General features: G+C 39.5%; 1 protein-coding gene across 2 annotated transcripts; it reads right to left on the minus strand.

Moving 5' to 3' along the window:
- Positions 1-214: 214 nt before the first annotated feature.
- LOC133447007 (short transient receptor potential channel 7-like) lies at positions 215-59,558 on the minus strand. Of its 2 annotated transcripts, XM_061725379.1 has the most exons (12): positions 59,062-59,558; positions 53,590-54,352; positions 40,900-41,082; positions 35,756-35,920; positions 30,010-30,226; positions 28,043-28,276; positions 23,867-24,131; positions 9,197-9,392; positions 8,824-9,045; positions 7,093-7,173; positions 6,121-6,196; positions 215-4,633 (listed from the first exon to the last, which is right to left on the minus strand). In XM_061725379.1, the coding sequence occupies exons 1-12, from the start codon at positions 59,550-59,552 to the stop codon at positions 4,461-4,463; spliced, it is 3,066 nt and encodes a 1,021-aa protein (XP_061581363.1). In that variant the 5' UTR covers positions 59,553-59,558; the 3' UTR covers positions 215-4,460. The 2 variants fall into 2 exon arrangements, with proteins under 2 accessions (XP_061581363.1, XP_061581362.1); XM_061725378.1 differs by lacking the exon at positions 59,062-59,558 and having other exon boundaries at positions 40,900-41,055; positions 53,590-54,346.
- Between the last annotated feature and the right edge of the window lie 45,026 nt (positions 59,559-104,584).

The following is a 104,584-nucleotide window of genomic DNA, read 5'->3' on the forward strand; positions in this document are numbered from 1 at the left end:
ATGTGCATCTTTGTGTTGTGCTGTAGCAATCAAATTTTTGCACTGCAGCACCTGTCATGATCTGACTGGTGCAGTTGGGGAAGAACACTGAATACTTACACTAATTAGATGTCACAAACACAAACCTACAAAATACATCAATAATGAGGAAACCAGTTTAGAGTGAATCTATTTAATTTAAGGATTAAAAATAAGACAATATATAGTACAAGATTTCTGTTTACTCAATATGTCCTGTGAACAAGTTAAAAATAAAGCATTTCAGGTAAATTGTCATTGTTGGAACCGATACACCTTCTCCGGGAGTCATTTTATTGTTTTTTGTCATTCCGCACAAGAACAGCTCTGACATGTGATATAGATGAAAAAAGTCCCAAGTTGAAGTCAAATTACTTGCGTATGAGAATACTAGACAATAAATAACAGTTGTGTATCTGGAAAAAAAACTCTGTTACTTGGTGTGAAACCATCAGATAAAATGCTAACGTTAATTATGTTAATAAATATGCTTGGGGTTGCTATTGTTTGTGGAATATTTTTAACTCTACGAACTTCTATTATTAATGCATTTATTAAGCAACGTAATCACTTCACAGTTCTGCAAGTTGATGGTTTACTTCAAAAGATGAAGACAGTATAAAAAAAGATGCTAATCTTTGATATTGTCACAACAGGAGATGTCACTCTAATTTCCTGTCAGTTGTGGTAGGAGCTAATAATAATAATTTGATAAAATTCATAAAAATAAAAAAAGGAAAAGGAAAAAAAACTGTCAATGTTTTGGTGTTTAAGTTTTAAAATACTACTATTTTGTCTCATCAAATTAATTTTAAAGAGACTTGCAGGACTGTTAGATATAATTACATTTTTCAATATATTTCTACAATTCAACAGCTTTTTTGACATGCTCACACTGTAATTATAAGTGTCTATTAGGCTAAAGATGTTCACGAAAGTCTCGGCCAGTTGGAGAAAGAAGTGTAAATGTGGGACGATGTGGGGAAAAAAAGAAAATCAGGATCTTTTCAAACTTTCTTTGAGCCTCATTTTGCAAGGTTTTCACATTCTAATTTTTGAGGGGACCAAGGTCCAACATTTTCACTTTACTGTGTTGTCAGCCCTTGAAAATGATATGATTACAATTTCAGTCATTTGCACAACTGAAATGCGAAGAAATGCAAAAAGAGAAAGTTGAAATGCTTCTTCTTCAACTCTTTTCAGTCATGGGATGCAAAAAAAGGTGTCATTTTTTTAATGCAACAATTTTCAGTCATTTTGACTGTTACTTTTATTCAAACATACATGGGGTGTTAAAAGAAGTGGGTATAATATCAAAGTTCCTGTAGAGTCAAAGTATTTCTGTCATACTGCCATAACAACTGGCCAGATGACAGCAGCTAAAGATGCCTCCTTTTTACATGCTTCAGCTTTTGGAACAGGGACTCTGATTGGCTTTTCACTCGCAATGTTTTTATTAAACTCAAAGACATGAAAATTGTTGTCCCAGGATATAAAGCGTGTCTGCTGTCTCTGCTGCGTGGATGTGATCTGTGTCAGACAGAGAAGGCAAAAACATCTCCAGCTGCATGTGTTGACACCAAACCCAGCAAAGTTTAGACTTGCACCATTTTAGAAGTAAAGTATCAACATTGGTGCTACCAACCTGGAGAGCTTTATCTTTCCATTCGTTACTGAAAAGCACCAGGATGCTCATTCAGACATGACAGCGACACAGTAGCTTCAGTTGTTGCCATATTAATGGAAAATGGGTCATGTCTGAAAAAAAGCTTTTTAATAACAATCTGAGCATGTCAAAAGCAAATATAACAACTTTTAATTTTCTGTGCATCATTGACCCGTGTAATAACATTGCAGTTGTTTAATGGGTGCCAGTCATAGCATTATCATCCATTATGGATTCGACAGGAAAAGAAAACATGTTATAAGTCATTTTCAGTAAATACAAATGGAAATAGGGTAGAGCCTTTAAAAAAATCACAATTTCTCCTTTACTATGTATGTTTTGCTTTCAACTCCCATACTAGGCTGTATTCACATAAAGAGTAATTAACATGACTGATTCCTAAAGCCAACATCATCTTTAGTATCCCCTTTTATGTCAACATTCATGTAATGACTGGTAAAGATACACACAAAGATCCCATTGTTTTGGCACATAAACAGAAAGTTAAATTGTGTAGTTTTGGATTCATACTCTTGAGTTTATTTTGAAGTTTATATTTTTATTATTTATTTAATTGCAGCTGTCATTCAGCTGTGAGCCATGCAGCACCATGTCAGTCAAATCACTGACAAAGTCTCAATAATGTGCAGCAGTGTATAAATAGGACTCCAGGGACAAATGAGAACATAAATATGACTCCACACAGTTTCTGCAGAATCCATCGTTTTAGAAAAATCACTTCCTGAATACAGTCATGTGGAAAAGGAGGTAGACCCATATTCGGTTTTATAATTCCAGGCATCAGGGGATAGTAAAAAGTAATCAATTTATTGATAATTAAATTCAAATGAAGCTGAGATGCAATTAACTTGAATAAGATTTAGCTGTCACATCTTTGTGGAATGATATTTCTGCCCAACGTGGCTTCAGTTTGCCCTTTTCAGGTCCCAGCGCAGTATTTGAGTCAGGTTGAGGTCTGGACTTGGCTGGACTGACTGCACCATTGCAACATTTTTTTTTTTTTTTACAGTTATTGTGCGGTCAATTTTCTGATGTGATTGGAAACATTGTCCAGTTGTGTAACCAAGTTTCAGTCAAGCTGTCAGACAAATAGCCTCCCTTTCCATCCCAGACCACTTTGGGATAAAGAGGAGTAAATGGATGATTTGAAGTGTGCAAGGTGCTCAGCTCCTATGCTTCTTAAGTAAGCTAGAATCATCATCTCTCCATCATTATGCTTGACATTTGGTGCAAGGTGTACTAATGCCCTGTGTTTGGTTTTATCCGAGCACTGCCCATACGTCTCCTCTTTGGTCTTTGCTCCTGGCAGCACGGATTGTTCCGAAGCAGCTCTACAAGCTTAAACTGTGTTGCCAAGTTCTTTTCTTCAAAGAGTGCAAACCTGTCCAGTCTTTTTGTAATTGTTCTCTCATTAATTTCAACATTTAACAAGTTAACTGAGACCTGTAGTTTCAGATGTAGCTTGGTTGGATTATTTTGATGCATGCACGTCCTAACATAAAATCCTAAAACTGACAGAGGGTGCACTTTATTTTTCACATGACTGAATATCTCATATCACAGATGGCACTGCTTGACCTCATCAATACTCTTGATTTGACATCTGTAAGTACGACTCATCTAGAGCAATTTACTTTTCATTTACTGTGTCATAAAAACTGTTGAAATGTTGGTTCAGTGTTTTATAAATATGTATTGGATCTAAATTTCAAACAAGGAATCGTGGAAAAGGAATTCTAGGAATTTTTTTGCTTGTTTTTGTAAATCTTTTATGTCGTTGCCATCCATGACTTACCCCTTCTTACATTTCTTGTGGCATAAATTAGGTAAAAGAGAAGCTATCTGGAGAGATTTTTATTGCCCTCTTTTGGAACACAATATTTCCTACTGACACAGATGCCTTACAGGATTACTGAGCGCCTCAAACACATGGCGCTCTGTGGGCAATGAGAAAGCACAGTAGGTTTCTCAAAGATACAGGAGGATAACATTTATTTTTTTAGCAGTTTCTTTAATGACTTTGATATTATAGATTGTGCATTTTAAGTGGAAATGCCTTAATTAGACGGCCTAGTTTATAAAGGTGTGTGCATTATCTTGACAGACATTACTGCTTCTTCTGACAAAGTGAAGACACAGAAGCAAAGCCAGCCTCTCTGGTGTGACTAACAGCGGCAATTTCTGAGATATCGCTCCTTTTCATCCCCCACCCCCTCCAGCCTCTCTCTGTGTCATCCCGTTGTTGGGTTTCCCTCCCTCCTCCAAGCTGACGATACACTGATATCGCCTGGCATGGGCTGTGCGTCCCTCATTGCTGTGCTGCATCGCTCTCGTGCCCTCTGGTGCCACTTCATATCTCCTCATACTTGTGTTCTCCTCCTCTAACGTCTCCCTTTGCCTCCCCCTCAGCCTACAAGCCTCGTTCTTCCTCGTTCTCCTCTCGCTCCCTGAAGACATTGCCTATAATTAGAATTTAACTGTCAACACAAAAGCCCTCTTGTTGAGTTTACTTCACCTTTGACTATTTAACCTCCTGCTCACTTGCTGTTGCATTTTTCTTTTAACGTTCCTCCATACTGTAATTAGTCTTTGTGCATACCAAACTAAGTTAGCAAATTTTCTAGCTCTTAAGCTTCTACTATTCTCCGTTCACCTTGTCCATTCAGATAAACATCCCCAGTGTATTTTCTCTCCCCCCCTATCAAGGTTGTGAAAAATACCTGGCCTTATCCTGCTTTTTGCCCCAACTTCCTCTTTATTTCAACCCCTCCTCCTCTTGGAAGACCTGTCGGTGTCTCACGGTGTTCTTGCCAAACTTGTCGCCGAGTTGCTGTATGAGCAGAGCCAGCTCTCCAGCAGCCTGGGACTTCTCCTCCAGCAGTTCATAGCGGAGGCTGGAAATGTCCTGCTTGATTTCCTTCAGCTCACCTACAACACAGCCACAAGGAAACAAAAAGAAAACGTGAGAGCATGAAGAAATAAATACAGAGATGAATGCGGATCGCAGTGTACAGTGCTCTCCGAGGTTTTCCGAGACATATTTTAATATTACTTAATATGTGCTTCCTCATAAATCAATACACCAGTCCCTGCTGTGACACAGCCAACATGTTTTTATTTTTATGTGTAAATAATTATATGAGATCCAATATTTTATTTGTATGATATTCGTAAACTTTGCACATATTTCGACTGAAAGGTTTTTAATTGCACTTGTATTTGTGGATTGATCCTACAAGCCTTGCAAATCCTTCTCCAGGGAAGATTTTTCCATTCTTTGCAACATAAACATTCAACCTCAGCCAGGTTGGATTTGTTCTGTGTTTTTCTTCATGTAAATTGTTTCATTTTTTCTCCACTAGTCTCCCCATGACTGATAAAGAAAGAAGAAAATATCCTCGGAACGGTGCCGTTGTCACTGTGTGTCATTCTCTGGTATTAACCAGGTGATGCTGAGTGCCTGGTTGCCTCTACAAAACCGTTGGGGACTGTAACCAGTGAGTTTGATGTTTATCTCACAATCCAAGTGTTATTCAGGTGTCATTTGACAGATTTTCAGCCAGCTGTCATGTGCCTTTTAACTTCTTCTGTCTGGCTGTCGGACCACAAAGGACTAATTAGTGGAGCGCTGAACTGAGGTTTGTCCTTTTCTGATTTTCTCTCATCTCCACAAAGAAACTCTGGATCTTCAGATCACTGGTTAACTGTGTGATTGTGACACTTCTTCATGATTAGGCCATTAGGTGGACAGCTTTCCTCCATTTCACAAGGATGAAGGCTGATTAATCAATGGAATCGTAAAAATGCAGCAGGAAAATCTCGTGTCTGTCAGGTCTACAGACCATTCTCATATAGACTGCTACGTGCTGTCCAAATCCTGTCCATTAAACCGAGTCAGTGTAGGATACAAAAAATTATATCCAGTTAGATAGCTGGGGGAGGTTCCTCTTCCCTGTCACCTCTTACCCTTTGAACGTTAAAGACTAAACTGAATTGATTCTTTGCAAATGGACCGAAAATAACGCTAAACATAAAGTTATACAGAACAGGAGTAGATGGATAAATGAAATTAGATTTATATCAAACTTGACAGACAATCTCCTTAAACTACCTTTTAAATTAGTATGATGTGAATAAAACAGAATTAAAAAAAATTAATGAATTCAAACTGAATCCTATGAAGACGCAAGCACTGAAATATTATAAGTTAAGTTTGAAGTATAAAAGTCTAAGCTATAAATGTCAAGTCACAGGACATTTGTCAGTGACACGTGTGAGTAAGCGTTCCGCACAAGTTTGTACAGCATGTATCCAGGCATGAACTTCCTTTAAAGTCAGTTCCAGACACACAAACACGCATCTATACCACAGTAAGTACTCAAGGACAAGTTTTTATTGTAAAAAAGAATCCTTACCCTCATTGACTTCATCGCTCTCTTTATCCACTTGAGCTTTCAGCACATAACGCTTTATCAGGCGTTTCATGATGTTCTAAAAGCAGGATGGAAAGAGGAAGATTAAGTAGAAATGTTGAGACAAGGTGAGGCCAAACACAAAATGATGCTGCCAGTGGGATGTACATACACATGCACACTGTTACATGGTTATGATAATGTATACATATGATAATAACCTGCCATGGTATTATTGATATTAAGCACTAATCTATGTCCAGTAATGTTGCAGCTGTTGCCAGGGCTCAAGCGATCGACCACTGTATGTGCACGTTCTGGATATGAGTCGATATCCATCACCAAGCACACAGTGCACGTACAGGGCAGACAGTATCCCTGATCAAGTCTTTTCTCACCACTACATGCCGGAGTATGAGTGTATGTTGGTTGGCACAAATACTCACAACAATGGACAATAATGGAGGTTACCTTCCCCTTAATGGGACATTGAAAAACAAACTAATTATGAGTATTTCTCCCCCTCAGTGAAATACTTTAAGCAACTGTGCTGTGCTTTGCACCGGTCTAACCCCAAAGAGCTAATTAGATTAAAATGCCAGCCTCACTCTGTTGCCCTCCCTCTGTCTTTGCATTAGAACTTGTTAAATTCCTTCCCTTCTATCATTTCCATCTAATGGTCCCCTGTCAATCACACATCCCCACCCCTTCCTTTCCTTTCCTTTCCTTTCCTTTCCTTTCCTTTCCTTTCCTTTCCTTTCCTTTCCTTTCCTTTCCTTTCCTCTTGTCATCCTGTCATCACCCTCCAGCCAACTCCATTCTCTGCCTCTGTTCTGCTATTTGTCATGTTTCATATATTCCTGAGCCTTTTTGTCTGACTTTTCATCCTTCTTGACTGTTTAGATTTCCAATTTCTATCTAATATACATACCAGTTGTCTTTTCCTCTATGCTTTTGATTCTGTTGCAGTCTCACCTGATATCTGGTCGGGTGTTTTCTGGATTTTCGGTGGATGAACTCTTCTCCTGGGTGCGTATTAGTCCTTAAGCGTTCATCCTAACAACAAACAAAAGCAAAACAGACGGTTCAGTGAAATGGATCTGAAACGATGGTAAAGGAGGTTCTATACTATCAAAAGTGAAACAACAGAAGCAGGTTTTTGTGTTTGTAAGGCTCAGATGTAACCTCTTTATTTCACCAGTTGCTTTTCTTTGCTTTACTTTGTAGCACGTGTGTCATTTTGACACTGAAGTGTAAAAAAGAGTTTTAACTTATGCGTGCAAACATGAAGCCAGTCAGCTGCTACTTGCTAACACACACACTGTTTCTGGTCATCAGGGGAGGATATCCAAACTTCAAATTTGAAAGATCAAATCTCCTTGCTGTGCTTTAAGATCTATAGTCTCCATCAATAACCTGCCTCGGGGACCGATTTAAATATTAAAATTCCTTGCTTTTTGGCACTGCAGTCATTATCCATACTGATTTCATCCAGGGTGAAAACAAAAAACTGCTGGAGCATGAACTTTCGCCTGCAGGCAGACACAAATAGCACCACTTATGACTTATCAATCCCAGACAGGAAAATTAAAAAAAACAACATCACCAGAAGCTTAGTTAGTTACCATTAAATACACACATCCCACTCATTAAAATACAATGTCTTATCTTTATTAGCATATGCTGCTTTGAAACTAACATAATAAGCTTTTCTTTTTTCAAAAAGTAGAAGCGCATGCACATACGCGCATGCGAATTACAAAACAAAATCACTGGTTCAGAAACTCTGCACCCTCATTTTTAAACCTCACCTGACATTCTGGGCACTGCACCGTGGTCTAGTGTGAGTTTATGCATCAATCGCCTGTTGCGGATGCTTGTCTCTGCCTCAATTAAACAGCTGCAGAGAATTTCAGGCACTCACAGAGGCAGCAGTGTGTAACCCATCTTGTCCCCGTTGAAATCTGTCCGGGTATTTGAGCAGACACAGACAAAAGCAATCGTCTGGCTAATAGCTCAGCTGAGGGGAGCCTTTCCAGCTGAGGAATCACGCAAAACAAACACCGGCCAGTGCTCCAGCTCTGTCTCAGACATTGTATGTGGTTTACGTCAGTCAGAACTTTCTTTTTGGTTTAGAGGGATGGTCCATGAGAGGGAGGGACGTGGGAAAACTTTACCTGCATCCATGGTCGTAAATTATCTTAACTACAAGTCCAGTTCATGACTTGGTACTCATGAAACACAAGTGAACCAAGGTCTATGCATAAAAGCAACTCCAGTGAAGATCGAGGTAGTGGGAGCTGATGTCCTTTGCTTGTCAAATCCACATGAGAAAATCAAGTATATGCAATTCAATCAAAACCAAGCACTTGGGTATAATGAATTTCATTGTATCAGGGTGTTTTTTTTGTTTTTGTTTCGATTTTAAGCCAGAACATTCATTTATGTGTCTAAGAACCATGCTTTAAGCTGAATAAGAAGGAAGAAGAACAATTTGTCTCCATATGAATTATCGCCGGAACAGTAAAATGAAAATGTAGGAACAGCACATAACAAAAAAAAGAAAAGAGAACAGACAGTCATTTTCTGGAAGGAGACACATCTCATCTGCCCTGGAAACTCTCAGACGTTCTGAAAACCACAGCAGGCCTGACCTGACCTCAGATAAGTGGATGATGATAGAGGTAGAACAGACCAATCACCGACCTTGGCTTGAGAGTTAAGCATGCCCAGCTCCAGCTCGTTGTTACGGCGACGGCTGCTGGCCTTGCAGAGGTGTATTAGGCAAGACTTGATGCGGAGGACAAGATAGTAGAAAGACTTCGGACTGGGAACCAAGTTGAAAGGGGCAGGTAGGGTGCGGCCTTCATCAAAATAGGAGAGCCACAACTTGGCACGGGCAAACTTCCACTCCACGTCAGCATCCTCCTGCAGAGACAAAACACTGTATTGATCTTTCACAGCTTGTGGCATTTATAAGTCACGCTCTAAATCTCTCGCAGACAGAGGGATGATCCTAGCTGATCCTTATTGACTTGTTGACAGCATTGTGCCCTTTCTCAGTTGACTGACCGCTTACCTCTATCTCCTGGTACGAGCTGTTGATCATGGCAATGAGCATGTTGAGAAGAACAACCACCATGGTGACATTATAGACTCCATACAGCACATAGCCAATGTTCTCGATGAACTTATGGTCATATTTTAGCACCACTGAGATCACTTCAGACAAGCCAAAAATCGACCAGAAAAGAGTCTTGAAGCTCTCCTCCACCCTGCAGGAAAAGAGACAGAGAATGACGTAGTGAGTGATCCACAGATGACCGAGACAAGAGACATAAGAGAGCACAGTGTTAGCCAGTTTTCTTTTTCACAAACAAACAAACAAAAACAAATCAGAGAGTGCATCTCTAAACTTGAAGGATTGAGCTGAACATTTTTTTTAACTAATTTGCATCATTTCAAGCAGCACAATGTAACTTTTCCACCTTAATCTAATATTTCCAGAGTCATTGTGATGGTACATCAACTTCCAACAGGTTTAATGACACCTCTGTTATGGTCTGAGGGGTCTGTATCGCCTTCACTGGCACTATGTAACTTTGAGGTGGATGGTAGGAACCCTGCCACACTACTGGTAAAGCACTACCGCTTTTCTCCAAAGGAGCCGCCAAACTCAACAAAAGCTGAAAGTTACATTGTGCTGCTTTAACAGATCATCTGGTATATAAAACCCAGGGGCCTCATTTATAAAGCTTGCATGCGCACAAAACAGGGCTTGAAAGATGCGCACGCCACCTTCTACGCAAAGGTTGGGATTAAAAAAAAAACTGAAAAATGTGCATATCTTTACGCAAACTTTGATCCTAGCGCATGAATATTTAGAAGATATAGGGAACTGGCGACGCAGGCGGTGAGGTGGTGAAATGAAGCCAGATTCATGTCATACTTTTAATGTCATCACATATCAGACTTATAATATAATAGCGCTGATCGTGTCCCTCTGTGTTTGAAGCACAGCGTCAGTCACTCGGCCACTTTCAGGTGCCCCATGCGCTTGGGACGCTCTGGTGCTGCTGCTGTTGCAGCCGCGGTGCAGGACACGCCGTGCCGGGAACATCCTCGTCACCCACCGCTTCCAACTGTAGACTGACTGAGGACATAACAATAAGTGCCGGGGCACTCTCCACTTGGCCTCCACCTTCAGATCGCACCACTTCTTTTTTATTTCTGCCACAGATCTGTCCGTGGCACTCACGGCGTTTAGCGCAGCAACGACGTGCTGCCACTCACTCGCTTTCTTTTTGTTAGTGATGCCACTACTGTGACCACCAAATAATGTCGTTTTCCTGGCTTCCACCTCATCCACAACATCTCGATCTCGGTCTCGGACTGCAGGCAGGCACTGCGCATGATCAGCAGGCTCATTTATATGCAAATACAGTCATGAAGTAGTTTGCATTCACCATTCATGGTAGAAAGTGGGCGTGTAGAGGGCGGGGTATGAGGCGAATTCACGTGCGCAACCTTCCAGCTGGACTGTGATTTATAAAGCGAACATTGCGTGCAGATGTGCGTGCACACGGTTTTATAAATCAGGATTTTGAGCGCACGTACACTTTTAGTATGAATCCTACGCACTCTTTTATAAATGAGGCCCCAGGTCATTAAGTCTTTGTGATGTCTTGACCACAGCAGCACAGCTAACTGAAACACATTCAGCATTTGTTTGACCTGAAATCAATACATTCAAGATCGTTTTGGAGTTCTTCCTATATGAAGAAGAAGCAAATTCTGTCCCGAGGTAACCGATTACTGCATAAGCGTCCACACACACGCACACCAAACAGTCTGGTAAGATTTTTTTGGTTTCATTAAAGTCACAAATGACTTACTTGACTTAAGACTTTGCTCCTCTAGGGTGCATAGGTCGTTGACAAATGTCCTCCATTTCACTCGGCTAGTCACAAATACTTTATGTAAACACTTTATTATTTATTATATTTCATCTTTTTTATTAAGTTTTGGCAATAAGTCAACTAATTGGGTGCACACATTTAGTTGACTAATTTATTTTGTCACTTTGTTGATTTTCTTATTCTTTAAGTAATACATCTTTCTTTGAGTTGCCAGTTCTGGAGAGACTGCGGTGAAGGGGAAGTTGCAAGGCCTGTTGAAAAGAATCCCAGCTGCTACAAATTTGTTCAAAATTTGTTTTCCTTTATTTGGGGAGTTTAGTTGTTTAGATTAGTTTCCTGATGGGTTACTGTTTAGTACTGTATAGATGAGTATAGTTTTTTGTTGTAATTTGTTAAGTAGATTATGTTTCCCACTTTTGGGTCAAAATGGCCTGATCAGCCAGTGTATATATGTCTCCCACATGGCCTCTTTTATGACTCCAAAAATGTCTTTGTTCTTTTTTTGATTTTTTTTGCAAATAAATGTTAAAAAATCTTTTTCTAAGTCCTCTTTGCTGCTCTGATTTTTTTGGCTCGGTCCCTGACAGTCCCTTACATCCATAGAATGCACATTTTCAAAAATTCATTGTGCTTAAATCACAGTCTTTTATTGAATGCCATGAAATACATTTCCCACCCCTGGGGCTACAATTCTAGTACTTCTTAAGCTTTACTTGCCTTTTCTTTTGACCTTTAAGAATTATAAATAAGGCCTAAAAAATGTGTAATTTAAATTCGTGGCTTGCTTTCATTCAAATGAGTCCACAGTGAAGAGATGCAGTGTGTTTGTGGGCTGTGGGGTTGTGGAAGGGAGCCAGAAACAAGGCAAAACAGGAAAATTCTCCATGACCTGTGAACATTGATATTCAGATGCACATCTGTTAGGGCCCGTGATGATGGAAGGGGGGGTCATAGTGGGAGGGAGGACTGCTTGGACTGCTGGAGGGGCTGAAGGTGAGAGACTGTTAGGGGAGACGATCTGTGGCTTCTTAAACCGAGTCTGTCTTTTAAATAAATTCCATTCGAAGATTCAAAGACAGTGTTTTATTGGCATGCAGAAAGCTTGTTGATAGCACAGAGGGAAAGAAAAAAATCCTCTGACATGCATTAAAAGGCAGAGACAGACAGAAGCAGACACAGAAGACTGTGTGTGTTCACTATCTAACACACATAAGAACAGAGCCTCCTCCGGACGCTTCAGCTTTTCAACTTTGCAAGAAGAAAGAAAATTCTACTCTTTAATCTTCAACACCATATCTATGGGTTTGTTTCTCACTTCGGGAAAGGAAAACTAAAACATTATCGGTCTGTGTCCAACACCTACATTGTGTTGTCTTACAACATTTTCAGCTTTAATAAACCTGCCCGTTGCTTATTAAACATGTCTTTCTCTATAGTTATGAGCTGAGAGACATTTCCCAGGACTTCAAAGACGCATGAAATAGATTTCTCATTTTCATACTTCTGGAGCTATCATGTTAACTCTAGGAATAAATATTTTGACACCTTTCAGCCATGGTTTACGCTGCGATATTTTCTATCAAAGCCATGTTTGTGTTTTCTTCAATTACCCGGTTCTTTCACAGACGGCTGCTGTTGCTGTTGCAGATGGAGCGTAACTGTGGTTACGGTTATTTTCATATGGTGGCACGCCACTTGCTTGTTATCAGTGTTGTGTTATAACTGTAACACATTGCTTTTAATGGTTGTAACACAAATTACATGGAGAGATTGCATATATTCAGTGAGCAGACATCATGGGAACAATGACATGGCAACACAAAATAAGAGCTCCAACTGCAAATGGTGCCACATCAAAAACCTGTTTATGGTCACAGAGGGGTGAAGCCTGCTTCCAGCTGCGAACAATATCGACAACCTCATTTTCACTGCATGGTATGCCTCGGCTGGACTATGAGGGTTCCTTTGTAGATTCTCCCTGAGATGAACCCATACTAAACTGTGACATGAAACCGGTGCCGATTATTTAGCGCAGATTGCCAGCTTTCATTGAGAATATTACTGTCTGCAATGGAAAATGAAGAACAGAAGAGTTTTAAATATTCTCATAAAACCCAGATGAGCCTGACTATGGTACTCAGCACTGAGTAAGCTGCATGCACTTATAACAAGATGGTGTCTTTTTAGACGTAGCTTTCTTGTCTAAAGGGACTGTTGGGTTGGGCAAAGAAAAAAAAAATATAAATAAAATTTCACTGGTGTGGCAGCACCTGTGTCCAATGTGATTTTGTGCTTGTGTTGTTCTCTCGGATGTAAGTCGCTTTGGATGAAAGCGTCTGCTAAATGACAGTAGTAGTAGCAAAAAAGGAAGCATATACAGTATGTCTCAGCTCGATCTTTTAAATGATCAGTGAGAATTACATACAGTACATCCTGGACAACATAATTTCCTCTATCTGTGGTAAGTTTTATTATACTGTATATAGTTCGAGTGGATCAACATACGTTTGTTACTGATGACAGTATTAGCATTAGCACAAAGCGGGGTCCACCAAAAATACACATTTTCAGCCATAAAATGAGCCTTAGTCATTTTACATTTGAAATGTCTGTGTTTTAGTTGTTTGTCGAGGTTCTTATGGTTGGCTTGAAGTCATCAGATCTACTGAAGATTACTGAAGCAAATATCGTGACTTCTTTACAGCCATCTGATTTAAGAAAATGAAAAAATCTGCATGTACTTAAAGTCAATGAAACATTAACCAAAACTTATCAGAGAGAAAGTTTTAGACAAGTCTAACATACAACATGCTAAAAATTAGCCAGAGACTAAAAATGTTGGGGTAATTCAGGAAGGATCTCTATTTACACAACAACCAACAACAAACGCATTTGCAATTGCATGCATGAGACTAAAGATGTGAGATTAGTTTGAACATGTTTAGTTTTGTCGTAACACTAAGAGCAGGAAAAGACGGTCTCCAGCTGCCACCTCACACCTAACAAGTTTGCCTCCGCTCAAGCAAGACGCTTCATGATTTTATTCTAAGTGGAGGAATTTGTCTGCAGCCTTGAAACTGCTTGTCAAATCATTACATGTAACAGTAATAAGAGTAATTGGGAAGGATGACTTCCAACAGCATATTCTCCTCACTCAGTATTCTCAGTACAAAAATTTCATTTGTCAAACATGCAATCACAAGCTTCAAGACAGCTGATTCTGAGATGCTCTTAAAGACCTGTTGCTTTGAGTCTTTCTCATCGTGTACCTGGGGCCTCTAGCAAGATTGAACAAGCTTTCAAGAACCTACTAACTAGTAAACAAACCAAAAAGGAGAGCAAACTTTTGCTCTTGAATGAGTTACATTCAAATTATATTTAAAATCATATTATTATTCAAATCAGTCTCCAGGCTTTCCTTCCCACACTGTGAAGTAGTTTCTTGATTTATGTTTTCATGTTTCTAAAATGTACAAGTACAAATAGATAATAATGAATGGCTTCCATCCAGTAAAAGTAGACATTTATCGGGACAAACACATACAGACATAATTAGAATAACACACTCATCAAATGGCTCTGCTATTTATATTCACGGTCCATCTGTTTGCCTTGGCACATATAATCGGCCGCGTTACATAAATACATAATGGTGCAGACAGTTTAAATGTATCATTTGTGCATTGGTAGAGTGAAAACCAATCATACAGCCTTTCTTACAGCACGAGCCAAGTCGACCATGTAAGAATACAGACTAGCATAGGTTTCTTTTTTTAAGCTGTCCACCAAAACTTGTACAAATGACACTTCTGTAATACACACTGACTTAAAGTCATCGATTAGAGTTTTACCATATGCCACATTGTAAGAACTCAATAAATGTAATTTATACTTCTGTAAGAGCAGAAAAGCAGAAAAAGTACAACGAGATGTTTGAGCAGCCTTCAAGATCGCATCTCTGCGAAGGCAGTCTATGCTTTTCGAAGACAAAGCAAAACCACTTCCTTCACACATGAAAACACACATTTCTGAGGAAGAAGGATGGTACACGTACTTGACTGGTCTGCCTGCAGATCTGATCGGTTGGAGAATTTTGAGCTAAATAGTAGAACAATAGCAACTATGCTTCACACCCCTGAAAACACGTTTTCTGCATAAAGAACAGGACAAAATAAAACATGTATTGGCTTGTTAGAACATCTGTAAGTATTTAAAAAAAAAAAGGGAAACCTTACAAAGTGGTGAAAGTTTTACTCACTCGATTGATTTGGGATGCATAACAGGCCTGAAATTCATAAATGGATGTACAATTGTGAAAACAAAAGTGCATCCTCCTTAATTTAGGGATTTTAAATATCATGAGTTTAAAAAATATATATTTTGATCGCTACTAGGCCCTAAACTGTGGTTGTTACCTCAAGTGAAAGGCATGTTATATCTATTTATACATTTGTTTTGGCGGAAAAAAAGTGTTGATGTTTGATAATTTTAAATACGTGATGTAAACAAGTAAAATAAAAATGTGTTATTGTGAAAGCATATCTGAAGAAAATACGTCACATCTATGGTTATACACATGGATAATATCAATGCAGCAGGAATGATTTTGGCCGAGCATTATCATTTGTTTTGCTTGCCTGGTTTTTTCTACTTATTTAAATTAGCAGAATCTATGTGAGATGCCTGTCAGGGAGAAAGTGCAATTATAGAAAATCTAAATTGTGTCTCTGGACATTGACAGCACCGATGAACTTAAATTTGTATAAAATCCCACTAAGGTAGTAGTTATGTGCGTATTGTACAATATCCTTGTTACAGCGATGGATAAGATGCTTGATTCCCTAGATAATAGAGTTTTTTTTGTTGACAATATTCATGTCTAACTTGTATTAGTTTGTCAGTTTTCAGAGAGTATTGTTCAAAAGGAGACAGTAATCTGGAGATAGTAGCTGATGGTCTGCTATTAGTTGTTACTGAAACAGCTCCCAAAAGGCTGAATGAGGCATGAAGATTCCATAAACACACACACAAAGCAGACACGTGTCCATCACAAAGGGTAATGCATGATGCTAACTTTCCAGTCATTTCCAGGAGGGCTGCATCATTGCTTACATGGCATATCATTATCTCCCCAAAAAGAATTTGTCCAAACAGATTTTTGTCTTGCAATATGAGGAACATGAACCCTGCAGGACACTGAGGGTAAAGAACTGATGCTGTTTCTCAGTCTCTCTCTTTCCCACAGTCATGCTACTACCAGCGCGGAGCGTGTCTGTGTGTGGGAGACTGGTGACTCACCTCAGCTCTGCATGAGAAGACCAAACCTAATCAACAATGGGACCCAATCAACCTCTGCACCCCAGAGACAAGCTCTAGGCCTCTTTTTCATATGCTTTATGTTTCTCGCTCCTCTCTGTGCTGCTATCATCTCTGTGTCTTCCATTCGTCTGCTTTATACCGTTCTCACAAATTTCCGTTGTATATTACTGTGCCGTTTCAGCATGCTCCATATTTATTGTCCTCTTGGTATTGCTCTTTCCATCAGTAGATTTAAAGTGTTGATGTCACTCTTTCTTGACATATGCTTTCCTTTTCATAATGTTTTTCTATAAATATTTATTTTCTTCCATTTATTCTTCAGTAATACTTTTATATTGGTTGAATGAAAATGTAATTATGGGCTGTGAACGGCAGCTCGCTGTCAAACTGCTCTTTAACCAGCTGCACCTCAGTCGTTAGCAGCATATTAAATTGTCCTTTACCATCACTTCTGCACTCTGCTCCTACTGAATGACAAATAATCAGACAAGCAAATGTACAAAAACAATTTAAATATCAAATTGAATTTAGTTCTCTATCAGTATGGGAAAAAAAAGAGCTGTCTCCATAGCAACAACCGGGGTGGGGCCTTACACACCTTGCTTTAATGAACAAATTAATACAGTTTCCAAGAGATGCTTGCTTGCGTGCGTGCGCGTCGTGTGTGCGTGCGTGCGCATGCGTGTGTGTGCATGTGCGTGTGTGTGTGTGTGTGTGTGTGTGTGTGTGTGCGTGTGTATGTCTAATAGTAAGACAAAAATGGAGAAGAAAAAAGACAAAGGGAGTTGCTCGTGTGTGTGTGTATTTTAATAGTAAGACAAAAATGGAGAAGGAAAAAGAAAAAGGCAGTTGTGTGTGTGTGTGTGTGTGTGTGTGTATTTTTAATAGTAAGACGAAAATGGAGAAGGAAAAAGAAAAAGGTGGTTGTGTGTACGAGTGTGTGTTTTCGTGTGTCTTCAAGCAGGTTGTAAAGGAACCTTTTAAGCGGGGGATACAGCACCATACGATGAGCAATTTAAAGTCTTTTGGTAGCAGATTGACCTCAACATCAACTTCTTTTTAAATTTTTCTGTTTGCCGTCTGTCTTTCCGCTCTCTGCCTCTATGTTAATCAGTGCTGACATGTCATAAGTGTTGAGATTAATTTGCTTAAATATGAGTTTAGAAATGAGCTATTTTCTTTGTGCTTTCAGTTTTATCCAGTCACAACTTAGCTAATGAGGCATTTTCTGTGAGCCTGCACATGCTGGTGCTGATGAGCGGACGCTGTATTAAAACTGATTCTCAGTGAGATTTCTCGTCTCTTTTCAGCCTTTCCACGATGACAAACACAGGTAGAAGGAAGGATTGATCAGGGTTAGTCTGCTCCGGGCATTCATGTTCACCTGTCCAGCCAATTATTAGGCAGATAAACATGACTTGACATTTGTGATTCCCATCAGTAGCCAGATCATTAACTGATCCACAGCTATCAGTCTGCAGTGCTACAGCTGTTTTAGACATCTCCTCCACAGCTGAGGAAGTAAATATTTGAGATACAAATATGAACTTCAGGTCACCTAACTCTCCAGTCAAGAGATCAGAGAAAAGTGAATGTCACAACAATGGTTATAAGCTTTTTGTAAACCAGGTTTCTTTCCTTAGGCTCTGAGTGCACTCACACGAAATGCAGTTTTTGAAACATAGTTTGAGGCTTTTCTTCACAAAATGCACCAACATTTACTATTTCAGTGAAGATAATTGTTTTCTTGTTGTTATTGTTTTACACTGAATGCAACATTTGTGAGCAAATATAGTTATACTACCCTTATTTACAGCTTTTGGGGAAATATTATGGTAAATAAATCACTTTTCTTTGCTTGAGTGTATGCTATTACCTGCTCAAAGACTATGACAACTTTGACATGACTTTGTTTGGGGCTGGTTGGGTTGCAAAACATGTAATCTGTGATGCGTTCAGATACACAGAACTGATGTCACTGCTGGATCTTTGAGTGGGATTGTACGGCCTCTGTAGCCTTATCCCCACCCAGTGCATAACCTCTACCCCCTGAGGGTTACCCTCACACTCTCCTTTTAAGTGCTAAACCAAATAGAACCATAAAGCAAGTTTGAAATTGAAATGCTCTGTGGACAGCTACAGAGAGGAGGGCTCTTTAATAACCCCCACTCTTGGAGGATATTAGAGTCAGGGGATAGACTTAAAACAACAGCGCAATACATGGATTAGCCAGGGACGTGTGGCCTGATGGACCTTCAGTGTCAACCTGCAGCACTTGTAATGAGGGAAGGTTTTTGAAGTGTTATTTTGGGCCGAAGCATGTCACATTTCTTTCATTGAGACATCAGGAAACAGAGTATAATTGTGACAGGAGGGCAGAATGTGTCTGCCTTGAAACAAGATAGAACAGATGCAAAAAGCTGATGCTGCCTTGTGTACCAAGGAATCCATATTTTTGATCAAATCAAATGCAATTGATATCCTCTGTGAATACCAATAGACTTAAACAGACCCATTTTTTTGTGTAACCTGTGTGCTATTAACTGCAATATAAACAGCGCAAAACAATATTTTGCAGCAATCATGGTTGAATCATTTGCATCACCAGTTGAATTTCAAGCAGGTTCCAATAACAACATCCATAGAAAAGAAAGAATAAAGACCGGGTTTTGTTTATGTACTTGCAAATTGGATTGTTATTGTATGTTATATAGCCTACATTTGACTTAGTTTTGTCTCATGGGATACGTTGAATTGCTAAAATGTTATGTCAAATTAAGGCCCCACTTCTTTCCAGGAAGGACTACATCTAACCAAGCGGGAAATAGAATGTGTGTCATCATCTGTCATGATAATAAAAGCCAATGAAAAGTGCCGAATGTTGGCACAAACTCAGAAGTTACTGGTGTGGGCTCTGACATTTAAAATCCTGTTCCGGTCACACCACATGAACACTGGCTATTACTTTCATGTAGAACATCTCTCTGTCTCCACTCCAGCATAATTGTGTGGTCCTGTTTTAGACTATCAGATGTGCTTGAATAGTAAAAGCTGGATGCAACCGCTCCGTCTTCCCTGCAGAGTTAATAGATTATCTTCTTCGTTCACACTTTCAGTTCCCTCACCCACCTCTTGTACTTCTTTCAGTGTAGAGATCCTTGTTTCTTCTCCACATTACACTCATATGCAGAACGGAAGACTCATTTTCACGCTCCATTTTTTTTCTCTTCCCCCACATTTTCAAAGTTCTAACTTTTTTGTCATGTTTCTGCCTGAAGCTTCATCTCCACATTTGTTTTTCCCATCGTTTACTCTACCTCACTCCTCTCTTTGGCTTGGTTTTCTTTCCTGCCCCCTCAGTCTTCTACAGTTTCATCGAATTAAAGATTTTGTATGTATTTGTCAGCACTTCCTTTGATTCAGTTACAGCATGTTTTATAAGAGGGATGGCGCTGGTCCCCCCCCACCTGTTTTACAGATCTCTGTCTACTTCCTACTTGTTTTAAAACGAATATTGTTGAATGAAGCAAAGACAGATCAGCTATATGATTGAAAGAGAAAATCATAAAAAATGTGTGCACACGACATGTATTGTGATGCCTTCCCACATTTTGAAACACCTAAATCTGTGCTAATCCTGCAAGGATGTGCATCTGTCTCATGCTCAGCCTGCATGACCTTCTCTCTTCCTTTCCCTTTTTCTCTCCCTTCTTTCTTCTCCTTTGTCTATGTATTCTGGCCGGTCTCCCACATTTTGCCTGAACAAAGAGCCCAAGCAAAAACACCCTCCTCTGCATTGCTCCCTGTGGTTCCCCTCTCATCCTTCATCCTTCTGTCTCCCTCCTCCTCTTCCTAACTCAATCTGTCTCATCACTTAGTGCCCCCCGTGATTCTGCTGCATTTATTCTCTGCTGTTTAAACTCTTTACCCCATGACTTCAGAATCATCAATATTGATATCTTTCAGTATCCCTAACACCCTGCTTGGTTTTGGTTTCTTTTACACCCTCATAGCTGCATCCTCAAGAAGAAAGCTTATTCTTTATTTTTAATTCATTGGGCACAGCTGACTGGAGCAGAGAGGGGTCCACTACTCCACCAGAACTGTCTCAATAGATATCTCGACAAGAGTGTCTGTTCATTAATTGATCTGAACTTGTGTGGTTCCTTCTCCAACATGTTTGTTATAGCGTACGCAAGCACAAACAGTGGGGGACATTAAGGATCTGTCTGTGCCAGCTTAAGTGTATTTGCAAATGTGACAGCACAACCTCGCGGGCACTCAACGAGAGCCCCTGAGGTGTGCGAGTGTGTGTATTTTAAATATATGAGTCAGAATTGTCTTCATGCCCGTGGGCTTTGGGTGTATGTGTGGCTCACTCTTTATTAAGCCTTACCAAGCGAGTGTGAGCGGCTGGGGATGTGTGTGTGTGTGTGTGTGTGTGTGTGTGTGTGTGTGTGTGTGTGTGTGTGTGTGTGTGTGTGTGTGTGTGTGTCAGAGTGAAATCATCAGCTACCCCCCACCCCCACACACACCCACACACCCATACCCAGACTTCCTTTCTTCAAGTCCTCATCCTGATTGGTCCCTCCTGGGGTATCATTACCTCCTCCACCTGGCTCCCTCCTGAGTGAATCACAGCTATCAGACCAGGCTTTTCTTCATCCCTCCATCAAATGTGCCCTGTCAGACATCTAATGTCACACACAGTCTGCGCAGACACACATGGATACCAAGCCCAGGGATGAGTTCTCTGCTAGGGGGTCAAGGGACAGAGGAGATGGATGGGATATTGTTGATCAGCCCTGGCACAACTGTTTATAAAGACCATAGAAAACATAAAGCTGTTGAATTAAATACGTACAGACACAGAATAGAAAAAATCAGACTGAAACCTGTGAGAGACAACAAAGGTTAGATTTATATAAAATGAAATAAAGAAACAGTAAAATATAAAAAAAAAACTTTAGTGTCTCTCGCTTAGTTGACTCCAGACGTCTCTGACGTGCTCGACTCAGACTGGGAGAGATTTAATGCCAGAGTGACCCCTAGTGGTGAAACTCACAACCCAGAACACAAGCTTACTGTCAAGCTCAAATAAATAAATTAACGTTCACCTCTCACATGAAAACTGTGTAATTGATAGTGTCACACACGTTTTTAGAGGCAAAATTAAAAGGATCCCTTATCCCAACTTTCATAAGAAATGCAGTCACTTCTCTCCAGTTTAAAAAAGAAAAAGAAATGTTCATGCTAATTTATGAAGTCAGCACTAATGCTTATCTATAAAGCAGAGGAAACTAGATCATAGACTCATGATTGAAATGACTGTGATGACCAGCGGTGATAGGACACCTCCATCTATAGCTCAGGCTCTTCTCCGTGCTTGTTCTGGACTTTGTGAGAGGTCTTCATTATGTCAGCCTGTTGGGCTGTGACCACGATCTCTCTGACAGGCCATTTCAACTCCATTAAGCCCAGATTTTGCCTGCCTCTGTATGCTGCTGTCAGTTAACTCTCTGCTCAGTCTCTCCGCTCATCACATTGCCTGGATATTTGGCTCCATGTGGGCAGCCAAGCAGAACTCCCAGCCACCTTGTGCTGCAGCTCGGCAGAGAGGCTTATCTACATGCACAGCACAGGGATGGACGTGTCAGAACGGTAAAGCAGGACCTTGATCAGACAGCCTTTATCGCAGGTGACTATGAGATAAATGATAAACTGGTTCAAAACTTGGAATATGTGAAGATACTAACATTTAATTGATGGAGCAGATGCATAAAAAACTGAACTGCACCTTTTTGATCTCATCAGTTAAACTGGAGAAATGCAATAACCTTTTGACCTCTGACCTCAGGTGTAAGAGAGCGCAAGAAAATAAAGAGCAACTAAATGAGACTTCAACCAGTCCATGCTCTTTTGCTTCTATGATGGGGTGAAATATATCTAATGAAAAAAAAATTAATACAGACAAATCACTGCTTTTGCAATATTATCTGTTTCAACCTGTCTCATTCTCTGAGAAAATGAGCAATGACATGTGGCAGACAGACTGACACGTCAAGGAGGTTGTTCTTATTGAGGATGAGCGATGATAAACAGATTTTGTCAGCAGCTAAAGATTGATAACTGTGCAACAAATATCAGACGATGATGATGTCACTCTGATCGCTGCTACGAGGGGATGGGCAACCTGAGATGTGCATGAGCCATAATGAAGGGAGGAGGCAGAATAACTGAGGTTAGGATCGATGTGTTAGAGTAGCTGATTGCTTCAAAAGCGAATTAAAAACGTACTGTCGTACTGTTGTACTACCCAATAGCATTTCTGTATAAATGCCTAAGAAACTTGTCATCAAATCACTTGTTCCTGCAGCGAATAACGTGTAAAAACAAGTGTAAACACTTTAAAAGAATGCAATGTTTGTTGTATGAGCTGCAGTCTTCAAATGCAATTGAACTTTTCAGATAAAAGGTTCTTTTCACCCGTCTGAAATGAATGACCCTGATAAATGTGTGAATGCACCACTCGCAGGTACAGCGCTTTCACAGCCCTGAGTGTTCAGGACAACCTCTTTTTAACACATCAACCTGTTTCGTTTTGTGTCTCAGCCAACTCCTTTCAAAAGACACCAGCATGGAAATAAAAAGGTTTACACGTGACAAGTTAGTATTGATGCACATCACCGTCTACTCGCTGTGTTTACTTCTTGTCGATAAAAGAGTCTGTGTAACTTGATGGTTTACTGAAATGGAGAAAAGTCTGTAGAGTTATTTAAGCCAAGGTTCTTCAAAGAGTATGGACTGGCATCATATGCTACATTATTTAAGAACTGTCAAAACACCCCATAAGCTCTCTTTGCTGCCCTGACACTTTCAGATCCTCACTTATATGAAAGTGTATGGATTAAAAGCGACAGCAGAAGGCAGGTTTTTTTTCCCTGAGCCTGGGACATATCCAGTTTTACTGTTAACTTTATTACAAACATCACAGGTCTTTAATATGGATCTATTTCCATGAGCTCCAACTCCTACTGACATCTCAGACTGAGAGATGATGCAGAATGGTGCTGTTCAGTCATCTCAAAGTAGTTATAGGAAAATTGCTCGTGTCATAAGTTAGTTCTTCTAATAGTTCTTCTAAAGTTGTGAAACAACAGCATGATTCACCATAGCTTATACATTCTTAATGAGTGAACCTTTCTGGTTATTAGATTTAGCCGAATAGCCTGATTGCTGCCATTAGGCCCAAGGGGAGATTGAAGTTCGATCTCTGCCAATGATAAAGCACCATGGATTTAATGAACCCGGTAAACAATCTTGCCCAGGTCAAGCGGCCGTTTCTATTGCCCTGGGGATTTCCAATTGACACAGCCTGATGTCATAGGGAAATTCTAAAATATGAGGAGGATTGCATCAAAGTCATGAACATGTTCAGGACTGGCTACTGTCTGATCACACAGATCCTCCCTGAACTTGCTCAACCAGACTCTCATGCAGGTTTAACTCACGTGGTGAAGGCAGGGTTGTACTTGGCTCCCAGGTAGTACGAGTAAAGGTTGAACATGCCAATCATGAAGGCCACGAACACCATGATGAAGATGACCATGAACTTGAAGATGTCCTTGACCGTGCGTCCCAGGGAGATCTGCAGCGGGCCAAAGCTCTCGTTGGCTGGCAGGATGTAGGCGATACGTGAGAAACTCAGCACCACAGCGATGGCGTACAGGCCTTCGGAGATTATCTGGGGGTCGGATGGGCGCCACTTGATCCTGGCTGATAGAGGAGGAGAAAGATGTTATTTCCAAAGCCGTTTTGATTGTGTTTTGAACACTTGACCTTTTAACACTTGTCAGTGTATAAACATATAAAACACTGTTTTAAACCACCAATTATAGTGCTTTTTAATGTAAACCAAAGACATTAAAGCAGAATCTGTAAAAGTTTGAACTGTTCACATTTATTGGCTCATCAAGTTTCTTCTGGTTACAGTGGGCTGAGTTAACTGTTGTGTGCAATAACATCTACGTGTTTTACAGGGGAAGTTGTTAAGTAGTATAATCACGGCTTTTAGGAACATGAGCTTAAGAGACTACAAAGTAAGAGGATGGATTAAGTGAGGGCATGTAAGGTAAAGTCAGACTTGAGGTAGGAAAAAGGGAGGCGAACAAGGAGAGAGGGCAACGAGGATGAGCAGGATGGGCAGAAAAGAGAAGGGATATGACAAAAATCTGTTCAAGTGGGGACATGAAATCAAGGAGGATCCAAATAGTGAGATGTAGAAGGAAGGCTTCATTTAAACAAAGAATAAAATGATGAGTTAAGCAAAAGCAAGAAATGCACCATTTCCCCATTTCGTATGTCTCTGACGAAAAAAAAAACAAAAACAAAAAAAAAACCCTTTGTGCTTACTGATGTGTCATGACAAAGTTAGACCACCAGGTGACAGCACTGATGAAAGTTGAACTCAAGGGCCACAGACATATCACAAATAGCCTGCAGGAACAAAAAGCTCAATTCATGCTTACTACTCATTAGCTGTGAATTTTTCCAACTAATCCTCATATTTTCTTGTTTATCTGCATATAACACCTCAATGTGGTGTTTATGTCTATTTATTCAGGTTCATTTACGAGTTCCCTTGCAGTCAATCAAACTTGGCGCATGCAAGGTGTTCCTGAGTTGCAAAACAGCTGAAGCTCAAATGGGAAACTGTGTACACAAATAACTATCAATGTTTTGAGGTGAATATGCAACAGTGGCGATTATGCCACACATCTTTTAATCATTTTCCCAGCTGGAATTAAATGCTTGGGTGAGCAAGTATGTCACATGAGGACAGCGCTGAGCGTGTCAGTTCACGCATGCCGTCTTTTCATGCATCTTGAGTGACCACTTGTAGTCAAATCTAACTTCCTAACTTACATCGATCATCACATAACCTACTTAGCTTTTGTTTGCCAGACTCTTGCACAGCTCCAGCTTTTGTAACCCGCATCCACCTACATCCACATAGCAGAGTACCAGCGCCAAGTCTCAATTATTATCTGTCTCTGTATTTTAATATACTCCACAATGTAATAACGCTGCGACTAAGATTCTCTCATTATGCTGCTGTCCTTTGTTCATTTAAACTGACCAACGAGAGGACGTATTGTGTGCTTGCAAATACATTATGCAGCCACTGCACAATCAGAGAGATGATGAACACTGATTTCTGGCGCCGAGCGTTCAAGCATGGCAGCTCTTCCTTGCTCACCGACATGGGCCTACGTTCATTACCAGCTTAGGGGTGCAACAATTTCAGCCCCTTGGTCTGTAACTGAAAGTCACAAATCAAATAGCCAAGTGTAATGGAGGTACAACAGTTCCACTTGTGAAAACCTATGAAAAAGGGGAGATCAGCTTTCCACCTGTAGAAACCCCAAAGAGAAAAGTTAATGGCCTCTAAAAGTGCCTAACCTGATGCCAAATATGTTGTTTCTCAACAACAGGAGGCAGTGGACGTCTGATGGCACATGTATACAGGGTCAAATTTTCATGTCATGGCTGTCAGAGGTGTCGCCAGGCGATTCTGTCAGGGGTTCAGCCCCGAATGTTTTGCCTCAAATGTAATGTTATTAGTTTTTCGTCAGAAAAAAATTATTAAGTAATTTTAGTCTGTGGCTGAAATTAAATTCTTTACAGTGTTCACTTCAGCAAGCTATAAATAAACAATTTCCCTCCACGTCCTGGATATTGAAGCTATCCTTTTAGCGTGGGCCCCCATGCATCTGCATAGTCTGCACAAAGCAAGTCTTCTGTCTTCTCCATATCATAGACTATTTGTTTTCAGGTGTGGATATACTTTTATGTTTCAATGTTATTTTTTTCATATTTTTAACTGTACTGTTGCTGAGTGTTGAAACCTTTTTGGAAAGGCCCTGTCAGTTATTTCATTTGATAGCGCACACTTATAAATTAACATATGACTGTATTTGGAAAGGTTGCTTCAGGTTGATAATTTCACAGCTGAGTCAGTTGGGACACAAGTAGCTGCAGCTTGCTATTTGTTGTTATTCAGGCTGTGTACAGACTTTCATACAACAAGAAATAGTGGAATCTTACATCATTTCTGGTAAAAATATGGCAAACCTATAGTAGTCTAATAGTATAGCTGACGAGGAATCCTTTGTATTTTGGAACAAGAACTGGGCCCTCATTAAATTGTGGAAACATATTTCAAAATGGGCTTATTGTGGAAAAAATATGTCATATTTGAGTTACATAAAAGCTTTTCATTTGGTTTCTTCCTAATTGTCCCCACCCTCAAGACAAAAATGGTTTGGCCACTGATCAAATTTTGATGTTGTCATTTGATTTAAAGTTCAGCATGCTCAAAATGGCTGGAGAGCAGAAGTCCAGTGCTCAGAAAAGGAAAGAAAAAAGAAGAAAAAAGAGGTCTTAGACATTTTCTAAACAAATATTTAACACCAGGAGGGTGAGAGTGAAGCTGTAACTAATAGAGTCAACGCATCGAAGGTAGGAAAGCCAACGTTTATCCTCCTGGTAACGTAACCGGACTGGCCAGCTCTGAAGTTAACGTCCATTAGCTTTTATACCAGCCTGACACAACACGTTATCTGTGACAGAAACAATTACGTTAGGGAGCTCTGTCAGATAGGATGAGACGGACAGGCGAGAGATCCAGCTGCAGTCAGGTGACAGCGAAAGTGATGCAGGAGAGGCCTGCTCCTTCACAACGGCGGAGGGATAAAGTCAGGCTACTGATGAGAGAGAGAGAAACACTGTGGAGCAGGATGGGCTCGCTGTCCCCAGAGAGTCTTATGGAGGCCTGTGTCCTGCTGTGTTTTTTCCTGTCTCTGTCTGTGACTGTGGCCGGAGGTGAGTGTGCCTTCAGTAAAAGGAAGATAACAAAAAACTACTTGCCCTCTAACATGTCCCAGGAGAGGCTCAATGGTTTGGAAATGCTCTCCAAAGAGCATCAACTAGCCAATAAACTGGACTTTAAAGACATCGTAGATGATTGTGCCAGGAGGAAAGTTCAGCGCGTGGCATTTGGGGTTCAAATCTAAAACATGTCACACCAGCAGCAGCCTAATATACAATAGTAAATATTCATTTGTATCCTTCTATATAAAGGAGTGTATTTGGCACTAACACCTAATGTGTAGTTTGTTCATGTTAGACATTATTGTCAAGGCCTGTCACTTGTCTTTTACAGAGAGAAAGAGGAACAGAAGAGGAAGACCACAGGAGAGGAGAGGAAGAGCATGCCCATCAGTAACCACAAAATTCACCACCAGGTCATTGTTTAATGGGCTATATTTAAAAAATGTCTGCTCTTACACTTGTTTTGTTTTTTTTTTACTGATGGATGTACTGTAGCACAACAATCCACTAGGAACAAGTGGATTTTACATCTGATATTACTGTGGAAATTTGACCTTTTTTGTCCAAAAAAAATGATTTCAACTTGAGGCATCACTCTGGAAAGCAGTCGAAGCAATTGTTTTCATTGAACATCAAAGAACTGGATAGTATTTATTGTAATGAATTATATCCTTAGAAAAACGCTGAAAAACAACACAAAAATACAATGAACGAGAATTGTCAAACATTTCCATTCCTTTCATCAAATGCAGCACAGTACTGGACTGACTGCATTTGTTCAAATACATGTTTACCGTATGTGAAGTAGGCCACTTCATCAGGAAGGGCAGCGTTGCTGAGGTCTTCATCTGGCACGTGCATGTCTACATACTGCTGGGCTTTAGACGCCTTGAGGAAAGCCATAAAGCGTGCCGTGAAGGACGCGACAAAGATGGACAACATTCCAAAGTCTAGAACGTTCCAGAGGTGCATGATATATTCCCTGGGCCCATCGCTCCAGATCTCTTTGCATTCTGACCAGATCATACCTAAAAGAGGATTCCACATACACACCAGTTAATATGAGTTTGCTGAAGAGAGTCGAGACACACAAATAAGCACAAACTCATCTTATGCATGCGCATATATGCATGCAAATACTGCAACAGCAATAACAAAGCTGATTATACAGACTGAATCACTCAGAGATGAGCCACTCAGAGCTCAGGTGCAGACAAACACAAACAAATGCACCATGGAAAACCTTATTCCCCTTGTGGAACCACTTTGTCTTTTCCCAGACAAAAGATGGGGAAAATTGATTAGTGCAAAGGCGTCCTGATCAGTACAATTACTGGGCGTTCAAAGCAAATTACAATTATGCAGTCTGACAAAGCCACCAGCCAGTACACACACACACACACACACACACACACACACACACACACACACTCCCTGTGATACAGAGAGGCCACAAGCAGCTGCTGCCAAGAATGACCATAGGGGGAAAAGGATGGCGCCATGACACTTAAGCAAATAAAAGCAGAACCGTATGTGCACCAACGTATATAAAGCCCACACGTAATATTGTTAAGTGTGTGTGAATGGGAGGAAAAACATCAGCAGATAGGAAGCAGCTGAGGTCTGACAGATATTGTTATGGGCCCCCATCATCTGCCTGCTTTCTCATGCTTGTCTCCTCGTAAGCCACACACTCTACAGTCATGTACTCTTATCCGTCTCCCTCAACCCCTCCCAACCTCTCTTTCTCTGTATCTATAATATTTCCTCGGCAGCACACCTCAGGTCAACCTCTGCCCCCCACCCCCCAGGCTTATCGTTAAAGCTCAACATGACTGCTGCTTCAACAAGCTTGGTTTGTGCTGAATCCATGCTGGAGGTAACCTCTCTTTTGATCCTTGGAAGATGAAAGAGGATAATTTGTTGTATTACTATAGCCTTAGCTTTCATCAGCCTGTTTGGTACTGTTCTGTGTAAAACTTTAATTATGCCTTATACCAGAGGCAGGCTGAACGTTTTCTAACCTTCTGCAGAGCCTGCACTCATTTGTGGGGGATCTTTTTTTTTTTCCTGAGCTTTGGCAGCAACATCAAAGTGATGCCACCTCTGCTTGCATGCATCTTCAGCTACTTAGTGTAAAATGTAAATACAATTAGACGGCAATTATTTGGACACTGTTTAGACCTTATTTTATTGACAGTTTGAGTTCAGCACCTCAAGTCTTGAACCATTAGGTACTGTATGCAGCATTGCTCTTGTAACACGAAAAATGTGGTTCGTCATTGCCTTTCTAAAATAAGCAAGACTTTCTATGCATGAATGGAAGGGCTAAATAAATAAAGCCAGGTGGCTTGCTCAAAAACCTGCTACATAGTGTTAATGTCATCTTCACATTCATATATTTTAACTTTGTTTGCTACAAAATTACTTGCAAATATAGACGCAGGAAAAAAACATGTTTTATGACAAGTACGTTCATAACTGTTCCTCTGTGATGAGATTTCTCATTTTAAGCCTTTTATATGCTGACTTTGTGCTACTTAAAAGGAATTACAATTCTTTTTGCACCGTGTCCAAACCTTTTAGGAAAGACAGCACTGCTTGTACTATCTTGAAAGGAACATCAAGATTAATTCTTATCATGAAAGAAACCTTGCCTGAGCAACAATTCTCCACATTTTTAGCCGTCTGTGAAGGTGCTGAGTCAGAGTCAGGGTGTGTGTGTAAGTTTGTGTTTGATTTGTGTGAGAAGGCAACTCACCAAGCACCCACTTCATGATCAGCATCTCTGTCCAGGAGAACTGGGTGGTTTTGAGCCTGAACACCTGTCGTGGATAGTCTGTAATGGTTTCATTGGGTAGATTCTTGACACCTTCGAAGCGGTCTGAAGCGTTTACGATCAGTAAACCGAGGAAGATGGTGAAGGAGACGGCGTGAGCCACGAACTTCATGAAGGGGCTTCGCAGGATCTGACCCAGCTGCAGGTAAACATTAACGAGATAAAATCATACATTTGATGTTGCATTATCTATTTAAAGCTAACAACTAACAATGATACAGCTTTAAAAAGGGTTTTCTGGCTTAGGTGGGATGTTGAAGAAGAAAACATTCTTTGTGAACAGTCAATACGTCAGTAAAAGAAAGGAAACACACATCGGTTTCTCCTTGCTCAGATAACTCAAGCTTTCTGCAGAGATCCTGAGACTTTTGTCCTCAGAGATAAAATGCTGAAAAGCACCACTTCACAGCCAGCTTAGCAGACAGACAGCAGCTGTTATTCTGCTTAACCACTTTCACAGCGACATAATACGAGATAATGTGATGCCAAACAATCAACAGTTTGTGGAAATGGAGCATATGGGGAGGGCGTAATGCAAGAAAATACTGCACAAATATTGAGCATGCCACCACACAGACTGCGCAAAAGTATGCCAACACACAAAAATAAACACACATACACACAGAAACACACAAGTGCACACTCTTCCACTGCCATATAGACATTTGAGATCCCTATATTTGCCAGTTTCTAAACCTGCTGTGTTCAATATTAACAACCCACAGGACACTTCTCTCCCTGCATGCACAGTAACACATGAGATCCCGCAGCTCTTCCCACACCACACACGCCGCTAATCCATGCAGGAAGAGGTGGTTTGGTCCTTTTTAAGACACCAAAGTTTCATCTAAAGCTCCTGGCTCTTTCATTTCACCCAGCAGCTCTACGCTGCTGATAAGGCAGTTCCATCACCCCTTCACCTTAAACAAGATGGGTAGACTAGATCAGGCCTTGTCCTGTGTGGTGGCCACAAACAGCATAGCTTTTTTTTTCTTTTTTCATTTATTATCTGTCAGTGTGAGAGTGACAAGAGCTGGTCGCCCTGCGACACTTGCAGGGGGAGCACGTGGATTTTCAGCACGTGGAGTAGAAGAAGTCTGGTGTGAAATGGAAATCTCATCCGGCCAGAGTGGGTCCTCAGAGTGTGCAGGTATTCACTCCGAGTGATTATTAACTCGGAATGAGCAACATAAAATGGTGGGATTTAAAAGGGAAATAGACTCTAAATAAAGACATTAATATAAAAAACTTTAAAGGACAATGTTTAGATTTAGACATTGTGACTTTTGCAGAGGAACATCAAGATGAATGAATGATGCAATAAAATCTTTGCTTGTTTTATAATACCACAGTTGCCTCTCTGATTAGAGATTGTAATCCATAATGGGATTAAATTCAGTGGTGTCACATGTATGCCGAATGTAAAAAGCAAAATAAAGCGTGCTCAATAATGAAATTATATTACACTTGTAGCTGAATTAATGTCTTGCAGTAGCAGAAGTAAGGAACAGTCACGTGTATAAAGGAGATCTTCTTTGTGCGAGAGACCATGACACAATGGAACCTGCTGCACACTCAAGATCTTATCTGTGCACGTGCAAGGTCCTTTCATGTGTGCAAAAGTTTCTGCCTGGCTATAGGTGCAGGACAAAAGTAGCTGCTCAGATAATCATCCCTTGACATTGATTTCTGCTTGCTTGATGCAAACTGACTTATTTACAGTCTAGAGGTTGAGAACACTTAGTGGACCAGCTCAATACCTCCAACAGGAGCAAGGCCGATGCTCTTGTGCTCACGGGAGGACGTCTTGTCCATGCAGGAAGAAGTGATGCAACGGTTGTTAAGAAACTACAGTATTGCTCAGCAATAAGAAGTAAATGCTGCGGGCAGGGTCCCATTTCACGCACTGACGGACGAATGACTTCATTCAATTACCTTTATTTACATCTCACACAGGATCAAGACAGAAAATGACAGAAAACACCAAGGAAGGAAGGTAAAAAAAATACTTGGGATTTTTAGTCATTTATTTGTGACTATGATTAAAACCACAAAACTCCCAACAGGTGTGTCAGCAAGAGCATGCAAAAAAGATATTGGGGAAAATTAAGTGAACAACAGATTGAAAAAAAAACAACCAAAGGGGAGATAAGTTGGTAATATACAAGCAACTTGCAGCTTTTGCAAATATCAGTGTATCATTTCTAAATTGATGGTTATTGCTGGTATTACTGGGTACTATTAACAGAACGTTCCTCTATCATGCTTCTGGTGCCATCATCCAAGTTACTTAGGGTTACCATCATTGTAGAATAACAATCTTTATTTATTTTAATTTCCCCATCCATACTTTCACTCTACATTGAGGAATCTCAGCAGTTATCCCTGTCAGTTTTTCCCTACTACCTAGCACACATTCTTTCCCCCCCATTTTTAATATGTTTTAGTTATTTTAAACTCTAAATGCTAATAATAACTCTTCAAAAGCTTCCTCTTGTTTGTTAAGAGATTGCTCATCCAATTATATCCATTTTTTTCTCTTTTTGCTTTAGGTGATTGATGATTCGCTTCAGTTTGTGGAACACAAGCAATTATATCTTATTTATATGTCCTGGTTGATATGAGATGCCATCCAGCTTGCAGCTGTGATAATGGTGTGTAATGGTGCCATAAAAAAATGGGATATTATGAGCTGCAGGAGATGAACAATTGATGGGATGAGCAGAAGAAAATTGCATGATTAGTTCCAGGTGCGGGAGTGCAGACAACACATAACCAGACCACATCAAAGCGTTGTCTCTGAAACCTGTCTCTCTCTCTCTCTCTCTCTCTCTCTCTCTCTCTCTCTCTCTCTCTCTCTCTCTCTCTCTCTGTTGATGTATTCTTCTGATCCAATCGCCCGTTACTCATTTCATTATCAAATTCAGTTATGACCTTGTTGTCTATGTTGATCAGCTGTCATGTTGTCACAAAGCACAAATAAGCATTCAATTGGTCTTTAGTTCATGTTTTTTTTTTGTTTTCATCAAGTTTAACCACTGACACTCAAACATCAGTGCTCACCATATTATTTCACCACACTGACACATTTTACTGCTTGCTCAGCTGCGTCTAAAAATCACAGACTGTCACGTGCAGCTTCATCGGTTGGTTGATTCATAATCTGGTGCAATCATGCGCACGCGCACGTGCATGCGCTCACACATGTGCATGAACAGGTGTTTTTATGACACAGTGAGATCAGACGCGGCCAGCGCCTCATGATTGAATCCATATCTCAGCGGTGGAGAAGTGCTCGGTGTGGCCGCGCTCCATCCTCTCATACACACTTGACATCAGCTGCTCTCTCTCTCGCTCTCTTTGCCTGCAAAATGACTAATTCATCAGTAACAGCAGACATGAACCAAGGGTTCTTCACCATTGCTCTTTCGCACACACTCGCGCAGGTACACATCACTCCATGATGAGGTGGTGGAGGATTATCCAGGTTGATGAGCAGATTTGCATAACTGCTCTCTGATTTCCTGTTGCCTGCATGGCCTCTGTCATATTGTGTCACTTTAAAAATTATAATTTCCTTGATGGAGTATTGAGAACATGCAATGGTGCCTCTGGTTCCATAATCATAATGTATTTATACAGTCCTCCTTAAATTAATAATTGTATTTTTATATACATATATTTTTGTATTTTATTTTATTTTATTTTTTTTACCTAACAAGTTATTGTTTCCTACACTTTGGTTTGCAGGGGATGGATTGCTATGACTACGTGTGTGTGACCTTTAAAGAAACAATCCTGGCACAAATGAAACTGTATGAATTAAAGATATTGTTTTAGTGTTGCACCCAAAGTGAAAAAGTGGATTACAGTGAAATCCTGTTGTAACCTCCTTTTTTCCTCTTTTTGCATTTTATTTTGAGGCACTTTTTGAGGTATTACCTTAAAAGGTTTTATAAAACAAAATTTGAGTGTTGTTTTTTTTTCCATCCCTCTGAATTCTTTGAATTTTCACCTGATTAATGGTCTGCCTTGCTTGTGCGGTTTTTCTGAGTCTTTTCTTTTTTGTCTGTAATCACCCTGAAAACATATGTTGGATGGAGCTCTACTTTGGCATGGGGCTACTGTGATGGCACATGTTTTAAGTGCTGATAGAGTAGTAACCAAATAGTGAATGAATATATTGTTTTGCATATATTCATTTCTTTAAGAATTTCACTCCCATACCTTGTGAATAAAAACAGATGATAAGCTCACGACAAAGAAAACTAATGGGTTTAGAAAAAAAGTAAATGAACAAGTGGGAACTGTCATGGATAATACATAACTGCATTTTTTAAATTGTCAGTGATTGAGCAGAACATTTTCACCATCGTGGCATCGGCTGCAGTGCTGTGAAAGAACAGATAACTCAGCTCAAACCAGCTTCTGTGGACAACATACTTTTCCTCAACAGCAACCTCCAGCCTGAGGCGAATTCATTCATTCATTCAGTGTAGATTATATTCTCTTTAGTAATTAGATGTGCACGTGCTTAAGTCAATATATTTTAATTGTCAGGTGTTGTTGACAAATATTCACAAATATTTAAATAAAAGATATAGCACTTTAAAGTGAGTACCTGTTGCATGTCACTGTGTTTATTCGAGGGCACACTTTAATTAACAGGTTTTTACACTCAGTGTGTTCACATGATGTGGAAAAAAAAGAAATATAGCATAAAATCGTGTTTTCTAAATGCACGTCAACATCTAACAAAGATGAAACAGTCCATTCTCGTATACTTCCAACTTCAAGGAAACTGGCCCTCAAGCTCAGCACATACTCCACAGTTCTGGCTCCGGGCTTTTACCAGAAACTGCCAGAACAAGCCTACACAGAAGAAGATGAAGCCAAGGCATATGGGGCAAACAAAATGTACAGCGCCGTAAGTCTGTCCAGTTCACTGCTCACCGCTGTTTTGATTTGCAGTTACCAGCTAAACCAAAGACGTATCTGTTATTTTGATGTGTGCTGCAATCAGTCAGCTAGAAGCATCCATCGCTAACAAGCTGACAGCAGGACTTTGTCCAGGAAATAGTTTTGCCTTCCGTGTATTATTCTCTGACAAAAAAAAAGATGTCCAAATATACTTATTCATTGGTATCGTCAGTGCCAGAACGTCAGATCACATCACAACATTATGAAGCGGAAAAAACGTTTGTTGGAATATGAGACCTGAAAAGCAAAAAGTGGATACATACCAATCTGGCAAGAAAATAAACATGAAATATCCTGCATTCAAAAGTAAATGTATAAATTTATGATTTCTTTAAAATTGGCATTTTCGATATTGTCTAGACTTTCTGAGTCGGGGAAGTATGAACGATAAAGACTATATATATATATATTTTTATTCATCCAATAACACAGTTTCTCAAAAACCTAAACCGAAAGCTTCATTCTGGACTCAGTCACCTAAAGGCTTTAAGTGTTTATTGGTCATGATTATTACAGAAACAATAGAAACATTTCTCACAGATGTTATAATGCATGTAAATTTAACAAGCGGGTATTTCAATTTGTGTGTGTGTGTGTGTGTGTGTGTGTGTGTGTGTGTGTGTGTGTGTGTGTGTGTGTGTGTGTGTGTGTGTGTGTGTGTGCGTGTCAAACAGTTGTGTACTCATACCTTGCTACATGGCACGATCCAGTACGCAATAGCCAAGAATGGCAGACCTACGGTCACCCCCAGCACCATCCAACATTTCACACCGACGGACTGCTGCCTCAGGTCAGGCAGGTTCTCGTACCAGATAGTCAGCAGCTGCTGCTGACAGTTGGGATGAGCAACAAACTAGAGCCAGAAAGACAAGAAAGATACAAGTCATGCATCTGAGAATTATGGAAGAGGGCATGGGGCGTGCAAAGGAAGCAATCAGGAAAAAGCAATTAATAAGGACATTTTTAGAAAAGCAATACTTTAAACATCACATTTGTTTCTGTTACAGATCACGCAAAACGCTCCTCACATGTTTATGTGTAATTACTTAGCGGCCATTTTGAAATGATTCCCTCTGCATGTTAGAAATGAAAATTATATGTGTGGTGTAAGCTTTTGTTGCAACTGAACTGGACATTTTTTGTGTTTAACTTTATTTTTTATATTTTTGAAATTTTACTACCGTTTTTCAAAGATTTCTTTTTAAGGCAATGACAGGCCAGATGAGTCAGAATGTGCATTGGCAGCACCGCATAGACTAGCCTGTCCTCCACACCATGAAAAGATGTATAATGAGCGGGAATATTTTATGTTTTCATGATCTAACTGAACAGTTTCACTTTAGAAATGTGGATTCTGGAGAAAACATCATACAAATTGATGATGAGCACACACACAGCAGGGGCGCTTGGGAATAGCAGTCCAAATATCAGAGAGACCGACAGAGGGAAGCACATTATCTTGCTCCCTAGTGGCTTTGATTTGAGATGAAAGTTCATATTTCCAGGATGATATTTAATAACAGAGAGGCAATAATAATTTCTTGGTGAATAAAATGAGGAAAAGTACCAAATAAATACAATTTTTGTTGAGCAGGATATTTGCACAATACTGTATGTCTCATATGAACATATTTTTTTAAAAGCGGAGGCAGGATCAATTCCAGCAAGTCTCTCAAACACTTGAAACGACTTGGAATTTTTTAGTGGAGTAAACTATTTTTTCTCACAAGGCCTTTAAAGCAGAGAAAGAATGTCACATAATTTAATTAAAACATGCACAAGTTTACCAGCCAAATTCTATCAAACATCGTTTAAAACATTCACTACTGGAAGCTGGGCTGTACTGTAAATCTTCTCTGCATGAATATCATTTTTGACACTTTTTTATAGGGCTTTTTCTTCTTTGCACATCAATGACAGGTTTGTGCTACATATAGCATGCTTGGTTGAGAAATGTTTTTGTTTCGTTCTTGAACACATCAGTGTTTACTAGACTTTTAAAACACACTGCCAGTGAATCAATATTTACGACAAATAATGGATAAAGTCACAAACGCTCGGTTTTTTTCTGTTTCTTACGTATTGATTCCAAGTGAAATTCTGTCTTAAATATTGCTACATTTCTTTTTTAAATAAATGTTTGCGTTGTCATTTACTTTTAAAGGGGGCTGGATTGAGATGTTAGGGGGCTCGGACTGAATGTAGCCCATGTGTGTCATACTGTAGCCCCCCGAAACATAATCCTGAAATGCTGACAGTAGGCTGCATTATACTACTTGCCCTGGTGAACATGATTAGTTAAGACGTGTCATAATGAGGGAAATGGTATTCAAATCTTAAAAAAGAGAATATTATACAAAATATTTTGTTTTACTTTGTTTTGAAAAAAGATTCCTACTTGTTGAATTTGATGCTAAAAAATGTTTTACAAAACTTGGTAGAGATTTGTCTTGTGTCACGTCTTCTTTTAATTATCCCTGAGTAAGAAAGAAAGTATAAACAAAAAAAGCAATGAAATGAAACATGTGCTGAACTGCTGGCTCTGCCGTTGGAGGAACTGTAGCCCGAATGTGTCATGTTCATTGAGCCATCTGGCCACTTGTGTGTAATACACAAAGGAAAATTAATAAAAGCTAATCTTCTATTATATAAGCCCCAGAAGTTAAGTATGTAGACTGCATTTTTTACTTCAAGCACGATGTCGATGAATAAAAATGTTTGTTTAGAATAAATGACTTATGTAGAGAAAAATGCCAACAAATAGATTGGAAAAATCTATTTGTTATGCTTGGTGCAAACGGAAGCAGGCGGTGAGTAGGAGCAACTGACTGACATTAATTACTGAAATGCAATGATAAATGAAGACCAGTGGTGATCTGATGGAGGGAACAGATGCTTTGTTACCGACTGGAAGACAGGTGTGGACGAGAGACTAATCAATGCTCTACTGGCAGCTAACTATAGTCACAACAACACTCTGTGTATCTTTTTATTGTATTTTATTTATTTAGTTTTTTGTTTTTTTTTGTTTCCCTTCCAGTCATTTCCACCTCTTCACCACTCAACCGCAACCGCTCTCAGAGAGAAATCATCTGAGCTAAACAATGACTTTCTGTGCTCTGTGTCACAAACAAAAACATCTGAACGACATACACGCACTTGGCCATCACTGTTTCCTCCTGGAGCCCGCAGGCTGTCAAACCACTGATCCGTGCCCTTAAACCGTCCTGTGTCCAGCAACATTCACATGCAATCATATGCCACCTGGTATCCGTGGCAACCATTCCTCCCGTCTATTGTAGCTGCTTCTGTAATTGGCTGGTACTGGACACAACGTATGGTACCAGATACAGCAAAAGATGGCTTAAACAAACTGCTGGCAGCCCAACACACACACTACCAGTGAAAGTTCTGTGAGGGGGAATGGGGAGCAGGGATTTGGTTTGACATTTAGACAGCACTTCTGCTCAGCAGGGATTAGCTCTTCTACAGGGGCCTGTGAGTTGTTTATTCCGGGCCCTCTGAGGCTACACGCATGACAGCACACAACTTTTTTTTAACAAATCGTTCAAGGAACTTACTTGCTTGCGCATGATTCATGTTGTGTTGTAATGAGCTGAAATTATTCCCGTGTTATATTATGCTTCAGTCCACGAGGCTGTGGATCAGCTGGCTGTGGGTTGTCACAGAGGACGAATGTCAGCCGTTTAATCCCTACCTCTGTTTTTGGGCAACATATTCAACATATCACGTTCATTGGTACTTGATTTAAAAAAAACGATTTTTTTAAATGATATTTATATACTATATTCAATATAGTAAATATTATGTTATTATAGAACATGTAAATACTTTACTCTGTACAGGTTTTCTTCCACTAGCTCATTTCTCATCAGCAAACCCAAGTTACCCAGCAATTGATGCAATCCAGATGACGTCTAATCTAGCATACCATCATTTCTATGTTTGTATCCGTGAGGTGGGTTCTTGTTGCCTGCCCTGACCAGGATTTGAACACCAGGGTCCGCCAGATACGACCTAAGTGCAAACTGCACAGATGCTTCAGCATGTTGTAAGAGACCAAAGTAAAATAATATTTCACAGAAATCATGCTAACTGCATCTTCAAGGCTGCAGAGGAGGGAGATCATCTGCCTTGGTATCAGTGAAGAGGTCACAACGGCATGAATAAAAGGAAAACAAAGGAGCCTCTGAACTGCTGAGCATCTGAAATACTTTAACAAAAACAAGAATGAGAAAACATTTGACTTTCAGATGTGTGGCAATAGATCAGTTCAGTAAGTAAAGTAAAGATTTACTTAAATTTTACATGATATCCCTGATATTGGGAAATAGTTTTGTTAATTGTGTTTTAATACCTCATGGATTTTTTTATGCTCCACAAACTTTGTTTGATGCGTCTAACTCCACTTTTTCATCTTTGTATCTCATTTGAATCTTAAAGGTATTGTGACATGAAAAACACATTTTTCTTGATTTTTTGTGTTTTGTTGGGTGTCTTGACATCAATTACACCCAAAAAACAACAAACTTTTAACATTCAGTGTATTGTGTGCTTTCTGGGATTTTCCGCATAACTGTGCAAAAACGGCGCACCTGGTTTGGTGGCGGGCCGTGACGTCAGGGCCCGCTAAATCACCGCCCCCTCCACCCAGCTCCTGCCTCCTCTCCTCTCCAGCGCACCATAAAGGCTGATTTATGGTTCCGCGTTACACCGACGCAGAGCCTACGGCGTAGGGTTACGCGGCGACGCGCACCGTACGCTGAACCCTACGGCGTAGGATCTGCGTCGATTTAACGCGGAACCATAAATCAGGCTTAACACGGAGCAGTTTAGAGCCTCTTCTGTTCTAATCACCGGAGGAGCACTGCTAAGAAGACCCGCGGCCACTGACTGGACTTAAGATAAGGAGACACTGCTGCTTGCATGCCTTTATTTTTATGATTGTTTGCTGTGGACTGTCTGCTTCGCTGTGCTGCTTTTCCGTGCATGCTTCGCCTGTCGCTCCCGGCTTAATGCCGCGTTCCATTTACCTCGGAAATCGGAACTGGGAACTGGGAACTCGGGGGTGGTGAAGATTCTCCCACTTTACCAGTAGGAGATCCCACTTCGAGGGGCGTTCCAGTTGAAAATTCCGACTGGGAACTGGGAAATTCCGACTTCCGAGGACAAATGGAACGCGGCATAACTCTCCAACGCCGCTGTGAGCGTATTGCTCGCGGGGAGCTGCGGTCCCGGTCCTCTGGTCCCGGTTGGACTTCATCCCCGGGCTGTAGTCGCCCTGTCTGGGCTGTGTGTCGGTGTTTGTGGTCGGTGTGCGCGCGTGTGTGTGAAGACGGCAGAAGTGTGTAGCGGTTGGTTGGAGGAGGTTTGGAGGAGGAGCGGAGCAATGATTGACAGGAAAGGGGAAAAAGGACCCGTTTTTCACGCCGCAAAAAAACACTGTAATAAAAAGCCAGGAATGGAGTACTAGAGTGAAGTTTTTCTTGTTACACTCTTTTAGACACATTTGAGGGATGTTGGCCAAGACTTTTAATAGTGTTAAAAGCATGTTAAAAATGATGTCACAATACCTTTAAAGTCTTCAGTTTGTTCGAATTTCTACTCAGAATGAAGTATATCATGCAAATGAGATCTCAAATTGAATTTCTCAGTGAGCTGTTTTGAAGTTTTTATTTGGTTAACGGCAATGCAAATTTTTTTATAAATAGTGTGTAAATGTTATTTAACAGATTCGTATTCCTGAGACTAAAACTCCCTTTTTTTAGTTAGATATATAGCATACCCATGTTTTAGTCTTTATTTGCTTACCTTTTTGACCTCATACTTGATGGCTAGTATGACGCGGCTGAGGCAGGGTCGGTTGTAAGGGCTCGGCGGACATTGATCCACATCGCCATTCAATATGGCCTCAACTTCCTCTGTGTCCCGACAAAGGTCCAACACACCCACCACAAAGTCTTTGCACTGCATGGACAGCTTGCGATAGTCATTCTGCATGACAGGGGAGCAGGTGGATGAGTGTGAATTTTTCATAAACTTTTTAATCCTTCACTTCACAGCAGCTACTGTAGAAATACATTGATGTGGACAGAAAAAAGCAGAAACGCATCAAGTTATCTCTTTTTTTTCTTTTTCCATGATTTGGTTGTTAACTCACCTCACATCAGCACTCTGTAGTGTATTTTTCTTTTTGGGCCCATTCGCCCAAACTCTTTTAACAAGAAAAATTACACCATGACAGTGACATTTATACTACTTTGTAATTATAATATGACTCGGGTGTAAAGGGGTGGGAGGGTTCTGAGAGATTTGGTTCTTGACCTTTCCGTTTTGAAAAATCTTAAATTGATCTTCTTCAAAAAATAAAAAAAGAATGTGCTTTGAAAGGAACTTCCTTACCTCAGCAAAATGAAAAGTCACGGCTAAAGAATCAACTTAACACCTGAGTAACTGAAACAAAGAGCACCACAAATTTTCATTTGTGGCGCTAAGTGCCCCCTCAGCCCACCACAATCACCGGCTTTCATGCAATCTTTGTAACTATACTATACTCTAAGAACTGAAAAAAGAATAGAAATTAATTAAAATTAAAAGTGTAATTGGTGCAGTGCTTTTGCTCATTCTGAAGAATATTTATATCATATTACTGTAGTACATGAAAATCCAAAATTAATTTCAATGCTTAATCAAACTAATCAACTTGCAGCTATACAAAATATGACAATATGACAAATAAAGACAAATGATACAAGGCCATTTAATTACACTGTGTTCACACATCAGACCGTGCTTAAACCATTTACTGGCACGTTGTCCCATCAGCTCAGTCCTCACCCTTGCTTTTATCAGCCCCCCTCACCGTCCAGCCGCATGTGTCCCACAACAGTTGGTTGAACAGGTCCAGTCTGACAGACTGGCGATTCAAACTATACAGACAATAATTGTCACCTCCTGAGACCCAGCAATGCATTTTTGTCCTCTGTAGTAGACATCAGTTGGAGCTTAATACCTCCAATACTATACATGTGAGGCTACTGAGTCCTGTCGTATCTTACAGAGGACAACAATAGCTTTCCAATGATATCTCATGTGTGGGGTTGTGGCCATGTCACATGACTTTTACCTGCATTTCAAAATGGCTGCCGTCTCAACAAGCACATTTTATGGAAAAAGGAAGAGTAAGCTATTTAAAATATTTTTCAATCTTATATTTTGATTGTATTTAATAAATAAACATCTAAGGAGTATTTTAGTGTGTTTTCAGAGTTGAATGTATTTATTTTCAGTGGAGAAAATACTAATTGATGGATGTCCCCTGTAATGGACATCAGGACTAACTATTTCACTATTTCACATGTATTTAGAAGACAGCTCTATGACAGAGTGTGAGAGGATTCTCAACAGAATCATTGGTGGAGATTCAGACATAGACCTTTCAGAAGATGAGACTGAAGAGAGAAGGGTTGAGACAGGAGTGGGTGGTGCAAATGAGGACGAAAATACAGAGGAAGATGAAAGTGATGAAGATGCAGAGAGTCCTCCAAGGTTGCCTCAACCTACCCAGGCCAACACAGGTCTGTATTGATGAACAGATGATTCCGTTCACCGGCCGGTGTCCAGTTCGTCAGTTTGTGCCTGGGAAACCGAATCCTACAGGATTAAAGGTGTTCGTTCTTGCAAGTCCAGGTGGCCTAGTGTTGGACTTTGAAACCTACATGGGAAAGAACACCTTTGCTCAAGTCCAAAATTTGGGAATAAGTGGTATTTCAGTCATGCGCTTGACTGAAACAGTTCCCAGAGGAGCACTGGTCTACTTTGACCGGTATTTTACCACCATCGGTCTTCTGGATGCCCTTAAGGAAAGGGGCCTCTCTGCTACAGGAACAATTCAGAAGAATCGAATGCCAAAAGGGTGCCACCTCATTGCTGACAAGGCACTAAGCAAAAAACCAAGAGGGACATCAGAAATGGTTGTGCGGAGACCTCATGAAATTGCAGTCACCAAGTGGATGGACAACAAGCCTGTTGTCATGGCATCAACGACCCATGGGATTGAGCCTGAGGATACCTGTATCAGATGGTGAAAAAAAGAAAAGCGGCACGTCCAAGTCACAAGACCGGCAGTGGTTGCAGAATACAACAGCAACATGGGAGGTGTTGACCTGTGCGATCGCATGCTCAGCTTCTACAGAATGCCCGCCCGCACCAAGAAATGGACAGTTCGTACCATGCTTCACTTCATTGATTTGGCCGTCACCAACTCATGGCTTCAATACAGAGAAGACAGATGGGCCTTGCGACGACTTGCAACACAAGAGTCTGGACCTGCAAAGAAGCCCCACCAGTACCTGGAGTTCAAAATCCTCTTGGCTGAGGAACTGATAACCCAGGGACAGACAGGTCAACAAGATCAGAGGTCAGAGCGAAACACAAGTGATGAAGAATACTCCCAGCAAAACAAGAGAAGGAAGCCCCAGCCAAGTGAGACCACAAGGAAATATGGTGCAATCCATTTGCCCGAAATGGTCGACCAGCAAAATTCTTCCAGATGCAGAATGCCTGGGTGCAAGGGTAAAACATTTGTGAGATGTGTGAAGTGCCAAATGTTCCTCTGTGTCACAAAGAAATCACAATGCTTCCTCCAATACCATAATTGAAGAGACTTGAGGGCACCCTCACCCAACTTAAACGTTCTGGGCTGTTAAATTAATCTGTTTAGGAGTTACATGCTTTTGCGATGTTTTACAGCAGTTGGCATTTTATGTTGCATCCCAGATGATGTCTTTTGGAGTCTTTTGGAATCTTTTGGAATTTAAAAACAAAGACTGACAGTCTTTGTTTTTCAATTCCAAAAGATTCCAATAGAGTTTTGAAAAGGTGGCTTTATTTTGTTGTTTTAAGTCCCGTTGTCCACTATGGTGGACGTGTTGTAAAATTGTAATAAAGTTAAGTTAAAAAAAAACAAACATTTGAAATGTGTTCTTTACCACCCCAACACTTAATTTATCCAAATAAATTAAAATTTGCAACACATTTTTTTTCTCGGGTCTCAGGAATTACAACACCAGGCTGTTGTCAAAGCAGATGCCCCCAAATCATTCAAAAAATGTTTTCAAGTGATTGTTAACTTTTTTTTTATCCTACATGTTGCAATGAACATGAACTTAATTCTTGCAGATTTTTACAGTTTAAAGGAGCATGAGGCTCCTTTTAAGAAATGAGACTCTCTAGCGCCACCCTTCGCCACGACGGCCGTCGGGGGTACTGCAGCCAACAGCGAAGCCGGCATGCGAAAACGGGGAGAACGCGCATGCAGCGTCATTTGACGTCACATCCGCAGGACAGCGCAGGAAATTCGGGCCCAGAATTGCAGCACATTTTGCAGCACACAGCCTGTTCAAGGCAACAGAGAGATACACTAGAGGGCTCATTCTTTTTGGTTTGGAACACTTCATCTGACATTATTAGAAAACTTAAAACGTATACGCATTTTTTTCATAAATCCTGCCTCAATCCTGCCTCATGCTCCTTTAAGTAATAAATTACTTCTATAATTTTTATGATACCTGTTTGATTGTATTTTAAATGCCTTTCTGCTGTGAAATATGCAACAAACTGCTTTGATTTTATCATTTAAAAAAAAGGAAGTAGCAGGTTAGATCAGGCTGGACCATACGACTCATCACTGTCAAAAAGGAAATTATGGGTAGCTTTTGGCGCTTTGGGCAGGAAAGCGAAGAAGCAACATTCGGCGATTACTTGATGGGAAAGATACATATAAATCTTAAGACAGGCCTTCAGGGTAGAATATGTACAAAAAACATACATTTATTAATAAAATTTGAACCACAAGATGAACAAGAATCTTCTACATCGTTAAAATACGATATCCATGCAGGGTGTATAGTGTCTGCCTCAGGAGATGAGATTAGGGACGAGGCTGCGGGACTGAAACTGAAAGAGAGATTGAGAACTGTTCCAGGTGAGTGAGCTCAGCGGACATGACACAAACTGGATGTATGCTGGCAGGATGAGATGAAAAGAAAGGTCATATCGCCACACTTTAGGAGACATTCACCGCCACCAAACTATGTCACCTTCCTTTCTTTCTTCTCAGTGTCTTTTCTCCTAAACAGAACGGTGGCACGGACCACTTGCTAAAATGCAAATGTGATCATTAAATGGCAGTCTCCTCTGACTTACAGTACTTTCCTTCACAGTCTGTCCAATCAGTTTTTGTAAGCTGTGTGTACAGTACGTACAGTATGTCCTCAGGCGCAAATGAGAAAGTGATGGGCTATCTTGTAAAATAAGATGTGTGAAGATAAACGGAAGGTTGTTGGACAGGCCGCGGTGCCTGTAGCAGTCACCATATGTTCATCTAATAAGCAACATGAGCAGCAATCATTTCAGCTGTGTGAGCAGTAGCGACTTTTACCAGCAGGTATTACAATTGTACCTGCTTGCAGTTTATACTATGCACATTTTGTTGAATGACCGAGTACGCACCAGCTGCTTTCAATACAATAACAATTTGTTTTATGCATTCATTTTTCATGGCATTACACTCTGACATTAATCTATATTGAGAAACCAAAGAACCAGTGAGTGTAGAAATAATTTTTTTTTTTTTTTATCTTTCTCAGTTGCTGATTGTGATGTGTGTTTGTGCCAGTTGTCCAACATGCACAAAGACTTTGGGGAGGGACTGAAAATTCACTTTTAGTAAGATATTTTCCAGGGTGATAACTTTGGCTAACTTTGATGGTGATGTATATGTTTTAACTGGAAATACGTGTCGTTTGATTTCACAGCGTGAGCACATCTCCAATTTTTTTTACATGACAACAGGTTGCCTCACCTGTGTCAACCTTGTTAGTGAAACTTTTTACACGTTAGATTGTACATGTACAGTTGGGCTTCGTATTAGACCGTGTAAGTGCCGTGTACTACTGCATAATAAGGCAAAGGATAAAAATAAACTAAAAGGAAGCAGGTTTAATTGCAACAAGGACAACGTGAATCTGAAATTCCGCCCAGAGTAAAATGTCTCCTTTTCAGCTGCTGTTGTCTGAGTCTTGGATGTGAGGACGCTCCTGCTTATGTGCGGGTCGTGATGGTGATTGCATCCTTGTGTCCTACAAGTCCTAGGTGCTCCATTACATGGGCTGATTGCAGCATCCAAACAGATTTAGAGCACCTGTGACCTGAGCTTAATTGAATATATACCTTGCATGCTGAACGTTTTAGTTTGGGCATGATGTCCCAAATAACCTATAATTGGCATGGTTTTGAGATAACAGTGACAACAAATACATATTTATTCATTTGATTTTTTTGCTGGAGCTGAAGGAAGTGTCTAGGGTGAGGAAAGTCTGGGCATCTCTGTGGAGGCTGCTGCCCCCGCGACCTGGCTTCGGATAAGTGGTGGATGGATGGATGGATGGATGGATGGATGGATGGATGGATGGATGGATGGATGGATGGATGGATGGATGGATGGATGGATGGATGGATGGATGGATGGATGGATGGATGGATGGATGAATTTTTTGTGTTCTGTCAGTTTTTGTCAGGACCTATGAGCCAGGTTGTGAAACTACAAAGGTACATATATAAACAAGCTCTCATGTTAAATCACGAAGCGTACAGCCAAATACATTTTAATCAGGGCTCAAAGTAACCCTCAGCATGAATTATGTCAAAAATGTGGGAAATTGATATCCTTGCACTTAGATGATAGGATCATCACAGCTGCGTTATCTGTTGAATATGAAATGTGCATCCGCAGAGAAGGGTTCATATCTATGATCTTGTTATCTTTAAACTGTCAATAGGGAAAAATGAAGTTTTTGAACCAATAAAATTGTTTTAATTCAGCAAGCAATCTCTAGTAAACTTAATTTTTCATGAATTAGCATGATTGTTGGAATGCTCCTGGATGTTTGGGCATCATTAAGGTCCGATTAATGGTGTTGATGACTGTTCAATCTCATTTCATTTAAGCATTTATTAACTAACATTCCTATAACCTGATTCAGCTGAATAAACTGATTAATGACTAATGATACTGGCACAGTGTAAACATTATTTGATTGAGAAGATGACACGAAGAGCGACAAGGTGATAAACAAGGGATGAGGACAAGGAAGTGATAATGAGATGGAAATGAGAGAGATAAGTCCTAACACGACCTTGGTCCCTCAGGTTACTCCTTCTCATTAATTTGTCACAAGGCGTGGAACAAGATGACGCGTGAAAAGGCTGCATGTCAGACAAAAGGGTGGGCAGAATGCACAGGTATCAAAGACAAATGAGGACACACATAAATTATTAGCGCGTTAGAGGAAAATATAAATCAGCACATGGAAGGACAAAGGCAGACAAATATGTAAAGAGACAGAAACGCAGTGACGATTACATTAAAATATTGTCAGATGATGGATATCTGATCTCTGAATATATGACTATTAAACTATTAAACTACATGTCAGCAATGTATTTCCTTACCATTAAATGTTTTAAAAATAGAGGAGACACTAGTTATGTGTCCAGGCAAACAGGATGGCCAAAAATTGTAAAACAACAAAATGAAAATAAAAACACACAGACACACACGCACACAGACACACACACATGTGCTATTAATCTTGTTATAATATTGGCGCTTTTCTACTAGTACCTACTTTGCTCGACTCGGTTTGGCTGAGTCGGGTTATATCTGACGTCATGACACTACATGGCACCGATTGGTCAGGAGGTTGGCCAATCAGTCTCTGAGTTGGAATGTGGACATCAGCGAAAGAGCTACTCTGACAGCGGCTTCTTGTTCATTTTATTCGACAGGCAATGGCAGCGCAGACGTCTGTTCTGAGGTGTTCATAAACCTGGTGGCTGAGGGGAGAATTCAAGGGGATCTACGGGGCAATAAGGAACGACAAGATCTACCAGAAGCTTTGTCGTAGCTGCTCACGTCTTCCAACTAACTTTTCAACAGCACCGAGACAAGCTAAAAAAAATTTAAAAGCCTCACTGCTTGAAACCTTCTCTCACTCTCATTTTTTAACTTGATATTGAACACATGACACAGATCCAGAAGAAAATATATCATCTCCTCCATGTTGTACATCTTTGGTGGTGTTTTCCTCTTCTTCGTTTGTGTCACACAATCATGTACGTCACAGCAGCTTCGCTCCAACCCCACCTACTTCTGCTGCGGTTACTGGATTGTAATGGAAAAGAAACTAGGCCAAATTGAGTCGAGCTGAGTTGAGATGAGTAGAGCCGAGTAGGTACTAATGGAAAAGTGCCATCACTGGCGTCTTAAGTTATTCGCACAATACTGCCAGACATCTTAGGCTTGTACATATTAATAAATGTTTGGTGATGACATAATAGCAGGCATTTATAAATAACCATTTTTTTGGTGATTTTCATCTGTACTCCAGTCTATGTTCTGTTAATCTGTGTTTTTCATATAACAACCATGACATTTTTTTATAAAATGAATAAATAAATGAAATCACCATTTACAATCATCATAATGCTTGTTTGTAATCCTAAAAATATCACTTTTTAAACAACTGCTTTATCTACAGCTTCTGTCCATGACGATATTTTATTTGCCAGGACGTTTGGCGGACTTAATCTCCAAAGCCGAATGATTTGGGTCAGGTACGGTAAAAGGCCAAGCGAGGCAGAATCAGCTTCCTCTCAAACTCATGCTCCAGTTTAAAGGATGCCCACACGTTCCACGTAAACGTGAGCAAACATGTTGTGAACTGGTCCCTCTGCACAGCAATACACACACACACACACACACACACACACACACACACACACACACACACAAATGCATGCACGCACACACTGGAGCATCAATTTCATTTTCATGTGTTAGCACTATGGGCTCAAATTAAAGCCATAAATATTTTGTATCTGTAAATAAACTTTGTACTTGCAAAAAATATTTGTACTTGTAGAAATATTTTGTGCGTGTGCAAAAAATATTTGTAGACATATTTTTTCATCAACGAAACAAATAAAAAAAAATTCAAATAACAAAATACATACAAAACATATTTGAACCATTTTTCAGACAATAAAATGTAATGTAATGTATAAAAATGTAAAATATGCTTTATTGATGAGAAAATATGTTTCTCTATTTTTCTTATTTTTGTGAGGGGGGATATATATATACGTTTTTCGGCACTACCTTGTTCTCTATAGCTGATATAACATGAATTAAAAGAAAAAAGTTTGTAGCTTTGTATATCCAATGTTGCACACAGACGAATTAATTCCACAGCTACAAAAATGTTTTACACATGCACAAAATATTTCTACAAGTACAAATATTTTTTGCACACACACAAAATATTTCTACAAGTACAAATATTTTTTGCACACGCACAAAAAAATTTCTATAAGTACAAAGTTTATTTACAGATACAAAATATTTATGGCTTTAATTTGAGCCCATATTGCACCGTCATCATGACATATTTCAGTGAGTGTTGTTTAAAGAATGCAATCTTTTCTTTGATAATGTAACTGAAAAAACTGTTGCATTAAACATGTTTTTATTTACATCAGCAGAGCTTCAACTGAACATAATTCTGCAGGGCAGTAAAAGCTATTAAAAACTCATTCCAGATGAGAGATTGTTCAATCAGTCCCAGATGTGGGTTGAATAATTTGCGGGGACAGATCTACCAGCTCTCGCTGAACACTGTATTCCTGCTGTTGTACATGTCTGAGATTTATTTTACATTGCTCTTTGGGTACTTTCAGATTTGGCAAGTTTGGCTTGATTAAAGTTGGCATGGTTCACGTGAACAATTGTCACCTGAACTTTGCTGCGGACCGAACAAGCAGATCAAGACCCCTCAGAAAGTTGCATTCCATTTCTCTTAGAAAACACACCAAACCATCTGTCTGGTCAGGTTATGACCTTTCCCTCATTTCTCCTGCTGGTCTCTTGGTCTGTCAATTTTAAGATCCTCACATAAACAACAAACATATTCAGACTTTTTTCTTGCAAATTGATAACTGATAAGCTACAAGTTTGGATACACCTTTCATTTGAAGTTAAAACTCAATTTACTAGGTAAAAAAAAAAATTAAAAAAAAAATTAGAAACATATAATAGGTGGGAAAAAGGTAAAACATATTTTCAGGTAAACTAAACCCTCCACTGCTGCTCACTCTCCTCCTCCTCCACCCTCACCCACATCCACCAGCTCTAGCACTTTCTCCTTCAGACCCATTTTGACTTCTGAAGTCTTAGAGAATCTCTCCAAACCAGACTCCAATAAGTCAGCTGGTTCTGATGGGCTCGACCCCAGATTTTTAAAAGTAGCTGCTCCTGCCATTACTGTTCCCATCACACGGCTCTTCAACATGTCTCTGGATCAGTCCACCTTTCCCATAGATTGGAAATCTGCTCTCGTTTTCCCCCTCTTCAAAGGGGGCTCCAGCTCTGAACCCAACTGCTATAGGCCTATATCCATTCTGCCGTGCTTGGCCAAGGTCTTCGAGAAACTGGTCCATAAACAACTCATCGACTTCCTAACCTCCAACAACATCTTGTCCTCCTTACAGTCTGGATTCAGGCCAGGTCATGGATGTACCACTGCTACGCTGAAGGTCCTGGATGACATTGTCTCCTCTCTGGACTCCAAGCAGACCTGCATCGCTGCCTTCATTGATCTTTCCAAGGCCTTTGACTCCGTCACCCATCTCATACTCCTACAGAGGCTCTCCAACATTGGTCTTTCACCCCACTCCTGCAACTGGTTCTCCAGCTATCTAAACCACAGAGTCCAGCAAGTCAAGTCCGAAAACTTCATATCAGCCCCTCTCACCATCACCAAAGGGGTGCCTCAGGGTTCTATTCTAGGCCCAACACTATTCTCCATCTACATCAATGACACAACCAGGTTTGCCGGCAACTCAAAAATCCATCTATATGCCGATGACACCATCCTTTACTCTGAGGTCCCGTCCCTCCAGTCCGCTGCAGCCACACTACAACACAGCCTCACTTCCGTTGAACAGCACTTCCACAGTCTCCAGCTCCTCCTCAACACCAAAAAAACAAAATGCATTGTCTTTGACCGGAAACACACTCCCACCACTGTTCCTAAATAGTTCTGCGCCGAAGGCTCTGAACTAGAGTTCGTATCCTGTTACAAATACCTTGGCCTCTGGTTGGACTCGTCCCTCTCTTTCTCCACCCACATCAAACACCTACAGTCAAAAGTCAAAGCTCGTCTGAGCTTTCTTTACCGGAACAAGGCCTCCTTCACCCGTGCAGCCAAACACGCACTCATCAAAATGACCATTCTGCCCATTTTTGACTACGGTGACACCATTTATAGAATCGCACCTCACTCTACTCTCAGTAAACTGGACCCACTCCATCATTCCGCCATCCGTTTTGCAACTGGGGCTCCTTTCACCACTCACCATTGCGACCTCTATAACCTGGTAGACTGGACCTCCCTTCACACCAGACGGCTCCATCACTGGTTTCTGCTCATCTATAAATCTATCCTCGGCATTACTCCTCCCTACCTCTCCTCTCTTCTGCACCTCTCACAACCTGCCCGCACTCTAAGGTCCAGCGCCTTCATCAATCTCTCCATCCCCAAAGTCCGCACCATCTTTGGGCGCAAGGCCTTCCGGTTCGCTGCAGCCTCTGATTGGAACACCTTACAAAAAACCCTTAAACTTTCTGTTCTCACTTCCATCTCCACCTTCAAACTACATCTTTTATTAAGTACAACCGACTCCTGCACTTGCCTCTAGTCCTCCTTCATGCATACTGACCGTTTTACTTGATTAAATCTTTTGTATTGTGTATTGTGTTTTTAATGTCTTTTTGTGTATTTATATAACTTTGTTTTTTTCATCTTAGCTCCCTCCCCTTACCCCCCTAGGCTGCACTTGTAAATAAGAAATATGTTCTTAATTTGCTTGCCTGGTTAAATAAAGGTTAAATAAAAAAATAAAATAAAAATAAAAATAAAAGTAAGACATACATTGTGTTTATCGTGTTTTGTGATTTGGGTCTTGACCACAGCTTTTACTACACATTTGAAGTACGCCAGTGTATTAATCCAAGGAAGGTACTTTCTCCGAAAGACGTCCATGTCCTTGAACTTCCTGAAGCACCTCTGAGTCTTTTCTGTCATTTGCAAACCTTCCAACATCATCATGTAATAAATTAGCATAATCTTTACCAAGTTATTGATATGCTGCACATGAAATATTGATTGACTAGCTGCATTCCAACCTTTATGACCAGCTGACCGATTAATGCACCGTCCACAGGGGTAAAAATAAGCTGGAAAGACCCAGAACTGTGTTCCTTTAAAAGAGTTTGTGGTAAATAAGGAGAATAGTTGCCTCTCTAAACCCACATTCAAAAACAGCAGCGCTTTCAAAAAGAAAACACATCTGCCAAAAACATGTAATGCTCTTTCACTGCTTTCAAGTTGCTATAAATTACTTCTGAATTGTTGAAGTCAGCATCCTGATCTTCCATTACCGCCACTGTTTCTGTGGGATTTTCATGATTTCTGTGTAACGATAATCCAGCACAGAAACTACAGTAGAAGCATTGGCTTGTTAACCCTATTTACGCCACGTCAGTAAATTTAGTCATTATCATTTATTTCCATCAATTCAGCATTATTATGTTTCTTCCAAAGGTGTAACTGACCCTACTGTTACTGTTTGCAAGAAAAAAAAGTACAACCTGTATGAAGGATAATAACTAACAGCAATAGCAACCGCATTATTACCAGGAACAGATTATATTTAAAAACAATGAAGTCAAAGTCAAAGGGTTGTGCTAATTCTGTCAAAAATGAAATCTATTTTGACTGCCAGATATACAGTGTCACGTATTTTTGAATATGATTGATTGGCAGTCGAGTCAGCCAATCGTTGTGATCCCATACTTGCGATGCAACCACCCGTTTGTATTAACCCAACATTGGCTAAACGAGACTGTCATTCTTGATTTTGCCTGTTAAACGGTATATCCCGTACGACGGCAGGGTTTGGCTGAATGGAGCTGGGAGCAAAGCTAACTTTGATTGACATGAGGTGGGCGTGTTCATGTCAGAAACCAATGGGTCAAATGCTTTGTCCATTGTATTCTATGGATTGAATATAAAATAAAATATAACAAATATACAAACTATTTTGCTGAAAAATACAAAATATTTAGAGATTAAAAAGTGTTTTGTTTCAATTCTGAAAAATATTAAAAAACAACTTGTTACTCAATTTATCCCTGAATTCAGATTACATACAAAATACCTTTGAACCTTATTCTAATCATATATTTAAAATGATTAATTACACAGAATTTTGTTTATATTTATAACTTTTTTTGAATAAATCGTTGTCCTTCCTGAGTGGAAGCATCCTTTTTTTTATAACTGAAGTATAGAGAAAAGATGCAAAGAAAGGACAACTCACCTTGAACTCTGTCTCGATGTTGGCCAGTCTTGCCAGTTCATTACTTAGCTCAAGCGCCGTGAGCACCGGGTCTTCACTGCTGAGGGATAGGTAAGCTGCGCTGGCCAGGCCCTTGTATGCATTCATCCTGGAGCGTGAATGACTGAATGAGTCTTTCTTCTGGTTTTCCACACATTCTGAACACTTACAGAAGTAGTCATGAGGCCTTTCTATGCGGGCCCCCTTTGTCAAAAGGATGTGAACTATCTCATACTCCTGGCAGTGAGCTGCTAAAATGATGGGCGTGATGTCATGTGAAAAACGCGTGCCATCCTCATCATAAGCATAAAAGTCATCGTCACGCATCTCCTGCTCCAGGGGACTCAAAGTCAGTCGGAGACCCCCACCGAAAGCAGGGTGGGCGAGAATGGCTTCAACGATTCGAACATAGCCCTTGGAGATGGCCAAGAGAAGGCCATCCCCGATCCTGGCAAGACCATCCTTCTTTAGGAGGAGCTCGGTCACTTCTAGGTGCTCATTACCCACTGCCAGCTGCAGAGCATTCTGACCCATGTAGTCCACAGAATTGAAGTTGAGTGTTTTGGACTCTTCCAACATTTTGCGCACCACAGGAATGTTTCCGTACTCTGCAGCATCCAGAAAACGCTCCTCCTCTGCAGTGAGGGCGGAGCCACGCTCATTGAACATATAGGCTGGTCCGCGCACGGCCTGGCGACGCCCCTTCTCCCTCAGCGTGGTGTGCCGGCGATGCATGGCTTCCACCCTGGGAGAAGTGGAGAAGACAGGAAACAGTAAGATGAGAGGAAACAACAGTAACTGGCAAAAAGAAAAGATCAAGGAAAGAAGGCGTTTTAAAATGAGTGGAAGAAATGATGACGTAATTGAGGTTTATGGTAAAGTGGTATTGTATAACTTGAATTACCAGAGAATTTGATCAGAGGAGACGTCTGATACATCAAATTTACTCTGAAATATCCCAGCATAAAAAAAATATTATTCTGTCCCTAAGTGGTGGTTATCTATGGAAAAAAGTAATTATTCTGTCCCTAAGTGGACGATATCTGTGGAAAAATATGGTTATATACAATCAGGAGAGCATACGTGTATACAGGGTTTTGGTCTTCTGGTATCTCTCTCCCTCTCTCTGTCTGTGTGTGTGTGTGTGTGTGTGTGTGTGTGTGTGTGTGTGTGTGTGTGTGTGTGTGTGTGTGTGTGCAGAGGGCAGGACATGAATGGAAAGTTGAAAATGGAAACCTGTTCATGGTAGAAATATTCACTCAGCGGTGTCAGAGGATGTGAAGCTGAAAAAATGAAAAGAGTTAATTTAAGGAAAACTCCTGTGTGTGTGTGTGTGTGTGTGTGTGTGTGTGTGTGTGTGTGTGTGTGTGTTGAGTGGGTTTGAGGGACCAAACATATGTTTGTCAGTGTGTGATTAAACTGTAAAAGAACCAGAGCTTTTTATTTTCAATTTACTCAAACAGCTGTGCATGCCCCAGGACGTCAATCAAGGGGAAAGAAGAACCCACCCCCCACCCCCCCCCCCCCCCTTTTGCTCACATTCTCTCTTGCACTCATTCATATGCACAGTTTCAGACTATGCACACATAATACAAACACAACTTACATTATTTGCAAAATGTATTGCAAGCCAATTCAAACACCCTGTGGCAAGTAATACTTCTGTGAGGCTTTTAATGTTCCATTTTTGTGACTCTCAAAGAGCAAGACAACATTTCTAAAGGCCATGCTTTCATGCCTTGTGCTGCTGATGTACTACAATGCATTATGATGTGGTGTACCTTTTACTCAACATCTTACTTCCACACAAACAATCTCAAAGATATATTACATTTTGAAGCAGTGGGTGAATTCATCATAAGCAGAAGCACATTCTGGCCGCCAGCCCATTCGGATAACCTTATAGTCATGTAATGAATTGCCATTTTCAATCCCTTTCCATCTCCCTCTCCATCCATCTTTGATTGCTTGTGATTTGTATGTGGAATAGGATTTATCTGCCTCATTTATTTGCGGAATTACAGCAACGTGGACATGAGGAGGGACATACATTGTAGATGGATGGACAGAGAGAACACGTGCTTGTGTCTGTGGGCCAGAAGAACAATTGGTCTCCTAAGGAGTGATTGGGTAAAACATATCTGCTTAAACACCTGGTGTGTGACATTGTGTTTGTAGAAAGTGCAGAGATGTGCCTGAGACAAGATTAAAGGACTCGCTACATCATCATGCTTTAAAACAGGTGTACAGAATGATGTCATGGCACAAAAAGAAGAGCTCCCACTCCCTTTTAAGACAAACCATATGTACAGCACCCTCCCATCCTTCTATCATTTGTTTTCAGCCAGTCAAAAAAAGAAAAATCCAAAATGTGGGTTTGTTGATATTTAAAAAAAAGTCATACCAGACTTGTGAGATGGTAAATTTTTACTTTGCTTGACATGTGTACGATAACATTCAGCTGAAGTGATGCCAAATTTTAACCACAAGTTTAAAGTTTCAATTGTAAGCCAAAGCCAAGCTGTACAAATGCTACCTTGACAATGCTCTTAGTCAAAAATGTCTTTTAAGTATTTTAGATGTTGTTATAGATGCACTACAACATATTTGTGACAGTTCCGTGTAATGCAAAACAGGCATGTTATGATTTGTAGCCTGGAGAGTGATGTGTTTTAAAAAACTACAAGCTTTCAAATGAATGAAAACACCTGACTTAAAGTCAGACACAAAAGCTAATTCCAGCTTAGCTCACTGGGTTATGTTCAGGGATGGTGATGTTGGTGCATTTGGACAGATAAGATTGGTAAAAGTTAAAGTTGACCACATCACCTAACTATAATTTGCTAGTTAATGTCCGGGTTGAATAGACATCACTACCTACAGTAGATAATCAGCTACAAACTGGCATGCTTCACATTGCTGCAATTTAACTACTACTTTCAGTGGTAATACTGCAAACCCCATGATCACCATGCAATACAATTCACTCTGTTAACATTTTCATAGGCAATATAAAGGGGTCAAATATAGCTTTTGGTTCCCTCTAAGAGCTCTTTAAATAGGGCGGCATGCCTGTTACTAGGGACATTTTATAAGCCTATACTATACATTTTGATGCTGGATACTGTAAAGGCCAATTTATGTGCTTCATCTTAGTATTACATTAATTTGCTTATGTGCTTCCTCAGTTGCACACAAAAGCACAACATATTTAATAACAGATGAAAGTAAAAACTTAATCCCTTGACTCCTTAAGTGAGGACTTCTTATTTAATGCTGTGTAGAGCATCTTGTTGGCATCATTTAGATCAACATGTTCCCTTAGATGGGAGGCTAATTGAAAATCAATGCAACTTTGTCCTGAGTAATTACCTTCATCCTATACTGGCACACTTATGTCTTTATCAGAGTGGTCACTTCCAGGTGGACAATACCTCAATCCATAGGAAAATAAATTGAATAAATTGATGATCAGAATCCTATATCTTTTCAGTCACTTGATTCAAACCAAAGAGACCACCTAAGAGTGAATTTGAATTTAATGTTAGATAGTGTTCTTTACCTCCATCATCAAAACACCAAGTTAAGAAATATCCCTAGAGTTCGAGCGACATTCAGAATCAAAATACCAAGCTACATAAAAGCCAGACTGGCAGCACATGGACACTTTCCTCACATATAGTTTATTCTTTTGGTTGTTAACTTTAACTGTAGATGATTGTGAGTTGAACGAAGCCATTGATTACTCAGCAGCAGGGAATTGCTGACAGAATAGCAGTCTAGTGGGTTAGGTAATTTAAAGTTATATAGATAGGAGATAGGAAAGGCATTAAGAAGGCAATTCACATTTAAAGTCAAATGTGGGAGAATGATTGAAAAATATGTTTTGACTAAACAAGTGTACATGAATAGAATGTTTAAGGAGACATATTTAAGGAGACTATACTCATCACGCCCTTTTTCATACACACTCTAAAGCAGCATATTGTAATTTTTTTAAATCAAAGATCAACTTCTCACCATAATTTGGTGGTAATAAAAACCAGGTCTGTTCCCCCTCTCATAACTCTCCTTTCACACAACACTCATGCACAAATACACACAGTTGACAGGCATCAGTGAGTGCATACAGGCTTCTTTTCAATGACAGACCTTTTTAAACTGAGCACTGGTATATCAAAGAGGCAGAACTGGGAAGATCAAAGACTCAACACAGGCCTGCCAATCTCAACTTCTGATAGTCATGGCTATAAGCTAGTAGTGCTGAATATCCATTATGTGCCATCATGTTCGTCCTTCTGTGGATGTGCCTTGCATGGATACAGATTGTGCCCAAACAGTAATATACTGAGCTTTAATTTAACACAAAGCAATTAAACACTCAGTCAAATAAAATTTTATAAGCCTACTGGAAAATTGCCGGATACTGTGCAGGCCAGTAATCTACTCCAACTCAGTCTTAAATTATTTTGCTTGTGTGACTCTTCATATGCACATGCATAAATAAACACACAGGTGTTCATGCATTCATGTGTTGGATGGAATCTCTACATCCATGAAGGAAAACTGTGTTGAAGAAAAAGAAAGACATTCAAACTCCAATTCTCTCATGCACATATTTTACATTTTCAGTGAATCAGTCAGCTGACAAAGTACGCTTAATTATTAGGTTAGACAGGGGAATTACAGGTTTTTGTGGGCCATTGATGGGTACATTGGGTATTATTTTGATAAACACTTAAGTAATCCTTTTTTTAACATATGTGTGTACAGATACATGCATGTATGTAAGTGTAAGCATGTGTAGTGTACATATGTATGTGGATATGTAATGTGCTTGTATATATGTATGTACATGTATGGATGTATGTGTAGGTACGTCATAAGCAGATAGGTATGCATGTACAGTATATGTGCATAGCTCTTTGTTGTTGTTAGCTATTATTCATTTGTTGTATAAGGAAAATGTCTCAAACATGTCAGACAAAAGAACATTTTGAAATGTAAGAAGGGGGGGTGGGGGCATTTACAAGCTGAGGCTTCAGCCCTGACCCTTTGGTTGTGACCTAAGTGTTCATGCTTGGTGGTGACCAATAGATTTTTTTTCATTCATTCATTTCATTCAGTGTATATGATAATATCACATCTAAACATGTTTTATTAAAATAAAACAAAGGAAATGATTATCAACGATTTTGGATGATTTTACCCAGAAAAAATCAGGAAATCCATTAAGTGCATTTTAAAGCACAGCAGTTACCCTCCAGGCTTGGTGCAGCTGGTTCATTCTCCTTCTCTACACTCAACAAACTGACCTGTTGGCATTCCAGGTGGAATTAATGCAATCAATTGAATTTCCAAAAAAAGTAACCAGTACCCTCTCTGCATAACCACAAAGTTAGTAAATAATGGAGTTTGCGTTAAATTGCGGGTCAGTGTGAAGGCGGGACTCACGACTGTCGGGTTTCGGCGTGTAACTCGGCGTCCAGGTGCTCAACAGAGTAGTGGTTCCCGGAGCTGGAGGGCTCCGGAGCCTGCTGCTGGAGTCGCTGTCCGCGGTGCTGAAACCTCTCCGCGGTCCCCGCGCCGCGTCCCCTCCACTTGGGCAGCGGGCCGTCGTACCGCTCATAGCCGACATCGATCCGCACGTCCGGCGGCGAGCGCAAAGGGGAGCCGGTCTCTCCGGTGCGCTGGCGGAACTTTGGCGGCGTGAAGTGTGTGGAGCCACCGAGTTCCCGGTCCTCCAGAGAGGGGTGCAGACACTCGGAAGAGGCGAGATACGGCGGGTCCGTGTCCCCGAGCAGCGGAGAAGCGGAGGAGAAGATGTCCAGGGGCCGCGGAGTGGAGGGAGATCCTCGGGGAAGACTGGCGGACAGAGGCGGCGAGGGAGACTCCGAAAGACGCGCTCTCCCGGCCCCGTCGCTTTCTTCTCCCTCGTCACACATTGGTTCTTGAGTTTTTGAGCACCATATACTTCCAATACATTTATCTCTTTGACAGAAATGTACTGCTGTTTGTCAAAGTTTCCATCGTGCAAGTTTCTCCTGAAGAGCGCAGCAGCGATGAACCAAGCCACCTTCACACCACAGAGCGCACTAAAGACTGAATTATGGTTCTGCGTTAAATCGACGCAGAACCCACTCCGTAGGGTTACGGCGTAGCCTACGCCATAGGTTCTGCGTTGTTGTAACGCGGAACCATAAATCAGCCTTAATTAGAGAGCACCAGGAGTGCGCGCGCAGAGAGCCAAGCTTTTACAAAATGGAAGGAATAAATGGAACAAGTGGAAGCAACAGCAAACAGCCACTTTACAGGGTCGAACAGGCAACACAAGAATTATAGTTGGCGTTTCTTTTTAATGTGTATTTATATAAGCAACGGTTTTCAGGATGATACAATGGAGGTAGGCTACTGTAGTAGATAACTATAAAGTTAGCCCAAAAGGTTGACCTAATTGGTAACCTTGGGTTTTTTCACTGATGAAGCTCTTTCACCGCTTCAAACAATGTAAAAAAGAAATTGAATGATTTCAAGATTAAAACTGAACAAAAAATGAATAAACACACACAGGTAGACTAGGGTGTGTGATCAGGTATAAAGAGTTGGGGATTTTTCAGGGGGTGAAAGGGTTAATTAACCAGTTGTCGGTACTAGCACTAATCCTGTAAGAATTTAGTTACACTTTCATCTGCAAAGGTGTCCTGGGTGAAGGGAAACCTCTCTGCAAATGAATGTAGAGAATAGCCACTGCTTACGTATTATTCATTTCTTGTGTGTCCGTGTGTCTGCGTGTGCTTGGTCCTCTAATTAGAGGCACAGGCCCATTAGTCACGATGTGGACTTCCTGCTCCCCCACACAGACAATAACCAGTACTGACCCAGCCCTTTGATCCATCACTGCGTTTATGCAACAAACACATCCACACCAAATGCAAAAGTGGGTAGAAAATTGTAAAAAAAAAAAAAAAAAAAAGTAAAGTCAGTAATATATCCTGGAAAACAATGTTGCTGAGTTTTATTTTATTTAAAATGTACAACATCCATATATGAATAAAATATAAAGGAATAAAAAGGAAGACAGACATTGTATATGCAAAAGTTGTTGGTAGTCTTTGAATCCTATTTTACTAATGTAATTAAATTATAATAAAAGGCATCAGATCATTGTGGACCTTAGTATTAGGCAAATACAACCTCAGATGAATAGCAACAACATATTTATCAAATAGAAAAATGGCACCATAACACTGTGCCATTATATATTTAATGGAAATGAAACAAAAACAAAAACAAACAAAAAAAAAACTTAGTGGAGCTCCCCTAATATGAAGTGCCTGTTGGCAATGTTAAGTACCCCCTGAGTCAGTAGCTTTTAGAACTAACTTGAGCAGCAACAATTTGAATCATTTCTTGTATGACTTTATCAGTCCATTAAGTCATTGGGGAGGAATTTTGGCTTACTTATCTTTACAACATATTGACATGTTTTGTATTTACTAACGTACAGCTCTCTCGAGCTCTCACAGGTTTTCATTTGTGCTGAGGTTGTGAATTTGACTTAGTCTTTCCAAAAACCTTGAAAGTTCCAATCACATTTTAGCTGTTGAACAGATGGCCTCACATTTACCTCTGGACTCTCGTACACAGAAGAGTTCATGTCTGGTGTAAAGATAGTTTAATGAATACAATGTGCCCAGGTCCTTTGGCTGCACAACAACATCAAGACAACAACCTCCCCCAGCCCCATGCCAGTGAGCTGCTTTTGCTGAAATCCTGTTTGGGTTTTACCAAACAAGGTGCAGAGCATTAAGCACATTAGTCTCTCTGATCCATAAGACATTGTTCCAGATGTATTGTGATTTGCACAGATGCAGTTTTGCAAACCTTAGTGCTTGTGCTTCCATGTTCTTTCTTGCTGGCAGCTCTTTAAAATGACCTCTATTGTTCAACCTTTTTAATCGTTCATCATTGAGCATACTTTGTGTGTTGGATTTCTCCAAGCATTTTACAGTCTGACCTTGGAGTAAATTTGCTGGGACGTCCTATCCTGTGAAGACTGATAAATATCTTGAATTCTTTGTACTTCTGAAAATGTGTTGTCACTCTGGAATGTTGTCTTATAACCTGTGCCCCGATAGATCAAATTAGCAAAATGTCTTTTGGAGGTCTGCCCACCTGGTGATTATCATATCAAGGTCTGAGGATTTGCATCACCTGGCTGCAACTTACCTTCTTAAATCTCATGGAAGCAGTGAGCGAGTGAGCGAGTTTTGTATTCATGATTTCCCTGCTTCACGTTAGTGGCTTAAACACTGTCCTTTTCAAAACATGTTGGGAAATGTGAGGTGGGAAATGTTAGGCATGCATCCTTGAATGTGTGTTATGTGTGTGTGTTTTAATAACATGAAATTAAGGAAGACTCAAATTCTTTTTTTGTGTCCATCTTAAATCTTCTACATTTGAATGAAAGGATTACAATTAAAACCCAGTGAAGCATCCATGCTGAATATATTAAATACATAAAAAATGTTTACATGACATTGCACTGCAAGTACAAGTCTAGCTTCTTTTTACAACAATCATAACAACAGCCCTTACACCAAGTTTTCTGCTTCATATACTCCTTGCAAATGGAAGGCATGAAAAGTTGAGCGGTGACTGACAGTCTAACACTGTACTTTTAAAAGAAGGTTCATCCTGACAAATTGGTTTTGACAGTCATTCAAGCCTATCGCATTTAAAGTGTCACTTTGAGATGTATAGTACCCAAGATGGGATTCAAATATAAAAAACTAATAATATCATATTGCTGTTCTCCAAGACACACTTCATCTCACTAATAGTTAGTCACAGTGTACTGGAGTGAATTATATTTATGTGAATGTTCCAGAGTACTGATATCACAGGAACACTTTTGAATGCAAACAAGTACACCGCCACCTTCAGACATGTCTCCTATAATACACGTAATGTAGAATTTTCACCTTTTGAAACACCTTCTTAACAAAACCTAAAACAGCAGAAGGTCTGTAAAACCAGAATTTAAGGCAGAAATGTTCACATTGGATTTATAACATGGTGGTCAATTCTAGTGCAACACAAATTACTTATTTTTCTGTGCCATCCATCCATCCATCCATTTTCTATACCCTCTTTATCCTTTGCAGGGTCACGGGGATCTGCAGGAGCCTATCCCAGCTCATCATAGGCGAGAGGCAGGTTCACCCTGGACAGGTCGCCAGTCTATCGTAGAGCCTGTGTATTGAAAAAAGAGGAGTATTGTAAATATTCTACCATTCTGTTGTTGATAACTGGCTTTTCTTTGCCGCTGTATGCAGCCTTGGAGCCAGTGGCATCAATAGACTGAATAAACTGATAAAGAAAGCTGGCTGCAGACTGGACAGTGTGGATGCCGTGGTATAAGAGAACCATAAACAAGCTGTTATCAATTATGGACAGTCAGGACCAATCGCTCCACCACACTTGAAGCACTTTGTCAAACAGACTTTTACAGTCATCAGGACCATAACTGAAAATTATTCCTGCCATATGCAATATCATGGTTTAACATGGTCATGATGGACAACTTCTTTGCTTCACAACTCTGAGCTAATCCTGTTTTTTTGGCACAAAGGTGACCGAGAATTGCTAATTTTTCTCACTATACTTACTACTCAGTTCTTACCTGTTTTTGTATCCAACACACACTGAGCACCTTGTCTAATTTGATTTAATCTCAGTTAACATTAATTAGATTACTTAACTTTACTGATCCATCTGATCTTTTTTGAAACTGTAACCAAGCAGGTTTCAATATTTAAAACGGATTCATAGAGTGAAAAAAAATAAGTTTGATGTGTGATAAAAGAAATAAAATTAACCTTGTCCTTAATGAAAGTCATGCATACCACCCCTTTGCCAACACCTCAAGGTCCCCTCAAGTGAAGGTTTTTGAAACAGTTACATCACACAAAATCCAGTTGGATTGTATTTTTCATGTTACTTTTGTGTACCTCACCTTGTGTGCCCTGACATAAACACATCGATTCCAATTTGTGACATTTTCACAAACCACCAAAAACCTTACCAGTATCCATGAGTGCAGCGATCAGACGCCATTAGAAACAATAATACCTGTTTTTGAGTATTCTGAGGCATAACAGTCGCAGAGGATGTGCAGTGTATGTAGTTGTGAAATCTTCTGGCCTCAGTCCAGTCACTTTATCACAGCAGGTGTGTTGTTGTCTGTCTCAAGCAGATGTCCTGCTGCGGAAATCACTGATTGAGGGACATTGAAAAAAGCTGAACAAATCAGAACAAAACAAGAAAAGAAGTTTGTGGAGAGGATTTTTGTTCCCAATGTGAAAATTATTATTTAAGAACCTTTTTAAAAAAAACAATTTGTACATGTAAATATTTATAACACATCAATCATTGTATAGAATGAAATGTTCAATAATTGTTTTAGTGGTTACGTTTTTCAAATGTTAAATAACACTAGAGAAATGGGGAGGAATAGCAGGCCGACAGCAATGGGCACTTTTGAGTGAATTTTATCCTGCAGAATAAAAAGACAAATGAAAAACACCACCCTCATTTCTCCTTGCAGCGTAAACACGCTTCCCTCATTGCACATATGGAAATACGTACCTTTTTGTTAGATCAGTAAGAACTTTGATTATTCCTAATTACTTGGCCAGTAACTGATACGACGACAGCCCTTCCCTGACACAAACAAACTCTTCTTTCAGATGTTCCCATCTATGGCTATGCCATAAAAACATGCAGATGAACCCCTTAAGCAGTTAAGTCAGTCCAGTCTGTTGGCTATGTTGTGAAGGAGGTTTCCATTCTCATGTGACAGTAAACATTAGATGTGCTGGTGAGGTGCCTTGAAGTTATCATCAGATACATGTAAACAACACCACAAGAAAACATGTTTTTCCCTCCTTCAGACTAAGGTAGTGGATCAGAGGGATGATGAAGCCTGTCACTCACGTCTCCCACTGACCTCATGCTAATTTAATTTGGTCTTGATCAATACATTTTCATTCAATCAGTGGGAACAGCTTTGTTCTGCAGGTAATTATTGCTGAAATGTGACTTCATGCTCATGCTACACATACTTTGCTTAAAGAGGAAATTAGGATGTGAGATGTTTGGGTCTTTCATTAAGCTTCCAGATTTGGCTGAATAATTTGCAATAAAGCTTTTAATTAGAATTCCTGCCAACTAGCCTTCACTGGAGATACAGTATCTGTGCTTTGTGCACATGTCCATAATGCAGACACTCAACACATTCTGTTGTGTGCATATACACAACGGTTAACGCACGTTATATTCAATCATGCTAAAACTCTGTAGAAAATATAACTAAGTCCATTATTTTGTATTTCATAAACATATTCACAGCTGCTTCTGAGTCAGAAAAACAAGACAAAAGTTTGAATGTGAACTGGTAAAGAATTGTTTTGAACATATGAGGCCGTCTTTGATATTTATGATTGACAGTAAAGTAGGCTACAGAGAGCAAACATCGAAGAGCTGATCAAAGCCCTCCTTAACTCACATCAGCTTTTTATGGCAAAATAACAAATATTTCTTCTCTTCCCATGAATCCACACTGTGTGTGGTATCAAAATGCTGCCTAGGATTATTTCAATTAATTTGCAGTTTATGATAAACCTCACACTTCTGAAATCTGAAAAATACAAAATTCTCAAATTTTTGCTTCAGTACATTCCTTTCCCCCCATCATTTCCTCGGTTTGATGCATGACTCCAAATCATTACAGAAAGTGCTTCTGGCTTTGCAATGTTTTAGGTAGTGTGTTTGTATGTTAATATCAACTCAAATCCATCAATGCAAACACCAAAGAATTTTTCTTTTTTTTTAATTTATTTTTTTAACAGCATTAAATCAGACATGACACTTTCAAGAAGTAGTGCCAGGAGTAAAGTAGTGTGAGAAATCTGCGACGGGTTAGTGAAGGGTTTTCTTATTTCTATTCTTATGTATAACATGCATAGTGCACTTAACTGAATAAGGGCCCTATGGAGATATTCAGGCAACGCTGGGAAATAGTATCCGTTATTAGAGCAATTTTAGATAAAACTCTTAGATCTTCAAGACAGTGACCAGAAGCTACATGGTCAAGCGCCTTGAGTAGCTTGAACACATTCAAAGGAAAAATGGTCAAGACAATGATCAGACAAGTGAGGAAGTTATATAACTGAAGAGAAAAGAAGAAAAAAACACCCAGACCCTGTCATTGATTTGGCGGATGCCAGACATTTGACCTGGAGCAAATTTTGTCAGCATTTAGTTTTTCTATTTTCAAGCATTTTTTGACTATTGGTGTTCTTTAAAAACGTTTAAAACTATAAAACATTATCATTATTATTATTATTATTATTATTATTATTATTATTATTATTATTATTATTATTATTATTATTATTATTATTATTATTATTATTATTATTATGAGAAATAATTGACTTTCTATTTTAAAACTATTTTGAATTCTTGTCATACCATTTAAAAATGCACTGGCAGTTTGGGTTTTAAGGTTTTAAGAAACTCCAGCTGGCGTTCCCTGTGAAATAAGGAATGCACTTTCATTCTGTGGAACCATGGGACTTTGGAACGTGTCATCAATTATCCTCACCAGTGGCTCATAGTGGAGCGATCAGCCCGCCTGAGGCCATGACGCGGCTGCCTCTCTTGGAGCTCTGAATGTTACCATGTGTGATCTTGAGAGAGGTCCCCCTAAATGGAAAAAGAATACAAATAAATGAATGAATAAAAAAATTACAATAGTTAAATCTCGTAGAATTCAAATGTAATTGACAGAATATTCTGTACTGGCGATACTCCTAGAAGATTTATTTACAACATAAGATAACACCACATCTCCTCTTTATTCCTTTATGTTCTATCTCTAATATGAAAAAAAACACTGAGCACATACATGTAGATATTTTAACAATGAAATTTGATTGTAATATACGGATTATATCGACCCATTCAATCAACAAGATTTTAGACCTGTTACTGTTCATATCAAACAATTAAAATACATGCTTTTGTGAACAAAAAGTGTTATTAAGGCCATTGAATGACAGTCCCCCCCACAGCACCACCACCACATTTCTTACCTACAGCTACCCATTGCTACTCTGAACTATAAATGACTCCACACTTCCAGCGCTGTGGTAACCCCACAATAGCTTTACATGTGGCTTGTTAGACATCAGATTTCTTTGCCAAAGCCATTCATTTCAGTCTCACTTTGACAGCCATGGGAAATCCATGCTGCAAATTGAAAAAGGTCTGGGGAGAAGAAAGTGACAGTCTATAGATTTCCCTTTTCACACAGCTGAAATAAGAAAGCGACAGTGACACAAGGCTATAGGACTAGGAGTGAAAGTATTTCCACAACAACTAGCAATTTAACAGGAAAAAGATCCTTTTACAAAAAGTGAACTAATAATGTAAAACAACAAAATGTCTAACTTTAGATCTTAGTGTTTTCCAGAAGATGAGCTGACTGCATACAGTAGTTTAGATCCAAATTTGCATATAGTGTAAATCTTGTATTTTATCTTGGTTTATTTTGTAAGTTTGATTGTGAAATAAGTATATCACCCCCAAGCAAATCACATCTCAATACTTGGTGATGAAAATCTTGTCGGCCAGCATTCAGGGTCAATCGCCTGGAGCTGGTCAACAGGTGTCCTTGGGAGGGATTTTGGTTCACTCTTTTCTGTTAATCCTCTCCAAATCCTCAAGGTTTTGATGATATCACTTGGCAACCCAAAAAAAATCAGCTCCCTTCACAATTTCTTTTATCCGATTGAGGTATGGAGGCTTTCCGTTACCTATTTAGAATACAAATTTTGAGTAACTTTATTCCGGTACAGTTACTCTTTTAAATTTGAGTATTTAAAATACAGTTACTTTTTTAATATAATTTGAATACTTTCAAATTTTTAATTTTCCACCAAAGATAAATAATATAGATAAATAATAAATAAATATTTAGAGCAATGGTCCACGTGTAAATAACACTCCCGGGTAGCAGTTAGCATCGCCGCATGCGCATGCGCGTTCAAGCATGGATTGAGACCAGGTGGCTGGCTGAAGCCACCAGAGCAATCTAACTCAATCTAACTCAGGTGATGGAAAAAAACACCTTCAACAGCCAAAAGTAAGTTATTTCTTTTACTGGTGTCTCTTGCGAGTAGTTTTTCCTGTTAGTGCATTCTTTTACCGTAGCCTACACATTTCCTACATACACATTTCCTTTGGCTTGTTGTTGTAGTGACGTTTTTAACGTAAATTTGATTTAACTAGTCAACAACATTTTACATTTTTAATTAAATCAACGTCTGTTCACAATAGCTGACTTAGTACGTTTGTTAAATATGAAGAAAAATGAAAATAAATTTAAATAGCTTTAAAAGGTGTATAGACGATAAATGAGCACGGACATTAAACAGTTTTGTTATCACTGAGAATGGTCACTTCTATGCAAATTATTCAGTAAGAATATTTTACAAATACCATTTAAGGTTACTATTTATAAGTAAGCAGTATTTCTCTCCATTCAAATGTGCTTAGTGGACTTGATGCCAAACAGCTCAGGTTTTTGTCTCATTTGACCATATCACATTGTCCTAAGACTTCTCTGAATCAAAATGTTCATTTAGCAAACTTGATACAAGCCTGATCTGCTAAGCTAAAAAAAAATTGCAAAAGTTCCTTTCTGCTGCTTTTAAGTATTTTAACAATTATGTGCATATATGAGGGAAAAACGCATATCCATAGTAAAATGTAATAGGTTTAATAGGTTCATTTATTGACTCATTAAATTATTATTTAACAGAAACAGTCTTAGGACATTGAATCAGTTTTATGGTGGAATGATGGTCTGACTGAGTCCTCAGCGCATATTAATATGGCCATTGTCAAAACTGCTCAGGGCTTGAGTCTTGTTTTACTTGCATCCAATGCAGGAAAGCTAAACATTTGGCACCACATCCAAGACCATGGAATTGGCTGTTTGCTACGAGATAATCAGCAGCATTCTCTTCATCTATCTTATAAACATTTAACTTGCCAAAATTGTGTATTTTGCTGGGTGTGAGCTGAAAATTATCATGCATCTCCCACACATGATTTTTATTTACTATGAATTCATCAACATAATGGTCATATAGTTGCTTGTGGATAGTTAAATCAATCAAAATGTATATATAATTAATAAAGGTTCATAGTCAATTTCAATCGTATGCAATATTCTGTGGAAAAAGGAGTACTGAACTCAGTTGTTTAAATTCAAATACATCAGTTATGTGATTAAAGTCTGCAGGCCCAAGATTTTTCAAATAATTCTTATTAAAGCTTCACTTATTTCATCAGTCCACTTCACAAGCCAGTGCTCGACTAAACTGGCAGTGATTCGTACAAGGACTGCTAAAATTAAAACGAGACAGCTAAAACTCAAGCGAGATTCATCTCGGGCATCTAAACAAATGGCATATTCGCACTAGCTAATGACTGCCCATGGCGTGAAAGAACGTGAAAGGCTGAACCATGTAATGAACCTTCATGCAAATTCTGACACGTCTGGAGCCCGTTGACTGATTAAAAACGAAGACAGTTCTGCATGCTGCAGGCTTGACTTAAACTCTCAAAGCTGGGCTAATGATATCAAAAATTATTTCACTATCAGGACATCTCATGAGCATAAACGTCACAATTTAATCCTCACTACCAAGTCTTAAACCCCTCCAATTCCTTTAACAGTATACATTATAAACTCATGCTTCTTGAGTTTACTGGCACCAGCAAATTATGTTAAACAACAGTAAACACTATTATCCGAATACATTCAAATGCTGAACCTCTGCCTGCATTAGCTGATTGATATCAGTTGTCCCAGAGAAGAAGCATTTTCTGCTAAATCTGAGAGAGTCAACATTTTCTGCAGTCGCTCCAATATTGTAAATGTATCTGCTTCACTGATTATGGAAGGAACAAACAAGAATCCAGTAAGCATGTTAAGGGATGCAGGAGCAATAAATCCTTAATGTGTTTGCCAAGTAAACATATAAACGGCATTGACTTAACAGCATCAAATCATAACATAACTTAGTAACATAGAGAAACATTTGAATGAAAAATTTGAAGAAATAAAAAGTGAAAGACCTGCGGTTTTTGGGCGAGCCAAAGCGTCAAGGTCTGACAAACTGTAGGGATCTTTAACTGTCACTATTGGTATTTGGTTTGGATGTGCAGAACAAGGAAACAGTGGTAATTTTGGTCATGACGGTTTCTGCATGGCATAGGTGTGTGCAATACTACAGAGAGGACAGATGGTGTGAAGGCAGATTTCTTTGGAATGTGAGAAGAATACATAATGAGAGAATTTTTCCAGAACGCATGAACTGAAATAATAAATGAAAGATGAAGTTGTGCTTAAACTGGTTCACAGAAAAACCTACTCTAAAATTTGCTTTAGTTTGAAACTTTTCATAGGTACGGAAAAAATCTCCTGCCTTTGTTCAGATGAGCTTGTGTAAATGAAGAGAGCCCTCAAATATTACTTGCCATTCTCAGACTTTACTAGGATAGTGCAATCTATGGACTGCTTTTTTCTCAATTTGTATTTGTTTATTCATTAACTCATTCATTCAATTCATTATATTTATTTAGCGAATGAGAAATACTCCTTGAGATCTGAAATCTCTTTTTCAAGAGCGCCAAGGCAAGTAGCAACAGTCATTGCAAAACACGCATAACAATATACACATAAAATGTTCACATATATGCCTCAAAATATCAACAAAAAAGTTGAAGACTTAAGATTAAGGTAAAATATTACCACTTACTTTAGACCTCTAAAGTTATTATAAACATGGCTGGCAATGATCAGTCACAACATATGCAGCCAAATGTGGTAGCACATTGGAATTATGTTTAAATTCATGTAGTGGAACAAAATTCTCAAGGTCAAAGTGTTTTGAGCTGGTTTCAGATGTACAGAGCAACTCATTTGAATATATTTTCCCAGACTTAAGGTACGGTCCAAATAGCCAAGTTTTGGGAGTGGACACAGTCACTACCAAACCTTTTTTGAGGAATGCCAGTCTGCAGGGAAAACGTGAGAATGCCAAAAACAGCTTTGTAAAAGAATAAACGCCAGCATCTAAGTCTAGGTGAGTACAAAGTAGACCAACTGACCCAAGTGTACAATGTGGGATACAAAGTACAACTTTGAGTAAAAGCTCAAAGAGTTGTGATGAACCTCAGTGCCTCGTGTTAGACTGCAGACAGTGTATGTTGACATTGTGTCGATGCACACATTTAAGTCATATCGGCATAATCCAGTCCATAGAAAAGTCTGTTTTTGGCTTAAAAAAAAAAAGCAAGAGTTTATCATGAAAAAAGAAACAATTATCTCAACCATTTTGCCTTTGAACATATTTTAAATTGTGTTGATGTTTAAGACTATTTTTAAATACACACATTGCCTTGGACATTGTTAGCTGGTTGAAGAGGCAGCAAAGTACTTTACAGCATCATTAGCAGAAAATTACATTTTAGAAAAAGATACTAGTCAATCAGGGTATACAATTAATAGAAGTGCTTTCAGTAAAGAACACTCTTAGTTTCATTATTGTAACCAGAAGTAAAACCTTCTACCTGAACACAATGAGAGCTGCCTGATAAATAATTTGAAAACCATCCAACAGCATGTCCACACAGTCTGACTCTTTTCAGTCTGTGTTTTAGTATGTTCAGTCCACGGTATCAAAGGCCATAGATCATTAAAAAAGGTCTGCACAATAATTCCCACCAACTAAACTTTCAATTAAATAATGTACAATTCTGAGGGAAGTGTTAGTCATACTGGATCCTTTTCTGAAACCAACATCAGTGCCAAATTGTCTTTAGTTCAGTGGGAAAACCCAACTGCTCTTCACAGCAGTGTCTACAAATAATCCACAATTGTCAATTTCTAATATGTTTGGGTTTCATAAATATCATAAATGATACAAGCTGGCTTCATCATTGCAAGTATTTTCTCCACCAGGCTGCTGCAGTGTCCTCTCCATAGCTTGTGCAAACATTTTCTCCAAGCTTGCGAGCTGCTTCTTACATCTGTTGCACATGATAAAAGCAATATAGCTGTAAAGTTAGTCTGTTCCAGGTGTCTGCCTAGAATATACAATCTGTCTGATTTTGCTTTTCTAAAAGTGGAGGTGTATTCATGACATTAAATGGCTGATTTTGCTCATGATATTTCTTGTAACACATCAGAATACAATAATATAGTGTCTTGTTTGTCCAGAAATAAAAGAATAAGAGAAAGGAAGAAAGCCGTATTATATAGACATATTTTTGCAGTTCCAACATTGTTGCTGTTTTTACCCCGACCCTTTTAGGTTTCTACAGACATTCATAGAACAAAAATAAATAAATGCAAACTGCATGTGTCGTGCACGGCTGTATTCCTCAGGCTTCATAAAGTTTAACTTCATCGACTGAATGTGGATGACTGACAGCAATAGAGAAGTACAAAAAGGGGGGAACAAAGTATCCCGCATACACCACAAGAAGTGGTTGTCAGCGTGTACTGTGTACACTCGTCTTATTTTATGAGCTCAGTGTGAAAGTTCATGATGAACGGCGTGCAGCCGGAGGCAGTAAAAGGTGTTGTCAACACACACTGTGTCCATTGTGTTTTACCAAAGTAGCCCCCCCCCCCCCCATCCAATAAACAGGAGCATTGTTTACTCTGCTGACCTACAGCTCAATTGAGGTGTCTGCTCATTAAGCAGGACTGTGTTTGTGTTCACACTGAAGGTGTACCAGTGGAGCATGAGACAGCAGCTGACTCGCCAGCCAATTGCTTCTGTCAGTTACTCTAGGAAGACTGTCTCCAGAAAAACACATTTAAAAAAAAAAAAAAAAAAGAAACTCTTGTTTAAAGTTAGGTCATATTCATTTAAAACAATCCTGAAATAATGAGCCAGAATGGGAAGAATTGGCTGTAATTGTTGAGGAGTTGGCTATGAAATGTCTGACATGCATTAATGTTTGTTATATTCAATCATTTACAGGTGGCTGCTGGCAGTTTTTTTTATAACAACAACAATCTCTGGCTTCGTGGGATTTTACAAAGAATACTGGAGTAGCTTTGAAGTGAAAACTGGCTTATATACATTGCCTAGAAATCTAGATCTACCGTGAGCAAATTGAAATTTGCTTTGCAGGTACATCTAGCTGCCATCTCTGGAGCTAATTAACCATGCTCAAAAGTCAATGGGAGCCAATCAAATCAATCTGTTTTTGTCTCTGGGCGGGTTAGTGGCAACATAATCTGGACGTAAACAGTGTAGATGGCTGCAGCTGAGGATAAATGCTGCTTGAATCGGGTTTGGCATTGACAGTTAAAGATTCAGACTTTTCCTCGAAAATTGAACTAAAGATGGCAGTCAACTCATTCCTTTGCAAGGCCTGTGTATTTGAGTACAGCAGAAGTTTAATATATTATTCTACACAGTACGTTTTCCCCTTGACTCGCTTACGTCGCTTTGAATATGTCACCGTGTTTATTGCTCTGATTGGATGTAGTGCTAACTAACCGTACTTACAAATGCATGTTTTATTTTATTATTATTCCATATCACTTTAAATACTGATAGCGATACTGAATTAAAAAAAAAAAAAAGTTTTATTCCGTCATCAATAATATATGTTTTTTTACTTTGTCTTAGCAAGTAATATACAACTCTGGGGTGAACAAAACAACATGTAACACAAAACATTGCTACACTTGTTGGTAGCAGTTTTGCATTAAACTGTGTCCAGTCTGCTGGAAAAAAGATGAGGAAGAAGCAGCTTCAATCATGATGGTGTGATCATGCAGGTTTTATAGACTGGCATGGAAGACTTGTGATGGTGCTGAAGTTTGCCTAGGTGCAATCGTTGGGTCATTGACTGTCATCGATGAAAGCAAGCCCTCCTTTCCAAATTCTCTTCATTTTCACCTAGCTGGTTAACGTTCTGCTGCTTTGTCCACTGTTTTAAAGATACATCCACAAACTCAGACTAGAAGAATCCATCCGTCCATGATTTATACTAGGGAGTCCCGATCAGGTTTTTTTGGCCCTGATCCAATTCCGAGTCTTTTGATTTTGAGTATCTGCCGATACCGAGTCCTGATCCAACACTTTCATAATACATTAAAAAGGTGATCAAATACAAAACAATCAGATCCAGTTTGTCCCTCCTTTTTATTTTGTTCTTATTTTAGCATTTAAACAGTGCAGTTCTCTTCGAGGTAGCTTGAACAATCAAGTAATAATAGTGCAACTATTAACTAGTAAAAATAGTGCAAATTTGAATGAAATAAAAACAGCCGCTCAACTTAAAATAGCCAGCAGGCATGTAAACAAACAGTGTCATAAAGTAAGGCCAGTAATGTGCTTTTTAGACTGTACTCTTACTTCTTAATAGTTCTTAGTTTACGTTACTTTTCATGTTCAATGCTTTTAACTTTTTGGATTTTACTGTGAAATTTTGACCAAAGTCAAAGATTAATCTTTACAAAACTGAAAAGAGGAAGTCAAAATGAGGTGTTTTGAGAAGGGTGAATGAAGTTGTGTTTGAAGGTTTGTCCTGTTTGAGATGCAACATAAAACAAAGATGAAGAAGCTGAAAGTAAACTAAAGAAGATGCCAATAATAATAATGTACAAGTGCATGGGTTCTTCAGAAAAAGCTCACTGAGTTGTGGCACTCGCAGCACAACCAGAGATCAAATGGAGAAGAGGGAAACAGAATGCAGACCTCCAATAGTTAGCTAAAAGGCTGTAAGGCTTAATGAATGCAGGAAAACTGCATGGATGACAATAACACTGAAAACAGCTTACTCCCTCAAACATTAAACAAAACATTTTATCTGAGGTTACAGGAAGCAAGGGTGCATTCTTCCAAATGAATTCATGTCCAATTGCCTTTGCTCTGCTCACTTCACTCGTTCTTTTTTTTCGTCTGCAGAAATTGCGGCAGCTTTCTAATAAGAGATTACACTGAATGAATTATAAAACTCATCTTCTCATTTCTGCTCTCTCTGTGGCGCCGCTGCCACTGCACAAACATCATTTCTCTTCAGCAACAAAAAGCACTGCGTTGCACAGTGTCAATGATTTAGTTGAATACATTTATAATACAAAAGAAACCGCTGAATGAAGTGCAAGACCAAAGCAAAGAAGGAAAATTCCTAGTATTGCAAAGTACATGTTTAAAAAAAAATAATAATGATGATAAAGGGACAGTTAATTGTCATTGAAAAACATTAAGACGGTTAAACTTGTCAGACATCAAATGTTATAGAGTGATTATTTTGGCTTCAACTGAAAACTGATATGGTATTTTTCAACAAATTATAAAATGTACATCCTTCAAAGATTTTCACTCTATAATGTTTTGATGTGTGTTTTAAATGTTTTGAGCAGTTTATTCATGTTAAAGATTGGAGGCTGAAAATAAACAGGAGCTAGTATCAATGCAGATTTTCCTGAACGGTTACCCTGTCACCACATGAAGAGTTTTCCAAGGATTGTCGCGCTTATCTGTCATGTAACAGCTAGCTGTTTGTCAGTCTTTTTTTCTTGTTTGTTTTTCCTTTTGTTTCACAGTCTTCATTTCCGCTCATCTTCTGTTTTAGATCCAGCTGTCTCCTATCAATGTTTGATTTGGGAGAGGAGCAGTCTGTTTGGCTTCTGTGTTTGACTTGTATTGTTATAGTTTCCACATAAACAAATCCCTCACAGACTTGCTCGATATCACAAGAGTCAGAACATTTTCAGGAAACGTGGCATTCATTCAGCCTGGAATTATCACACACAAACACGTGTATAAAGACAGCTTCACAATCTTTCCAGTAGCTCAAAACAAAACATCAATTTAAGCTTATCTCCACCCAAATATAGTTTAATTTCCTGTTTTGACATCAATTAACAACATAGTTCCCCATGAAACATGTTTTCTAGCATTTCCCAGGACTAGAAAGCTATAACAAATAAACAAAAATCCACCAAGCAAAAACTGAGACAGGCTACCAAAGAACAAGCTGTGACACCTGCCCGAAGACAGTGCTAATAGCTCCTGAGTGTCTGAAAAAATATATTTCAGGGTTCTGGGAATCAAGTCATTTTCCACTGATGCTGCTGCTTGGTAATGTATATTTTAACCATCACTACAAGCATTTAGACTCACACACACCCACGAACTGACGTATTTTCACACATGGTATCGATTGACGGACAAAGCGGTTGCTGAGAAATAATGATTTTAGAGGTTGAAGCTGTAGGACATCAAAGTTTTGACATTTTAAGGTGAGAAGCTGAATTCCCAGATGTACAGTGTGAACAAAAACATATGCCTTTTAGGCTGACAGACTGTGGTTTCTTTAAATGACAGCACTGAATCCTTTGAATTTCCCAACTGCTTTTATGAGACAAAACTCAACTGTAACCCTCTGTGAACTTTTATCATTTCTGGGAATGCTATCGTTCATTAAAAAAGACAACACAACTGCTTAGTTGTTCATGTTAGTAAAGGTTCCTCACAACGGTTAAGTAGGTATTTTGAGGTCATGAAGTCAAGGCAGTTAGACACATCAGTGTCCAGCAATTTTAAAATTATCATTTCAAGATGATTTCAGTGAAAATTTTTTAACTTCTTTCAGATATAAAATGTAAAGTTGGAAACCTGGGAGCCTCCTGTTACAGTAAAATTCAGCTGCATAGAGGTTTGTTGTTCGGAGGAATGCCTGCTGGTTCTGGTTTACATTTACAGAGTTTTTTCTTGTTTGACCACAATGAAAAAATGTCAACAAATTATTATTTATGATAAAATTAAGGAGTTTTTTTTGTTACTCCTCCCCCTCCTCTCATTCTCTATTTCTCAAAAACCCTAATAAAGGATTTAAACCGCGTCAGACAACTAGCTTTAATTAACTTGGTTTGTTGCTCGTGCTAAGCTAGGAAATTACACTTCCTTAGGCCTTCCTCTTTTGTCTTCACCCAGTTTTCAATGTTACAGCCTTGTCTAACATAGAGACGAGAGATGGAAGATAATAAACACAACAACCACTGCTTTGCATCTTGTCTTGTACTCTCACAAAAAAATATTTAATATTCCAAGTCTAGCTGAAGAGCATCAACTCACACATCCTCTGTCAAAGGCAGAGCAAGGAAGGAGGTGGGGAAATTAAACTTGCTTACAAGACCTTCTTTGAAAAAGATCCATGATTTATAATAGTGCATCACGAAGTACAAAGACAACGCTCTGTATTTATTTATTTCCATGCAGGGAACTTCTGTAGTGTCTGCCTGTAAACAAACACAGCAACAACATCCCTCAGTTTTTCTTCTGAAGAACTGCTTGCTCAGTGAGCTTAAGTGCAACAACTCAAAACAGAACATTCAATCAGATCTGAAAACAGTGTCCACATTCCACCTATACACCTCTACTAATAAACCTCAGATGAATGAATCAGAGTTTCCTATCTGATATAGTCACAAAAAAACAGGAGAAATTACAAATCCCAATCATCAATCATGTGGAAGCAAATTAAAAAAGACCCACAACCGGGTCATCACAACAAGGCAATGGGACCACACAACAGCTAAAGGTTGTAAAGCTTCCTCATAAGGGTTTATTAATTTACAATGAGTAGGAATACTATTTCTCAACCAGCCACCAGCTGTTACCTCTGCTGTATCTGCTCTGGAATGTTCTCATTACATGAATACTCATATTTCCTTTTGTAAAGCTGCTGCTGATTTAAAACATGTTTGTGATTCACTGATCACCCTCAAGGACCGAAAGAGAAGAAAAAGTTGGAGCCACATAAATGAATCCTGATGCTCTTTTAAATATCATTATTATCACTTATATATCACTCAGCTGCTTCAATTTGGGTGTTATGTGTCATATCCAAGTAAAGGCAGTGCTACACAGGTAGGCAAAAACAGATGTTTTTGTAAGATGGTGAACTGTAATTTTCCTCATGAAGACCGGTCCTCTAAGCAGTATAGTCAGTGTTGTTGGTTTAAGTACAAACAAACTCTGTTCTGTTCTTTGTTGCAGCACACAAGATGGATAATTCAAAATTTTACAATTTACCAAACTGAAACTCAGCGTACCCAGAGTGCATCATTTCATGTTGTGCCATGGCAACAAAAGACTGGCCTCAAATTGTTATGACAAACATACTTTAGAAACTGGTCGGTAATCACTCAATCTATTTGATCGTTTTTGCCTGTCCTCAACAATGTCAAGATTTTTCCAAGCCTACATGGGCTGCTTTCTCCTGGCTGACTTGCAACTCTGTGTGTCGTTGTTTTTTTTTTTCATTTTCTTTTTATATTTTGTTTTCCATTTGCTTAAGTGCATAGTAATTCTGAAACCATGCATGAGCAACTAAATTGAACCCAAAATGGCAAATTATCTGAGCTTGTAGACAATCAGTTGCTTTGAAAGGACAGAGAGAACAGCTGCTTTGTGATATGTTTTGCCAGTCTAACACTGCAGTGCTTCCAAGAAATGTAACGGCAGAGATGGAGGATTGAATAAATCTGAAATCAGAACTCTGAGCAGAATATTTTTGCATAAATACTTTGAGTGTGTCATGGCACTCAGTGATTTTTGCCGGACAGGCAGGTTTGTGCGTTGCCCGCAAACGATTGTGGTTTTATTCTTCACTGTACAAAGATCTGAGTTGCCGTCTGAGCTGCAATGGGAAGATTAATATGACTGCCATTTCTTCAGTGTTAAATGGATTGGAAAGCTTTGCTTAGAATAAATTAAGCTCGTCAGCTCCAGTTTTTCTCTGGATTAATGGTTTGTCATACACTAACTACAGTAGAAAGAAGAAAAGGAACTGTGATGTGATTTGATAAACATAGTCAACAGATTACTATTAATCATTACTATGCACAAACACTATCCAGAGAATGACTTTCGGTAACATCCGAGACAACCATGAGGCTAGAGATTATCCATTTGTAGCTGAGACTGAGCAATATTCATGACTTGACGTACTTCTCTATGCCAGATAATGTATAAGGACTCTACTCCCCTGGAGCTCAGGTATCTCTACATTATCCCATCTGTGGTGTGCTCAGTCAGAGGAAAGAAGATCCATGCTTGAAGCTTAGCTGGCTTGCAAGAGGATGTGACAGCACCATATGAGCTTCCATATTCGCACGTCATTTAAAACGTTGGATGATCTCCTTTTATAGAGAATAACAAACGTTCATAAAGAATGTGAAGATCTACAGTGCACAGATGAGAGGAACCCTTCTGACGTCCACAATATTTAAATCTCAACATTAGCTTGACAAAAGCACTAAGTCTGGCATATGAAGGAATTCAATCAAAGTGTGTGTGTGTTTGTTATATTGTTTTCTGACCACAGCTTCAGTTAAATGTTTTTTGGAGCAAACATCTTGCTCCTTCTGTATCTTTCTGAATTTTAAATTTCATGTATGACTTCAGATGGCAGAGAAACAAAGAAGGGGTTTTAGAAAACTGAGGAGTGTAGCTCAGAGATGAATAGCATTCAGTGCATTCAAGTACTAAAATGGTTTTTCTTGACAGATGTTTAATTCATGCCTTTTCTTGTGGACTGACAGCAACTGAATGACAGATATTGGGAAACATTTGATTCTTGCTGGCCACTACTTTTCTTATTAACCTCTTCTGACCTTCAGAGAAGAAGACAGAGACTAACAGACTTTGCGATGATGGGATGAGAGAGGTGAGGGGAGAATGTGAAAGGAAGGACAATAGAGTTTGAAGAAAAGACAGGCACTTGCAGTTTCTTGTCTCCTGTCTAATCTCGATTTTGCAGCCTGAATTGTTTTAATTAGGTCTAATCACGTACTTATGATTCACAGCTGCTCACAACTTGTTTCTTACTTCTTTTGATTCATCATATCACCTGCACACACACACTGGCACAACCTGCGTCTCAATAAGTATGAAAAAAGAATATTTTCACTCAATGAATTACTCCACAGAAAGAGTTTACAGTTGGTGTGGGAGCTCCACCACTCAAGGTGAAGAATGGGCAAGAAATTAGTGCACGCATCTGATTTAAAGTATGTTGGGGAGAAGTAGTTTGGATGCCATCTAAACAATTGAGGCAGAAAAACATATTAAAAGTGAAGGATGCAAGAATCCAAGTCACAGTCGTCAGCTGTGATAAATAGCCCCTAATAATAGAATGGTACAACAGCTCTTAGACTTGCCGTCACCAGACTTTGCCTCTGCTGAATCAGTGCACTTACTCATTAAAAAATAATCTCATGATCCTATTTTACACACTTCTTGAACTGTCACTCACTCATTTCCCTGTTGCAACACAGTTTGCATTCACTGGCAAATATGCAGGACCATTAGAAAAGACAAGAGGGGGAACAGATAAAAAAAGGGTGCCTTAATCATAGCAAGGCTTGAATAGAAGGATTTCTGCATCGCATAATCAGTTTTGTCCTAAAGTTTTCTCTCTTTTTGTATATTGACACAAGATTTATATATAAAAAGCGATATAATTGAAATGCAAATTTACAAAGATATTGGGTCTGTCAGTATCTATCAATCAGTGAGAGTGAGCCTCATTCCACTGTCACGATTCTCTAATGGGAATCACTGCGTGGGCTCAGGAATACTTCATTCATCAGCGTCAATGATCACAGTTTCTTGCTATATCAGTAAGTGCAAGATGAAACTCGAACATACAAGGAAAAAAAAACATGATTAAGACTGGATGTCTCTCAGGGTCAAAATTCATTTTCATGGACTTAAGCAAAGTTGAAAGCTGTTTTGTGGCCTGACAAATCCAATCTGAATTATTTATGTAAATCAGAGATTTTGCATCTTTCATTAGCTGTTATTTTGCAGTGATACACCAGTGCGTGCCGTAGTTTTTGGACCAGCTGAGCTGAAAATGTCTCCTTAATTTGAACGTTTAGAGAGTGCTTTAAGTGGTAAACATCACTCAGTATCAGCTTTTTGAAAATTTAAAGGAGACATTTTGTATAAAAATCTTGTATAAAGTTTCACCTATCCTTTCTATGATACTTTATTTATTGACTGATATCATCTCTTCTCAGAACTGCTGTAAATCTTTAAGTTATTGGAAATTTATGAGAAATGTTTTAAACATTTAAACTACCAGGTACAATCTTACTCTGGAGAACGGACAATAGATCAACATTTCCCCCACAGAAAATATAGCCCCCAATTAAAAACGACAGCGGAATAAGTTGTAATGATGTGGGAAGTTAAAAATAAATGAATGAATAGGGCAGGATGGTGCTGCCTCGCAGCAACAGGATTCCCAGCTTGCGTTTCATCAGGGGTCTTTCTGTGTGGATTGTAACATGTGTGTCAGTGTGTAGGGAGTGGGTGTGAGTATGTGTGGTGGTTCACAGCCTGTCCAGGCTGTTCCCCTGCCTTTCACCCAAAGCAAAACTCCATCAGACACCCGAGACTCTGAACAGGTTACTGCTACAGATAATAGATGGATGGAAATTAATAAATACACAACATGCCAATTACCAGAGTGTTGTCTTCATGGTAAGCTTCCACAGCAATATGTGTACAGTTATTTCCTATGCTGTGAAAACTTGGCATCACTGGAACTGGTGTAGAAAAAAGTAAATTCATGTAATTCATATTACTCTACTTTCAGCAGTTATGCACTAAAAGAAAATCCCAAAAGTGAAATGAGCAATCATTGTTTTTATTCCACATATCGGAAAAATAGTTATTTCTGCAGGCAGCTGCTGACTGCTGAACTGATACTTAACTATTAATGCCAAAAAAAAATCATAAAATATGAATCAGAATTTGGGGAGGATTTCACAAACAGGGCAGGAGTCTGTTCTTTTAACGCAGTTGTAAATGGGGAGGAAAGCCTGTGGAATAGAGAGGATACAATTAAATACAATTTAAAAAGGGTAGAAATCACTTTATTATGGAAAAAAAAATCTTTGAGTGAAACTAGAATAACCGGTAACATTTTTCCTAACATTTGCCCATGAAAGATGTACTTGTATATTTTGAACAAAGGTATAACTGTGCTGAACAGCATTGCCCCACATTGTCTGTAGGGTCTGTGTCGGCCCCATGTGAATTGCTCACAATTCCAAACCATAATAAAGTGAATAAGAGAAGCAATGTGGTTACAGATACTGGAGTATGTAGGAAGTTGGGGCAGCAATTTTTTTGTGGAGACAATGAACGGATGAGAATAGTGACTGCAAAGATGTGATTTTATACATTTGTGTTGAGAACATTTAAAGAGTCATGTGACATTTACCAGAGCAAATAGTGTGTGTGTGTGTGTGTGTGTGTGTGTGTGTGTGTGTGTGTGTGTGTGTGTGTGTGTGTGTGTGTGTGTGTGTGTGTGTGTGTGTGTGTGTGTGTGTGTGTGTGTGTGTGTGTGTGTGTGTGTGTGTGTGTGTGTGTGTGTGTGTGTGTGTGTGTGTGTGTGTGTGTGTGTGTGTGTGTGTGTGTGTGTGTGCGCGCAAACAGAGCTAACCACTATTTTACATCAACCTTGGACATGTAACATTAAATAATGGAAGGAAGTTCAGCTCCCAGGATAAGGAGCATGCTCATCATGACTGGAATACATATGAATATAACACAGCCATTATATCAACCAAAGGTGTCAGCTTTGTCAACACGTCATGTATGTTGCTGAATAATTCACCAGGAAGCTCGATTCATAGAGTTGAAGGTTAGGCTAACGTGACGAGGATTATGAATTAAACATCGTTTTTGTTGTGGTGTTGTGGTCAGTAAAACACTGTTAACGGTTTGAATGCTAACATTGATATATTGAACTCTAACAATAACCAATGAAGGAAAATTGACTAATAAACTGATTTTACAAATTAGGGAAACGCTAAATTAGCCTGAAATGTCTCGGTTTATTTTATTTATAAACCTTTCACCTGTTCAGTTCGGGACAAAGAAACCAGCTAGTTCTTTGGATTAGTAGATGCTTTGTTCATATCTGCTGGTTGATCTGAGCTGCCACAGCAGTTGGATGAAATGGAGACAGATTGCATTGTTCTCTCTTCCAGCTTCTTATCTCAACCGCTGCTCTTATTTTCTCTGAGTGGAGCAATATTAGAAACCTGAGAGTGGCAGCAAGAGAGACCGAGATGGAGGGATGGCAACTATGAGGGTTTCATAAACAAATGTTCAAAGCCAAAATTAATAAGCCAGGGGGTTAGAGTTGGCAGTGGAAGACAATACAGTTTAAAAACCTTTTATTAATTAGTCGGTTTAGAAATGTTATTGTCCCATTTCTGGTTTTGCTCTCCCCCTTTTCTTTTTGTCACCTGAAAGTTGTCAGCAAATATTTCAGATGAGTTGTTATATTTGTTCCTGAACATCCTGCAGAGGCTCAATTACTCTGAGATCTGGGAGTTTGGGAGCAGAGTCAGAGTCTTGGGCTGTTTTGATGTTATTACCTATATTTTTTTTCAAAAACATAAAAAAAAAGCGTAGGAATGAATGTTGGCAATCAAATATTACATCGAACACAGCATTCCAAAAAAAGGTAATTGAGAAATTCACCCAGCGGAAACTGGATTTAAATTTTAACTGATCAGTACTAATCTCATGATTATTACACTGAGCATCTTATGTAATTGTATACAGGAGAATATTTACTTTTTACTTTTGTTTTTATTTTTTATACATTCACAGATGTTGTCAATCATATTAGAGGGACTTTCCTTCCAGAGGGTGTTTAGTGCATTTGCAACAAATGTTATACACACAGTATTAGAACACCTGTAATAAATGATCATCTTAGGTTCAATCGCAGGTTTTAATTGTGGAACTCCTCTCAGTGGTGAGTGAGTACTGTTCACCTGTCTTCATCCAACAGTACTGGGGAATTGACACAATTTTTTGCTGTACACACTATGAAGTTTGGAAAGCTTCAGCGGGAGTTGCAGTCCTGTGTACCTTTTGATTGCAGGTTTGCCTGAGCATCTGTCTCTGTGGTTTGGACAAAAAAAGCAAGGGAATGTACCTGTTGCAGTGGTGGTGCACATGTTCAGTGTGAAAACCCAATATTTTCTTTCTTCTTCTGAAACAAATTTTAATTCAGCTATATTGAATTTGTAATTGAATCCACCTTTATATTTGTCTATGCTTGTGTTAGAGAGTGAACAGAGTGGCACAGCGTTCCTATTGTTGGTTTAATTTCAATTAATCCTCTGTGTTTTCCAAAATGAAGCAATGATAACATAAATCAAATAGGAGGCATGTGTAGCAATTGAATATCTATTCTCCTGGGGGATGCATGTGCATTGAATTTTTGAGCTCCTGTTGATGCCATAGACGTCGGAACATTCATTTTTAGCTGTCAGGCTGTTAAGAGTGAGTGGGTGGGTTGGACAAGTGTAAGTCTCATTTATTAAAGACAACAAGCACTTTACAATACTCTCGTGTCAACACTCAGTCATCCAGGTCATGGTGACTCGAAGGCTTTGAGTTTAACCACTTTATACAATTTCTCATTTATTGCCATAAAACAAGACCGTTTGAAATATGTCTCACTCAACAGGTGTGTGAGCATTTTCATCACTGTAAACATCTCGTAGAACAGATCATATCGGTGCGGCAGTAGCTCAGGTGGTAGAGCGGGTCGTCCAATGATCGAAAGGTTGGCGGTTCGAATCCCGCTCCGTCCCAGTTGCTGTCGTAGTGTCCTTGGGCAAGACACCTTACCCACCTTGCCCCGTGTGACTGTGTATGAGTGTTGGTGGGGGTCGGAGGGGCCGTTTGGCGCAATATGGCAGCCACGCTTCCGTCAGTCTGCCCCAGGACAGCTGTGGCTACAAACGTAGCTACCACCACCAGTGAGAATGTGTATGAATGAATAATGATCTCTGTAAAGCGCTCTGGGTGCCTTGAAGGGCGCTATATAAAACCAAGTCATCATGGTGTGCACCACACTGAAAATTGTAGACAAACCTGTTAAAGGTAAAGGCTAGAGAGACCATCTCCAAGCAGCTTGATGTTCCTGTGACTACAGTTGTAAATTTAATTCAGTTTAACCAACCTCCCTGGAAATCCACAAGAGGAGAACTGATGACACATCATAAAAAATATAGATAACTAAAAAGATTTGAGGTGAACTCCAAGGTCAAGGTACATCAGTGTCAGATCGCTCCATCAGTCACTGTTTGAACCAAAGTAGACTCCCAAAGAAGATCCACTGTTGAAAGAAAATCATAACAAAGTGAGACTGGCACAGGGCTTCTTGACTCTGTGTAGGGTTCAATGACATCTCAAGGCTATTCTGAAGTGAATTGTACTGCCCAGTGTCAAAAGCTTGGTCTCAGTCGCAGGTCATAAGTCTGAGATAATGAGATAATGAACAAAAACACCAAGAATGAACAAAACACTGAATGATTTCAGAGTCGCCTTCTATCAGCCTTGATTTAAATCCTGTTGAAGATCTGTGGAAAAAGCTAAGGGCGCGTTTCCACTTGCAGGAGTAATGGGTGGATTTTTTGAGGCAGGCTGTTTTTGCAGGTCTCCATTACCAGGAACGGCCCTGAAAACGTGGTCTTCAGGAGTCTTTACGGGGCGAAAAATGGTCCTGTATATGGGGAAGTTCTCAGGTTAACCAACAGGAACCTTCATCTGGATTTCTAAATTACATTCAGCACTCTCACATGTCCATAAATCATGTGACCACAAATCATTTAAGCATTTGGACCAGATACACCTTGCAACAAGCACATTGATGCAGGTAGAGTAGATGAAAATACGATGGCTGGACTGACGAGTCGGTTCTGGTCTTGATGCCCTATTAAACCAATATAGAGGTTTGACAGGGGGTTTCTTTTTATCTCAATCGTTAAGATCGCGGTGTATGTTTTTAAAAAAAAAAAATGCAAGTAGCATCCATTGTTTACATGTTTCTCGTCTTCATCTCGTTTTATGCTGCTAGCCGTTTGTGAACAGAAAAAAAGAATGTACATTACCGCCACCTGGTGGTTGGTTGTGCTATTTTTCAGACAAAAGTTCTTGTGTGGCGCTACAGTGTAGTGGAGACAGTTGGCCCTGTTAGAGGTTCCTATCCAACAGATTTACTCCGAACTCCTGCTAGTGGAAACGCGCCATTAAATATGCAGTCTGGAGAAGAAACCCTCCTAACTTGACACAGTTGAATCGTTTTGCTCATGATGAGTGAACCAAAATACGTTCCTGCAGATTTAAGTCTCATTGAGGGTTACAGAAATCACCTTTGGAGTGACTGCCTAAATACCTTGTTTTTTAAGTAGTTATTTCGAAAAGCCATTCAATTTGAAAGCAATGCCGGATTTTCATAAGTCAGTTGTTTTGTTGAATTATTATTACTTTTTTCAGTTCCAAGTTATTTCAGTAACTATTGCAAGTTTTTATTTCTTTAATGAAGGGGTGCCAACAAATTTGACCACATCTGTATGTCTCCAAGCTTAAAACATCGACACTAAACCGATTTTCACTTTGACTCTTGTATATTCTTTGTGTGTTGAATATGCTGCAGCACAGAGCCCATGTGTATCTATCCAAATACCTCTTTGCTTTTGGTTGCATGAAATCAATATGAATATACAACTATTTCCCATGAATGTGGAAGAGGGGCTCCCTAATTTTGATTTATAGGACTAAATTCTGTAAACTAATTCAGTACCCATGAAATAAGTGAAGCATATTAAATTCTTTATACAGCAAATCTTGAAAGGATATTGCAGATCCCACTTCTCATTTGAATAATAAACTGGGTGTAATGTTATTTGCTACCCTTATGTTTGTACTTTATATAACTAAAGTGTGTACTTTTGTGTACAAGTGTCAATGTGTACTGTATGTATAGCAACCTTGCTGTGATAATGGTTGTCTTAAATAGGCTGATAGCTGGTTAAGCAGCAGTTATATTCCTTAAGGGAGGTGACATGTCAAATTTTAGTCACATATGTTTGTGTGCACACAAGCTGCACAATGTTTTCTCTGTGCATACAAATAATTTTAATATATCCAAGTAAGTAGCTGTTCATCTTTGAATCCTGTAGCTTTAGATGATGAGATGCTACAATTGCTTTATTAATTGGTTTTGTTCTTTCTTTCAATTTTTTTTTCGAAATAATTAATTGCATTATCAGATTTAAAGAAATATTCCATTTATTAACACATTTCTGTCTCAAGCATGTCAAATTGCTATGACACATTAGAGTTTCCATTAGGATTCAGAAATGGAAACTATAGTTTGGAGAACATAGTCTAATTTAAAGCCTATATAATTAGTTTTCCACATCCACTGACCAACATAATCTACTGTACTGTATTAATAGAGACATTCTTCCTATTTGTTCAGACTAAATAGATACATTTCACATGGTTTTGTTGAAAATATATGCGTGTCCAGTGTTAGTGTGTACATGTTATTCTTTTGTGCACTTCTTATTTGCTGACTAATATATATTTTGTCTGTTAATTACAAATGGACCTTTAGTGAAAAGGAAGAACAAGAGACCAAAGATGATACAAAATAAACAAATGGCATGGTTGAAAAGTATACAAATGCACGCATACATTATATTCTGCATGTGTGATATTCCATTTGTGACTTCTGTGTACGTTTGCACTTCACAATATGTGACTGCTGAGAGCTTCATGTCTGCAGTAAACTAATGAGCAGTCATAAATGCTGCTAAACTACAGATCGGAGCTGACATTTTACTCTTTTGAGTTGTGTGATGAGTTCATAGTTATACTTTAATTTTACATTCCTCTGGGATAATAAATAGTAATTTGAGTGCACAAAAGGCTAAGAAAGAGTCCTACTTCACAACAAATACTGATTTGTTATCTACACTAGCTATACTAGTGTAAATACAGAAAATTATTTAATTAATTTGCATATAAAGCACATATTTACAGATGGTTTGCTGGAAATCATAAATAACATATTAAGATGAAACCATAAACACAAACAAATTCTGACACAATCATATTTTTATCTGCCTGTAAGTATAATTTGTCAGAGAAAGTGCTTGCAAATACTGCTACTCATTAAATATAAAAGTGCATGCCTGCATCCACACAGGCTACAAATTCATCTTCATTACAGCAGTTATTAGGAAATGAGGCTTGGGGGTGTTATTGGTAGAACTGATGCTGCTCTCTGATGTCTTTCACTCTGTCTCTTTCACAACAGGAGATCTTCCCCTTTCATCTTGTATTTTGAATGACTATATATCGGCTATTTGTGTCATGTAAAAGTATTACTAAAATCACATTAAACCAATTGTAGCTCACAACAGAACAGCTAGATCGGAGCTCTTTGTTTCCCTGGGAGATTTATGTTCATCCAATCTATAGTGGAAATATTTGATTCTTTTTGTATGCTGATTTGAAGGTTTTATCAATCACAATTTGATCACAGGGCTGAGAGAAATACATCAAACAGTCTGACAGGAACTATTCAGTCCAGTGTAAAATTAGATTCAGTAAGAGTTTCCTTATCTGCATCCAGATTAAAACTTGGAGAAGCATCTGTCTGTGCACAAACGAAACAATCATCCGTTCCCATCTGATGTCATCTGGTGATTGTGAGTTTTGGTTATTTTCCCAAAACTTTCCATCTTGGGCATTTATTCAACATCTAATATATAAACCTTATGTTTTTTATTGATGTTTCAGTTTTTATGCCATCAAACCATTTGAAGTGTTAAACAGGCATGAAAAAATATCACATATTGCATGATTGCATTTTCTTTTGTAGGCATAGAGCTCTTTAAGGGTATAGCAAGCTATGAGGAGAAATTGTTATATTACCAAGAAGACAGAGTCCCATTAGTCAAGCAGCTGTCATTTTTCCACGACTGTCTTGCATCTGTGGCTGCTACTTACCATTCAACACTTTATCTTTATCTGTTGTGCACACTATTTTGAAATGTGCTTTGCAATCTTTCGTATTGCACTAGGTGGCAGTTTTAACATACTATAGTTATGAATTATCTACAGTACAAGACAATGGTAAATCATGACATATGCTTCTTAGTAACTGTGTTGGGATTTGGAAAGTGATTCATGATCTGTGTAATATATACACAAGCTGAGGACTCGATCATCGCCACAGTCTGCCATTTCTAAGTCGGCAAAGTTTCAGTTCTGGTCCAGATGGGACTGTGAGAAAAGGTTTTTAGTATAGAGTTTCCAGCACATTTTAAGTACGTGAAGGATGAAGTGGTAGACATATCTGAAGTATCATAGAGAGCTGGAGAAAAAAACGATTTCATTAATGTGAAAAGGTTGTATAGCAAAGAAAGAGGTGTCAAAACTCTGGGTGGAGTGGACTAAAAGCTTAACACTTGAATTTCATCCAAAGAAATGTGAGGACCCCCTCCCCCCCAAAACTTGCAAGAAGTGGTACTTGTGACCGAAGCATTTGCCTCAAGAGAGTACCACATTGACATTTGAACGCTTGAGTATCTAGAATTTGTGCTGGACTTAAAGGTCAAAGGCAACATTTTCCCGCATAAACATGGCTGATCATGGCTGACAGAACCGTCCTCCTTTTAAGTATTTGATGACAAACGTAGCCTTTGCCCCTCTGGTCAGTCCTGATCAGTTACAACACATAATTCCTGTGGCCTGACTTAGGTATTACCCAGCACTGCGTCGATCGCCACGTGGGAGGCGAGACGTAGCCAGGAACCAGTATTGCCTTGTATCAACATCAGACTACCCTTGCACTTGCTTGTTGAGACCCAGCAAGTGGAGGTAAGTTGTTAATGTATGTCCCTTCTTCATCATATTTGATGTAAGTCATAAAGTTGTTCCTGACATTAACTACTAATCGCCATCAACACAAGGTGCTGATTCATTCAGTAACCAGTGAGCTTTGAGGAGTCGGCTGTGTCCCACCTTTCCTGCTTTAGATTGATGTGGCATTGATTTGACACCTGTTTCAGAACTGGAGCTGCAAAGGGAAAAAGCGCAATTTAAAGATGGTTAAAAAACAGAAATGATGGAGAGAATCATCATCACCCAGAGATATGATTGCACTCTTAGTTAGAAATGATGATTTCTTGGTTACAGATTCTGGGTTTTAATTTGCAATATATTTGGCTTTGAATTGATGGTGTGTGTATGTATGTGTGTGTGTATGTGTGTGTGTATATATATATATATATATATATATATATATATATATATATATATATATATATATATATATATATATATATATATATATATATATAGAGAGAGAGATATCTCATCAAAAACACACACATGTGAGGCAACATAGTCCCTATTCGTCTCATGAACCCACTTTAGTGTCTCCCCTCTCTGTTTTCTGTCTCATTCATTCTTAACAGTCTTGCAGATGTCATAGTTTGAAACTGATCTGTGCAGCAAACTGATTACATTAAGGACAAAAGTCAGGACAGACATATTTTATCTAAACTGCCACAAATCTGAGACATCTACTGTATTTTATGATCTTTACAAGAAAAATCATATTGTTGTATGTGAAATCAGCATTAGGACCCGGAAGATGCATGACTAATCTGTGTTGACTGTACACCTGTGTCATTTGCACTTGAATCAGATATATGACTGAGCAACACATCTGATTATTTTTTGGGGGAGAAAAAAAAATCCAAAAAACCTTGATGCCCATGATTGCAGTTAGATGTTGTCAGCGTTTTTTCTGTTTCTTTCTTCATTTTCTGACCTCCTTTCATCTTTCTGGCTGTCAGATATCAGTCTGGGGAGTAAAAGCAGGCTGTGCACTTGTTCCTCGATGTAAGGGATTCAGCTGGGGTAGTGCTAGCACCTTTGTGCTCGACTATTCTCATCAAAGTGGTGCACATGCACATATTCATTCATGGGAGAGCGTCTGTGCCACACTACATGGTACAGTTTCATGTGTCCTTGTACGTTTTTACACTGGATGACACTGAGGTGGCACCTGCTGATCTTTAAACCCTGGAGTAATTAATGATCCCACTGTGCATCACAGGGATGGGAGAGGGAGGGGAGGGAGCAGGGCAATGAGCGGAGCAAGGGACACCAATCAGAAAGTTGGGTTTAATTAGAATCATGCAGAGAAATAGACATCCTGTGGAACCTGCATTCTGTTCCTGGAAGAGAACACATCAATGGATAGAGGGAACAGGAACAGTATCACGTATTTAAAGAAGTGGGATGAAATTCTAAAATGTGTGGTATTTGCAGAGCTAGACAAAGAACAAAGGGTCAAAGGTGTAATGCTTGACCCTGATATCTAACTATAGTCTGTGATGGACATATTTAGAGGTGGGAAGTAATGAGTTAAAATTTATATTTCTGTTATACAGTCAACCATAACTGATCATCCATCTGGCAGCCAAGCACATGTTGAAAAAGAGAAGCTGCTCCTGGATCTGGGTTTCTTGGAGCTTTTTGATAAGGTCCAAATCTACAGAGACTTCTCTCTCACTGTCAAGGCCAGGTTGGAATCCTTCACCGTAGGATATTTGTCTGCATCCTGGTCCTCAGAATTATTTTAGTATGTTTTTGCTTGGGTGTCATACTGCACATCCATACTGTAAATCCAATACTGTTCTGACAGTCATTATTAGTTAGTGTTAACAAAATAATGATAATTAAAGCTGCAAGCAGCGATGAACGGGCCCTCGCACTCACGGCCACCGCCCCCCATAAGCATATCAGAAATGACACCACCCACGACTTCCTACGTCAAACCATTCAAAAGATATAGCAGAAAAAAGGGACAACCAATCAGAAGAAGGGGCGGGGCTAATTCAGGCCAATGAAGGTCAAGGACTCCATACAGAATCTGATGACACCACCCACGACTCTCTATGTCAAACCATTCAAAAGTTATAGCAGAAAATCGGGACAACCAATCCGAAGAGGGGCCGGGGCTAATTTTCACCAATTATGGTCAAGGACTCAATACCGAGTCCCATGACACCACCCACAACTCTTTATGTCAAACCTTTCAAAAGTTATGGCAGAGAAAAGTATTCTAGGGGGCGCTGTTGAGCCGTTAGGCCACGCCCATTAATGCAAACCATGAAATATCAAATTTATCGCCAGGCCTGGCTTGCATGCAAAATTTGGTGACTTTTGGAGAACTATCAAATATGGACCAATCAGATGAAGGGGGGCACGCTTTTTGGCGTCTAGCGTCGCCACAGTAACACTTTTGAAAGAGAAAAGTAATGCGCGTAGTCGCAAGATGAAGACGCACATTTTGAAGTATAACACACCTGGGTGCACGTTACGGTTCGGGCCGTATTAATTGCCGAAAGAATGGCATAAATTGCACCAAAATTACACAATTAATTCAAAATGGCCGACTTCCTGTTCGGTTTTGGCCATGGCGCCAAGAGACTTTTCTTTAAGTTGCGACATGATACAGGTGTTTACCGATTTTCGTGCATGTACGTCAAACCGTATTGTGGGGCTTGAGGCACAAAGTTTTCCGGGGGGCGCTGTTGAGCCATTTTGCCACGCCCATTAATGTAAACCATGAAATATCAAATTTATTGCCAGGCCTGCCTTGCATGCAAAATTTGGTGACTTTTGGGGAACTATCAAATATGGACCAATCAGATGAAGGGGGGCGCGCTTTTTGGCGTCTAGCGTCGCCACGGTAACACTTTTGAAAGAGAAAAGTAATGCGCGTAGTCGCAGGATGGAGACGCACATTTTGATGTATAACACACCTGGGTGCACGTTACGGTTCGGGCCGTATTAATTCTCGAAGGAATGGCTCATATTGCTCCAACATTACGCGATTAATTCAGAATGTTCAAAATGGCCGACTTCCTGTTCGGTTTCGGCCATGGCGCCAAGAGACTTTTCTTTAAGTTGCGACATGATACAGGTGTGTACCAATTTTCGTTCATGTACGTCAAACCGTATTATGGGGCTTGAGGCGCAAAGTTTTTTCTGTCTGAACCAACCAGATGAAGGGTGGGCGCGCTTTTTGGCGTCTAGCGTCGCCACGGTAACGCTTATGAAAGAGAAAAGTAATGCGTGGTGTCGCAGGATGGAGTCGCACATTTTGATGTATAACACACCTGGGTGCACGTTACGGTTCGGGCCGTATTAACTGCCGAAGGACTGGCATAAATTGCGCCAAAGTGATATGATTAATTCAAAATGGATGACTTCCTGTTCGGTTTCGGCCATGTCGCCAAGAGACTTTTCTTTAAGTTGTGTACTGATACAGGTGTGTAGCGATTTTCGTGCATGTACGTCAAACCGTATTGTGGGGCTTGAGGCACAAAGTTTTCCGGGGGGCGCTGTTGAGCCATTTTGCCACGCTCATTAATGTAAACCATTAAATATCAAATTTTTCGCCAGGCCTGGCTTGCATGCAAAATTTGGTGACTTTTTGGGGACGTTTAGGGGGGCAAAAAGGCCCTCCTTTTGTCAGAAGAAAAAAGAAAAAGAATTCCTACAGATACAATAGGGCCTTCGCACTGAAGGTGCTCGGGCCCTAATAATAAAAAAGAATAATAATATGCTTTGGGATTTGTTCTATCAGCCCCTTGCAGTGATACATTGCATTATGGGTTATAGTATTTTGCTAGGTAAACTGGTCAGTTGCATGCTAGACACTTTCCTGAAAGGGGCACATGATCAGGGTTGTTCTCACACTGTACAGGCTGTGCAATTGTTAGTATACTGCATACTATATACTACATTTTGACCATATAAAGAAAACTCCCCACAGCGCCAGAAGAAAAACTCTGAGGTAGAAAACACACATAATATTTAGAGTGCAGTCAAAAAATTCCACTGCAGAGTTTCCCGTACAGGCCATTATACTGGCCATCCTGCCTATAAAGCCTCCGACCGACGAACCTGGGAAAAAAAATGCACCAACCATACCCCAAGCAACTTCTCTCGTGAAAAATTAATTCACCGTGTAGGTACAAAAGGCACTGGACTGGAGATCATCCCACTCTGTCTTATCTGAACCTGCAATCTCAAAATGAGTTTTCTCAAATCGTTGCTAATTCCATTTTTTGTGCGTTCCCAAAATATGTTCTGATATAACATATGCAGTCCTCATGTTTTAAACATCCAGTCATGTTTACATCAATAACAAGTAATTATTATGTTAGACAAACATAATATAGTTTTTTAAAACATTAGATGCAAAAGTTTAGGTTGAAATGATGTAATATTCACAAAATATTTACTTTATGGATATAAGATACAAATTTCAAAAACCAGTTTGGAATAATGGTGAAGAAGTGATGAAACAGAAGAAAATGCACAATGAAACGTACAGTAGTTCAGAAGGCCAGATTTTAGAAGTTAGAAAAAAAAAAGAAGTTAGAAAGTCAGCATTATTTGAATTTTCTTAAAAATAAGTGGATGACCATTGGGGAACTTCAACCACCTGAAATGCTGTTTGTAAAGGAACTCACAGCGCATCAAAGAGATTACAGATCAGACAAATATATATGAATGAACATGTTAGAGAAGAACAAAGAAGGGCTGTATGGAGAAATAGTCTATTTAGCTCACAGACTTGCTGTTAGCTTTGGCAACAGTCTGATACCACAGTCCATCACCAGGGGAAGGAGCGGCCACTCTGCAAGTCCAACAACACAAACACGATGTTACTCACACTCACAAGCATACACTTGTGCACAGCTGCAGATATGAATGGTAGTTTATGGAGACAGATGCATGCAAAGAAGTTTGCAAGCACGTGTCCTTTGCTGTTCTCCTGCTCTTTAATACTTTTTAATCAGAGATCGGAGAGAAGCGGGAAGCACATGAGACCAGGACTTGACAGAGGACAGTTACCTAGGCAACCAGACCTCTGGTGACAACTGTCTAATCAGTGGGCTGACAGTCGAATACCCATAGAGAGTCCTCTGAGACAGACGCTCATTTCACCACTGGAGCACTGGAGCCATTTTACATTTATGAAAACTTCAACTGTTCCACAAGCATAATCAAACTTTCACGTAGTCACTTAAAAGACACAAAAATCTTTAAGATACTGAACAAATATTAGAATTATGATATTGGACAAATATATATTTTTTTACATTGAAAATAACAAAGAAAAGTAACGGATAAAAAACTGATGGGTAAGAAAGATGCAGCCACATGAATTCTGTATATTCACAAAGATGTATGTAACCTGCTTCTCTGAAGACCAGGGGCCTCCTGTACAAAGAGTGTGGCGCACAAAAAACGTGCGTACGATTGTATGCATAGTTTTGAACATCTGAATTTTTTTTTGTGTACGCAAGATTTCCCCGCAGGGACTCATGTTGAAATCCACGCACTCTTTGTACATGAGGCACCCGGAATTGGAGTAGAGAGTTTTGGGCAAATGTATAAATATCACAGAGGCGCTGATGGTTGGTTTTAGGAAAAAAAGATCCTGACCAAGCCCTACTACGTATATTAGGTTTGACTTATTGAACATGCTAAATACTGGATTGGATTGGGTTAGAAAGCCCGGCACATCTGTGTACAAGAAGGGGATGAGTAGACTGTAGTTTCTGAGGAATCTCAAATCATTAAAGTTCCTATCCCACTATCTGTTAAGAATGTGCTTTGATGTGCCGGAATAGCAGCTGCAGGATCCGAGTTCCCAGGAGGACTGATAAATTCATCCATGAAACTGGGAAAATCATAGGAGATATTTGAGTCGGTGAGGGACAGAAGAGACTCCTCTCCATCATGGACAATCTATCCTACCCTGCCAAATGACTCGTTCTAGGATTACTTGGATCCATATTCCTTTAGCAACAACGCATCATTCGTACGACAGAACTAAACTGTATCACGATGGTATAAACCCAGCTGCTGTACCTTTTTTAGGATGAATAACCTATCACTTGGGGACTTCTGCTTAACAGTGATGGGAAAAGCCACCACTGAAGGATTGAAAACAGACGTCATCTAAGGGCCGGGACACATCAAGCTGACGGCCGACCGTTGGCCGAAAAGCAGTCAGACTGAAAGTCTACTTTCGTCTCTCCATGTTGGTCAAAAAAATACTCCCGAACACGCCAACCCGAGCGTACATGCTACGCGTACGGGAGGCGTACTACGTCCCCATGACTGCAGGCGGCGCTAATCTGTGATGTCACCCAAAAAGAAAAGGAAAGAACAACAACCAGAAATGGCGGATCACTCTAGTCTTCTGAACAGAGCCTGCTGTCATCAGTCAGTGATTTCACTTCTGATAGATGTCAAGAAGGATAAAACATAAGATGGCTAATAATGAAAATATAATAAAATCAAACACAATCCAAATCCAAACCGATGCCATGATAGACTGTAGTGTAGCATCTGTGCCATTGCTGTTTATCTAGTATGTTAACCATTGTCATTTCCAGTTAACTCTGATTCGCTAGTCAAGGGCTAGCACTCCACCAATCAGATTGGTCATAGAGGCCGATGCTTTTAATATCTATATAAGCACTGCTATCCAGGACTATCTTTTGTGTATACTATCTATAAATACTGTTTTACACAATCCAAGTGAGTTTACAACAAATGTGTATGTGTTAGAAGTCTGGAAACCTTTTCTTCTTTTAGGGAATCACTGCTCTCCTGAGTGGAAGTCAGAAGATCAATGGAAACCTTTGAACGGTATTAGTGGAACTCAAGAAGTTCATGCTCTAGGGAGTAAACCACAGAACAACTAATATTACACTGCCAAGCTAAATAACTGCTGTGGCCAAGTTTTAAGCACGCACAAGCTTGTGGTCATGGTGACTATGTCTCATGGCACAGTATGGATCACAGTCCAAATGACAGACACAAATGTACTTCTGCTTCCCACTAATATACTGTAACTATACAGATAGGAAGTGGTGAGTGTGTAAGAATATACATACTGTAAGAAATATAACCACAAGCAGCCAGGAGTGTTTTGGTCCGTGATTCTTTTGTTAATGCACAATATATAGCCATCCTGCTGAGAGTAAGTGTAAATTAATTTATTTGTATTGTTTCATCAGAAATATAATTGTAGTTAAAATAAGCAGCATTATGTCTTCTACAGTACACTTGACTTTATTCCAGTCTTCCTCCATCTTTGTCTGTATCCATTTCCTCTTTGCAGCGTGTCATTAGGCCAAAGAACCATCGGCACAGACACAACTCCTGTGGCATCGCATCAGCTTAAGGAAAGTACAGTATGTCCATTATCAGTTATGCGACTGCTTTTTCCCAGACTCTGTCTGCAGCTCCCTTAATCTACATGTTGAACATCTTGCTTGTTCTACGCTTCAAAGCATCATGTTTTCAGGATGTCATAGATTCTGCTCACTATTTTTTTTTAAAGCCAGCCACCAGTGAGCACTACAATGAAACTGTGAAGGAGCTGCCAACATCACAGCTCTTGTTTCAAGGACAGTGATGTTCAGAAATGGTCCTGTAATGTGAAAAAAAACACCCCACTATTGAACTGTCGTTTTCCCAAGGGCTTTAAATGCAAATCAACAAATTACTGCATTCCTTTCTCATTTATTATTTATTTGCTTTATCCATGTTTGGAGGATACAAATTAAACACACTGACTGGAACTTTTAAAAGTGCATTTAAAAGGGCATCTGGTCTTGAGTTATATGAGAAAATCAGTTTTCTGTAATGGATCATGGCTAGAGAGGAGCTGCCTACTGGGTTGCAAAGATGTGATGTGAACACACACTGTACAATGGAAGTGTACAAAGCCTCTGTGAAGCCATCCACTGATTTATGGACTAAAGTTTTGAAGCTTTCCAGTTGAGGTGTTTCTTATTGGTTGGTGCCAGAGGTGAGCATCTGCCAATCTCATTTGTCAGTTTGTCTGTCCACATTCCATCTAACCTTCATCCTCTTGCTTGGGACCCTGAAATAAATCTGAGAAAAACATTCTGAAGGATATCTCCACTCTTAAATTGCACTGGGAGGAGAGTGGATGCTTGTTGGAGGAAAAAACGGTGCATCCTTTCTGCACATCCTATTGCAAAGTGAGATGTGTTTCATTCAGAAATTGTAAATTGAATTGGAAATAAATACATGCATTATCGCAAAGATCTTGTTATGTTAATGTTCATCCGATAGTAATATTAAAATACAATTCCACTTCAGAAGAAAAATGTTATGATGTACCTCAGACACATGTCAGATTTAATCCATGTTGGTTTAAGACGATAACTCCGAGCAATGGCAATTTCAATTTTAAATTTGCCTGTTAACACTCCTCGTGTCCGTCCTTGACTTCTCTGATCATGTCTGATGGGAGGGATGCATTAAACAAAATTTCTCAAGAGCAAATGCTGAGGGGGACAGTTGCTGGCAGCAGGGTTATCATTATTCAGTGTGCTGCCCCTGTCTTTTGTGGCATTTGAAGTCACAGGCTTTCTCCTTGACTCTGATCCTTCCATTTCAATAACCCTAAAGGTGTGCCCATACTCACAATGCACCAGTCAATGTGAAAGGACCCCATTTTTCACAACATTGAAACAAGATCAACATACTTACCTGTTCTCAGAAATCCAGAATGGCAGCCACCTAATACGTTATATGAAAAAATTAAATGTATCGGTTAAATTACACTACAACATAAAATTAATAGTATCATACTTTGCAAGATTGCATAGAGTTTTGAATATGGAAATGCTTCATTGAGAGAGGAAAAACTCAGCTGTGGTTTCTTTATTAACTTACATTATTCAGCTATAATTCATGGAAAACTGCAGATCTGACCTTTTGTTTTAAGTTAGTGTTACAAAGTACCTACTTACAGCTAAACTCGGTGCTTAATAATGGTAGACGGTCACACCTATCACGGAAAACACATCACTACACATTCTCAGTACAGTTTACATCACAAATCACACTTCTACTGAGCAGACGTCAGAGGATCAATAGAGGCCTTTTAGTGGAAGCTGTGAAAGGCCAGAAATCCATCTGCTCTGGGAAGCAAAACACAGAACATCTAATGAATAAGTGTTACATCAGAGAATGTGATTACTTCAACTGTAAACTTTGGGCCCTTGAGGTTGTGCTAACTGCTTTTGCACGGTTTTAAGCACGCATGAGATGAGCTTGTGCTAAAGGTGACTCTGTTCTCGGAGAGCGATGGTCACGGCCATAACAGAAGATTAACAGACAACATAACAAAACTGAGGATACTGTATATCTGTTACATGGTATTTCTCAAGTTATTATTTTAACATGCATCGAGAAATGTTCATTAATTTGTTCATTCATTCATTCATCTAAACCATCAGCATCTCTTAGACGCCACCCCTAGACTGTTCAGAGAGGTCTTACCCTTAATTAATATTTCCATTTTGGATGTTTATCCACCCTCATCGACAGACTGTGCCTCAGGCTTTTAGTGTTGCCGCAGTTAGACCTCTACTCTAAAAAGCTGGTCTTGATCCACAATCTAATTATAGACCTATATCCAGTCTCAACTTTGATCTCCTAAAGTTTTTGCAAAAACTGTTTCAAATCACCTAATTGATCATTGCATAGAGATGACATGTTTCAAGAGCTTCAAATCAAATCAAGGTTCAGAAACCGAACTGGTAAAGTATTTTACCACCCATCTCGTCATGGCCTCAGTTGCTGGACTCATCCCATTAGATCTCAGTGTAGTCATTAATTATGTGCATCCCAACATTCTGTTACAGAAGATTTAACCTGCATTTGGTAAAGGAATCAAATTAAATGCATAGTTATTGATAGATACAGATTGTTTCATATTTATGGGGAGTCTTCCTTGTGGTATGGCATGCATTTTTTACTTTGTCTGCTACAAGTACCTGCTAGAAGGATGTCCTAACATGACTGCATCCTGCTGATCCAAAACACTGCAGTTAACTTTTTGATGAAATTCCGGATGATTTAATCCCTTGCAGATTCACCAAGCCTTCACACATAATTTTTTTTACTCAGCAAGCTGTGGTGTGAATGTTTCTTAATTCAGGACTGCGCTGGCAGTATGTGTGATACTGGAGGTCTCCGCTAGGGAGAAACGTGAAACCCAGGGGTTGAACAGCCAGCCGGCCAGCCGGCCAGTCTGTCTGAACTCAGCATGCTACTTTGCGATGAGTTACCGACCAATCAGCCAATCTGAAAATAGACTTTTTTGTTGCTTGCTAAGGGTTATCGTACTTTTGTCGTTATTGAGGTAAAACTGCCCAATTTATCTTGATTTGAGGTAATATGGCCCAGCCCTACTCTGGTGTTCAAGTGCATCTTGCAGGATACTCGTAGCAGCAGGGACATCTAGATAGCACGTGTGGACCATCTCATAAAGTCAGTTTTTGCTACTCTGACTCATTTTAATGCAAATCCTCCTATTTACATGACCCTCTGACAACACTGTTTAGCTATTTTAGTAACTGTTAGTAACTGTTAACTCACTCTTTCCTGTTAACCTTTTAAAATGACGACGTTACATTGTTGTAATTTGTAAAAATTACATTTTCCACTTGTAATAATTAAACTAGATCATTATTATGAAATAATTTAAACATGATGGATTGCATGAGGTAAAATGCAGTACAGTGTATGAAGAGAAGAAGCCAAGCTGAACACACAAATCCTCAACTTAATTAAACCTGCAAGATAAGACATGTTAATTAGAGAATTTAAGAGACGCTGACAATAGTATTTGTTTTGTATTTGCACAAAGTTATGGGTGTTTTTTACAGCATTTAAGATAAGCGAACCTTTTCCAAGCTCCTTCCTCATATTTTACCTCGGGAATTACAATAAAGACCTAATCTTTTGATCTAGAGCTCTTGCAGAAAGGCTATATGTGTACTTTTGATCAGAGTCGTTAGTGTCATTTTTCTTCAAAAGCAAATCAGATGATTAGTCTATGGAAGATGTCCTTTGTCTATACTTTTATTCATTTATTGAAGATGTTTTGAGGTCTTTATTTTGTAGCTAGACAGGAAACTTGGGTAGAGAGAGGGTTTAGACCCATAGACTGTATAAAACAAGGGAAAGACAGGACAGGCTGGGATTCGAACCTGCACCGCCTGCACATGGGAGATGGTGTCTATACATTTGGTAACTTTTGTTGAAATACCTTCTGGGTGTATGATGTACATGTAGATACGCTGTAAGTACAAATAGCTCACTGTATTTGGCCTCCAAGTGCCTACTGCTCTCTTCTTTATGTGTCAGTTTACACATTTGCAAGAAACCTAAGGATACACTAGAAAAATCTGTATGTATGCTTCTTTTCCCTTATTCTTATACTGTGAATGAAGGAAGATGTTGAAATATATAGACACCTGACTGACTGTATTTAACCAAAGTTACAGAAATCTGTTCTCTTTCTGTCTGTTGATGTTCCAGGACGGCAGCGCAGTGTCTTTGTGCTTAGCACTGCTCTGTACCTCTCCTGCCATTTACCCAAAGATAACTGGGATAGGCTCCAGCTGAGCCCTGTGACCCTGAATAGGAATAAGCAGGTATAGAAAATCGATGGATGAATGTATTTTCCAGGGATATATTCCCACACCCCAACATATGTACATTTTATTCAGACCCCTGTGCTGCTCTGATAGGAATGTACATAGACCTTATGCCGCTGGCATCCATTAGGGTGGTCTATTATCCTCCTGTTCAGCCCGGAGAATGGTCCCTGCAGGAGGGAATGTGAGCAGCATGGTCTCTCATGATGAGCTGTCAGATAAAGGATTATCATGGAACCCCATTAAAACTCGCTGCACTTTTCCACTTTCTGCTCCCCCGTCAGCTGTTTTCAAAAACCTGACAGACTGATGGAGAGCATATCAGAGTCATCAGGGTTGGTAGGCTGGTCAAAATGGGATGGAACAGGTGAGGGAAAGGAAGAACAGTCGGCAAAGTTAGAGGTAGGCAATTACAGAAAGTCAAAGGGAAGAAAGGAAACTGACAGGAAGGAGCGGGGATGGGGAGAAGAGGAGGATGCCTGATAGCTGGCGTGTTATCAGCTCTGCTCCACAAAGCTGTGTAGTATCTCGTACAGCTTATGTTCCTAACACACCAGCTTCCACCAACAAGCACTGATTGTAGGAGAACCCACAGCGGGTTCATTCCAACACTGCACTCTACAGGCTGAAGGGGACATTTCAGGTCTGAAAAAGTAATATTGAAAAGAACGAAAGGAAAATAATAATGTGTTCATATTTGAACACCAAGTTATAAAAATGATGCTACCTAGTCAGTAATCTCAAACAAACAAAAACACTGTATGTAGTTATGAGCAAATAAGAAGATATACACTCCTTTATATATATAACTCCCTATAATCTTAGAGGTGTCTGCAATTTCACGGTATGAAAAGGAGATGTGTCTCCATTAATGGAGTTAAACTCTGGAATGATGCCAACATACATTTAAAAACATGTCATTCTCTTTTTGTTTTTAAGAAAATGGGTTTTAAAGCTATTTTTGAAGCTTATAAGTGCAATTGACTATCTGTAAATGTTTCTTTGCTTTTCTATTGTTTCTTTGCCTTTTGTTGTTTCTTTTCTTTTCTATTCTCTTTTTGGTTTTCTGGAGGTCGGTAGCCAAAAAAAGAAAGTTGGTACTATAGGATAGGCTTTTATAAGCATTTTGCTTCAGCCTATGCCTTTTCAGTTATTGTTCAACAGTGTTGGGCAAGTTACATCCAAAATATAATACATTATATATTACTAGTTACTGTCATTTGAAAGTAATTAGTTACATTACAATATTACTATATCTGAATTGTAATGCGTTACACTACTTGTGTATTACTTTTGAGTTACTTTCAACAAAATAGCAAAAAAAGATAAATCTTGTCCCACTGGCAGATTTTTCTACTTATTTCAAGTGAAAATTTACTTGAAACAGGTGAAAATTTTCAAATAAGTTATTTTTCTGGTGTTATTTTTCTGGTGATGACTCTAAATGTTGAAATAGCAGTAAAACCACATTCATTGATGAAATGACATAAGGGATGGAAAGGAGGGATGACAGTTTTACAGGGGGATGATTTGGACCGTTTTTATTTCAGGGGGGGATGATTTGGACCGTTTTTATTTCAGGGGGGGATGATTTGGACCGTTTTTATTTCAGGGGGGATGATTTGGACTGTTTTTATTTCAGGGGGGATGATTTGGACCGTTTTTATTTCAGGGGGGGGGTGATTTGGACCGTTTTTATTTCAGGGGGGATGATTTGGACTGTTTTTATTTCAGGGGGGATGATTTGGACCGTTTTTATTTCGGGGGGGATGATTTGGACCGTTTTTATTTCAGGGGGGATGATTTGGACTGTTTTTATTTCAGGGGGGGGGGGTGTGATTTGGACCGTTTTAATTTCAGGGGGGGTGCCATCACATCACCCCTAATCCCCCCACAACTCGAATACTGCTCACACGGAACTCAGAACTTCTTCATAAATAACTCCCAGAGAGAAAAAAAACACCAGCAAGCTAACAAACAAACCAATATTTCTCTCAGAGTTAACAAAACGTACCAGCAATCATCAACTCGCAGCTGTTTTAACCTCTCCTGATGGGCTGCAGGTGTGGTTTAAGGCTGATTTATGGTTCCGCGTTACACCAACGCAGGCCATACGCCGTGGGTTACGCGAACTACTGCGTACCCTACGGCGAAAGCCCTGCGTCGATTTAACGCGGAACCATAAATCCGCTCTCAGCGCGACTGACTGTGAGCCCGGCTCCTGCTCCTCGCCGACTCCGCGCTCATATATATTTAATAAATGTATAAAGCCCATATATTAATAAAGCCTCACTTGGCCGAGCTCTAACGCTGAGACCATGGTAGATTTAAGTTACACGCGGACACGCCGCACTGTTGACTTTTCCCTGCCGGCTCTGCTCCCTGAACAGTCCCCACACAAACAGTGTCCAGCGGCGCTACGTTCCGCCGCGCCGCGTTCCCAACGCTTTTTTCTGTTGTCGGGATGTCTCGCGGACGCGGTGTTGGTGAATTCTTTAAAAAACAACAGCTAAACGGGTTAAAATGCGTTGTAACGCGCGTTACTTAGATTGTAACGAGTAAAATATTACCGAAAATTTATTAGTAATGCGTTATATTACTGCGTTACAGCAAATAGTAATACATTACTGTAATTGCGTTACTTTTGTAACGCGTTACCCCCAACACTGTTGTTCAACACATTTTTGGTTTTGTATGAAATGTTAACGCTGTGCACAATGTTTTTTTTTTGGTGTTGTTTTGTGTTGTCATGATTGAATAAACTTCATTCATTCATTCATATACACTCCTGTGGAAGAGTTTATAAGCTTTATTTCATATAGCCAAGTTTTTGAGTTATTTATATTTCTACCACTTACCACTTTTGGTACCAGCTATTAAGAACAAGATGTGATCAAGTTAAGTGCACTCTGACTGTACTGTTCTCTCTACGTGTTATGCTCTTGCGTGAACGTAGATTAAACAGCCAGCCAAACTCCTTATTCAGAAGCCAGGAAGTGAGCGTCTTGCTCCTTTAATTTCTTCTTACACATAAGTCAGCATTTCTGACTGTACTGAATTCGGTGTAAAACTATAAAAGAAAGATACAAAAAATGTCTTAATAAACAGCATAACAGCCATAAAATATCAGTGTCTGTGTTTTAACTGCTTATTATTAACTCGACAGGTATTAGCTCAACGGCTAAAAAGCTAGCAGGTAAGTAAACACTACTGTAACACAAGCATAACATATTCAACTGTTCCTTTCTACACAAAATGCTTTCGAAATGTATTAACACATCTTATCACACCTGTAAACTATGTGTAACACTTACAACCATTGCTTTCTGAAAGATAACTGCATCATTGCGGCCGTGAGACAATGTAAAC

Source organism: Cololabis saira, chromosome 7 (assembly GCF_033807715.1).
Source record: "Cololabis saira isolate AMF1-May2022 chromosome 7, fColSai1.1, whole genome shotgun sequence".
Lineage (NCBI taxonomy): Eukaryota > Metazoa > Chordata > Actinopteri > Beloniformes > Belonidae > Cololabis > Cololabis saira.

Bases quoted from the DNA above. Each gene is read 5' to 3' on its own strand.
- LOC133447007 (XM_061725379.1), bottom strand. From the start codon at position 59,552: ATGTGTGACGAGGGAGAAGAAAGCGACGGGGCCGGGAGAGCGCGTCTT. The intron at 28,277-30,009 runs GTGAGTTGCCTT...ATCCTCTTTTAG, and splicing joins GATCATGAAGTGGGTGCTTG to GTATGATCTGGTCAGAATGC. The intron at 4,634-6,120 runs GTAAGGATTCTT...GCTGTGTTGTAG, and splicing joins GAGCGATGAAGTCAATGAGG to GTGAGCTGAAGGAAATCAAG.